General features: G+C 40.6%; 2 protein-coding genes across 3 annotated transcripts; one reads left to right on the forward strand and one right to left on the reverse strand.

The window, feature by feature from the left end:
- Positions 1 to 1,042: 1,042 nt before the first annotated feature.
- On the forward strand, positions 1,043 to 15,492 carry KIAA1191 (KIAA1191 ortholog). Of its 2 annotated transcripts, XM_021698554.1 has the most exons (9): positions 1,043 to 1,265; positions 2,522 to 2,634; positions 2,895 to 2,981; positions 5,831 to 6,009; positions 9,294 to 9,420; positions 11,488 to 11,612; positions 13,490 to 13,596; positions 13,790 to 13,932; positions 14,054 to 15,492. In XM_021698554.1, the coding sequence occupies exons 3-9, from the start codon at positions 2,954 to 2,956 to the stop codon at positions 14,260 to 14,262; spliced, it is 918 nt and encodes a 305-aa protein (XP_021554229.1). In that variant the 5' UTR covers positions 1,043 to 1,265; positions 2,522 to 2,634; positions 2,895 to 2,953; the 3' UTR covers positions 14,263 to 15,492. The 2 variants fall into 2 exon arrangements, with proteins under 2 accessions (XP_021554229.1, XP_021554235.1); XM_021698560.1 differs by lacking the exon at positions 2,895 to 2,981 and having other exon boundaries at positions 1,077 to 1,265.
- Positions 15,493 to 15,993: 501 nt separating this feature from the next.
- Positions 15,994 to 108,755, reverse strand: SIMC1 (SUMO interacting motifs containing 1). The gene is made up of 9 exons (XM_044916822.1): positions 108,627 to 108,755; positions 61,314 to 61,546; positions 60,510 to 60,579; positions 48,954 to 49,108; positions 41,689 to 41,841; positions 39,500 to 39,628; positions 26,014 to 26,170; positions 25,824 to 25,908; positions 15,994 to 16,431 (listed from the first exon to the last, which is right to left on the reverse strand). The coding sequence occupies exons 1-9, from the start codon at positions 108,753 to 108,755 to the stop codon at positions 16,169 to 16,171; spliced, it is 1,374 nt and encodes a 457-aa protein (XP_044772757.1). The 3' UTR covers positions 15,994 to 16,168.
- Positions 108,756 to 144,179: the final 35,424 nt, after the last annotated feature.

Here is a 144,179-nt window from a genome sequence, read left to right on the forward strand (position 1 = left end):
ATTAGCTTATGAAAAGCACAATTACACTGCAGTGTGATTTTTGTGTGTTAAAGTGTTACTTTGGGGGTGCTTGCGTGGCTCAGTGGGCTAAGCAGCCAAGTCTGGATTTGGATCAGGTCCTAATCTCAGGGTTGTGGGATGGAGCCTCATATCTGCTCTGCCCTGAGCACAGAGTCTGCTTGTCGGTCTGCCTCCGTTCCTCCCACCCCCTCGCTGACACCTTGCCCTCCTCCACAAAAGGATAGGCTACGCGGCACATTTCAGTCAAGGGGGAGAAACAGGACTTTGCACCCTTATGTAAATGATAAGCATGGATGAATTCATGGCGCGCTCAAGCACCGTGGCTTGGTAATGGCACACAAAGTTTAAAGTTGCAGGAGTGAAGCCTGTGGGGCCTGCCAGTAGGCCCAGCACATGTCACATGCAGAATCTAAATGTGAGATCAGTCCTCAGAGCCCCCCTGAGATGAGCCTTGATGGCAAGCTTTGGACGTGGGGTAGAAACGGGGATAGATTTCTTTTTTCATCTTCTTTTACTTCCTCAACTTTGCTGTTTTGTCATATTTGTAAACCCATTAGGGGGAAAAAAAAAAGAAGTGTTCCTTCAGAATGTGACATTTGAGCTGGCACCTTTCCAAGTGTCACTTTCCTTAGTGTGAAAGGGAAATGATATTAGGACCGAGGGGAGAGCAGGTACTCCTCGGTTGTGCTGTTAGTATGAACCCTGCCTAACCCAGCTGTTTCTGGAAGGGGGTGCCTGCTCACTTCACCTCTTATTAGTCAAGTGATTTCTCATTTCTCTGGGCCCCAACATCCCCTCCGTGAAACGAGTTTGAGGGTGTCACTTTGCAGTGCTGTCTCCATCTTCCTCAGCCTGTCACAGACCAAGGCACAGGATGGTGGTAAAGAGGGGCTTTTCCTCAGGGAGATGGCTGGTTCTACACTCGGGACTGTGGTCCCCCAACTCACCCTGCTGGTAAAGTCCTGGAGCCTTCCCGACCTTGGACTACAGCTCCCAGCATGCCCCGAGGGCCTCTCGGGCCAAGTCTCGCGTGCTGTGACGAGACCTCGGAAGGCTTTACGGGAAGGCTGCCGGCCGACCCGGCGGCCAGTGTTCCCTGGTTGGTACCTGGGGCCTTCGGTGTCGCCACGGGCATAACGCCGCTCACATCATGGCTTGGGTCCCTACTGCGCCACAGCGTCTCGTGAGACGTGGGTCCTCAGAGCCTCTTTAGTGCTGGAGCTCGGGCGGGGGCGGAAGAACAGGTAACCAGACGGACCGGGCCTGGACCTCCTTGGGGCTGCGTCCTTCGCGCATCCGAAGGGGCGCGCCTCTGGCCTCTCCACCAAGGCGCTGACCCGGGGCTTCTCGGTCCCTCTCCCTTCTCCCCTCCCCAGGCGCAGAGCTCGGCCCGACCGCGCCTTGCCTCTCTTGCCCCACCATCTGGAGTCTCCCAGTGGGACTTCTCTCTGATGGCCCCTCTGCATCCCCCGCACCGGGCCTCGCCTCGGCTTCCTCAGACTGGCCTAGGCCGTGACCCTCGTTCCTCGCCCTCACCCCCATGCCTCCGCCTTGCCCGGCCCTCGGAGGACCTTCGGCTTGTGCCCGGCCCCGGCCTTAATCCCCTTTTTCCTAGTCTCGTGGGGCGGGAGGGGTTGGGTCAGACCTGGCCTTTCAAATCCAGGTGGCTTTGTTCCGTATCCTGTGAAGGAGCTGCGTGAGCTCTGCGGGGGGAGTGGGAACAGGGAAGGGGAAGTGGAAAGGATGTATGTGGGTCTGAATGCTTCCTGGACCCGGAGGATGGCTGAACTTTGGTTTCTTCGATGCTCTTTAATGAAGAACTAACTAGTTTGTCCCCTGAACTTAATCAGGTAGAGGGGCAGTGTAGCAAGTTGAAAAGCAAATAACTTGGCCTTTTCAGGGTTTTGTTTTAATTCCCCTGAAAATGGGGGTGGAACTACCTGCCTTGCAGATCCGGCCACTTGTCTGTGATCTTGGACAACTCACATAAACACATCTCCTGATTTTTAGTTTCCTTCTTTTAAAATTTTAGGGGATAAATAATGTGTGCTTTGCAGAGTTGCTGCAGGGTTAAAATGCAAGGTAAGTGTTGTATAAAACCCTTAGGAGTATTAGTGTTAGCAACAAAGAATGAATTTACCCATTATGGTATATAGCCCGTTGCTGTTGGTTAAGTAAGTCCTAACTTACTTAAATATGATGTGTATAATCACTCTTTTTTTTTTTTTTTAAGATTTTTTTTATTTATTTGAGAGAGAGAATGAGAGAGAGCACATGAGAGGGGGGAGGTCAGAGGGAGAAGCAGGGAGCCCGATGCGGGACTCGATCCCGGGACTCCAGGATCATGACCTGAGCCGAAGGCAGTCGCTTAACCAACTGAGCCACCCAGGCGCACCTGTATAATCACTCTTGCAAGGTTGTGGAGAATACATGAAGGTACAGGAAGGTGTTTGGCAGACTCTGAAAGGCTATACCAATGCTGGTTGTTTGTTATTCTTAGAACCTCTGAAATGGATGGACTCTTCCCAAGCAGATTTGCTCATTTGCAGCAGCTGGACAATGTTCCTCATTAATACCTGTCTGTCAGCATAATCGTCACATCATCTCACTCGGGTAAGGTGACCTTTTCACAACATATAGTGTCTTTGTCACATCACAGGTGTTAAGATCAGCCACAGGTGAGACCTTTGACTTTCTCCTTTAAAAAAAATTTTTTTTAATTTCCTTTGGCATGTTTGTCACCCATTGGCTCTTTTATGTGTGCTTCAACCTTGTAAACAAGCCATAAAACTCTGTGTTCCTGTCAGAAGAACAGCACTGGAGCTATTCTTTGGTGTTCACTGTAAGAAAATGCCCTTTGTTATTTTTATTAGGTGGCAGGGACTCAGCTCCGAATTCTATATAGAAAAAGCATCTGGATCCCAGTCTTTCAATGGCTTCGAGACAACCAGAAGTGCCTGGTAAACTTAATTCTTTTTGATAAAGTCTTGCTTTGCCCTTAATGTTTTAAGCTAAATAGAAACCACTTTTCTTCTCAACCATATATTAATGGTTACTTTCTGCCACCAGGCAAGTATTTAAACTTAATAGATTGGCATCATTTAAATATTACTTTATTAACCACCCAGCCAGGGTATGAACCCAAACCCTAAATTGAAAGAGAACAGTCATTTCATACTTAAAGGTATGCCAAATTTGTCACTTTCCTACAGATATCAAATAAGAATTCAGAATAAATTGTTTGGTTATTGTAATATGTACCAAACGATTGTACTTATTCCCCTTTTTGGAGGGGATTGGGGGTGGGCAGAATGGAGGTCTGGGCAAAAAGGCACCGGCCTGATTTAAAGGTAGATTAAACTTGGGCGGTTAGGAAAATGCTCACAGCAACGTTTAATGAATCCTGGGCCTGTGTAGGGCAATACTTTCTGGGTTACTAAAGTCATTGATCCCTCCCAGGACTGTTTTAGTGGGAAGGGCCAGTGATTTTTAATCAAATCTGAATCACTCAGGTTTTGATTCTCAGTCAGATAGTGCCTCTCTCTCAAGGTTGCTGTGAAGATTAAGAATAACATATGTGAAACTGTGAGTTAAAAGTTAGTGATGAATATATATTTACTGCACAGACAATTTTTTGGTCTCTCTCTGTAGGAGTATATTTCCTACTGAATTTTAGCTGACTTTATTATTTTTAGGAGGGCTATTGGGATGGCTGCTGGGAGGAGTCTTTAAGATTTTTTTTTTTTTAAAGATTTTATTTATTCATTTGAGACACAGAGATACAGAGAGAGAGAGCATAAGCAGGGAGAGAGGCAGAGGGAGAAGGAGAAGCAGGCTCCCTGCTGAGCCAGGAACCCGATGTGGGGCTCGATCCCAGGACCCTAGAATCATGACCTGAGCCGAAGGCAGATGCTTAACCATCTGAGCCACCCAGGCGCCCCTAAGATGTTTTGAAATTGCTCCAAATTAAGTGGATTAATAGAGGAGTTTCCCCCATGTCTCCTGATGTGTATCCATCTCTGGTCTCTAACATCATCAGTTTGTGTTTTAGTTTGTCTTCCACTGTTGCTGTGATTACCATAAACTCCCTGTAATCATCTGGGCCATAGGATTGCGCCCATAAGGTTAAAGCTTTGTAGCGTGGGGAGCATGGAGTGTTGCATGTAAAGTGTGAACACTGGCTTAGATCTGTTATGCAGTCCCCACCTTGCTGGCTGGGTGTCACTTAAGACCTATGCCTCAGTTTCCTGAGCTAGAAAATGGGAAGAATATCTGCCTAATGAGGGTCAGGTAAGATGAGGGATGTAGCTGCCCAGCAAGGAAGGGTATTTGGTAATCATTATTTGCTTATATGTTTGTTTTAATTGAGAGAATACACATATCATAAAATTCCCATTTAAAGTGAACCATTTAGTGGTGTTTAGTATATTCACATGGTTGTACAGCCATCACCACCATCTAATTCCAGAACATTGCATCACCCCAAAAGGAAAACCTTGTACCCATTAGCAGTGACTCCTCCTCTGTCCCATCTCAGTCTCTGGCAACCACCAATTCTTTATTTCTGTGGATTTGTTAGTAATTATTAATAGTAATAAAAATGATAGCTGCTTGTTCTCCTTTCTGTTTAAATGAGTGTCTTTGCTGGTTTGGGGTTTATTGCCATTGAAGTTGATGTCTTAGAGAGTTATGATATAATTTTAAGCAGGAAAACATCCTGCTGAAGGCAGGATCTGGGCATCAGTTCTGCTGTGAAAGGATTAGCAGACAAACAAAATGAACTTTGCTCCCTGGTCTGGCAGAACTGAGAGTGCCCTTGAAATAGGGTGCCTGCGTCACAGTGGGCCATTCCACCAGTCCGTTCCAGTGAACAGGAATGGCAGGATCGACTGGCAGTGTTCTATGAGTGGTTGTCAGCAATTTCTGTGATGGAAATTGGCTCTGCTGTTTAAGTCATACAGAGTGCTCGAAACTAGAGGTGACACTGGATAGCAAATTGTTTTAAATATTTCTTGTAATAGCACTGTTGGTTTTCTTTTGGTAAAGTTAGGTAGGAAGGCAGAAGATTTGCAGTTGAGCCCCAGATGGCTACTTTCTTTCTTTCTTTTTTTTTTTTTTTTAAGATTTTTAAAAAATTTATTTATTTAACAGAGATAGAGAGAGAGCATAAGTAGGCAGAGCTGCAGACAGAGGGAGAGGGAGAAGCAGGCTCTCCGCTGAGCAGGGAGCCCGATGCGGGGCTCGATCCCAGGACCCTGGGACCATGACCCGAGCCGAAGGCAGTCGTTTAACCGACTGAGCCACCCAGGCGCCCCTCCAGCTGGCTACTTTCTGTATGAGCTTTGGCAAATCACTTTACCTCTAGGCCTTAGTTTCCTTATCTATAAAATGGGAGCAAGAACTTCATATCTTCAGTCCTGCATGAGTTGAGAGCCGTGGCATTGCTGTGGAGTAGCTTCTGTGGCATAAAGAACATAGCTTTGAAATCAGATAGGTTTGGATTTGGATTCTAAACTGTACTTTGAAGTTGTATGAGCTTGCGCAAGTAAATTTAAATTGAACTTTGTTTTTTCTACTCCATAAAAGTGGATTAGGGCTTCTGAATGGGTAAAATGGAGAATTCAAAGTGTCAGGTGTAAAGAAAGGACTTAGTACTATTACTTTTCCTTGAGTGGATTAGCTGTTCCAGAACAAGCTATTGCTCTGTCCCAGAATAAGAGTGTTTGAGAGCTTTCCTGTCTAGAGATGAATTTAAAGATACTAGCATGTTCCACTGCTGACCCATCCTGACAGGTATCTCTGTTCTTAGCTCTTGAGCCTAGTGGGCCTCTAGGCAAGATGTCCCTGCCCATCGGGATGTACCGCCGGGCATTCAGCTATGATGATGCCCTCGAGGACCCTACACCCATGACTCCTCCTCCATCGGACATGGGCAGCATCCCCTGGAAGCCAGTGATTCCAGAGCGCAAGTATCAGCACCTCGCCAAGGTATCTGACTCCACTGACTGCTTCTGGCAAGCCCAACCTCTTCGTTTTCCTTCCTCTGCTCCAGAAGCCTTTCAGTGGCTCCTGGCCCCGTAGAATTGGGCCGTCACCAATCCTTGTTATGTTTTCAGTGCCTCAGCTGGAGTTGGTGGACCTTTTTTTCCTTGTGAATTCAAACTAGAATGGCTATGTCTTTTTTTTTTTTTTTTTTTAAGATTTTACTTATTTATGTGAGAGAGAGAGAATGAGAGAGAGAGCATGAGAGCAGGGATGCTCAGAGGGAGAAGCAGACTCTCTGCTGAGCAGGGAGCCCGATGTGGGACTCGATCCTGGGACTCCAGGATCATGACCTGAGCTGAAGGCAGTCGCTTAACCAACTGAGCCACCCAGGCGCCCTCTTTTTTTTTTTTTTAAGATTTTATTTATTTGACAGAGAGATAGAGAGAGAGAGCACAAGTAGGCAGAGCAGAGGGAGAGGGAGAAGCAGGCTCTCCGCTTAGCAGGGAGCCTGATGCGAGGCTTGACCCCAGGACCCTGGGATCATGACCTGAGCTGAAGGCAGCTACTTAACCGACTGAGCCACCCAGGCGCCCCAGAGAATGGCTATGTCTTCTACCTGAGACTCTTCTGTGTCATCCCCCTACCCCGTGATCCAACCATGCGAATTATTTAAGATTTCATGCACTTACTGAGGATCTTATGCCTCTAAGTCTTTGTGTCACACTGCTCATTGCCTGGAATGTTTATAGTCCGCATCCTGTTCTCTCACCCCTCTTCCCACTCCAGCTGCCTGATAAATGGTATCCTTTTAAGTCTTAGCTCAGACATCTCTTCTGTGAGGATTTTCCTCCATCCTCTCGATAAGACTACTACCTTTCCCTTTGAGCTCTCCCCTGTATCACGGACCCCTGTCATAATCCCTATGTTATTTTATCACTTCCCATTAGCTTTTTGAGGTCAGGGGCCATGACCAATTTTGTACTCCCATCTGCAGTATCTAGCAGAGGACCTGGCATAAAGTAGATCCCCCCAAAAAATGTTCATTGGGTGATTGGGGGAAAAATTGGCTCTTTTTTGAACACATGCTGTGCTTTTCCTCATGCTGTTCTTCCTGCCTCAGATGCCTCTTCCCACTGCCATCCTCTGTAAAAGCTTCTCTTTCGGGCGCCTCTTTCCTAAGGCCCACCTGACAGACAGACACAGACAGGCACGCACACACACACACACACACACACAGACACCCTAGTTGCACCTTGATCTGCTCTCCAGCCCTTTTGTGCAGTTTGGCTTCATAGGTTCTCACATGCTTGGAGCAGGCATGCTTCCTGACTGCAGGGGCTGTGTCTCCCTCGCCTCTGACTCTCCAGCTGCCGAGCATGCCCAAATAAACTAGGCCTGCCAAATTCGGGTGAGGCCATTTAACCTGCAGCTAGTTTCACTGAACTTGAGCCCTGTGACATCCCAGGGTGGGGCAGGAAGTGCACTGCAAGCAGCTGCTGAAGCAGACCTGGGTGTGAATCCCCTAAGGGACTATGTACTAGCAATGACCTTGGGGACACAGCTTCACTCCTGAGTCCCAGTGTCTCCCATCAGAGATGAGAATATTTTATATCATGGAGGTGTTGTGGGGATTACATAGAAGAGCATTAAAAGGCTTGACACATTGGGTGTGTAGCTGATAGTGTGACTCCTGGCTCCTTGCTTAACTTTCACTTGGTAGAACTATATTTATTCCTTCCTTTCCAGTGAGGGCCCCCTGCCCCTGCCATGAAGCCCTCAAATAGGGAGCTGCTTTTATGAAAGCATCCCCTACAGCTCTGGGCGGGGGCAGTTCCCTGGGTCAGTTATCTACTGAAATCTGACCCAGTCATTTGTTGAAGAGAAAACATTTAGTGTAGAAAGTACAGGCAGTGCTAGGGAGAAAGGGCCCAGCAGCCTGGCTCTGAGGCCAGAGCAGCGGACTCCAGGGACAAAGGCAGAAAACAAGCATGGCTTCTTTTTTTTAAAGATTTTATTTATTTGGGGCGGGGGGGGGGGGGGACGGCACAGGGCGGGGGGGGGGCAGAGGGAGAGCGTCTTTCAAGCAGACTCAGTGCTGATGGAGCTCGACTTGGGGTTCGATCTCACGACCCTGAGATCATGACCTGAGCCAAAACCAGGAGTTGGATGACTCGGCCACCCCGGCGCCCCAAGCATGGCTTCTGATCGTGCTTTGAAGGGGCACACCCATTTCATTGGAAAGGCTGCTGCTTACTCCACTGGGCAGGGGATGGGCTTCCAGTTTTCTCGCGCGCCCCAGCTGGAGCAGTTGACAGTCTGGGACAGCTGCTCTCTCAAAGGAAAGCTTGGCTTGACTCACTGCACGCATTCTCTCGTTTGTCCTATCGGTGTCCAAACCGTCAGCCACGCTCCAAGTAAGAAAACAGAGATCCCTTTTACTGGAGCAGGGTTACAGCTAAAAGATGTAAATCCTGTTTTGTAACAGGGATGCAGCATTTCAGTACTTTCTTCTGCTGTCCTCCTTTTGGACCATCTTTCTCCTCAGTTCCTTTGGAGAAGCAGAGAACAGAATGAACACAGTTCTCTTCTCCCTGCTGCTCCTGAGCATGGTGTCCGGTGTTTAGATTACAGAAGGTGCTAGGTTTTAGCTCTCTCGTGTGAGAGATTGGAAGCTACTTAGATTTTTTTTTTTTTTTTTAAGACCATCATTTGAACCTGCAGAGTCATGGGCATCACAGTGTGGTCTTGGGCACTGGCAGCATTAGCATCACCTGGGAATTCGCTAGAAACATGACTTCTTGAGCCGCCAACCCCCTGGCCTGCCCAGATCAGCTCTGGGGTGCGTCCAGCCATCTGTTTAACAAGTCCTCCTGTGGGATTTTGATGCTCAGCAAAGTTCGAGAACCACTGAACAAATGCAGTGATGAAGCAAAAGCCAGCATAGTGCCTGGTACATGGTCGGGGCTGAGTAATAAGTGTTTCTTCTGCATTCTTAGGGACACAATAGTATGGGATATTGGACAGACAGGGGCTGGGAAGGTAGTAGACCTCAGTGTTTCAAATTCTGGTTTTCCCACTTTTACAAATTCACACTATGCATATAATGTCTTTGTGTGTTGTCACTATGGATAATACCTATGTAATTGGGTGGAGACAGCCATCCCGCCTTCACATATTTCCTTACGTATCAGAGGAAAGGTATTTCAGTAACTTCTCCCCCAAAGGAGTAAATCTGGTTATGTGACTCCCCTGCCCTGCTCAAGCGCCTCCTTACCTCTTTTGAACAGACGGAGGAAGGGGAGGCCAGTGTCTCCTCCCCTGCCATGACCCTGTCATCGGCCACTGACAGTGTGGACAAAGCCCCTGTGGTGAAGGCTAAAGCGACTCATGTCATCATGAATTCTCTGATCACAAGTAAGCACTTTGCATCCTTAGAATAGAATGCGGTAGGGGTGGGAAAGGTTTGGGCTTCCTGCAAGCTGGCTGTGCGGGATTCTGCAGCCTCCCGTGCCTTAGCATGGCATGGCCTGACTGCCTGGCACTTGTCCGCGTGGTTGCTGATGCCCCGGTGTCGAGGATCCGTTTAGGTGGGAAGATTTGCCAAATATGAAGCATCTCAGTTAATTTAGGTTCACTCCTGCTGCTTTGTTGACGACAGTCTTATTTTCCCACATGTGTCAGTGTGGCATCGGGCAGTTGACTTAACTCTTGAGACTGTTTCCCTGTCCATGAAATGAGGAATCTGGCTGGTAGGCTGAGGGGAGGTTTAGATGGCCCCAGTGCTCGGTGGCTGGGAGCCGCTGCTGTGACTGTCTCAGGCTCTCCTGGAGAAGGTGACACACCGAGGCATCTCCCACCTGCCCTGCACTTCTTCTTTTTCTTCTTCTTCTTTTTTTTTTTTAAATTGAAATGCTCAAAGTTGTTTCTCTTCCTGGACCTGAGGCTAGTTTGGTGTCTCAAGCATCTTTAGCTTTAAGAATGTGGTTTGCGGTTCTAATGAGACCAGAAAACGAGAGGTTGCTTTTCTTTTTCTTTTTTTCCCTCTCTTTTAAACGTTGTAACAAATTAAATGAGCTTGTCGGTGCTGGAGGGCCCTTCTGGATGCTGTGGGGAGTTCACCACCTATTAGATACAGAGCTCTGCAGAGCACAGAGAGGTTCTTTGGTTGGCTCAGTTTTGAAGTTGGAAGCTCTTGTTTATCTGCTCCGGGAGGGCATCAGCCTGTCTTGGGCAGTTCCTGGAAAATTCACCTAAGAACCAAAAGTCCAAACTCTTACTCGGACTCTGTTTTTATTCACACATAAAGGCACCGTTTGAATCAGCAAATACCGCTTGTAGTTTGCCAGCTTGAGAACGTACTGTGGCGGCGTTCGAGAGCTTAGCAGTGCTCTTTTAGCCCAGCATTAACTTCTCCATGGAGAAGACTGCTCATCAGCAGTACGGAATGTTGTAACAGCCCCCGTGTGCCGTGTCACTCACATCCTTAGCTGGTCTAGTCACTTCCACTTTTAAGCATATTTTTATATAATCACAGGTAGAATAGACGTACCGTTCTATTTTTCTTAACTGATACTGCCATGAACTTTGTTGCTCTAGTCTTAAATTAAAAAAACAAACAAACAATAACTGCATTTAAAATCCTGGTATTCAGTAAATCCTGCTTTTTACATTTTCAGGTAGGCTACCTGGTAAGACTGGAAAACATCTTTATGCATTTTTTTTCTGTGCTTCTATTTTTAATGATAATAAAATCGTTCCTTAGAAGGGGAATGACTAAGTCATAAAGGACATCTGGTGTCTAGGCTTTTGGTCCACAGCTGCCACATTCCTGGATGAAGGGGAGTAGTATGTAGTGGGGGTGCAGTTGAAGCTGTCAGTCATTCCACGGTATAACTGACTTACTGAGGAGATGTCAGGTCAGATTGACCTACCACTGAGTTCGGCCCGTCTGTTAGGCCAGGCACCGTGCCGGCAGATCTCACACATGGGAAACGTGGGGTCTGTAGGCCTTGGCTAGTTCAAGGCATGTTCTCTGTGGCTTGGGTCTAATTGGTACGTTGGTGCCGTCCAGCCTAAAAGTGGCCTGTTTCTCTTTGGTGGAAGTCTGTGCATGGATGACGAGGGTGGTGAGTCTGTCTGAGGAAGATTTACGCTTGGAGAACTTGCACTTTTCTGAATGTCAGCTGCCTCCTCCATGTTGCGTTTCGAAATACAAAAAAAATGTTCCCTGGAGGTTATCCGACACTCCCTTTGGGAGTAACCTATTCTTAGCTCGGTGTGAGGGAAGGCTTCCTTCTCGTTAGAGACCTTTCGTATGAGGTTCAGCATTACTGCTGTGGTGCTTGTCTGGGGGACCCCTCTTCCTCAGATGGTCAGTGTGGTCTCTCGCGTCTGGGGAGAAGAGCGGATGTCCGTGTTGAACCCCCCCAGTTTGCGGGGGGAGAGGGGGACGGGCATGACTGTCATCTCCTCTGTTCCCAGAACAGACCCAGGAGAGCATTCAGCGTTTTGAGCAGCAGGCAGGGCTGAGCGATGCTGGCTACACACCCCACAAGGGCCTTACCACCGAGGAGACCAAGTACCTTCGAGTGGCAGAAGCGCTCCACGTAAGCTTGTTTCTTAGGAACTTTAAAAAAGCCCTCTCCATTCATAGCTTGAGATGTGGCTGTGGCTTAGACGTTACCGGCTCATTTAGCTGGGCGTCGTGGAGAGCAGTGGAAAGAACCGGGCGAGCAGTTCAGTGCTGGATTAGTCCCACCCTGGTGGCGCTTTCTGGTTGAAAGCTCCAGAGCTGTTAGCCTGGCGGTTTCTGCTTATCCGTCTATAAAGTGGGGGTATCCGCCTTATTTCCTTATGGTTAGGAGGAGCAGCTGAGACTCTGAGCTTACACATGTGATGTGTGTGAGCACGTTATGAACAACGAAGCAGGTACTCTGTGTACCAGAGTGACCAACTTTGAGGGAGAGGAGAATTGGGCAGTCTTAACAGAGGTAACACTTCAGCAGGAAAGGAACATCGTGCTCTGTGTTTCCTTTTTACAACATTAAAATCAAATGTAGAATTGAAATGTTTCTGCCTTTTCATTTCTAAAATGGTAACCGAGTGAAGAATAATTTTTGATAAGGTTAATGACGACTAAACAGTCGTATGAATGAGAGTTTCAAGGGATTTTCTGTCGGGGAATACCAGTTGGTACTTAATAGTGCCTTACGACCTATGAGGCACTTGTGTTCACTTAATCTTTGTACTAATCCTTGGAGGGAGATACTATTTTTTTATGTCTTATAAATGCAGAGACAGGTCCAAGGTTGTATAGTTAACCAGTCACAGTACTAGAACTCAAGTCTCCTGATTCCTTATTTCCTGGTGGTTTTTTTCCTCCATATTCGAAAGTTGTCTGAGAATCTGGCTCCTGAAGGGGCTCACGAGGGGGATCATGATACACAATATATAGAAGGATATACAATAATATAGATCTGGTGGCCTGTGGGCAAGGATATGAGACATTGTGGATTGTTTGCATTTCACATGATTCTTTGCATCCTAAGTGTAAAAACCACTGCTGTAGGGGATCAAGGTTGGGTTGGTGACCAGCTTAATCTCTCAGATAAGACAGATACTTCCGGAGAGGGGCACTGTCAGTCTTTGAGAACTTCCCAGGATAGATGTGAGTCAGAATTCCTCAATTGAGCAGTTCACTCTGTATAATGGTAGAGTTGACTTTGGCCCATTTTCTGCATCTTGGCCACATGAGTAGAACTTGAGGATGGCTGAAATGCCAGCTTACATAAATTGATACGGTGAGTGAGAACATTTAGACATGCTCATTTGTTTGTAATGTAGCTTGGGCTCACTAGACATGGAGCACAGAGACAGTGGAGGGGCCCTGACCTAGAAGAACTGAGAAGTAGACTTGTCTCTCCCTTCCTAGACAGCTAGTCTATATGTTAGGGGTGTGTTTACAATGCCCAGGGCACCCAGAGTGACTGGCCATGGGAGGGAAAAGGGAGAGAAGGGGACAGGTGCCACAGAGAAAGCATTTAGCTGGAGAGGAATAGCATGCCTGAGTCTTGGCTTTGAGACACTGGGAAGGGCAGGGCTTGTAGCTGGTGGGAGAAGCAGCCTGAGAGTTCAAGGCCCTACTTAAAAGGCCTACAAGGCCTCCAGCTTGAGTTCTGGTTCTTCCACTTACTGGGCAAATAAGTGGGAAAATTACTTCTCCAAAAGTAAAAGCTCTAGTGTAGTATTTAGTGCAGAGCTGTTTGAGATATGTTGTAGAATGAATAGATTTTCTTAGAGGGGACTTTTGTCTAGTACGGCAAAATCAAAGGAGTATCTGTTCTATAATCCAAAATTATTTTACCTACTAATGTGTTTCCTTTTGCCTGGTGTTAAAGTGTGAATCAAGTTATTTATACCCAGACTAGCTATTTTATATTTGCTCTCATTTTAAAGAAGTTTCTTTTCTTACCCATCTGAACAGAAACTAAAGCTACAGAGTGGAGAGATAACTAGAGAAGAGAAGCAGCCGGCCTCAGCCCAATCCACCCCAAGCAGCAGCCCCCACTCCTCCCCTAAGCAAAAGTCCAGGTGAGCGCTTCTGGTGAGCCTGCCGAGCTGCAGTGTGCTTCTAGAAAAGCTAGTGCTGCATACAAAATTGGAGTTTAAGCCTGTGGTTTCAGAGGGAGAAGGGGGAGTTGACAGTTCCCAGTCTCTTGGCATGAGATACTTCTAGAGGCATAGGAAGGGGATATAAGGATATGCTTTATTCTTTCCCTTCCAGAGGCTGGTTCACTTCTGGTCCTTCCACAGCCTTGCCTGGCCCAAATCCTGGCACCATGGATTCTGCCAGTGGGGACAAGGACAGAAACTTGGCAGATAAATGGAGCCTCTTTGGACCAAGATCCCTCCAGAAGTCTGATTCAGGTAAGACTGCTCCTTCAAAAAAAAAAACAAAAAACAAACCCATGTGGGTGGCATTTTACCATGTATATTGGGGGCTGCCTACTAATTTTGAAATAATTTGCTTTTTGGTTTACTTCTGTAGGAGGTTTTGCCACCCAGGCTTACAGAGGAGCCGAGAAGCCTTCTCCGATGGAACTGATCCGTGTTCAGGCCACCCGAATGGCTGAAGATCCAGCAACCTTCAAGCCACCCAAGATGGACATCCCAGTGATGGAAGGGAAGAAACCACCACCAAGGACCCATAATCTCAAACCCCGTGACTTAAATGTGCTCACACCCACTGGCTTCTAGAGCTCTTTGTATTCCAGGGGCTCTGGATAGAGGGTGTCTTGTACCCAACTCCCCTTTTACCTTGGCTTTGACATAGGAAAGGTTTTTTTTTTTTTTTTTTTTTTTAAACTTCTTAAACTGAGGCTAGAGCTGGAGATGTAATTGGTTTTCGAGAAATGTTAGTGCAAAGCTTGTCCTTGTGTGGAAGAAGCCATTTTGTATGGTTTAGTTTAAATAATCCCAGCAGTGATGTATGGGGGACCTCGTTATTCATTTTGTATCATTTACGTTAGACAAGATCTTTGATCATTGCTTACCAAGTAAATAATGTTTGTGTTGTTCCGGAACTGAGGCTTCGTGATTTCTTTACCACTATAAACATGTGTATGGACAAATCATGGAGTAGAGGTGTGCCCAACTAGTTGAGACTTTGACCCTCTTGACCCTGCACTTCTGTGTGCTCCAGTCTTGTCAGCTGGGGGACCTGAGATCTGTTTGGCAGCCAGACTTGGCAGGGATCCCCCCTTCCTGTGCTGAGACTGGAGTGTCCTTGTGTTTGGTAGGCCTTACAGGTCACTTCGTCCTGCAGCCGTGTCTTACCAGAGCACCTCTGGCCAGTGCTGTTGGAGGGATGCTTCGCTTTTATGTGTCACAGAACAAACACTAGCCTTGCATATCCTATTTTGCACTTTTAAAATGAAATTAATTTACCTCCAATTTGGTTGAAAACTTCCTACGGGAGAAAATTCAGTCCACTGGTGTGGTATAGATAAATGGATGTTAAACTTTTTTCAAGTACAGAAGGTGGTACCTACATTTAGATGGTAGTCTTGAGGTTCATGTGAAACTAGCGTTACCCTATTTTGATTTTTTTTTCTCTTTTGATTTTCTTGTTCAGGCCAGGCATAAGACTTTTTTTTTCTGGGAAGTGGAAGAATTTAAAAATTTTCTACATGAAATCATTGCTCCCCAGGAAGAGCTGCATACTTTTATAAATATATGTTACTGAGGAAAGGAACTAAGGAAGCCACTTTATTTCTCCTCACCATGAATGTGTTCAGTCATTGTCTTAAACGCTGTCTCAAATTCCCACTGTTTTTTTGTTTTTTGTTTTGTTTTTTGTCTACGTAAGGAGCTGAGCTGACTTTTCCATCGAGAAGTCCTGGAGTCTAAAATGATCAGAATAATTAATTTATTTGTGTCTTCTGTTATGCTTGTATCTCTTATTTGTTTTGACAATAAACTTCTTAAACTGCTTTCTCAAATGTGGATAGCCTTTGTGTGTGTGTGTGTATGTAATTAAGAGTTGTTCTTACATTCTGCCTACTCACGGTCATAGAACCTAAGCATGGTAAACTTGGTATTTTGAAAAACCATTGCCTTTTTATTGTATCCTTTTAACATCAAATTATTTGTAACACGCTCAATCTTTTTGTTTCTACCCCCCACCCCCATTACATTAGATCTTAACGGACTGGCCACAAAGTCAAATTCATCGGCAATATAACAGCTGTAATATAGGATGTTTGTGATCCATCAGGGAGAAATGAGTATATCTTTCTCTTCTGAAACAGGTCGTCAGTACCTTGAATGACATACATCGATGTCCAGAATTTGTTCAGAGGGCTTAATGGAAATGTTAAACATATAGTGCATATAGTATTACCTGTTTCAAAAAAAGTATAGATAAATAATTTATTAAAAAATATATACACCTTGTATATTTAAGCCGTATTTGAGAACAGGCTAGGATAGAATATCAAAAAAAGATATTTACTAAAGAGTTAGAAAGTCATTATAACCTACAGATAAATAAGATAGGTTTGGTCCTGTAAGATTTTTAACTACTTCAGATACTTTCAGAACTTCCAAGTAGTTGGAGATAGAGTTCAGGAGGTATTCTTGGTGTTCAGTGCTTAGAAGGACCTCAGGGGCTGCTCCAGTTCTTCGGAGAAGGCTCTGCGTCAGGGTTCAAGTCCGCGGCATAGATGAGCAGGAGCTTCAACAAGTGCACTTTGTCTTGGAGCTGGGGCGCCAGCGGCTCCCCCAGGATCTGGGTCAGGCGGCTGCGGAAGGCCTCAATCTGCCTCTCCACATCCAGCGCTGTGATGTCATCCCCTTGCTGGGGCTTGGGCTTAATCCTCTTGATGATTAAGTCTTTCCGATCAATCACTGAACTCCGCAAGTGCTCTGCAAGAGGGAAAAAGTCAGCTGAACTCCTCTGAAAGGCTTTTTATTCCTTTATGACTTAAGAAGAAGTCCAATTTTAGTAGGTAGGGCCTGGGCAAAGACTTGACTGGTGGTTACAGGAGTACAAGTCAAAGGTAATTTGAGTATCTGTGGTCACTCAATTTCTAAAAGGTCCTTTGTTCTTGGTTCTCTCTGGTCCTCAAGTTTTGCATATTAAAATTGTACAAATTAAAATTGTCTTAGTTTTTTCCCCTTTGTTGATTTAAGCAATGAGCCTAGATTAAACAATGCAACTATACTTCAAGTTAATATAACACTTGCAAAAAACCCATGTGAATTTTTAATATCTTCTGGGAGATTGATTCTAGTATAAAAAGAATTGTAAAGCAATATTGAATTAATTTCTTAGTTTGTTGTAGCGTTGGTCTATTGTAGTAATTCTGTTGAAAAACAATTTCGTGTATGTTGTATGATAGACCAAATAAATATATCCATGTTCAGAATAAGGGTTCTTGCTGTGGGAGAAGAGTGATTCAGTTATGGAACAAGGGGAGAGGAAGAATTCTGAGGGACTGGAAATTGAGGTATTGCTATGAACTCGTATTTCTAAAAAAAATTATGTAATTTTCTAGCTCTGTTGTCAGAGGGCCTAGAAGCAGGTACCCCAGTAGTAATCAGCATATTAGCACCCAGATCTTGATTTCTTAATGCTTTTCCCCACTGCCTACCGAGAGAAACCAGAATTTTTTTGGAGGAAAGGCCGATTCTAGGACCATGGCAAGGAAATTACAAGGTGAACCTGGAACATCTTTTATAAGAAAGTAAGGGAATGCTTAAAAACAGAGTGGGGGAAAACGCGCGTGCGCACACACACGGGAACACGTCAAAAGGACACAGAAGCCAGTGTGAAGAGGCCTCTTATTGGCTACGTTTTGGACATGATCGTTAAAAAAAATGACAAAAATGGGTTATAGGCATGAAATTTTAAAAAGTGCGGAGTCCACAGTAAATAAAAGAGGAGGGGAGGAAGAAGGGAAAGGTCCTTTTTGCAGAAGAAGGCCAGTTAAGAAATGTAGAGGCAACGTATAACTAGAAAGCAACCACTTTTCAATCTACTATTGTAATGACTGATCCGGGTAAGAACCATCAGTGGGTGCTAAAACCCTTGAGTGAAAGGCTGAATAGGATATTCACAGTCTCAAAGTTTTACTCTCTGGATTACTTAACTTTTGTCTAGTACGGCAAAATCAAAGGAGTATCTGTTCTATAATCCAAAATTATTTTACCTACTAATGTGTTTCCTTTTGCCTGGTGTTAAAGTGTGAATCAAGTTATTTATACCCAGACTAGCTATTTTATATTTGCTCTCATTTTAAAGAAGTTTCTTTTCTTACCCATCTGAACAGAAACTAAAGCTACAGAGTGGAGAGATAACTAGAGAAGAGAAGCAGCCGGCCTCAGCCCAATCCACCCCAAGCAGCAGCCCCCACTCCTCCCCTAAGCAAAAGTCCAGGTGAGCCCTTCTGGTGAGCCTGCCGAGCTGCAGTGTGCTTCTAGAAAAGCTAGTGCTGCATACAAAATTGGAGTTTAAGCCTGTGGTTTCAGAGGGAGAAGGGGGAGTTGACAGTTCCCAGTCTCTTGGCATGAGATACTTCTAGAGGCATAGGAAGGGGATATAAGGATATGCTTTATTCTTTCCCTTCCAGAGGCTGGTTCACTTCTGGTCCTTCCACAGCCTTGCCTGGCCCAAATCCTGGCACCATGGATTCTGCCAGTGGGGACAAGGACAGAACTAATAACAGAGCAATGGGGAAATCTGATAGATACTACCTTAACCAAATGATCACACTTAACATCACCAATAATGGGACCAAACTGACATTATCGCCTCTTGCTGTCATGTGCTGGGAAGGAGTGTACATCTTCATCTAGTCAGTGGTCTTGCCAGTAGGATTTAACAGAACTCTGATCATGAGGAAATAATTAAGACAACCCCAATTATGGGATATTCTACAAAATAACTGGTCTGGGCTCTTCAAAAATGTCTGTATTATGAAAGACGAGGAAAGGGTGGGAACTGTGTAAAAGGAGACCAAAGAGTATACAACAACCAAACGCAAAGTGTGATATTTGGAGCCTGGCTCAAAACAGACCCAGCCGCCTATAAAGGATACTACTGGGACATGTTAGAGAATATTCTGTTAAGGATAAATTTGTTGAGTGTGATAATGAATTGTGGTATGTATGGGAATATCCTTATTCTTAGGCCAAAGTATTTTTAGGCATGAAGGATTCTGATGGTGCAACTTACTCTCAACTCTCAAAAAAAAAAGTATTCAGGTGGATCAATAGATAAACCAAAATGTGGCAAAATGTTAACAGCCAGTAAATCAACATAAAAGGTAAATGGATGTTCATTGTACCACTCTTTCAACCCTCCAAAAATAAAAATATTGAGGAAAAGTAAAAGAAGTTATAAAGGTCTCTCATCCAAATCCACAGATTAGCCCCAACAGGATTCGGGAAGTATATGGAGTTCAGGCAAAGGAGCACGGCTGTGGTGAGCTTTGAGGACTTGCAGACTCCCAGATGCACCAGCATTCACTAGAGCATCACTTCCTCCATCTCCTCATTTAGAAGATGGGGATAACGGCACCTCTTCTAGCAGGGTGTTTAGGACTGAACTACATCATATCCAGAAATTTGGGAAACAGAATAAACTTGTTTTTAAGCAATGTACTAAGTTACACTTTCAAATAATATGCTGAATATGTTTTTCTTCAACCTTCAGGTATCTTTTCAGGTAAAGTCTCTCTAAATTTATAGCACCGGGCCTAACTGTAAAGTGAAAAAGAGTACAACAAACACTACAGAGTGTCTAAAAAGGAAACAGGAAGCAAAGCTGCCTTGAGATGTCCTATCAGGGCCCTTTCAACATTCAATCAACACAAATTCCAGTGAGCACCTACTATGCATCTGGAAGTGGGCTACTCTCTGGGGATACAGTGCAATTAGAGACGTGGGCCCAGCCCCCATGAACTGACATTCTAGTTGCAGGAAGCCTAACAGTAAACCAGCCAACAAAAACAATTATAGTTTTGGTGAGTACAATCACAGAAATAAATCAGATGCTGTGAGAAACAGTGGCATTGGGGGGATGAGGGAAGCAGCCCACTCTACTCAGGGCCTCTTAGCTGAGTCCTGAAGGATGAGAAGGAGGCAATTGTGCAAAGGTCTAGGGGAAAAGCAGTTCAGGTAGTGAGAACAGTAAGTGTAAATGTCCTGAGGCAGGAAAAGCTTGTTTTGAGAACTAGAGGTAAAATGTGGGTGGTAAGGGAAAGCGGTAGTAGAGGAGACTGGAAGGTAGGCTGGGCCACAGAACAATGTGGAGTTTGGCCTTTGAGAGCAAATGGAAGCATCTGGAGGGTTTTAAGCCAGGGAATGTGCTCTATTTTACTCTGCTACTGGTGGAGAATGGTTGTAGGGGGACGAAAGTCTTTTAGTAAAATGTAGTTTTTGTAAGGCATATGCTACTCTGAAAAATATGAAAATGATTTTGAAGGAATGGAAAGAACTGGCTGAACAGAGGGGAATAGGGAAGACTTGGAGTGGGAGCAAGAAGAATTTGGAGTTTATTAAAGTAATACAAGACATTCAAAGAGGTAAATGTTGGCAGTTCCCAACCAAGCACTGTCCAAGGGAGAGGAACTCTTGGCCAGTGGACTTCAGCCATTCTGGTCCAGTTGGCAAGGCCTTGGATTTTATGCTTCGGTAGGCATGGGAGGTCTTATATCAGAGGCTGTTGGGAATACTGTGTGAGGCGATTTATGTAAAGGGCTTAGCACAATGCCTTATGCAAGATGTTCTGGCTCATAGTATTATTATTAGGTTCCTGGATCAGGTTACTAAGGGTAACTACTATTATTATTATATTAATATTTATTTATTTATTTATTTATATTTATTTATTTATTTATTTATTTAGAGCAGGCGGAGAGGGGCAGAGGGAGAAGGCGAGAGAGAAACTAAAGCAGACTCCATGCTGAGCACGGAGCCCAACCTGGGGCTTGATCTCACAACTCTGAGATCATGACCTGAGCAGAAACCAAGAGTCAGATGCTCAACTGACCGAGCCACCCAGGCTCCCCCTAGGGGTAACTATTATTATTTTATCATCATCTTCATCTTCATCATCATCACTATAGGAATCTCCAACTCAACAGTCAAACTGCGCTTTTTCCCTTCTCTACAGATCTTTCTCCATTTATGTCCGTGTCAGCAACGGCAGAACCCTGAAGCCTTACTTGCGACTCAGTTACCCAAGCCCTGACAAACTGATCTTCAAAGTGCTTCTGTTCTATCCACGGCCTTCCCCGCTGCACAACCCACACCCTCGCCACCATGACCCCTCCCGGGACCTCTCTGGTCCTCCGCCAAACTACTTGCCACACCTCAGGCAGAGCAACCTTATGCAAAACCACTTTGATGGCTTCTCTTCACTCTTGGAATCAAGCTGACATTTCTTAACAGGGCCCAGAAGGCCCTTCGTGCCCTATCCATCTAATATTCTAGTCTCATCTTGTGCTCGTCTCCCCTTGCTCTCTACATTCCAGTCTTACTAGCTTGTTCTAAGTTCCTTGGACTCGCTAAACAACTTCTTGCCTCAGGGCCCTTGGACATGCCATTTTTTTTTTTTGAAAGATTTTATTTATTTATTTATTTATTTGACAGAGAGAGAGAGACAGCGAGAGAGGGAACACAAGCAGGGGGAGGGAGAGAGGGAGAAGCAGGCTTCCCGCGGAGCAGGGAGCCCGATGCAGGGCTCGATCCCAGGACCCTGGGATCATGACCTGAGCCGAAGGCAGTCGCTTAACTGACTGAGCCACCCAGGCGCCCCGGACATGCCATTTTTAATTTTTCTGGAAAACTTTGCCCTATTTGCCTGGCTAACACCAGTCCTGTTTTTTTGTTTGTTTGTTTTAAGGATTTTATTTATTTATTTGAGAGAGAGAGCATGAGTGGGGGTGGGGGATAGGGACAGAGGGAGAGGGAGAAGCAGACTCTGCTGAACAGGGAGCCCGATGTGGAGCTTGATCCCAGGACCCCGAGATCATGACCTGAGCCGAAGGCAGATGCTTAACGGACTGAGCCACCCAGGCACCCCACCAGTACTTATCTCAGTTGAAGTATCACTTCTTCAGGGAGGCCTTTGTGGGTCCCTCCAAAAATAGATTAGGTGCTCCTATTTTGCGTACTTCTTTCCTTCAGAGCATTTATTTTAATTGTGGTTATATGTTATTTATGTGATTATTTGTTCAGGGTCAATCTCTTCACAGTAAGCTCTATGAGGGCAGGGGCCACGCTGGTCTTATTCACTGAAGTTTTCCCAATGTGCCAGGCACACAGAAGGCATTTCATAAATATTTGTTGCCTGGATGAATATATGACTTGAATTGATCTTGCCGTCATCTGCTTTTCTCCCGTCTCTGGACGGGGCTCCTCGTAGGAAGGCTGTGTGTGTCTCTCCTCAGAAGGAACTGAGGTCTGACTTCTGTGGGTCATCCTGCCTAAGTTGTCTAGCCAGGTGCAATTCAGGAAAACAGGTGTTTTCTTCCTTTAAATACTGTATGTTTAAATTCCTAGCATTCATAGTTTCAAAATAAGAGGTATTAACAATTCACAAGTATCAGGAAAACTCATGGCATAAAGCAAGTTGCCGTTTTGCTGAGGCTCAAACTTGAGCTGTGGCACTGGGGTGTGGTGGGATTGATTCTCTCAGCCAGAGAGTGTGAGCTTACCTGGCGGCCCGGCATCTATGCCCCCATGGGGCTGCTCTGCCTTCTTTGGAAATATTTACAAAGTATGGGGCTTCAGGATATACTTTTCCCCAAGGTCAAGGGTTTGAACAAAAGTAATTTAACCATGTACCGAGAGTTTAGAAAACAGGGAGTTGGAAATTCCTTAGAGTCTCACCTAATCTCACCCAGTGATTTCACAGAACAATAATTCCTTCCGGTGTGTTTTCACTGCACATAGACTTTGGCAACAGACCTAAGTTTGAATCCTGGCTCCTCACTTACTTTTCTCTCAGCCTTTGTTTCCCCGTCTATAAAAAGGGGATGATACTCACTTTCCCCAGGTTATTGGATTATATATGCCAGGGTGTGTGAATTTACCTAGTCTTTCTTCTTCTCTTCCCCCATGCTAAGATGTTCCCCTAAACAGAGGACAAGCTTGGGCTCCCCAACCTCTTCCCTTCTTCTCCTATCCGTGGAGCTGGACAACTCAGGCTGACCCCAAATGCCTTCCACAATGTCCTCAGACCACTTGCAGAGGGCAGAGATGACTAAGGAGCCCTCACAGTAAAAAGCCTACTGACAAGGATACTGACCATGTCAGGGTGCCATTTAGCTGCCTTCTTTGGAGGACATTGTTTCCGAACTATTGGTTCTAAATATTTTTTCTCCTTCTTAACTCTTGGTCTCCAAAGAAAGTAGAGAGAATGTTAAGGATAAAATAGCACTGGAACACATCCCATTTATTCTTGGTCAATATACACTGGTCTAAGTTTTTCCTCTTCCTTGTTAGAAGCATAAAAATATTCTGGAATGAAAGTGGATCCCATGTCCATCTTAAGTTACTATTGCCCCCAAGGCCCAGCTGTATTCCCTGGGAAGCAAAACAGAAGTAAACAAGGAGTGTTAAAGGTGAATTTTAGGGCGCCTGGGTGGCTCAGTTGGTTAAGCGACTGCCTTCGGCTCAGGTCATGATCCTGGAGTCCCTGGATCAAGTCCCGCATCGGGCTCCCTGCTCGACAGGGAGCCTGCTTCTCCCTCTGACCCTCCCCCCTCTCATGTGCTCTCTGTCTTTCTCATTCTCTCTGTCTCAAATAAATAAATAAAATCTTTAAAAAAAAAAAAAAAAAAAAAGGTGAATTTTAAATAAAACCAGGCTGCTTTAATATTAAACTTTCTGCGCGATCTCCAAAAGAACAATTATGTAAACCTTGATGAGGCTAAGTACAACATGGAATTTGCCTCTGAGGCTTTGTTCTGAGAAGGACATGTACCCTTCTTTGAGGGGGCTAAAAAATGCACAAACTACACAACCATAAATGTCATGGCCTTGACAATGCCCTTTTTAAGTTTTAGTTACAAGAGGCTGAAACATAAAGATCTCATAGCCTACTCCTGGCTGGGCAAATAGGCAGGCTGAGATTCAACTAACATTGAGTGCTCACTATTTTTTCTCACATCTTTTAACAATCAGTCTCGAAAAGGTCTATAATACCATCCCCATTCCATAGAAGAAAATGAGGTTTAGAGACATAAAGTTAGCAGAGTAAGTGGTGGAGTTGGGATTCAAACCCAGACCTTCTGTTTTGTTTTGGTTTTGTTTGTTTTAAAGATTTTATTTATTTATTTGACAGAGAGAGAGATAGCGAGAGCAGGAACACAAGCAGGGGGAGTGGGAGAGAGAGAAGCAGGCTTCCCGCTGAGCAGGGAGCCCAATGTGGGACTTGATCCCAGGACCCTGGGATCATGACCTGAGCCGAAGGCAGACGCTTAACGACTGAGCCACCCAGGTGCCCCTCCAGACCTTCTGTCTTAAATTCAGTGCTGTTTTTTTCTCTACAATAGCTTCCCCAGTTCCAGGCCTGAGAGGGTACAAGGGCCATCGTACCTTCCCCAGTGACACTACTGAGCTAAAATCAACCTCAACATGATCGTGGCAAGTAAATATAAAATGTATATTATATAGGGGCGCCTGGGTGGCTCAGTCGTTAAGCGTCTGCCTTCGGCTCAGGTCATGATCCCAGGGTCCTGGGATCGAACCCCGCATCGGGCTCCCTGCTCAGCGGGAAGCCTGCTTCTCCCTTTCCCACTCCCCCTGCTTGTGTTCCCTCTTTCACTGTGTCTCTCTCTGTCAAATAAATAAATAAAATCTTAAAAAAATGTGTATTATATATAAATGTATATATTTACATATAGTTATATATAAATATGTACTGTCCCTCCTCACTGTTTGAGGATAAGTTGAACATTGTGCCCTTCTACCCCTCAATACTTCAATCTGGACTTTGTAAGACTGAGGACAATTATTTTCATAAGCCAGGATCGTTATCAAAAATAGGAAATTTAATATTAGTATAATACTATTATTTAATCTATTTAAATCTCACCAATCATCCCAATAACATACTTCATAGCTTCTTTGCCCTGGTTCAGGAGCCCATCCAGGATCATGTTTTGCATTTAGTATTAATGTGCTTTAGTTTCTTTCTAATCTGGAACAGTCTCTTGGTCTGTCTTTGTTTTTAAGACACTGGCACTTTTGAAGAGTACAAGTCAATTATTTTGTGAAAGGTCTCTCCGTGGGAATTTGTCTGATGCTTCCTTGTGACTAGATTCAGGTCATGGATTTTTGGCAAGAACACTACCTAAGTGATGACGTGTCCTTCTCAGGGCATCACATTAAGAAGAATGTGTTTTCTCCCCTAAAAAGTTACTATCTTTTGGGGCACCTGGGTGGCTCAGTTGGTTAAGCACATGACTCTTGGTTTCAGCCCAGCTCATCATCTCAGGGTGTGGATGGAGCCCCACTTTGGCTCTGTGCTCAGCAGGGAGTCTGCTGAAGATTCTCTCTCTCTCCCTCTCTTTCCCTCTCCTGCTGCCGCTCCCCCTGCTCATGTGCACACTCTCTCCCTCTCAAATAAATGAATAAATACATCTGTAAAAAAAAGTTACTATCTTTCCTTTTGGAATTAATAATTACATCAGTAATTGGGAACAAGGGCCTTATTAATATTTGGCTAATAAAATCATTCTCACTTGAAGCAGCTCTTCCATTATTACCCTCGTCGATATTCACTTCCTGAGTGTTAATTAGTCTAACTCTCCTGGATCCTCCTTGATCACTGGGTTTGCCTGGGACTTGAGCAAAGCCACTTTCACAGACATCTTACAACTTCTGCAGGATGTATGCTTTTACCTTGCCACTGATTTGCTCTGGCTCTGTATCCTACTGACAGATGTTTACAATGTCTACAGTCAATGAGCAAGTGACCCAGCAAAGACTTGCAGTGACGGGCAGGGTAAGATGCCAGGGCTAATCAGGTCATTACGGAATACTCCTGGTATGATGACTGCTGCTTACCTGTCAACCTAATAACTGCAAGGACCACTGTATTATCTGCCATAACGGAAACATGTGAATTCTTCTGATTTATAGCAGTGATTCCAAAGGTGTCATTCCTTGTTCCTTGTAGTTATAACCAAGGAACGATGCTTTACTTAGACTAACAAATTAGAATCCTCCATGTAACTCCAATTCATAACAGTGGCGATTGTGAGACTCCCATACAATCATCTTTGTGAACAAATGCTGCTTACCTCTTAACACATGCTGATAACTGGATAACAGGAACTGCAGGTGCTCAACCAGTTCGTCCCACGTCTGCCACTGGGTTTTATCCGACTGCGGAGAAGTGAAAGCAGTTGGTAGGAGGTGCCTTCTTCAGTTACATGCTCAAGGGTGAGGGGAAAGGTGTTCTAGGCCTGACCGAGGCAGGGAAGCATGTACCTGACACTTGAGCAGTGATGTGGAATTGTTCAGAAAGTAGAGGGCCTGGGCCAGAGACAAGGGCAGGCGGGTGGGCGTCTCACAGCTGTGGAGGAATATGATTTCTAACACTTTGCAGCGCAGAAGGTGGCTTTCCATGGTAGTAAAGAACATCTCCCTGCGTGGAGAAGAGAGAGAGGGTTAACCATCCCCACTATCACTTCAAGGAACATATACCACAATTCCCTCTGAAAGCTCTAACCTTTGCCCTAAAACAGAGGTGGCTAAGAAGGAATATGACAGAGGCCTACAAATGCACAAAGCTTGTGAACGAGGCAGAGGTGGGGTTGTTCATGAATTAACAACTGCCAGAAGGAGGGAAAAGTCTTTGATATTTGGAAAAGAAAAGTTTAGGACACATTAAAAAGATTAACTTCATATTGTAAGAGAATTAATACTGGGAATAAATATTTGTAAATGCCCACAATTTGCCAGACACTGTTTGGCACAGCAAAGAATATTAAGATAAATAAAAGAAGGCATTTCTCTCAAAAAGCTGACTGTTGACCAGAGGCAAAAGGTATGCAATGGGAACCGAAATAAAGTGTGGGGCCAGTGCATGTGTACGTGGGCTGCCCGTGGTGCTCCAGGGATACGCACGGGAGAGAGGACACTTGGTCAGGGGACTAGAAGGGGCCTTCTAACGGAGGAAGAGGCGCGGGACAGTGGTCTAGGAAGAGCAAAAAAGGCTCAAGGCAGGAGGCATTCCACCAGAGGGGAAAAACCTGGACAAAAAGAAAGAAGTAAAAAATACACAGCTGTGGGCATTGCAGCTTCTTAAACTTCAAGTCTAGGACTTGAGTCCCTCTGGGGGGACATGCCCTGGACTTTGTCACTTTACCCAGTGCAGGACTTGACCAGCAAAGGTGGGCTGCAGCATATTCAGAATCTCAGAGAGGGAGAGCTACAAAACTGCAGCTGTGCTTCGGGAAAGTTAATCAAGCTCATTGTTCTAGGGTCTTTTAATTTTTTTTTTCTTAAAGTAGGCTCCATGCCCAGCTTGGAGATTGAGCCCCCGACCCCAAGATCAACACCTGAGCTGAGATCAAGAGTCAGATGCCTAACCGACTGAGCCACCCAGGTGGCCCTTGTTCTAAAAGCAATGTCAGCTTCCAAAAGAGTGTTATAAATCTCAGATGCACAGGGTGCATCTCTGGACTGCCCGAAGGTGTTAGCTTAAAGGTCTGTCTGTCAGTCCTTGTCAGGTCTGCTGGTCATAGTAGTTCCGGAAGCAGACACCTTGTGAGCACATAAAGAGGTACAGCAATGAGGAACACAGCTAGCCCTGATCCAAGAGGTTTTTCTCCTCCAACATCTTGCCCCTTTGTAGTTTTGCAACATCTGGAAAAACAGGGGGTTCTTTGTGCCACTGCCATTTATAAAAATGATAAATCATAAAGTATCTATTCATTTTTATTTTCTTTTCTCCTTTTCCCTTTGCTTTTGCACCAGGCACATATATTATTTGTAGAAAAGCAAAGTTTATAAAGCAAAATGAATATTTTTAAACTTTCCCTCTTACCATTCAAAAGTTTTAAAAAGTCTACAATATTTATGAAAATCCATTTTATTTCTTTAATGAGTCGAAAATCATTGTATACCTTCTCTGACAAAATTTTCTTTTTCTTTCTTTTTAAGTAGGCTCCATGCCCAGTTGGAGCCCAACACAGGGCTTGAACTCACAACCCCAAGATCAAGCCCTGGACTGAGATCAAGAGTGAGATGCTTAACTGACTGAGCCACGCAGGTACCCCACAAATTTTCTTCTTTGATGCAAGGAACTCCAAAGGACTACATTTGCAAGATATTCCCCAAATTCTTTTTAAAGTCCAATTTCTAGGGGCACATGGGTGGCTCAGTCAGTTAAGCATCCGACTCTTGGTTTCAGCTCAGGTCATGATCTTGTGGGTTGTGGGATCGAGCCCCGCATCCAGCTCTATGCTCAGTGAGGAGTCTGCTTGAGATTCTCTCCCTCTCTCCCTATTTGTGCGTTCTTGCTCTCTTTCTCTCTCCCAATCTCTTTCTTTAAGAAAAAGTCCAATTTTAGGGATGCCTGGGTGGCTCAGTCAGTTAAGTGTCTGCCTTTGGCTCAGGTCATGATCCCAGGGTCCTGGGATCTAGTCCCACATTGGGCTCCCTGCTCAGCAGGGAGTCTGCTTCTCCCTCTCCCCCCTCTTTGTGCTCTCTCTCTCTCAAATGAATAAATAAAATCTTTAAAAAAAAAGAGTCCAACTTCTACTCTGTATTTGGCCTATTTCTCTCACAAGACAGTTTTTCTATTCAATAACCTTTTATTTCAAACTGCATTTTCTCTTCTAATTTTGTTTCCAGGGCCTGTATTTGTCTTGGTTTTATAATCCACAGGTGGCATACTCAGAGATATAAAAAGGACAAAAAGGTAATTTTAATGCATTGGCCATAGCAGGAAATGGAGGTACAAAATCTATAGCAATTCAAATTTGAATTTCAAAAACAAGATATAGAGGAAGGCCAACATCCAGATTCATAGAATACCTGGTATTGGACTTACCCTCCTGTCATAAACAATTATAAAACTGGAGAAATATATGCAATAATCATTTTCAGGCATTGGACGAGCTGCTTCAAAGTACTGTTATTCTTAAAAGAAGGGAAACAAAAGTGACAAACCCCACATTTATCCCAAATTTCTTATGGGGGTACTTTCTAAGGCAGAGGAAAGTGTGGGTCCCAAACACAAAGCAGTGGGCTTGCTGGGCAGAGGAAAAGAGACTGATGGTTAAGACAGCTGAAGTGGCTGGAATTTGTATTGGAGGAGGAGGAGCTCAAGAAATGTGTGTAAAGGGGGCCCTGGCACATGTGCAGGAAGAAGCTCAAAAGCCTGAGAGAGAACAGCAACTGGAGCAGAGATTCTGGAGATCTCCCAGCGCTGAGATACTGGGGTTTCAATGAGCCACAGTGGAGAGACCTCACTGAACATCTTGGGCCTTCAGCTGAGACCCCAAAAGGACTAAGCCTCAAGACTCAAGCCCTTTAATAAGAGCTGCTTTAGAACCACCCTTACAAGTCCTAGAAACAAGCCTCAACAGGAGAAAGCTAATCTGCCAGTAAATCAGTCGCCTGCCAGAATAAAACTCACTACTCTTTAAAAAACAGGCAGCAAACCAGACCTTCAACAACACAGCATTTATAACGTCCAGCATACAACAAAAAATTATTAGTCAAGGGAAAAAGCAGGAAAATATGACCCATAGCCAGGAGCAAAATGTCCAGAGAAACAAACAATATCCAGAGATGTTGGAATTAGTAGACAAGGCCTTTAGAACAGCTATTATAAATATGTTCATGATTAACCAACCAACCAACAGACCAAGATGTATATAATGAGTGACTAGGTGGGGACTATTAGCAAAGAGAAACGGAAACTATAAAAATGAACCAAATGGAAACTCCAGATTTGAAAAATACAATATCTGAAATGGAAAAAAAAAAAAAAGATCACTGGATAGGCTTAACAGCACCCTGGGCATTCTGAAAGAGAAGATCAGGAATCCTGAAGACTATCCACACTGAAGCAGAGAAAAAAAAAATCAAAACAAAGCAAAACAACAATAGAAAACATCAGAACCTTAGTGATCTGTGGAACAGTGTCAAGCAATCCAACATACATGTAACTTGAATCCCCAAAATAAGTTAAGAGTTTGCGGCAAGAGCGCCTAGATGGCTCGGTCGTTAAGTGTCTGCCTTCGGCTCAGGTCATGGTCCTAGGGTCCTGGGATCGAGCCCCGCATCGGGCTCCCTGCTCTGCGGGAAGCCTGCTTCTCCCTCTCCCACTCCCCCTGCTTGTGTTCCCTCTCTCGCTGTGTCTCTCTCTGTCAAATAAATAAATAAAATCTTAAAATAAAAAAAGAGTTTGCGGCAAAAAAAATTCTGGCCAAAATTTGATGAAAAATATCAACTCACAGATTTAAGAAACTCAATAAACCCCAAGCAAGATAAATGTACAGAAAATTACATGTAGGTATCATAATCAAATTGCTAAAGATCAAAAATAAAGCAGCCAGAGAAAAAAGACATATGACATATAGGGGAACAACAGTAAGATATTCTAATAACTTCTCATTAGCAAGTCAGGAGAAAATGGAACATATTTAAAATAAATAAAGAAAAAAATACCTATCAACCTAGAATTTACATCAAGTAAAAACACCATTCCTAAATGAAGATGACATAAAAACATTTCCAGATAAAAGCTGAGAGAATTTATTACAAGTAGGCCTGCACTACAAAAAATACTTTAAAAAGTAAGTTCTTTGGGTGGACAAGAAATGACACCAAATGGAACTTGAATCTTCAAGAGAGAAGGAACACCAGAAATGGTAACTCTGTGGGTCCCACGTATTTTTTTTTTTTTAAGATTTTATTTATTTGACAGAGAGAGACAGCGAGAGAGGGAACACAGCGAGAGAGAGAACACAAGCAGGAGGAGTGGGAGAGGGAGAAGCAGGCTTCCCACACAGCAGGGAGCCTGACGTAGGGCTCGATCCCAGGACCCTAGGATCATCACCCGAGCTGAAGGCAGACACTTAACAACGGAGCCACCCGGGCGCCCCACCCCACGTATGTTTTTTTGTGACACCACCAGGCAATTAACTCAATTCCGGCACTCTCTACCTGAAGATAGCATCAGATCCCAGAGGTTATGGGCTTGGTCCTATGAGACTCCCTCCACCCTCACTTAAGATGCCACTCTCACGTCCAGATTGTCACCTGTGTTTCTGGATGACTGGCTGTAGATCAGAGGTTCCCAGGTCTCCCTCCTCAGGTTCAATTAATTTGCTAGAGCAGCTCACAAAACTTAAAAAAAATTTTTACTTACTAGTTTACCAGTTTCTTATAAAGGGATATAACCCAGGGACAGCCAGATGGAAGAGATGCATAGGGCAAGGTATGTGGGAAAGGGTGAAAAACTTCCAAGGTCTCTGGGGCTGTCATTCTCCTGGTATCTTCCTGTGTTCACCATTCTGTAAGCTTTCTGAGCCCTGTCCTCTTGGGTTTTTACGGAGGCTTCGTTAGATAGGCGTGATGGATTAAATCACTGACCATTTGTAATTAAACTCAATCCCCTGCACCTCTCCGCATCCTGTAGCTGAAGATGGGGTGGGGGAATGGTTGGGGGGTTGGGACACAGTTCCCATTCTTACCCTAGGGGCATTCCAAAAGTCACTTCATTAACGTGATAAAAGACACCTTTATCTCTCCTCACTTAGGAAATTCCAAGGGTTTGGGATGAAGACCAAATATATATTTCTCATTATAAATCACAGTATCACGGTGTGTAAATATAAAAGACCCTCCCCACATCATCTCTTAAATTTATTTTTAAAAACAACTAAGTGTTTAAAACAAAAATATGACTTTATTCTGGAGTTTATACCTATGTAAAAGTAAAATGTATGACAATAAAGCACAAAGGATGAAAGCAGGGTAAATGGAAATACAGTTTTAAGATTCTTACATTATATGTTAAGTGATATAATATTAATTCAAGGCAGACTATGGTAAGTTAAGGATGCATATTGTAATTCTAAGAACAACCATTAAAAATAAAACATTTGCTGAAAAGTATTTGTTAAATTCAATACCCACTCATAATGAAAACCAGGAGTAAAAGGGAACTTCTTCAACTTGTGAATGAACATCCACAAAAAGCCTACCAGCCAGCGTCATGATTAATGATGAACTTATATTTTAATCAATAATTAATTAATGAACTGAACGCTTTCCCATAGATCATTAACAAATGCAAAGATGTCTGCTTTTACCACTACTATTCAACATAGTTGTGGAAGTTCTAGCCAGTGCAGTAAGGCAAGAAAAGGAAATAAAAGGCATAAAGATTGGGGGAAATAAAACTGTCCCTATTTGCAGATGACATGGTGACACACATCTGTGTAAACAATCCCAAGGAATCTTGGCACAAAAGTATTATCCATAAAAGGAAAAGTTGATAAGTTGTATTTTATCAACATTTAAAACTTTTGCTCTGTGAAAGACCTTGTTTAGAGGATGAAAAGACAAACTACAAAATGGGAGAAAATACTTGCAAAGCACAGAAAAGTAGTATCTAGAATACAGAAAGATTCTCAAAACTCAACAGTAAAAAAGCAAACAATCCATTTAGAAAATGAAAAAAAGAGACATTTCAGTAAAGAGATATACAGATGGCAATGAACACATGATAAGATGTTCAAATTCAATAGCCATTAGAGAAATGAAAATGAAAATCATGAGATATCACAACACACCTATTAGAATGGCTAGAATAAAAAACAGTGGCAACACCAAATGCTGGCCAGGATGCGGAGAAACCGGATCACACATATGTTGTTGGTAGGAACATAAAATAGTACAGCCAGTTTGGTAGTTTCTTAAAAACTAAACATGCAACTAACATATGATGCAAAAATTGTACTCCTTGGTATTATTCCAGCGACATGAAGACTTATGTTCACATGAAAATTTGTATATGAATATTCATAGCAGCTTTATTCATAATAGTCCCGAAATGTAAACAACAGATATCCTCTGGGTAAATGGTTAAAAAAAATCCATGGTACACTCACACCATGGAATACTATTCACTAATAAAAAGGGATTAACTATTGATACACATAACAACCTGAATGAATCTCTAAAGAATTATACTGAATGAAAAATGTTAGCCCCAAAAGGTTATGTACTGTATGATTCCATTCATAAAATATTCTTTTTTTTTAAAAGACTTTATTTTTTATTTTTTTTTAAAAGATTTTATTTATTTATTTGAGAGAGAGAGAATGAGAGAGAGCACATGAGAGGGGGGAGGGTCAGAGGGAGAAGCAGACTCCCTGCCGAGCAGGGAGCCCGATGCGGGACTCGATCCCGGGACTCCAGGATCATGACCTGAGCCGAAGGCAGTCGCTTAACCAACTGAGCCACCCAGGTGCCCTAAAAGACTTTATTTATTTATTTGACAGAGAGAGACACAGCGAGAGAGGGAACACAAGCAGGGGGAGTGGGAGAGGGAGAAGCAGGCTTCCTGCAGGGCAGGGAGCCCGATGCGGGGCTCGATCCCAGGACCCTGGGATCATGACCTGAGCCGAAGGCAGATGCTTAACGACTGAGCCACCCAGGTGCCCCCCCATTCATAAAATATTCCTGAAATGAGGGGCACCTGGGTGGTTCAGTCGGTTAAGCATCTGTCTTCGGCTCAGGTCATGATCACGGAGTCCCGGGATTGAGCCCCGCATTGGGCTCCTGCTCAGCAGGGAGTCAGCTTTTTCCTCTGCTCTTCACCCTGCCTGTGCTCTCTTTCTCGCTCTCTCAAATAAATAAATAAAAACTTAAAAACATTTCTTGAAATGATAAAAGTATAAAAATGGAGAACAGTTTAGTTTTCAGGGGTTAAGAAGGGGTGGGGTGGGGGGAAGTGTGTATGGCTATAAAATGGCAACATGAATAATCCTTGTGGTGATGAAAATGCTCTGTATCTTAGCTTGTATCAATCTCCATATCCTGGTTGTGATATTGCACTATAGTTTTGCAATATGTTATCATATTGCTGCATAAAGACTACATGGGATCTCTCTGCATTATTCCTTATAACTAATGCAAATATATAATTATGTCAAAATTAAATTTTAATTAAAAAAAGCTAAGAGCCAATAGAGATAAAACGGAATAACAGAAAATACATAATCCAAAAGAAGGCAGAAAAGGAGGTAAAAATGAACAAAGGACAAAAGAGACAAGTAGGAAACAAATAGCAAGATGATAGACATAAAACCAACAATTAAATGTAAATGGAATAAATAACTCCCATTAAAAGGCAGGGACTGTCAGCTGACTAAAAAAACCCAGAGTATATGATATTTACAATTAACATACCTTTTTCTAAAAACCTTTAACTTTTTGTTAGACTCATAGAAGAGTTGCAAGAATAGTACAAAGAATTCCCAAATACCCTTAATACTTTTCACCAAATGCTTATCACATCTTCTTTATCCTTCTCTGTCTTTCAATTTTTTTCTCTGAACTACTTGAAAGTTGTAGACATGATGCCCATTTACCCCTAAATACTTCAGTGTATAATTCCTAAAAACAAGGACATTCTCTTAGATGACCACATACAATGATTAAAATCAGGAAATTAACTTTACTACAATACTATTTTATTATCCACAAACTTTAATCAGAGTTTTTCATTGTCCTCATAATGCTATTTATAGCAAAAGAAAATCACAGATTACACATTGCATTCAGTTGTTGGTTTTTGTAAGTCGTTTGATCTGGGACAGTTCCTCAACTTTACTTTGTCTTTCATGACATTGGCATTTTTAAAAAGTGCAGCTCAGTTTTTTTTCATAGAATATTTCTCATTTGGGATTTGTCTGATACTTCTTTTTTTTTCTTTTTCTTTTTTTAAAAGATTTTATTTATTTATTTGACAGAGAGAGAGAGAGCGAGAGCAGGAACACACGCAGGGGGAGTGGGAGAGGGAGAGGCAGGCTTCCCACAGATCAGGGAGCCTGATGCGGGGCTCAATCCCAGGACCCTGGGACCATGACCTGAGCTGAAGGCAGACGCTTAATGACTGAGCCACCCAGGTGCCCCTTGTCTGATATTTCTGCACAATTAGATTAAGGTTATACATTTTGGGGCAAGAGTACTGCAAGAATTGTATTGTTTTTCTCAGTGCATCATATCAAAAGGCATATGGTGCCAACTTGGCTCATTGTTGGTGTTAACTTTGAACACTTAGCGACTAAGGTAGTGCCTTCACTATAAAGTTATTATTTTTCCCACTATAATTATGAGTATCCGGTGGCAATATACTTTGAAATTATGAAAATACCTTGGTACTCCACAAACTTTCACCATTTTAATACCCATTCATATCTGAATTAACTATTATGATGGTTATCAAATGGCATTTTTTCCCAACTCATCGTTTCTTCTTACATTTATTAATTGGCTTTCAACAGTAAGGAAGAACGTCCCTTCTCTTCCTTCCTTCTTGTCAGTATTAGAATCGTAGATTCTTATTTTATTTAATAGTTTATAGCCTTTTATTGTCAATATTTATTTTGATGCTCAAATTATCCCAGATTTGGTCAGTAGAAGCCCTTTGACTTGACATGTTCTGAACATTCTTTGAACATTTCCTTCCTTCCTTTCTTTCTTTTTTTTTTTTTTAAGATTTTATTTATTTATTTGACAGAGAGAGACACAGTGAGAGAGGGAACACAAGCAGGGGGAGTGGGAGAGGGAGAAGCAGGCTTCCCGCAGAGCAGGGAGCCTGCTGCGGGGCTCGATCCCAGGACACTGGGATCATGACCTGAGCTGAAGGCAGACGCTTAACGACTGAGCCACCCAGGCGCCCCATTTCCTTACTTTCTGGCACAAGATGTTCCAGGTTCATCTTGTACCTTTCCCTACCTCAGCTGTGTAATTATCCTTTTCTTCAAGGAACCCTGGTTCCTTTTAGTGTAAACTGGTATTCTAAGATCTGGGTCAAAGGAGAGCTTAGTGCTACTAAGGGGTAATTATTTCTACACTCAGTGGGTAGTGGTAGGAAAGATGTATGAATACACACATACCTGCCACCTTCACACATCTATATCTATTCCTTTATCTATCTATATTTATTAGAAACCACAAGTCTATATTGATACCTCCAATTCCAATTCAGCACCACAGGGTTCCTTCTATCCTTTCTCCTTTTCATATGTGTAACTCTCTTCTCTGACAGTGAGAAACTTGGCTCTCATTATCCATAATACATTTATTTGTTTAATCCTAGAATACATATAAGATAGTTTTTGCATTGTTAACTCATACCTCTGTGAAAAAGAAATTTACTAGAGTTTAATATTTATTTACAGTTCATTTTCTCTTTAGCCTGAGAATACTTAGTCCAAATAACATGTTTTAAGTTACTTGGACAGATTAGTGGTTGCCAGGGACTGGGGAAGATGGATGGTGTGGCCATAAAAGGAGAGGGATCCTTGTGGTGATGGAACAGTTCTGTATATCTGGATTGTGCTGGTAGTTATATGAATCTACACATGTGATCACACTGCACACAAATGAATGCATATAAAATGGGTGAAATCTGTATATGTTCTATGGATTGTACCAATGTTAATTTCCTGTTAGTGATATTGTACTATAGTTATATAAGATGTAATCACTGGGGGAAAACAGAGTGAAGGGTACATAGGACCTCCCCGTATTAGTTTTGGCAGCCTCCTGTGAATCCATAATTATTTAAAATAAAAACTGAAGAAAAAGCTACTTGGGCTTGTTCCCCCTCAAGCCCCTTCTCTCACCCCAGTTATGTTATTTATTAAAACACAGTTAGGTTAATTTGTGTCTGTATTCCATGTTAGGCCCTCTCTTGTTGATATATCTTTCAACTCACTTCTTGATTTATTTTCCTTTTAGAATATAAACACTAATATGGTTCCCAAAGCCTAAAAGTTATAACTATACAAAGAAGTAAACTTAGAAGTATTATGCTACCACCACCACCACCATTACCACGTTGGCTTAATACCTTTTCTCCTTTCCAGCCCATTCCTATCCACCCCTTCTACATAAGCAGTTTGATTAGTCTGCCATTTATCTTTGTTTCTTTTTTGACAAATGATCATTATTATGTACATTTTTAAATTTCTCCTTTCTTACAAGAAGATACATATATTTACTATGCATACTCTTTTGTATTTTGCTTTTTTAACTTAACAATATATTTTGGAAATCAGCTCAGAAATTTTGCTCCTATTTTTAATTTTAATTTTTTTACAGCTGCATAATACTCCATTGTGTACTATAGATATTCAACCACTGCCCTATGTATGGGCATCTGGGTTGTTTCTAATATTTTACAATTACAAACAACGCTGTAGTGAATATCCTACATATTGTATATTCATACTGTTAGAAGGGTGTCTTCAGGGCAAATTCCTAGAAGTGAGATTGTTGGGTCAAGAGGTAAATGTACATTTAGTTTTGTTACATATTGCAAGATTCCTGATAGGATACCATTTTGCATTCCCACCAGCAATGTGTATCTGCTTTCTTAAAACCTCTCTAATGGAATGTATTTATTGTACTTCAAAATTCTTACTATTTGGATAGGTGAGAAATGGCATCTTACTGCAGTTTTAATCCACATTTCTTTAAATATGGGTGAAGTTGAACATTATAAGAAAATGAAATTACAGATCAATATTTCTGTAAACACAGATGTGAAAGCCCTTAACAGAATATTAGTACACGGAATCTGTCAGCCAAGTATAATTTTTTTATTCCAGGAATGGAAGGTTGGTTTAACATTAGGAAATTAATCAATGTAATTCATCACATCAATGGAATAAAGGAGAAAAATTATGATTATCTCAATAGGCGCAGAAAATATATTTCACAAATTTCAATACCTATTTTTCATAAAAACACTCCACTCAATAATTCTAGAAATAGAAGGAAGTCCTCAATCCGACAGAGGACCCCTATGAAACGTCTATAGACTGAATGTTTCCCCCCTAAGATCGGGAATGTTTGCTCTTATCACTTCTCCAAATTCTCTTGGATTAATAGTCCATATAATAAGGCAGGAAAAAGAAGCAAAAGGCATATAGATTGGAAAGGAAGATGTTAAACTGTTTTTATTTGCAGACAATATGATTGTGTATGTAGAAAATCCTACGAAAACCACAAAAGAATTCCTAGTAGATATAATAAGTGAATTTAGCAAAGTTGCAGGATTTCTATGTACTATCAATGAGCCACTGGAAAATGATAGGTCACATGGGTTATGCATTTGTCAAAATCCATGGAATACTTACATAAATTAGTTATACAATTTAACTGCATGTAAATTATACCTAAACTTTTTAAAAAAATTAAATAAACCAAGGTAAAGGCTATATAAAGTATATTCTAGTACAATTTGGGTGCTTGCTGATTTGCTCCTTCTGAGTTGTAAAATAGGGTCAGGCTTTATTTAAATTATTTTTGTCAATGTTAAGTCTAAATGTGTTTATAGTTACCCATTCCTTAGATTTCCCATCTTTCATAAGAATCTGGGCTTGAATGAATGGTATGGGATTTGGACCCAAATGAAATACCCCTGACAAAGTGACAGAGCAAGCATGACATTTATGTATACTTCTTTTGGTCTGACTGCTATAACATATTGCCTCCTTTGAATACTGAATTTGGGATTAAAAGTCCTGGCTTTAAATTTGGGTTCTGAATCGAATTAGCTGTGCAAACTTGGGTTATTTCACTATTCTGAGTATTTTTCTCATTTGTTAAACAGGAATAACATCATAGTTTCATGAAAATATGAGAGAGTTAATGCGACAATGACAGGCACATTGCAGGGACCCAATGAATGTTTTCCTTAATCTTAGTGGGGTATTTTCATTAAATCTGTATTACAGTACTATTTGATTTGACATTTTCTTCTAATAGAGGAACCTAAACTGTGTAATAGTCTTGGCTGCCAACTGGGAGTTTAGGGGATGGTTATGAGAAGTTAGACACAGAGCTGATGGAGATAATTTCCCCAAGGATCACTATTGTACAATGGCTCTCTCATAGTTATTTCTTGTGCTAGCAACTATTCATGAATTCATATTCATTCATTTATTTTTTTCCTCTAGATTCTAAAATTACTGGTTAAAAGGAGGAATCATTGGTCCCAGCCAAGAACTCTATTTCTTTATCTCCTAAGGGAATACTTTACTAATTCATGCTTAGAGAAACTGAGTTCCTTATTTTTACTGTAGGGGCTTATTCTACAGCTCCAACTGTTTTCATTCTTGGCTCCCCTCTTCTTCCCCTAATATCGGACATGCCTATTTCATTCACCCATCAGGCCTTTAGTGAACATTTATATCAGGCTCTATGGTTGAGAATAAGGGAATAGCTGCAACTTGAGGGATGATAAAGTTTTCAGCCAAATGAATAAAGTAAGAAACTGTAGGCTCCAGTTATGGTATCCTGCCTGTTTCAAGAAATTATGCCTTAGTTGCAAATAATTTGTTGAGAACCTCTTTTTTTCAAAAGGTTAAAGAGACAGGAACTCTCTCTCTACCTCTTTTTTTCCCAATTTAACTACTGTTTGGAATTTTCTTTTGAAATTCTGTTCCCAGGGGCACCTGCGTGGTGTAGTCGGTTGGGTATCTGACTCTTGGTTTTGGCTTAGGTTGTGATCCCGGAGTCGTGGGATCAAGCCAAGCCCCAGGTTGGGCTCTGCGCTTAGCATGGAGTCTGCTTGAGACTCCCTCTCACTCTGCCCCTACCCACCCACTCTGCTCGCTCTCTAAAATAAATAAATAAATCTTAAAAAACAAAACAAAACAAAACCAGAAATCCTGTTCCCAGAACATAAAACAGAAACAAAACTGAGACTCACCTCTGACTCCTCTCAGGAATGTCCAGCACAAACCCAAACATCATCTCGGCAATTTTATTGGAGCTGCACGTGGGGGTCCTGTCTACCTCTACGGCTATGGACAGCATCCTTTGCAGCTGACACACAATCCTGTGTCCAGAACATAGAACACAAGTGAGTGGGAGAATCTAGCCAGGAGCCACCCGGCTAGCTGGGAGGTCCCCACCCATGTACTAAAGGACATTGTAAAGCACATACTAGGTCAGAGAGAACTACTCAAGCTATCAGCATGCTTTTATTTAGCAATTTCACCTACCTGAATCCCTCTTGCCAGATCATACTATCTGTGGTTGAGCTGTAAAAGCAAGCTACTTTTTTTTTTTTTTAAAGATTTATTTATTTATTTATTTGACACAGAGAGAGACAGCGAGAGAGGGAACACAAGCAAGGGGAGTGGGAGAGGGAGAAGCAGGCTTCCCGCAGAGCAGGGAGTCCGATGCGGGGCTCGATCCCAGGACCCCAGGATCATGACCTGAGCCGAAGGCAGACGCTTAACGACTGAGCCACTCAGGCGCCCCAAGCAAGCTACTTTTAAATTCAAAATAGAAACATCTGATCTTAAGTATCTAGAGAACTTTAAGGATCATCTAACCTATAACTTTTCTATTTTCCAGATGAAGAAACAGGTCCAGAATGACTATCAGTTATTCAAATTTCTTTGATACAGGAGAAAATACATATTTACCATATGGTTTTCCTGTCACTGGTTTCTTTACAATTATCTTTTAGTAAGTTCAGTCTCAGAACTTCAACTGGTGGACTGTGACCCTCTGTCCTATCAGACCTGAATGTGGGAGAAAGCCAGGCTGATGTGGCAGAAAGAATCTAGGCTACCCCTCAGAAAGGTGGGCCTGGCCTGAAGTCAGACTTCTTTAACATGCATTATTATTTGTGAAGGAAGAAAGGGCTCTGTTTTCAGAAAATCTGCAGTCAGTAACACAATAGGTGGCCTAGGGGCTTTGGCATCAGATTCTGGCTCTGCAATGACAAGCTGGTCAACTTTTGACAAATTACTAAATTCCTCTGAGCCCAAGTCTTCTCATCTCTAAAAAAGGGGGAATAATACCACCTATTTCATAAAGTTGTGAGTGCTGTGTAAGATATTTGGTAGATACGCACTCATTAATGGTAAATGGTAGTGCCTATTGTTGTTAACATCATGATAAATTGACTTTTAGAGGGCCTTATTTTTATTTATAGTAATATTTAATTATAATAAATAATAATAATAATTTAGATTATAGTATTTTCTTCCACTGAAGGAATAGTGTCTGCCCCTCTCTTAGGTCTATATACTGAGGTTCTAGGATAACCTTACTTTACAGCCTCCCCCACTCTGTCAAGCAAATACTTTTTTGTTCTCAACATTCTCCCTTTAGATACAAGACTGTCTCTTAAATTAGTTAAAACCCTTAGGCCTTATATGAAAATCAGATTGGTGCAACTAGATTATAAAATAGTGTTGTAAATTTAGGCACAAATGCTGTATTTGAAGTGTCAAGTGTGATGGGCTTTTAACAATATGACTGCCATGGAATAGTAGGTTACTTGTGCAAGGACAGTTCTGGATCCTAAAACCCTGGCATCCCTAAAAAAATGCCCAAACCACTCTCAACCCCATAAAAGAAATGCTAGGAATCTCTTTTCAGTGTGGTTTGAGGTAATGGGACCCTCCCTGGTCTGAGCCATTGCTCTTATAACCTGTTAGAATCTGCAGGTTAAACTGCTATTCTTCTCCCAGGACTGGAGGAGAGACATGAAGGTCCTTGAGGACTAGAGGCTGCTGGAACACCCACTATCCATGACTCCTTCCCTTCCATCAGTGGTCAGCTGAAGTGATGAGTAGCTGTGACCCTGTACTGTCCCTTGGAATCCAGAAAATGGATCCCTTAGCTTTTGTTTCACTTCAATTTTGTGAACTTATGTTCATTTAGTGAAGTCCTATTCATCTGAGAGAGAAAGCATCTGCTTTTGTTTAACTTTGGCATTAGAATTTAGCCTGTAGCCAAACTAAGATAGTCTTTAGTAAGAATCAGCCTATGTTACAAGAGGTTGTTAATTCTGTGGAAACTTCTTTTAGGAATGCTGCTGTTCTCTAAAGCAATAAATCCCGACAGCCCCGGGAAAGACAGCTTGTGCCTGCCCCTTACAGCTGATTGGTGTTCTTTGTCAGGTTGGGCTGGGCAGAAGGATGGCTACTGCTGGCCTTCAAGATTCCTGTTCCGGGAGAGGTTTGATTCCCATTTGGCGGCTGAGTTAATCCTTCTTCAGTTACTACTTTGACCAACCACTTGATGACATCCCTGCAATGGAAAAAAGATAAGAAAAAAAAGTTTAAACTTCTGTCTTATTGAATGGTGCTCAAAACCACAGCCTTAACCTGGGCTCTGAGGCCCCTAGATTTCCCCAAAGGTTACAAAGAGGGTTCTTAGGTGATTTTCAATATTTATTTATTTATTTATTTGAGAGAGAGAGAATGAGAGACAGAGAGCATGAGAGGGAGGAGGGTCAGAGGGAGAAGCAGACTCCCTGCTGAGCAGGGAGCCCGATGCAGGACTCGATCCTGGGACTTCAGGATCATGACCTGAGCCGAAGGCAGTCGCTTAACCAACTGAGCCACCCAGGCGCCCCGGTGATTTTCAATATTTAAACAAGTCTAATGGAAACCCCACATTTAATTGCAGTAAGCTAATGAAGTATCGACATTTTTCTGAGTTGTTATTGAAAGGCACCTCTGGGGTCAAAGAATACTATCTGTGGCTTCCTGATTAGAAACATGCATTGAGCAGATGGAAAGTCTGACTGGATGACCACAGAGATCCTTGCTGGCTTTCTATGATTAGGTGTCATCTACTAATGCTAATAATTGAGGTTTAGAGTATGTGCAATGGAGTCATACTTTATGCAGGGTGAAGGCTTTAAAAGTTAGTAAGGTAAAAACATCTCATATAGTCAAAATTACTTTTGATGATCACTTAGGTAACCCAGGTAAAAATGGTGGATTTAATACACACTTCTAATTTTGTTACCTCCTAAATCCCACTGATGCTAGAGTAAATAATTCTTTTAAAAATCCACAAGGAAGAGGAGAAAAGGAAGGGAGACAATAACAGTGAAATTTTAGAAGATGGAAGGGAAATGAAGTATAATCACAAAATAGAATATTACATAGTAGTGAAAATGAGTAAGCTACAGTGATAAGCGACAGTAGGGACAAACCTTAGTACTCTATAATATAAAGTGAAAAATAAAAGTTCCAACAGATTATGTATAGCATGATATCCTTTAATATACAGTAGGAAGGAACTAAAATATAAACATACACTTTATAGGAACACATTTAGATATAATAAAATGACATAAAGACGGAAAGAAAATGATGAACATACAGAATGCTGATCACTTTGGGTGCAGGAAGGTGCAAAGTAGGTGATAGGCGGATGGATGTATGGTTAGATCCAGGTAATTGTCAAGGTACCAGCCTTTGATTTGGGGGGTGGATTAAGAGATGCTAATTACAAAATCAAAAGTAACCAATTAACTAGATAAGGCAAGTATGTCATGCTTTAAGGATTTTTTTTTTTTAAGAGAGGGAGAGAGGTGGGGCAGGGGCAGAAGGAGAGGGAGAGAAATAATCTTAAGTGGGCTCCACACCCAGCATGGAGCCCAATGTGGGGCTCAATCTCACAACCCTGAGATCATGACCTGAGCTGAAAATCAAGAGTCGGATGCTTAACCGACCTTGCCACCCAGGTGCCCCTTTAAGGATGATTCTTTTTTTTTTTAAATTAACATATAATGTATTATTTGTTTCAGGGGTACAGGTCTGTGATTCATCAGTCTTACACAACACCCAGTGCTCACCACAACACATATCCTCCCCAATGTTTAAGGATGATTCTTAATCTAAGTCTATGACTTTAGCAAAGGGATGGATTTTAACTGACTTAGCAGAATTGAGAAAGCTGAATCCTAAACCAGCAATAGAGAAGAGTAATCCCATTTAATCCTATTTACCAAAAAAGAAAGAAAAATCTTCAATAAGCTGTGCAAATGGCAGTGCAAAGCTTCTCTGAAGGAGAATGAAAGGATATAAGGGAAAATAAGCATAATGGTTTGTAAGCTCTTTTAAGATTTTTTTTTTTTTTTGGACAGAGAGAGGGAACACAAGCAGCGGAGTGGGAGAGGGAGAAGCAGACTCCCACCTGAGCAGGGAGCCCGACGTGGGGCTCGATCCCAGGACCCCGGGATCATGACCCGAGCCGAAGGCAGACGCTTAACGACTGAGCCACCAGGCGCCCCTGATTTGTAAGCTCTTTAAGAAAAAGTTTTAGACTCTAAACTACAAGTTAACATTGTGGAGAGATAAAACTGAGGGTCTTTGGACTAGGATACCAGGCACAGCTGGGAGGCAAGGGTATCAAAGCACAACAGCGGCACGAAGTGAACATATGCATGCTGAACGCAGAGGCCCTTGCTATTTTCCCACACTTGTCTTCCAAAAACTTGGCATCCCAGTCTTTACCCTTTATGTAGGAAATTGGAAGTCTTCTTTGAAAAACCCATCCAGCTCAACCAAGAGGAAAGACCTGAAGACACTGACAGGGTATTTTCTAAAAAATGGGCAGTCAGTTCTACCTACAGAGAAGTACAGAAATGACAAGTCCTCCCATGTACTTTGAGCTTTCATCAACAGTCAAGTCTGTCACCCTTAAACTTGGATAGACTACCAAGGTTTACTAGACATTTATGAAAATGTTCCACTATGAGAGATAAAGACCAAAATAACCAAAACCAATGCTCCCTCCCCGCCCCCTCCCCCCCGCTAAAAAAGTAACTTGGGAGAAAATAAGACTATGCAGAGAATAAACAAAAACAAAAGCCATCATCGGTATCACCAAAGATATGAGAATGTATGGATCCATGAAAGAAGAAAACAAGAACAGAATACTATTTATTAATTTTAAAAAGGAACATTTAGAGACCAAGTAAAAAAAGCCCTTGGAAATTAAAAACATAATAACAGAAATAAAAACTCTATTTTCAGGAATGAAGGAGGTTTCTAGACTGAATGCCCAGAACAATGGATGAATGCAGACCTACAATAAGCATACTGGGCAAAAAGAGGATTCTAAAAATTTTTGGAGGAAAAACTTAGGGCATATACAAAGAATCAGTAATCAAAGTAACTTACGACTTCTTAACAGCAATTGTGGAAGCTAGAAGAAAATGGAAAATTTCCTTCAGGGGGGGCACCTGGGTGGGTCAGTCGTTAAGTGTCTGCCTTCAGCTCAGGTCACGATCCCAGGTTCCTGGGATCGAGCCCCATATCCGGCTCCTTGCTCAGCAGGAAGCCTGCTTCTCCCTCTCCCACTCCCACTGCTTGTGTTCCTGCTCTTGCTATCTCTCTCTGTCAAATAAATAAAATCTTTAAAAAAAAAAAAGAAAATTTCCTTCAATGTTCTGTAGAAAAGCTATTTGTAACCTAAATATCTATACTGCTATCAATCAACATATGGGAAGATAAATATTTTCAGATATTGAAGATCTCAAAAATTTTACTTCCCACATCCATTTCTAAGAAGCCACTGGAGACTAATCTATTAAAATGAGGGAGTAAACCAAGAAAGAGAAGATATAGGGCAAACATACAAAAGATCTAACTTTGGAAACAGATAAAGGAAATTCTCACATTTATGATAAAAACTGGCAAGAAGACAACCAATCCAGACTGAAGGAGGTCTTTAAGAAGAAGAAGACTACCCAGTGCAAATGAACATCTTGAGGGGAGATTTAGAGCAAATAGAGAATTTGGGGTTAACTTCCAATATGCACAAATAATACAGGGGAACTAAAAATAAGGCAATTATTAACTCTAAGGAAACACAAAGGTATGAAAGAAAGGAAAAGTAATCATAGTTTAGTACTTGGCTCAACTCTGACTAGCACACATAGTCCTTGTAATAGAAACATTGAATATTGATCTGAAGAAAATTACGATATAAGTAAATTAATAGTATGGGGGCTGGGAAATGTGTGTGTCAGGGAAGAGGGAGGGAGGAAAAAAGAGCTAACTTCTTGTCCTTCATGTAGAAAGTCAACAAATAATAGTTAATAAAGAAAAATCAAGAATTAGCAATACAAGGTATTGCTATTTAGTCATACAGAGGTAAATATCCAAAAATCACATAAAATAGTAAAGTGATTACCCTTGTGGGAAAGGAAAATGCAGGTGAAGGGACTTGGGAACTAGTGTATTTCTTAAATCTTATAGAACTAGTTTATTCTTTGTATGAACAGTTAAAAAAGAAAAGAAAGCCCCATAAGAAAGGGTAATATAGAGAATGACTTGCTGCCTCTCCCTCTTTTTAAAAATTCCCATCTTTGAGATAAGAAATAACAAATGCTGGTGAGGATTTGGAGAAAAAGGAATCCTCATGCACTGTTGGGAATGTAAATTGGTACAACCACTAGGGTAACAGAATGGAGGTTCCTCAAAATTTAAAAATAGAAATACCATTATGATCCAGTAATCCCACTACTGGGTATTTAAAGAAAATGAAAATGCTAATTCAAAAAGATATATGCACCTGTTCTGTATGGATAGATGTTTTTGTGATTTGTCCCGCATAACCGACCATCTGGACCTGCATGTACACAGGCAGGCTAAGGAATGTTGTTTGTGAGACTCATGCTGTGTGAATAATCTTGGGAGCCTGGTTGTTTGAAATACATTATCTGGTCTCCAGGTCAGAACTGGCCCTTCCGTTCTGGATGCCAAGGGCGACAAATCTTATCTCTCATCCCCTCCTGCTCCATGCTGGGCTGGCTCCCTGAAATGGAATCCTGGAGGGGAGGCAGACACACATAGCCCAGGCTCCTTAAAAATATAGAAACATGATAACATGGAAATACAGCTTGTTCCAAACTGCATGTAGGCAAACAAATGTTTAATTTCAAACCCTGTTATATGCCCTATAAATATGGCCCTTATGGGAATGATCAGTTGGAAGTCTCACCTGAGGGGAGGATGCTCTGCCCAGGTTTCTCAGTTGGGACTCCTGCCTTGCTGGAGTTTCCATGGGGCTTCCCCAGCTGATGAGGTTGGATGTTGTAAGTACCTGGTTTGATGTGACTTTGCCTTATTCTCATTTATTGCCTATTATTACCTTCATCTATATGTAGATCCTTTTCCTCTTCTGTTTCTATTAGGTTTCTATAATAATAATAAACTTTTCTTTCGTTTCTGAAACGGAAACATGGCTGCTGAGAATCTTTTGTTCAGAACAGCACCCCTATGTTTATTGCAGCATTATTTACAACAGCTAAGAAAGACATGGAAGCAACCTAAGTGTCCATCAATAGATGAATGGATAAAGAAGATGTGATATATTTACACGCACACACACACACACACACACACAATGGAATAATAGCCACAAGAAAGAATGAAATCTTGCCATTTGTGAGAACATGCATGGACCAAGACGGTATTATGATAGATGAAGTAAGTCAGAGAAAGACAAATACCACATAATTTCACTTATTTGTGGAATCTAAAAAACAAACAAACAAACAAAACAGAAACAGACTCATAAATACAGAAAACAAATTGGTGGTTGCCAGAGCACAAGGGGTAGAAGGATGAGTAAAACAGGTGGAGGGGATTGGGGGGTATAGGCTACTAGTTATGGAATGAATAAGTCACATGGATGAAAGGTACAGCACAGAGAATGTAATCAATGATATTATAGAAGTGCAGTGTGGTGTCAGATGGTAGCCACACTTGTGGTGAGCATAGCATGATATATAGAGTTGTCAAATCACTATGCTGCACACCTGAAACTAATATAACATTGTGTGTCAGCTATACTTCAATTAACAAAAACTCATCTTTGAGGTTTATATACAATAAATTGCCCACAGGTTTTTACTTGATAAGTTTTGATAAATCTATGTATACATCTGTATAACCACAACCTCAATCCAATATCCATCTCTTAGTGAATCAAAGATCAACAGGTTTTTCCTCCATCTGAACAGATGATTTTTCTCATTGATAAAAAACAAAATAGAGGATTTGGCTTGATTTAGAAGCAACAAATGCCTATCTTTATTTTTTATTTTTTAAAGATTTTATTTATTTATTTGACACAGAGAGAGAAAGCACAAGTAGGCAGTGTGGCAGGCAGAGAGAGAGGGAGAAGCAGGGAGCCTGACGTGGGGCTTGATCCCAGGACCCGGGGATCACGACCTGAGCCGAAGGCAGACGCTTAACCGACTGAACCACCCAGGCGCCCCACAAATGCCTGTCTTTAAACCTTAAACCCAAGATCACACTCTGCATGGTACAAAATAGAAATGAAAGCAACTGACATGACTGGATCAAGTAAGTCTGTTTCTCTCTTCTCCCACTCAATCCAATCCTATGCTCACAAAGCAGAATGGTTGCTAGAGCTGCTCTCATTAATTAAATTGTTATTTTTCTATTTAAAACCCAACTATGCTATCCTGTGCTCTTTGTAGATTCTCTACTTACTGATTTTCTAATCATTAACATTTAAACTACATAAAATGCCACATCTAGGAAAATGAATATGGCCATGCAAACTAAGCAGGGAAGCTGGCTAATGCTCAAAACAATATGAGGCTTCCTCCTTTTTTTATTAAAGTAGTTATAATAGTATCCCATATTGGCCCGTACAAAACTATTTTTAACAAACATGCAAGAACATATGGGAACATAAATATGAATGGAAGAGTTTCAATGATGCTGGTAAAAAAAAGGACGCTGGTACTTTAGTCTGGTGAGAACCATTTCCAAAAAAAGCAAGGGTTGTAGTTTCAGGAGGAAAATTCCAGCCTGAAATCACCACCCTAGAAATCACATTTTCTCCCACTGATATAAGGATATGGTATCTCCCTGCTCTGAAGCTTCCAGAAGCTCTCTCTTGCCCTGATTCTACAAAAAAGAACACATGCTTGCTAGCTACCATTTTGACTGTATTGTTAGCCACATGACCTATTATCATATATTAGTTTTCAGAAACTAGTAGTGACAAATTAGAGTTCTTGAGTTATTCAGGGAGAAGGAAATAAACTGAGGTTCATAAAAGCTGTGAAAAGTTTTACGTAAGTTAAGGTCTCCCCGCCCAGGTCTCCTGAGGCTGTCTGGACAATTCTGAAATACACCAAAGGACATCTGATGGTCTTGAGAAAAACCACGAAGGCTGTGGTGCCTGGCACATAGCTGGTACAGAGAGATTTTCTTTTAGGATCATCCATAGTTTTAATAGCTATCCCTGTTATACTATTGAGTGACTATAGTCTCATCCACCCAATGTTCTTGAGCTTTGAGTAGCTGCCCACTTACGGCCCCGACCTCTCGTCACCCCCAGGCTCAGGTGCTGGTTACCTGACATTGTGGGGCTGCTTGTCGCAGGACAGCACAGTGCTTGCAATGGACTGCTGCAGGTGCTGTCGCTGCCTCCTCAGGATCTGCTGGAAGTCATCTTCTAGAGTCTGTACCACATAACGCAGAAAAAGGACTCGCCCAGGCAGATTCTGTCCCTGTGGGAGAAAAAAATGAGAAGTATTTCCTCTCAATTTCCTGATGACAGTGAGTATTGGGCTCTCATAAATATGAAGTCCAAGAGAAGGCCATGTGTCAACAAGTGTGTCTGTACCTAAAAGAAGCTCCTGAGAGAGCAGGCAGTCCAGGTCATTACAAAAGAGGGGAAAGAGGGCAGTCTCGGAGCCTGGAGGCTCAGGACTATAGACTTCCTAATTTTAAGAGATAGATACCCAAGAAGTCAGTCTCAGGACAAACCCCAAACTGTGGATATCAAAACAGAGAGACAAAAACTGTCTCCTAGATGACCCTGTTGAGCTGCTGGATCAAGCAACCATGATGTCCATACCACTGCTAAACTTCCAGTAACATGAGCTGATGCATAGCCTTATTGTTTTTGCAAGTCTGAGTTGGGTTGTTACAGGTGAAATGATCCTAACTGAGAAAGCCCAACCGAAAGCATGTGGGCTTTGATGGCACACAGACCTTATGTATTTATTTTCGTTTGATGTTTTAAACTCAGATTCACACCTTCTTCAACTTGCCCTTCTGAGTCTCAGTGTCTTTGTGATTTACGTGGTGGGGACGGTAACGGTACCAAAACCAGTGTAAGCCCCTGTGACACAAGAGGCAGACATGTACCATTTGTTGGTTTCCCTTTACTGGGAGACGAGGGCTGGGACCCAGGCCCAGGAGCTCAGGCTTTGAAGAGTCGAAAAATAAGGCCCCAAACCATTTCTGGACTCTTTAGGAACTTTTCAAACACTAGGGGTAGGCATATACTCTGAGAATATACACTCATGGACTAGGGTATGGTTTAGTCAGCAGGAAAAAGAATGACCATTGTAAGCACAAACAATTTCTTTCTTTTTAAAGAGGAGGTGGGGATGGATAACTTTGTTTTCCAAATGTGTACATTTTTTTCTCTAATCCTTGTTAATTGGTGCAAATGATTTTTTAAAAACCAAGTACTTGTGCTAGATTTATGACGGAAGTCTTCCACTAACACCACTCTCCACTACTGCTTGCCCCGAGTACCCTAGAGGGAAATTTTAAACTCTTTCTTCTGAAAGTTACCCTAAACATCTCTAAAAAGATGCTTTTATCACTATTTCTTAATTTATTAACTTTAGACATTACCTATTGGCTTTGCTGTGCTAGATAAGGATTTAACTCACTTGTGCCATTTCCCTGCTTCTCTTCCTAAAATAACTATCTCAATTTATGTTCCATCATCTATAGATAGTATCTCTTGACTCCCCACTTGATATAAAGATAAAGATGTTATAGCAACCCTACTATTCTCAGAGATCCTATCCCTTTTCATCTCCTAATCTTTATCTTCTACGCTTTTCTGTTTTCCACTGTCAAGGCTAATAGACTTGTCTTATGTGCTTTGTATATAAATTGATTCTAAATCTTATAACTAAACAGTGTTTACAGTATGAGGACTATGTTAAAATTATTTACTATGGCACAGGAGAGAGACTCTACTGGCTATGTTTTTGAGAGAGAGAAACAGCTGGGTTACAAGGCCTTTTCTGTGGGGACTAACAGCCTTCCATGGACTGATGGTGGAAATCCATATAGTAGTATACTAAGAAAATCATTCCTTTCTTGTGAAGCTTTTTGATTTTCCTAAAGTTTCTTTTTTTATCCTCCCTACATTGCCTACAGTGAACATTTTACTTCTTTCAACTCCTCAAGAATGGTGTTGAATCTTGAGAATACCCTTCTTTTCCAATTTTTTTTTCATTTTTAAAAACAACTTTATTGAAAAACCTTAAAAATTCACCCATTTTAAATGTACAGTTCAATGATTTGTTGTAAATTTATTGAGTTTGGCAACTATGACCAATTTTTAGAACATCTTCATAGGGGTGCCTGGGTGACTCAGTTGGTTAAGTGTCCAACTCTTGGTTTCAGCTTAGGTCATGATCTCATGGGTCATGAGATTGAGCCCCATGCTGGGCTTCACGCTCAGCATGGAGTGTGCTTGAAAAGTCTCTTCCTCTTCCTCTCCCCCTACTCATGAGCACTCTCTCATTCTAAAATAGATAAATCTTAAAAAAAAAAAAAAGAACATCTTCATAACTGAAATAAGATCGCTCATGCCTGTTTACAGTTAATTCCCGTCCCCACCTCTAGCTCCAGGCAAACACTCCTCTACTTTCTGGCTCTACTGATTTGCCCTTCTGGACATTTCATATATGCAGAATTATACAATATGTGATCTTGTGTATGTGGCTTCCTTTTACTTAGCTTAATATTTTTTTGAGGTTTGTCCATGTCTTAGCATGTATCAAGAGCTCATTTTTTTTAAATTACTGAATAGTATTCCCATGTATAAATATAGCACATTTTGCTTATCCATTCAACTGTTGATGGACATTTGGTCTGTTTCCACTTTTTGGCTATTATGAATAATGGTGCTATGAACATTCACATGTAAGCCTTTATTAGACATATATTTTCATTTTTTGGGGAGTCAGTACCTGGAAGTGGAATAGCTGGGTCATATAAGTTTATGTTTAATTTTTTAAAGAAACTGTCAAACTGTTTTCCAAAGGGCGCCTGGGTGGCTCAGTTGGTTAAGCGACTGCCTTCGGCTCAGGTCATGATCCCAGGGTCCTGGGATCGAGTCCCACATCGGGCTCCCAGCTCGGCGGGAGGCCTGCTTCTCCCTCTCCCATTCCCCCTGCTTGTGTTCCTGCTCTCGCTGTCTCTGTCTCTGTCAAATAAATAAATAAAATCTTTAAAAAAAAACTGTTTTCCAAAGTGGTTGTACCATTTACATTCCCACCAGCAATGTATGAAACTTACTGTATCTCTACTTTCTTGGCAACATTTGTTATAGCCTGTTTTCTTTTTAAAATTTTTAAAAATTGTGGTAAAAAACATGTAACAGGTTATTATTTTAACCATTTTTAAGTGTACAGTTTAGTATTGTTAAGTATATTTCCGTAGTTGTGCAACAGATCTTCAGAACTTTTCCATCTTGCAATATGAAACTCTATACACATTGAACAATAACACCCAATTTCCCCCTCCCCCTAACCCCTGGTAACCAACATTCTATTTGCTTTTTAAAAAAAAATTTTTTTTTTTAAATTTAAGTAGGCACCATGCCCAGCGCAGAGCCCAATGTGGGGCCCAACAGGGGGCCTGAACCCACGACCCAGAGATCAAGACTTGAACTGAAATCAAGAGTTGGAGGCCCAACTGACTGAGCCACCCAGGTGTTCCCATTTGTTTTTTATATTAATATGACTACTATAGACACTTGGCATACATCAAATTATATACTGTCTTTTTTTGTGACTGGCTTATTTCACTTAGTATCTTGTCTTCATTATGCTACCATCCATGTTGTAGCATATGGGAGGATTTCCTTCCTGTTTAAAGCAGAATTAATATTTCATCTTATCTGTATATACCACATTTTGTTTACCTAGTTATCTGTTGATGGACAGTTCGGTTAGTTCCACTTCTTGGCTATTGTGAATAATGCTGCTATGAATATGGGTGTGCAAATATCTTTTTGAGACCCTTCTTTCAATTCTTTTACATATATACCCCTGTGGGAGTATATGAAGTGGGATTGATGGATCATATGGTAATTCTATTTTTAATTTTTTGAAGAACCACCATATAATCTTCATAGCGGCTATACTATTTTATAATCCTACCCACAGTGGGCAAGTGATCTAATTTCTCTATATCCTTGCCACTACTTATTTTCCGTTAAAAAATTTTCTTTTAATAGTACCCATCCTGGGGCACCTGGGTGGCTCAGTCGTTAAGCGAATGCCTTCGGCTCAGGTCATGGTCCCAGGGTCCTGGGATCGAGCCCCGCATCAGGCTCCCTGCGCGGGAAGCCTGCTTCTCCCTCTCCTGCTCCCCCTGTGTTCCCTCTCTCGCTGTGTCTCTCTGTCAAATAAATAAAATCTTTAAAAAAAAATAGTACCCATCCTGTTGGGTGTGAAATGATATCTCACTGTAATTTTGATTTGCATTTCTCTGTGATTAGTGATGTTGAGCATCCTTTCATATGCTTATTGGCCATTTGTATATCATCTTTGGAAAAATCTCTATTCAAGTCCTTTGCCCTTTTAAAAATCAGGTTATCTTGTTCAATTTTTCCTTTAATTCTGCCAGTTTTGTAGTAAAATGTTTAAATGTTGTTGAGTTATAGGAGTTCTTTATATATTCTGGATATTAACCCCTTATCAGATATGTGATTATTTTTTATTTTTATTTTTTAAAGATTTTATTTATTTATTTGAGAGAGAGAGAGAGAATGAGAGAGAGAGAGCGAGCATGAGAGGGGGGAGGGTCAGAGGGAGCAGACTCCTTGCCGAGCAGGGAGCCTGATGTGGGACTTGATCCCGGGACTCCAGGATCATGACCTGAGCCGAAGGCAGTCGCTTAACCAACTGAACCACCCAGGCGCCCTGTGATTTTTTTTTTTTAAAGATTTTATTTATTTGACACAGAGAGAGAGCACAATCGGGGGAACAGCAGGCAGAGGGAGAGGGAGAAGCAGGCTCCCCACTGTCCAAGGAGCCCAATGCAGGGCTGGATCCCAGGACCCTGGGATCATGACCTGAGCTGAAGGCAGATGCTTAACCAACTGAGCCACCCAGGTGCCCCCAGATAGGTGATTTTAAAAATATCTTCTCCCATTCTATAGACTGCCTTTTCACTCCTGACTGTGTTCTCTGATGCACAGAAGTTTTAAACAACTTTGCTATAGTTCCATTTGTCTATTTTTGCTTTATTTGCTCATGTCTTTGGTGTCATATCAGAGAAAACAATGCCAAATTCAATGTCATGAAGTTTTCCCCTATATTTTCTCCTAAGAGTTTTATAGCTTTTGGTCTGATATCAGAGATCTTTGTTCCATTTAGAGTTAATTTTTGTATATGGTATTAGATAAGGGTCCAACTTCATTCTTTTGCATATGGCTATCCAGTTTTCCCAAAACTATTTGTTGAAGAGACTATCTTTTCCCCATTGAATGGACTTGGCACCCTTGATGAACATCACTTGACCATACAAAATTTTGGGGGGCGGGTTCTCCATTTTATTGCACATGTCTATATGTCTGTCTTTATGAGATTACCACACTGTTTTGATGACTGTAGCTTTTTAATATATTTAAAATCAACAAGTATGAATAGTCCAACTTTGTTCTTTTTCAAGATTGTTTTGGCTATTCAGGGTCCTCTGAAATTCCATCTGAATTTTAGGACAGAGTTTTCTATTTCTTTTTTTTTTTTTTAAAGATTTTTAAAAATTTATTTATCTCAGAGAGAATGGGAGACAGAGAGCATGAGAGGGGGAGGATCAGAGGGAGAAGCAGACTCCCCGCTGAGCAGGGAGCCCGATGTGGGACTCGATCCCGGGACTCCAGGATCATGACCTGAGCCGAAGGCAGTTGCTTAACCAACTGAGCCACCCAGGCGCCCCAGAGTTTTCTATTTCTGCAAAAAGTGCTGCTGGGATTTTGATAGGGACTGTGCTGACTCTGTGCTGACTGTGCTGATTGGGTACTACTGACATCGTAACAATATTAATTCTTTCAATCTATGAGCATGAGATATCTTTTTTTTTTTTTTAAAGATTTTATTTATTTGACAGAGACAGAGAGAGCAGGAACACAAGCAGGGCTTGGAGTGGGAGAGGGAGAAGCAGGCTTCCTGCCGAGCAAGGAGCACAGTGTGGGACTCGATCCCAGGACCCTGGGATCGTGACCTGAGCCAAAGGCAGACGCTTAACCATCTGAGCCACCCAGGCGCCCTGAGCATGAGATATCTTATCATTTATTTATGTCTTCTTTATTTTCTTTCAGTAATGTTTTGTAGTTTTCAGTGTACAAATTGTTCATCTCCTTGGTTAGGTTTACCCCTAAGTATTTTATTGTTTTTGATACTTTTGTTAATAGAATTGTTTTCCTAATTTCCTTTTCAGATTGTTAGTATGCAGAAATGCAACTGATTTTTGTGTCTTGATTTTGTATCCTGCAACTTTGCTGAACTTGTTTATTAGCTCTAACAATTTTTCTGTGTAGAATCTTTAGGGCTTTCTTCATATAAGATCATGTTATCTATGAACAGAGATAATTCTGCTTCTTGCTTTTCAATGTGGATGTCTTTTATTTCCCTTCCTTGCCTAACTGCTTTGGTTAGAAACTTCTAATACTATGTTGACTAGAAGAGACAAAAGTAGGTATCCTTACCTTATTCCTGATCTTAGAGGAAAAGCTTCAGTATTTGACCACTGAATATGATGTTTGCTGTGGGTTTTTCCATATAGTGTTTTTACAAGATAGTTTCTTTCTATTCCTAGTTTGTTGAGAGTTTTTATGATGAAATGTGTTGAATTTTGTCAAATGCATTTTTTTTGCATCAATTGAGATGATCATGTGGTTTTTGTCCTTCCTTCTGTTAATGTAGTGTATTTCATTGATTGATTTTTGTATATTGAAACATCCTTGTATTCCCAGATAAATCCCACTTGATTATGATGTATAATCCACATGATATGGTGTTGAATTTTGTTTGCTAGTATTTTGCTGGGGATTTTGCATCAGTGTTCATAAGGGATATTGGTCTGCAGTTTTCTTCTAGTGTCTGTATCTGGCTTTAATATCAGGGTGACATTGGTTTCATAGAATAAAGATACTTTATATGATATCTATCTTTTAAAATCTACTGGGGCTTAATTAGTGGCCTAACATATGGTTTTATCCTGGAACATGTACCATGTGCACTAAGAAGAAGGTACATGCTGTTGGGGGTAGAATATTCTGCATATAACTGTTAGATCTGGTTGGTTTATTACATTGTTTAATTTTTTCTCTTTCCTTACCTATCTTCTATTCTGGCTATTCTATTCATTATTGAGAGTGGGGTATTGAAGTCTCCAATTATTAATATAGAACTGTGTATTTTTCCCTTTAATTTTGTCAGTTTTTCCTTCGTATCTTGATGGTCTATCATTAGGTACATAAATATTTATGATTGTTATATCTTACAGCTGTATTGAAAATTTTAATTAATATATAATGTCCTCCTTTGTCTCTTGTAACATTTTCTGATTTAAAGTTTATTTTGTCTCATATTAGTACAGCCACCTGAGCTGTTTTGGTTACTATTTTCATGAGGATCTTTTCCCATTTTTTCACTTTCAATCTACTTGTGTCTTTGGATGTAAAGTGAGTTTCTTGTAGATAGCATGTAGTTGGATCATGTGTTTTTATCTATTCTGCCAATCTGTGTCTTTTGATTGGAGAGTTTAATCCATTTACATTTACAGCAATTACTGATAAGGAAGGATGCACTTCTGTCATTGTGCTGTTTTCTAAATGCCTTACAGCTTTTTTGTTCTTTATTTCCTGCATCATTGTCTTGTCTTTAGTTGACAACTTTTACTCTAAAAAAGAGTAAAAGTTTGAATTCTTTTGTCATTTCCTTTTGTGTATTTCTATATATTTGTGTATTTCTGTTGTCTTTGTGGTTACCACTGTGATTGCCTTTAATATTCTAAAGTTATAATACTCTAATTTGAACTCATACAAGCTTAACTTCAATAACATATAAAAACTGTTCCTTTACAGCTCTGTCACCCTTTTGGTTGTTGATGTCACATAACCACATCTTCATACAAAACAAATTAATAGTTCTTTTAAATGCATTAGTATCTTAAATTATGTAGAAAGCAAAATGTGGAGTTTCAAAGTTATAATAATCCTAGCTTTTAGACTAGTATTAGAATTAGTCACTTAACCATGTACAAAATCAAATGTTATAAAATGTTGTTACAATAATAGCAGTTTTTATAATTGCCCATGTATTTACCTTTACTGACATCTTTATTTCTTCATATGGCTTCAAGTTACTATTCAGTGTTTCATTTTACTCTGCAGGACTCCCTTTAGGTTTTCTTGCTGGGCAGGGCTGGTGGAAATGAGCTCCTTCAGCTTTTGTTTATCTGGGGATGTCTTTATTTCTGTCTCATTTTTGAAAAATAATTTTGTTGAATAAAGGAATCTTGGTTGAGTTTTATTCTTTAGCACTTTGAATATATCAGCTCACTACCTTCTGGCCTCCAAAATTCCTGATGAGAAATCTGCTGATTATCTTACCGAGATCCTGTATGTGATGTGTTGTTTCTCTCCTGCTGCTCTCCCTCATTTCTGAAGGATGGTTTTGCCGGATATAGTATTTTTGGTTAATAGCTTTTTTTCCTTCAGCACTTTGAATATATCAACCTATTGCCTTCTGACTTGCAAAGTTCTGCTGAGAATCTGCTAAAAATCTTATGCTAAAAATCTTATGCTATCTTATACACACCATATATATGGTGAGTCAATTTTTTCTTGCTGTTTTCAAGATTCTGTCTTTAACTTTTAACACTTTGATTATAATATGTCTTGGTGTGGGTCTCTGGTTTAACCTCACTGGAGTTGAGCTTCATAAAATTTATGTCCATTTCTTTCCACAGATTTGGGAAGTTCAGGGTCATTATTTTTTCAAATAAGCTCTCTGCCCCTTTCTCTCTTCTCTTTAGACTCCTATACTGCATGTATGGTCCACTTAATGATGTCCCATAGTCCTTTAGGCTCTCTTCAACTTTCTTCATTATGTTTTCTTTTTGTTCCTGTGTCTCAATGACTTCAAATGACCTTTCTTCAAGTTCATTGACTGTTTTCTTCTGCCTGTCAAGTCTGCTGTTGAATCCCTCTAGTGAATTTTTCAATTCAGTTATTATACTTTTCAGCTCCAGAATATGTTTGATTCTTCCTAATAGTTTTTTAATATTCTCATTTTGTTGGGCGCCTGGGTGGCTCAGTTGGTTAAGCAACTGCCTTCGGCTCAGGTCATGATCCTGGAGTCCCGGGATCGAGTCCCGCATCGGGCTCCCTGCTCAGCAGGGAGTCTGCTTCTCCCTCTAACCCTCCTCCCTCTCATGCTCTCTGTCTCTCATTCTCTCTCTCGCAAATAAATAAAATCTTTAAAAAAAAAAAAAAAAAAAATATTCTCATTTTGTTCATGCATCATTTTCATGCTTCAGTTAGTCATTTCTCTCTCTGTTCTCTTTTAGCTCCTTGTGCATTTTTTAAAAAAGATTTATTTATTTATGTTAGAGAGAGAGTGTGTGTGTGCACACGTGTGCACACATGAACAGGAGGGAGTTGCAAGAGCAGAGGGAGAGAGAGAATCCCAAGCCGACTTTGTGCTGAGCACAGAACCCGTTGCAGGGCTCGATCCCATGACAACCTGAGCAAAAATCAAGAGTTGGATGCTTAACTGACTGAGCCACCTGGTGCCTCTCCTTGTGCATTTTTAAGATAGTTTAAAAACATTCTTTGTTAGGAAATTAAGAGATCTGTGTTTCTTTATGGTTGGTTTCTGGAGCTTTATTCTATTCCTTTGACTGGGACATATTTCCCAGTTTCTTTGTACACCTTGTAATCTTTTGTTGAGGCTTAAGCATTTGAAAAAACAAACACCCTTCCCAGTCTATCCACTGAGTTCATGCAGGGTAAGATCTTCACCAATTAGCCTGGTTAAGGGTTCTGGACTCTCTCAGAACTTTTCAGGGGTTGTGTTTTTTCTGGGCTTGTATCTGTGCTTTTATCTATCTTAATTTTCCAAATGGCTTGCCTTTGTTTCTTCTCAGGAGTGCAGTTTCTTGCTCCCCTGGTGCCTGCCCGTGGAACTACAAAATCGCTGAAGCTCTAACATGTGGCAGTGATCATCTCTCTTTTCAGCAGCTTCCAAATTATATCACTATTCCCATCAGTGCTCTGAGTCAGGTAAGACCAAAACTATCCTTTGGGCAGCTCCCTAACAAGCCGGGGCACTGGACTCAAAGTCCACTCTTTTGTTTCCACCCTGAGGGAGGAGCTGAGGCATGTGAGGTTTCCTCCCAGTTGCACCATGCTATGCTGGGTAGGGGAGGGGCATGGACACACAAAATAACCCAAAATTTCCTATTCCTTTCATTGAGATCTTTCTTGATTATGCATTCTCTTGGGTACTGAAACTTCATAATTGATCTCCAGAGTTTTCACAAAAGTATTCTGGTCCATATGTTTTTCTTAACTTGGCATCTCCATGGGAGAACAATAGCCTGGAGCTTCCTTGTCTATCATCTTGGTAATGTTTCCCAGATCATTCTTTTTTTTTTTTTTAAGATTTTATTTATTTGACAGAGAGAGACACAGTGAGAGAGGGAACACAAGCGGGGTTGTGGGAGAGGGAGAAGCAGGCTTCCCATGGAGCAGGGAGCCCAATGTGGTGTTCAATCCCAGGACCCTGGGATCATGACCTGAGCCAAAGGCAGACACTTAATGACTTAGCCACCCAGGCAACCCTCCCAGATCATTCTTAAAGCCCTAAATTATTTTGCTCCAATTTGGACTGAATGCTCTCTAGGTCTACTATTCACCATGATTTTAGGAATTCTCTTTATTATTCTCTTGGATTAGATCTAGTGTTCCCTGGATCCTGTGCCTCCCTCTTTATTATCCTCCATTCTTCTGACACATACCTTTAGGTAACCAAAGAAATGGGGTGTAGGGATATTTTTTCAAGTTCCTGTATGTCTTTATGTTACACTCACACTTGAATAATAGTTTGGTTGAGTTTAGAATTCTAAGTTGAAAATAATTTGTTCCATCCAAGTGCTTTCGGTGAGCAGACAGAAAGTTGGCAATTTAATTTAGGGATCCCTAAAAGTCAGAATGCAAAAGACTTTTTCTGGAACACTAACTCTATACTAGGTGCCTTTGTTTATGACAGATGGTTCATTCAATGTTTTTAGACAATAAATCCTCTGACTTTTTGCCTGAAATTAGGTAGTCTGATGACCGAACTTTCTGTACTCAAGAATGGAGAGGTTGTCAGTTCTATCTACAAACTTTCAACAAATTTACAGCCTATGTCTGGCTCCAACCCTCTTATATATATTGTGTTTCTGAGTTGAAAACTCTCTGCTCTAAAGCGTAGATTTCCTTGCTCCTTGGCTGCATGTATTATAGCCTGTGGCTTTCTGTGCCTAGCCTCACCAGTAACAATCTTACATTTCCTTTAGTTCTTCTAGTTTTCATTCAGATCTATTGCCCTTCCCCTTATTTTCACTGCCATGGATTTATATCTTTCTCTGTTCATTTACTATTCTTTTTAATGGGATCTCAAGAAGGACAGGGATAAGTGAATACACTTAATTTTGAATTGGAAGACAGCACACACCATTTCAATAGGAATTTTTTGATGGGGGTGGGAGTATAAGGAGGGAATAAGGGCAAAGACTTTACTATCAGATTTGCTTTCACTTTTGTTTCTAATTAAAACTTGTGCAAAAGATACACCCTCATAATTGTTATGTTACCTCTTCCTCCATGACATATGTGAGCAGCTTCCAGTCCCACTCCACTGTCTTGGCATTAGCTGGATGTAGCCTGAAAGTCAAGTGACATCAATTAGAATTCTGGAGAGTTCAATGGAAGAGGGGATGTGATATGGAAGATGACAGAAACAAGAAACCTCCTCTTATCCTCACTGCTCTTGCCCATCCTTTGATATGATACCACGTCATCTGAGGGTAGTGGAACTTTCACTATTCACTTCTCTTTTGGAAGGCATTAGTACCCCAATTTTGCCTTGAAGAAATCAATTCTTTATTACTCTAGCCCATTAGCTTTATCTACCACATTCCTAGGATGAAGTCTGTGAAGCAGTTAGCCAATCATGATATTCTATCCTTCAGTTCACAGTGATTGGTTCAAAAATGAGCTCATGTCCTATGTTATACCAATTAAAGCCTACAAGACTCAATTTCAGAACTCTTGTGTAATTATAAAGGAAGTGGACTCTCTCATAAAAGTTGGAGGCTGAGAAGACTACTATGTAGATCCTGAAAAGAGGAGCAGAGCAGGGCTGAAAAATGGATCCTGGTAACCATTTTGAACTGAATTAAGTCTTATTCCTAGGTTTCTAGTAACATGAATAATTAAATTCTCTTTTATCAGCTGTTAAAGCTAGTTTGGATTGGGTTTCCTGTCACTTGCAACCCAAATAACACTGACATACTAATCACCCTCTCTAATAGTTAGCTGAAGCAAGCTTAGGCAAGAGAAAGCTGTGCCCTGAGTCCACGTTCCCTAGGAGATTCACCAACATCTAAGGTTCATACTGTTGAATTTTCATGAGAAGCATATAGGCCTCCTTTAGGACATCCACGGTCTCAGAGCCACTGAGCAGGATTTTCTGGATGATGTGAGCCACAATTTCTCTGGGTGGGTAATGCTGGGGTGACACAAAGTCCATCAAAAACTGCACAGTCCCCAGGGGAAAATTTTCTTCAATGGTGTTTGTTACCATTCTTAGTCTTCGATGAGGAATGGGTTCTAATTTTTGACCCTTACTCTGTAGAGATAAAAAGAAAGCAATTAGGATAGGTTTCCACAGACATAAAAACAAGAGGTTCTGAAACAGGTTGAAGACAGCAAAATTTTCCATGCATTTGAAATATTCATAATTAAACAATAAAAGGACTGAAAAGCCTTATCTAAAAAACTTTTAAGGACATGCGAAAATATTTATATTATGTTAAAAAATAAGAATTCAAGGTTGTACATATAATATGATTGCATCTGTGCTAAAATATAGCATAGAAAAGAAAGTACAAAAGAGTCAAGAGCTAGCCTAAGTTGATTTGAGTGAAGGTGAGAAGATAGTTTAGGGGTAGTTATGATACTATATCAGATTCTGAAATAAAGAGATGAAGAAAGATGTTTTAAATATGTTTTATTGTTGGGACGCCTGGGTGGCGCAGTCGTTAAGCGTCTGCCTTCGGATCGGGTCATGATCCCAGGGTCCTGGGATCGAGCCCCGCATCGGGCTCCCTGCTCAGCGGGAAGTCTGCTTCTCCCTCTCCCACTCCCCCTGCTTGTGTTCCCTCTCTCCCTGTGTCTCTCTCTGTCAAATAAATAAATAAAATCTTAAAAAAAAAAAGAATCCCATGTAGTTGATTTACTGTCAACCGTAAATGTTAAGTTGCTTCCCCTACACCCCCTAAAAGTATGTATGTAAAAAGACTGGGAGAGAATATGTGAAAAGTGGTTTTCTATTATCTGGATGGTGGATGGAATTATGTATGATTTTCTTCTATATGCTCTTTTGTATTTTTCCACAATAGATATATATTACTTTCATAATCAGAAGAAAAAACATTGAAGTTTTTGATATTGTAATATAACAAGAATAATTTTTGAACATTTACCTTATCCTCACTTTAATTCTCACAACAACCTATAAATACATACATATTATTCCTATTTTATAGATAAGGAAACAGATTTAGAGAGTAACCATTTGGCATGTAACAAATGGCAGAAGGTGATTTCACACATGGGGTGGTATAGCCCCAGAGCTACCCTCTAAATTCACACTACTTCTAAACACTAAAACCAACAATAAATATATTTTTGTTAAAAATCCCCATTATTAAAAAATTTAAAATGTCTATGTATAAAAAGGCAACCGAGCAGGAAATACACCAAAATTATTAACAATAATAAATGCTGACTGATAGCACCATAAGTAATTTTTTTTTAAAGATTTTATTTATTTATTTAACAGAGAGAGACAACAGTGAGAGAGGGAACACAAGCAGGGGGAGTGGGAGAGAGAGAAGCACTGAGCAGGGAGCCTGATGCGGGGCTTGATCCCAGGACCCTGGGATCATGACCTGAGCCGAAGGCAGATGCTTAACGACTGAGCCACCCAGGTGCCCGATATACTGTTTTAGAAGTTAGGGCAAAAACATCATAAATATGAGGTGCTCAGGACAAAGACTGTTGTGCTCTTGTCTGCTCTCAAATTGTCACTCAACCAATTCATGGAAACTTTAGGGCAGCACTTTTTTTTTTTTTAAGATTTTATTCATTCGTTTAAGACCGAGCAATAATAGAGAGAGAGCGCACAAGTAGGGAGAGAGGGAGAGGGAGAAACAGACTCCCTGCTGAGCCGGGAGCCCAATGCTGCGGGGCTCGATCTCAGGACCCTGGGATCATGAGCTGAGCCAAAGGCAGACGCTTAACCATCTGAGCCACCCAGAAGCCCCGAGGGGCAGCACTTTTACTCTGCCAGTACCAGGTGCTGGATTGCAGAGGCAAACAAGAGATCGTTCCTAATGGAACCTACAGGGTATGTGTGTATACAAGAGGGGAACCATCAGATATTAAATTATAAATTTAAAAATTCAGTGTTGTGAAGAAGTACAAAGTGCTGTTCAGTATCCCTAGTGCAATATCACTTAACAGTACCCTCTATGGTCATGGTCTCCCTACTGCCTTTCTCTGAGTCTCCCTCTTTTACTGTGTCTCTCTGCCAGTCTTTCTATTTTTCTCTCTTTCCTCCTCTCACTCTCTCTGGATGAGACTGAGCCTGGGTGGTTCAGTCGTTAAGCGTCTGCCTTCGGCTCAGGTCATGGTCCCAGGGTCCTGGGATCAAGCCCCACATCGGGCTCCCTTCTCCGTGGGAAGCCTGCTTCTCCCTTTCCTACTCCCCCTGCTTGTGTTCCCTCTCTTACTGTCTCTCTCTCTCTGTCTCTATTTAAAAAAAAAAAAAAATCTGAGAATAAGTATTAAATTTAAAACATCAACCAAAGATTTGACCGCTTATGTATAACAGTAAAACAGTGATGGCTGGAATTGTCCTTTCAGAAAATCTTCTGCAGAAGTCCAGTGAGCTTTCCTTATGTCTCAAATCACCTGAGGGTAACCCCTGATCTTACTGATCAAAGACCAATACTATACCTGGCATGTAATGAAAATTAAGAGCCAGCAATGAGGACAAAATATCTTGCTTTGGTGACTATTTTACTTGTGAGACACTTTACCTATATTTGAACCTATATTATTCATTTCTTGCCTACAAATGGGGACATCTACAAATAGATAAAGTTTACAAATTCTTCTGATGCCCATCTATTTAAGAGGAACTAATACTTTTTTTTTTTAAAGATTTTATTTATTTATTTGAGAGAGAGAATGAGAGAGAGAGCATGAGAGGGGGGAGGGTCAGAGGGAGAAGCAGACTCCCTGCTGAGCAGGGAGTCCGATGCGGGACTCGATCCCGGGACTCCAGGATCATGACCTGAGCCGAAGGCAGTCGCCCAACCAACTGAGCCACCCAGGCGCCCCAAGGAGAACTAATACTTAATAAAACATTTCTTTAGGCCTTGAAAGGTGGCTCTGTGCTTTATGTGTTTACTTTTAAGTCAAACAACTTTATGATATGGTCATTATGACTTATTTTAGAGCTAAACCAAGAGAGACTCAGAAGACTTAAGGCCTATGGCTGGTAAGTGGCAGCATGGGGACTGGCTAAGAAGTTCTGGGAGGAAAATGACCTAGTGAAGAAGTACTTATTAAAAGCCCAAAAGAAATCATAGAAGAGACAGAAAAGATTTACAGATGAACTCTGGATGGCCAAGGTTCTTTAAAGTAAGAAATTAAGAAGAAAAATCCCTTTTGTTTGGCCTAACTGCCGTCTTTGAACCTAAGCTGCGTTTACACAGGAAGGGAATGTGGTACCCGCATTTGCAGCTACTGGCGCTTCTCTAGTTGTGCGGCACCTACAAAGCACTACAGTCTTGACCAGGGAAACACAGACTCTCTCAAGTCCCCCAAATGCTCTTCATAATGGCTGTATCACCAGGCAAACCCATAGGAAAAAAGAGAACGGGCTAGTGGTTGGAGAGAGTCATTCAGAAGGAGAAGAGATAAAACATACCAGAAGCTATAACAACAATAAAAATGAGAGAAAAAAATTCACTCTTCAAGGCCAAATCAATGTGAATGCCTGATACATACTATGCTGGATTGCTGATTGCTCCAAAAATGCACCTTTTGAATTCCTGGCCTACCTCAAGCCAGTCTTCTTAATGTTGAGAATATGGTTATGGATAATGAAAAAATAGCTTCATATTGTAGGACTCAGCCACAATTTTTTTTCCTTACATCTGCTAAGAAAAGCATCTGGTTTAGTTCCCATAACTAAAAAAGACCAATGGGAAGTAGCAGTCCCATTAAAATCTTAAAATTGAATTTCCTCCCCAAAAGCCAGAAAGTAATAATTTTGGAGGCACAGAAGTGTCCAGAGTATCACTATCTCTATGATATGGAAGGGGTAATAAGGGCATCAGGAAGGGAAAGGCATAGGAATTAAAGGCCTTGATGAAGGCCTATAATGAGCCAGACACTCTAATAGGCACTTTACATATGTTATGTCATTTAATGATCCTGTGTGGTGTGTTCTTATCTCCATTTTACATCTAGGAAAGCTAGGGCTCAGAAAGGTATAGTGACTTCTACAGTGCCAGTTGCTAACTGTGGGGGTGAAATTTGAACCCAGGTCTGACTCTACACTAGATGATTCCACAAGAGGAGGAAAGATAAAAATATCGAATTCATCCTGGACCTGTTCTCTCATGCATGGACTCCTTACAGCATAGTGACTTCATGCGAGGCCTATACAGAGGACACCTAATCTCTAGGGGAAGATATGTTAGCTCACCTCTCTTGTGTCTTTATCTGGTATTAGTGTCTGGAAGAAGAGGTGATGCACCGGAGGTCGTAAGAAGTACTTCAGTCTATGCAGGCATGGTCTGTTGTATAACCCACCTTGTGGTGTTCGTGCTTGTACCTGGGCAGACCCGGGGTTAGCAGGCTCTGACAGTGATCTCTCTTTTCTGGCTGGAGTTTCTGTGACGGAGAACCAAGGAACTTTCTCTAAGGAAGTTTCAGACTGTGGAGACTGTGGGCTGGGAGAGAACTTTGGAGAGGATGGAGCTGAGATTTCCATAGGCGTGTCACGGTTATGTACATCATTTTGGAGAGAGTAAGGCCTGTCTCGTGGTAAGTGAGGCAAGTCTCCAAGTGAGTGTGGCATGTCTCCTGGCAAGCATGGCCTGTTTCCAGGTGAACGGAACATATCTCCTGGGAAGTCTGGGACTTCTCCAGGGGAATGTGGCACACTTTCTGGTGACTGTGGTGCATCTCTTGGTGACTGTGGCACGTCTGCTGGTGACTGTGGCACGTTTGCTGGTGACTGTGGCATGTCTGCTGTTGACTGTGGCACGTGTCGTGGTGACTGTGGCACATCTCCTGATGATTGAGGCATATCTTGTAAGTGTGTCACATCTTGTGGATATGATATGTTTTGAGGTGGGCCTGGTACATCTTGAGGTAGGCCCAGAGAGTCTTGAGGTGGGCACAGTGAGTCTTGAGGTGGGTTGGGTGAGTGCTGAGGTTGCCACGATGAGTCTGGAGGTGGGCTTGGCACATTCCGCTGAGGGCATGGCATTTCTCGAGGAGGGCATGGAACTTCTTGCGGCAGGGGAGGCAAAGCTTGTACTTGGCACTGCACGGTTTGTGATGGGCATGACAAGGCTCGTGGTGGGCACGAGGAGGCTCGTGGCGGACATGGTGAGGCTCGCAGTGGACACGGCATGGTTCGCAGTGGGCGTGGCAAAGCTTGTGATGGGCAAGGCACATCTTGCTGTGGGCATGGCAAGGGTGCCCTCTGATTGCTGCTGCTACCATTATTGCTTGTTGGGGAGAGGGAGCGAATATCTGAAGATAGCTGTAGGCTTGCCAAGAAGCCAAGGTCACCTTTGAATGCAGTTGAGCTACAATTTGGCTCTGCTGGATAAACAGAGTCCCCGCTGATGGATGTAGGGGGTTGCGGACCTTCAAATGTGGTTTCTTCCAAAAGGTCCAAATCCACAGGATCGCTGTTAATGATTCTCCGTGCTGCAGGCCAAGAGCTTCCCCGCCCTTCTGTCACCTCTTTGCTGCAGAGGCTGGCACAAGTCTGAAGACTGGTTGGCTCTTTCTGGGAAGGAGCGACAGGTTCTAGAGTCAAGTCCAGAGTGGCAATAGGTCTATTTTCTTCCTCAGTTCTTGTCAGGTCAATCACACAGAGTCCATTGCGGTCCTTTGCCCTTGGTCTGGTTTCTCTAGTTAAGTCAATGAAGTCCTGTTAAAGGATTGCAAGAATATAAGAGGTCAAGTAGGGAGCCTGCTTTACCTAAGAAGATAGAAGATATCTAAGAAGTTTTAAGGATAATCATATTTTACCTTTTCGCTTCACTGATAATTCATACATTTTATATAACATAAGCATTAATTGATTTCCTTTGGTCAAAATTTTGCTACTGTCAATACTGTCAATTTCTATACCTTCTTAAATTATCCAAATGCCACATGCATATAACTGAGGGCATAGTGGGAAATTTTTTCTGATCCAAAGTAAACAGGGGAGTAGTAGGGAAGATTTCAACTTTAAGTCACAAGGGAAAAAGCAACCTTTGTTTCGAAAAGCAAATACACAGGATAATTTACAACAGAAACTAAAGAAGGGGATAAGCTAACATAAGAGAATCTACTATGTACTAAGAACATATTGAGTGCTTTCACTTATCCTTAATTTTCACAATATCCCTACCAGGTAGGCATTATAATCTCTATTATACAGATGGGGAAAATGGAGTTCAGAGGAGTTAGGTCATTACCTAAGGATTATACAATTAAGTCACAGAGACAGACATTCAAATCCAGGTCTGTTTCCTTCTTTCTCTGTACAACTTCATTCAATATATAATCAGCTTATAGTCAGATATATAGAGTAATACAATAACAGTTATAAAACCAACAGGGTACGTCTGAGCCCTAACTAGATTAATTACTGGAAAACCTATCTTTACCTCCATTCCTTGCCAAAATGATTAGGCAGTTCATAAATCCTGATGATGCCAGCCAATGGTACTATAATCAATCTCTATGCCATAAGCCTGGAAAAATATTGTACTCCCTTTCACTCTCAAAACTTCCTCAGTGTGGATGACAAATAATATCATCCTAATTATTGACCAGTCTCACTGATGAACATGAATGTAAATATCCTCTATAAAGTATTAGCAAATTGATTCCAGTATTCAAGAAAAAAAAAAGTTCCATTTCTGATCAGAAGGGCTAGCTAGATACTCTGATTAACCAACCTAATAAAAACTAGAATTGATATATAAATGTAAAAACATGGGAGGAGATGTAACAAGAAAAAACAACCAAAAGAAAGCCAGTATAGCTATATTAATATCAGACAAAATAGATTTCAATGAAAATAGCATTACTAGAGATAAAGAGGCCACTGTACAATAAGACTTATTTCATCGAGATATAATAATTTCAAAACTGTATGCCTAGGGGCACCTGAGTGGCCCAGTCAGTTAAGCATCTGCCTTTGGCTCAGGTCATGATCCCAGGGTCCTGGGAACGAGCATTGTGTAGGGCTCTCTGTTCAGCAGAAAACCTGCTTCTCCCTCTCCCTCTGCCTGTCGCTCCCCCTGCTCGTGCTTGCTCTCTCTGTCAAATAAATAAATAAAAAATCTTTAAAACTGAATGACTAATAACATAATCTTCATAAAGCAAAAATAGATACATGTACAAGGAGAAAAAGGAATATTCACAGTCATTATGAGAGATTTTTATATGTCTTTCTTGACTGATAGATCATGCAAACAAAAAAATTATTATGGATACAGAAGATTTGGACACATTTAACAAGCTTCATCTAAAGGACTTAGATAGAATAGCTATTCACAATTACACGAAATATTCACAAAATTTACCACAGACCAGGAGTCAAAGTACATCTTAGTCAATGTCAAAAGATTATCACTCAGACCAAAATACTATTTTTTTTTTAAATTTTTTATTTATTTGCGAGAGAGAGAATGAGAGACAGAGAGCATGAGAGGGAGGAGGGTCAGAGGGAGAAGCAGACTCCCTGCTGAGCAGGGAGCCCGATGCGGGACTCGATCCCGGGACTCCAGGATCATGACCTGAGCCGAAGGCAGTTGCTTAACCAACTGAGCCACCCAGGCGTCCCAGACCAAAATACTATTAAGTTAGGAAGCAATACAAAAAAGTAACTAGGACAAACTCCATATTGCAAATTAAGAAGTATGACCAAATAAGATATAGGTCAAAGAAGAAATCATAGAAATTAGAAATATTTTAGAACTGAACAATAACAAAAATACTAGGTATTAAAATGTGACATGCAGCAAAATAACTGTGTAGAAAAAAATTACACTTAGACATTTAATTAGAAAAGGAAAATGGAAGAAAATTAATGTGCTAAGCACACACCTTTAGATAGCAGAAAAAGGACAGAATATGCCCAAAGAAAGCAGAACAGAGGAAATAATAACAAGAGCAGAAATGAATGAAACAGAACAAACACAGAAGTGCAACAATGTCACAGGTTTGTTCTTTTATTTTTATTTATTTATTTTAAAGATTTTATTTATTTATTTGACAGAGAGAGACACAGTGAGAGAGGGAAAACAAGCAGGGGAGTGGGAGAGGGAGAAGCAGGCTTCCCGCTGAGCAGGGAGCCCAATGCAGGGCTCAATCCCAGGACCCCGGGATCATGACCTGAGCCGAAGGCAGATGCTTAACGACTGAACCACCCAAGCGCCCCCAGGTTTGTTCTTTTAAAAGATTATTAAAATTAGGAGCGCCTGGATGGCTCAGTCGTCTGCTTTTGGCTCAGGGCATGATCCCAGGGTCCTAGAATAGAGCTCCCTGCTCAGCGGGAAGCCTGCTTCTCCCCCTCCCACTCCCCCTGCTTGTGTTCCTTCTCTCGCTGTGTCTCTTTCTGTCAAAAAATAAATAAAATCTAAAAAAATTAAAAAAATAAAAGATTATTAAAACTAGCAAACATGATAAGAAAATTAAGACAACAAAGGCACTGGGTGGCTGGGTGGCTCAGTCATTAAGTGTCTGCCTTCGGCTTAGGTCATGATCCCAGGGTCCTGGGATGGAGCCCCACATTGGGCTCCCTGCTCAGCGGGAGGCCTGCTTCTCCCTCTCCCACTCCCCCTGCTTGTGTTCCCTCTCTCGCTGTGTCTCTCTCTGTTAAACAAATAAATAAAATCTTAAAAAAAAAACCCAAAAAGACAACAAAGGCACAAATAACCAATATTAAGAATGAAAAAGGGACAAAATTACAGATGTTTTTAAGATAAAAAAGATGAGAAGATGTTATGAACAATTCTATGTCAAAAAAAACTTGGGGTCTTGGATGAAATAGATAAATCCCTGGAAAAATAAAGCTTAGCCAAACTGACTCAAGAAACTGGGTGATGGGTATGTGGGGGATCATTATACAGTTTGCTCTATTTTTCATGTTTGAAATTTTCCATAATGAAAAGATATTTTTTAAGTTGACTTAAGAAGAAAGAAAAAATCAAAATAGTCCTTTAACCAATAAAGAAATGAAATCAGTAGTTGAAATTTTTTCCTTCAAAAAATTCCAGACCAAGGTGATTTTAAAAGGAGAGTTCTGCTAAAAATTCAAAGAAAAAAATGATTCTACTTTATATAAGCTATTTAAAAGAATTAAAAAATGAAGGGATACCTCCAACTCATATTATGACTTAGCATAAACTTGATCCAAAATCTGAAAGTACAAGAAGGAAATATTATGTCAATATCACTTCTGTACACAGACATAAAAGTCTTAAACAAAACACTATAAACTAAGTCCAGCACAACCAAGGTGAGTCTACCTAGGAACCACACCTAGTTTTGCATTAAAAAAAATTAATATAACTTGCCACATAAAGGAGAAAATCATATGATCATGTGAAGAGGCCAAAAAGCATTTGATAACAAATTCAACATCCAGCCTTAAAAAGAAAAAATAAATTCTTGGGGTGCCTGGGTGGCTTAGTGGGTTAAGTATCCAACTCTTGATTTTGGCTCAGGTTATGATCTCGGTCCTGAGACAGAGCTCCCCATTGGACTCTGCAGTGGGCGTGAAGCCTGCTTAAGATTCTCTCTCTCCCTCTCCCTCTCCTCCCTCCCTCTCTAAAAAAAAATTCTCAAAATAGAAATAGAAGAAAACATCCTTAACTATTAAAAGCTATTTAAAAATCGCATACAGTAAACATTATACTGAAACATTGAAAACATTCTCTTTAAAATCAGGAGCACAACAGAGGTGCCTACTGTCACTAATTCCATTCAACACTGTACCAACGTTGTACATACAACGCAGGAAAATAAGAAAAAGATATAAGAAGTATAAAGATTAGAAAGGATAATACTTTCCTTCATGAATAATGATTATTTACATGGAAAACTCAAAAGAATCTATAGATAAATATCAGACTAAGGCATTTATCTTGATTGTTGGATATAAAAATTACATTTTTTTATACTTCAGCAACAGTACCACCATATTGCATAATTCTCACATCACACAACTTCAGGGGAAATCATTCATATATTCTATATGAATTGTATCCTCTAGGGCAAAATTCTAGGCAATCCACATAGCAACAACAGAAAAAACCTTACATACACATATACGTATGTTTTTAAAAATTTTTTAATCTATTTTTTATTATTATTTTTTAAGATTTTACTTATTCAGGGGCACCTGGGTGGCTCAGTTGTTAAGTGTCTGCCTTTGGCTCAGGTCATGATCCCAGGGTCCTGGGATCGAGTCCCATATCGGGCTCCTTGCTCAGCGGAAGCCTGCTTCTCCCTCTCACACTCCCCCTGCTTGTGTTCCCTCTCTCGCTGTGTTTTTCTCTGTCAAATAAATAAATAAAATCTTTAAAAAAAAAAAAGATTTTACTTATTCATTTGCCAGAGAGTGAGAGAGCAAAAGCAGGGCGAGCAGTAGAAAGAGAGGGAGAAGCAGGCTCCCCACTGAGCACGAAGCCCAATGCAGGACCCTGGGATCATGACCTGAGCTGAAGGTAGACGCTTAACCATCTGAGCCACCCAGGCGCCCCTCTTTTTAAAGATTTTACTTATTTATTCATGAGAGACAGAGAGAGAGAGGGAGAGAGGCAGAGGCAGAGGGAGAAGCAGGCTCCCCGCAGAGCAGGGAGCCCGATGCGGGGCTCGATTCCAGGACCCTGGGATCATGACGTGAGCCGAAGGCAGACACTTAACCATCTGAGCCACCCAGCCATCCCATATATTTGTTTCTTTTTTAAAGATTTATTTATTTGTTTTAGGAGAGAGAGAGCGGGAGGGAGGGGCAGAGGGAGAGAGAGTCTTAAGCAGAATCCATGCTGAGCATGGAGCCTGACATGGGACTTGATCTCATAAGAGCCGAAAATTGTCTGGGGTCCTGAGCCGAAATCAAGAGTCAGTTGTGTAACCTACTAAGCCACCCAGGTGCCCCAACATGTATACTATATATATATTTATAAATGTGTATGTATATATATGTCTGTATACACACACACACTACATATGATAATTATTTTTGTGGGTTGCCAAACATTTCCAGTTATTTCCTTAATAGTACCTGGTAGACTGTACTTCCTGAATCCTATGATTAGGTCAGGTAATGTGATTAATTCTGCCCAATAAATTATGAGTGGAAGTAACGTGTATTACTTCTGGGCTGGGCCCTTTAATTTCTGGATGCAGACACTGCAAAAGCTTTCTTTTCCCTCTGATATGTCTCCTGGCCATGTTTAAGGTAGTGGCAGCTCTGTCAGTCTGTGTCCCCACATGACTATGATATGCGGACATCCCTCTTCCTCTACCCAACCTGCAACGGACATGTGGTAGTGTAAATGAAAATAAACCTTGTTTGAAGCCACAGTATAACCTAGCTTATCCTGACGAACACAGTACCTGGGAATAAATTTAACAAGATATGTGCAGGACCTGTGTGAAAAAGTATTGTAGAGTGTACTGAAAAACACTAAAGTAGGCCTAAATAAATGAAAGTATATACTACTGTTTATCAATTAGAAGACTCAGTGTCATAAATATTCCAATTCTCTCCAAATTGATATATGAATTCAATACAATTTCAAAGTCTAAACAGGTTTTATTGAGGAACTTGAGAAGTTAACTCTAAAATTTGAATGGAAAAACAGAAGACCAAGAATAGCCAAGACACTTCTGAAAAAGACAGTGTGGTACTGGCACTAGACAGTCAAACAGATAATTGGCACAGAAGAGCAAGTTCACAAATAGACCCATACATATAGGAAAATTTGATTTACGTCAGAGGTGGTATTAAAGATTAGGAGGAAAAGGTGGAACTTTCAATTAATGGTACTGGTTATCCATTTGGGGGGAAAAATGAAATCGGACCTTAACTTCATGCCAAAATCATAAATCAATTTCAGATTTATTAAAGACTTAAAATGAAAAACCCAACTAAAATTTTTTTAGAAAAAAACCCGAGAGAATATAATCTTTGTGTAAGGAAGAATTTCTTTTTCTTTTTTTTTTAATATATATTTTTAAAGATTTTATTTTTATTTTTCAACAGAGAGAGAGAGACAGCAAGAGAGGGAACGCAAGCAGGGGGAGTGGGAGAGGGAGAAGCAGGCTTCCCGCCGAGCAGGGAGCCCGATGAGGGGCTCGATCCCAGGACCCTGGGATTATGACCTGAGCCGAAGGCAGACGCTTAACGACTGAGCCACGCAGGCACCCAGAATTTCTTTCTTTTTTTTAAAGATTTTATTTATTTGAGAGAGAGAGCACACAAGCAGGGGGAAGGGACAAAGGGAGAAGGAGAAGCAGATTCCCCGGAGCCCGACGCGGGGCTGGATCCCAGGAGCCTGAGATCATGACCTGAGCGGAAGGCAGACGCTTAACCGACTAAGCCACCCAGGTGCCCCTAAAGAAGAATTTCTTAAGATACAAAGTGTAAACCATAAAAGGATATGTGACTACATTAAAATTAGGAATTTCTGTTTATGAAAAACACCATAAAGTTGTAAAACAAGCCACAAACTAGAAGGTTCTTGGTAGTCTGATTTGGGAATACTACGTAGAGATGAAAATAATTAAAGCCACATGCAATAACATTGATTAATTTTATAAACACAATATTGAGGCCAAAAGAAAAACAAAAGAGAAAAACACACAATATGATTCTGTGATATTGTGATGCACAGTAGTCCCCCCACCTTGTCTGCAGGGGATACATTACAAGACCCCCAGTAAATGTCTAAAACCACAGATGGTACTGAACCCTATAAATACTGTTTTTTCTATACATACATACCTATGATAAAATTTAATTTATAAAGCGGGGGAAATCGGAGGGGTAGACGAACCACGAGAGACGATGGACTCTGAAAAACAAACAGGGTTCTAGAGGGGAGGGGGGTGGGAGGATGGGTTAGCCTGGTGGTGGGTATTGAGGAGGGCGCGTTCTGCATGGAGCACTGGGTGTTATGCACAAACAATGAATCATGGAACACTTCATCTAAAACTAATGATGCAATGTATGGGGATTCACATAAGAATAAAAAAAAAAATTAAAAAAAAAATTTAATTTATAAATTAGGCAAAGTAAGCGATCAACAACCATAACTAATAATAAAATGAAACAATTATAACAATATGTTAAAAGTTATGTGAATGTGGTTTCTCTCTCAAAATATCTTCTTGTACTGTACTCATCCTTCTTGTGATGGTGTGAGAGGATAAAATGCCTGTGATGAAGATGAAGTGAGGTGAACGACAGACATAGGCATTGTGATGGGAGTGTCAGGCTACTATCAACCTTCTAATGATATGTCAGAAGGGGGTCATCTGCTTAGAAACTGCAGTTGACTCTAGGTCACTGAAACCTCGGAAACTGAAACCGCAGATTAAGAGTGGACTACTGTCTTGCTCTTCATCCTTGGCTCCAGGCAGAACTCCAATAAACCCCTATAATGTGCTGATTGATAGGGTAAGAGGAGCGTCTTTTGTTATTCATAAACCCCTTTCAACCATACCTCAGTTTGCTAATGACTTGATTGGTGACTGAAAGCCCCTATGCAGCTTCAGGATTGGGGCTAGTTGCTACAGTAACTAACCACGTGTTTAGAGGGTTAGAATTTTCAGGTCCACTCCTTCAGTCTCTGGGGAAGGGAGAGGAGCTGGGGATTAAGGTAATCACCAACAGCTAATGATTTTAATCAATCTGATGCACGTCATGGAGCATTCATAAATATCCTAAACAACAGTTTGGAAAGCTTCCAGGTTGGTGAATACATCTATGTATCAGTAGGGAGGTGTACCCCAAACTCCAGGGGGACAGAAGCTCCTGCACTCAGCACCCTTCTGGACCTTGCCCTATGTATCTCTTCATCTGGCTGTTCATTTGCATCCTTTATAATAAAGTGGTAATAGTAAGTAAAGTGTTTTCCTGAGTTCTGTGAGCCGTTATTATCAAAACTTAGGAAGGGAGTTATGGGAACCCCCAATTTATAGCCAAGTTGGACAGAATGGTGGGTAACCAGGGCCCACCTACTTGCAATTGCCATCTAAAGTGGTGGGGGCAGTCATGTGGGACTGAGCCCTTAACCGGTGGTTCTGCATTAACTCCAGGTAGTATTAGAATTGAGTTAAATTGTAGGACACCCAGTTGATGTCAAGAGAGCTGGAGAATTAGGTGGTGTAAGGAAAAACTCCCCACACATTTGGTGTCAGAAGTGATGTGTACAGAGAAAGTGTTTTCATTTAGATTCCATTCATATAAAGTTCAAAAATAGGCAAAAGTAAACTGCATTGTTTAGATACACACATACAGATAGTAAAACTGTAGAGAAAAGCAAGTGATCACCATGAAAATCAGAAGTAGTTGGGAGGAGGAGGGTAGCAAGGCATGGAGGTAGAATATACATTGAACCAAGAAACATATCTAGGACTTCTATAATACTGGCAATATGACTGCATGGTATTTAACTTAGTTTGTTCTACTATATGTTTGCTTTATACATCCCCCCGCCCCCTGTGTGTGTATATGTATGTGTGTGTGAGTGATATGTATCTCTATACACATATTTTAATAAAATAAAGTTAAGAGGTCTGTGTAATAAACTTACTGAGAAATTTGAAGACCTACATGAGGAAAACTTTAAAAGCCCATTTAAGTAAGGATCCCAAAAGTCTAAATACATGAAAGTACTATTCTACCATTATTGACTAGAAAGACGCAGCACTGTAGGATAGTGAACATTCTACATTAAACTCTTCATTTAAAATGCTGAGGATTGGGGCACCTGGGTGGCTCAGTCATTGGGCATCTGCCTTCGGCTCGGGTCATGATCCCAGTGGGATCGAGCCCTGCATCGGGCTCCCTGCTCAGCCGGAGGCCTGCTTCTCCCTCTCCCACTCCCCCTGCTTGTGTTCCCTCTCTCGCTGTGTCTCTCTGTCAAATAAATAAAATCTTTAAAAATAAAATAAAATAAAATAAAATAAAATGCTGAGGATTTTTAGAAAATGTGACAAAATGACAGTAAAGTTCATTTATAATGTGTGAAATTTTGATTAATAGAATAAAAGTTTTGCTAATTAACTAGATGGAGGGAGGCCTTTCACAATATACCTGTATATCAAATCACCACAATGTATACTTTAAGTATCTTACAATTTTGTCAATTATACCTCAATAAAGCTAAAATTAAAAATAAATAACTTAAAAAAAGAAACATAGGACAAAAGCCAGAAAAACTGGAAAATAATGAGTTGGAGGGGTGCCTGGGTGGCTCAGTCAGTTGGGCGCCCAACTCTTGGTTTTGGCTCAGGTCGTGATCTCTGGGTCATGGGATTGAGCCCCGTATCAGGCTGCGTGCTCAGCAGGGAATCTGCTTGAGATTCTCTCTCTCCCTCTGTCCCTCCCCACTCCGTGCTCTCTCTCAAATAAATAAATAAATAAATAAATCTTTAAAAAAACAATGAGTTGGGGACTAACACTACCTTAAAAGCATTTGAATTTCTTGGACTGGCACATATAACTTTCATATAAATTAATAAAATTTACTTTTTAGGGCAGTTTTAAGTTCACAGCAAAATTGAGATACTTCAGAACATTCCCATATACTCCTCTCCCCACGTACAATCTCCCTCATTATAAGCATCCAGCACCACCACGGCACATTTGTTACAACTGATGAATCTACACTGACACACTATTATCACCCAAAGTCCATAGTTTACATTACGGTTCACTCTTTGTGTTATACATTCCCTGGGGTTTGACAAATGTGTAATGACATGGATCTACCGAATACAGAATAGTTTCACTGCCTGAAAAATCCGCTATGCTCCGCCTATTCAGCTATCCCTTCCCACTAACCTCCAACAATCACTGATCATATATTATCCCCAAAATATGATCCATATTGTTGGAATCATAGAGTATGTAATCTTTTCAGATTGGCTTCTTTCACTTAGAATAAGCATTTAAGTTTCCTCCATGTCTTTTCAAGACTTGATAGCTCATTTCTTTTTAGCAATGAATAATATTCCAATGTCTGGATGTACCACAGTTTACTTATCCATTCACTTACTGATAAACATTTTTTAGTTGCTTTCAAGTTTTGGCAATTATAAATAAAGCTGCTATAAACATCTGGGTACAGGTTTTTTGTTTCAAATGTTTTCAATTCATTTGGGTAAGTACTAAGGAGCATGATCACTGGACTGAATGGTAAGAATGTCTTTAGTTTTTTAAGAAACTGCTGAACTGTCTTCCAAAGTGACTGTACCATTTTGCATTCCCACCAGTAATTAATGAGAGTTCCTATTAGTCTACATCTTCGCCAGCATTTGGTGTAATCAGTATTTTGGATTTTGGCTATTCTAAAATCCAAACGTAGTAATATCTCATTGTTGTTTTAACTTACAATCCCTAATGACATATGATGTTGAACATCTTTTCATATGCTTACTTGCCATCTGTATACCTTCTTGGGTGAGGTGTTGTTTAGGCATTTTGTCCATTTTAAAATTGGGTTGTTCATTTTCTTATTGTTGAGTTTTAAGAGTTCTTTGTATATTTTTGGTAACAGTCTTTTATCATATGTGTCTCTTGCAAATATTTTCTCCCAGTCTGTGGCTTGTCTTCTCATTCTCTTGATACTGTCTTTTGCAGAGCAGAAGTTTTTAATTTTGATGAAGTCCAGTTTAGCAATTATCTATTTCATGGATCATGTCTTTGGTGTTGTATCTAAAAAGTCATTGCCCAAAGTCATGTAGTTTTCTCTACTTTATCTTCCAGGAGTTTTATAGTTTCACATTTTACATTCAGGTTTATGATCCATTTTGAGTTAATTTTTGTTAAGGGTGTAAGATCTGTGTCTAGATTAATTTCTTTGCATGTGAATGTCCAGTTGTTCCAGCACCATTTGTTGAAAAGACTATCTTTGCTCCATTGTCAAAGATCACTTGACTATATTAATGTGAGTCTATTTCTGGGCTTTCAGTTTTGTTCCATCAACTTATTTGTCTATTCTTTCTACACTGTCTTGACTACTGTAGTTTGTATCAATTCTTGAAGTTAGGTAGTAGCAGTTCCTCTGTTCTTTTCCTTCGATACTGACTTGGCTATTTGCAGTCTTTTGCCTCTTCATATAAGTTTCAATTATGTTATTAATATCTACAAAATAACTTGCTAGGATTTTGACTGAGATTATTTTGAATCTACAGATCAAGTTCATAAGAACTAACATCTTAACAATATTGAGTCTTCCTATCCACAAACATGGAATATCCCTCCATTTATTTAGTTCTTCTTTGATGCCTTTCATCAGTTTCGTAGTTTTCCACATATAGATCTTATACAAATTTTGTTAGATTTATTGTTTTAAAAGATTATTTATTTATTTATTTGAGACCAAGAGGGAGAGAGAGCACGAGTGGTGGCGAGGGACAGTAGAAGCAGACTCCCTGCTGAGCAAGGAGCCTGACGTGGGGCTCGATCCCAGGACCCTGAGATCATGACCTGAGCTGAAGGCAGATGCTTAACTGAATGAGCCACCCAGTCACCACCCCTTTTGTTAGATTTACACTAAGTATTTCATTTTTTAATGTTCTCATGTAAATGGTAATATGTTTTAAATTTCAAATTCCACTTGTTCACTGTTCATAGGAAGGTGACTGGCTTTTGTAAATTGATCTTGCATTGACAATCTTGCTATTATCACTTATTAGTTGCAGGAATTTTGTTGATTCTTTGGAGTTTTTTTCTACATAGATGATTATGACATCTGTGAACAAAGACAATTTTATTTATTCTTTCCTAATCTATATACCTTTTATTTCTTTCCTTCTCCTCCCCCTTCTCCTCCTCCTTCTTTCTTCTTTTCCTTCTTCTTCTTCTCTTACTGCATTAGCTAGGACTTCCACTATGATATTGAAAAGCAGTGGTGAGAGGGGACCCACCTTGTTCCTAATCTTGGTGGGATGTTTCAAGTTTCTTACCATTGAGTATGACATCACCTGTAGGATTTTTATAGATTTTTTTAATCAAATTGAGGCAGTTCACCCTCTATTTGTAGTATGATGAGAGTTTTTACCATGAATGGATGCTAATGTATGTTTGTTTATTTATTTAAAAAAATTTTAGATATGTTTTTATTTTTTTGGCTTTTTCAGTTTTTATTTTAATACCAGTTAGTTAACATACAGTTATATTAGTTTCAGGTGTACAATATAGTAATTCAACAATTCCATATACACCCAGTGCTCATCACGACAAGTGCACTCCTTAATCCCCATCACCTATTTAACCCAACCCCCCACCCCCACCCCTTTGGTAACCATCAGTTTGTTCTCTATAACTAAGAGTTTAAGAGTCTGTTTCTTGATTCGTCTCTCTCTTTTTTCCCCCTTTGCTCATTTGTTTCTTAAATTCCACATATGAGTGAAATCATATGGTTTTTGTCTTTCTCTGAATTATTTCGCTTAACATTATACTCTCTAGCTCCATCCATATCAGTGCAAAGTGAAAGATTCCATTCTTTTTTATCGATGAATAATATTCCAGTGTGTGTGTGTGTGTGTGTGTGTGTGTGTGTGTGTATGCCACATCTTCTTTATCCATTCATCTATCGATGGACACTTGGGCTCCTTCAATAATTTGGCTATTGTAAACAATGCTGCTATAAACATCAGGGTGCATGCATGCCTTTGAATTAATGTTTCTGTATTCTTTGGGAAAATACCCAGTAGTACAATTGCTGGAGCATAGGCTAGTTCTATTTTTAACTTTCTGAGAAACCTCCATACTCTTTTCCACAATGGCTGTACCTCTTTGTATTCCCACCATCAGTGCATGAATATTCCCCTTTCTCCACAACCTTGCCAACACCTGTTTGTTGATTTTAGCTATTCTCACAGGTATAAGGTCATATCTCATTGAAGTTTTGATTTGTATTTCCCTGATAGTAAGTGATGATGAGCATCTTTTCATGTGTCTGTTGGCCATCTGGATTGTCAGCTTTGGAGAAATGTCTGTTAATGTTTTCTGTGAAGTTTTAAATTATATTATTTGGCTTTTAGGTGTTGAGTTTTAGAAGTTCTTTATATATTTTGGATACAAACTCTTTTTCAGATATATCATTTGCAAATATATTCTCCCATTCAGTAGGTTACCTTTTAGTTTTGGTGATTGTTTTCTTTGCTGTGCAAAAGTTTTTATTTTGATGTAGTCCCAGTGTTTTTGCTTTTGTTTCCCTTGCCTCAGGAGACATATCTAGAAAAAGTTGCTATAGCCAATGTCAAAGTTGCTACTGCCTGTGTTCTCTCCTAGGATTTTTATGATTTCAGGTCTCACATTTAGGTCCTCAATCCATTTTGAGTTTATTTTTGTGTATGGTATAAGAAAGTGGTCCAATTTCTTTCTTTTGCATGTTGCTGTTCAGTTTTCCCAACACCACTTGTTGAAGAGACTTTTTCCCATTGCATATTCTTTTCTGCTTTGTCAAAGATTAATTGACCATATCATGATCTCAGGCTCCTGGGACTGAGCCCCACATTGGGCTCCTGACTCAGCAGGGAGTCTGCTGGACATTCTCTCTCCCTCTGCCCCTTCCCATGCTTGCATGCATGTGCACTCTCTCTAAAATAAATAAATAAATCTTTAAAAAAAAGATTGACCATATAGTTGTGGATTTATTTCCGGGTTTTCTATTTTGTTCCATTGATCAATGTGTCTATTTTCCTGCCAGTACCACACTGTTTAGATTACTAGAGCTTTTTAATATAACTTGGAGTCTGGAATTGTTATGCCTCCAACTTTGCTTTTCTTTCTTAAGATTTCTCTGGCTATACAGGGTTTTTGGTGGTTCCATACAATTTTTAGAATTGTTCCCGTTCTGTGTAAAAAGCTGTTAGTATTTTGATAGGGACTGCATTAAATGTGTAGACTGCTTTGGGTAGTATAGACATTTTAACAATATTTGTTCTTCTAATCCATGAGCATGGACTGTCTTTCCATTTCTCTGTTTCACCTTCAATTTTTTTTCATTAGTATTTTATAGTTTCTAGAGTAGAGAGGTCTTTCACCTCTTTGGTTAGGTTTATTCCTAGGTATCTTATTATTTTTGGTGCAATTGTAAATGGGATTTTTTTTTTTTTCTTTTACGTGGGGCTTGAACTCATGACTGCAATATCAAGACTGGCATGGTTTCCCAAATGAGCCAGCCAGGCACCCCATAAATGGGACTATTTTCTTAATTTTTCCTCCTGCTGCTCCATTTTTGGTATATAGACACACAACAGATTTCTGTACATGAATTTTGTATCCTGCAACTTTACTGAATTTATCAGTTCTAGCAGTTTTTTTGGTGGAGTTTTTTGGGTTTTCTATATATAGTATAATGTCATCTGCAAATAGTGAAAATTTTACTTCTTCCTTACTGATTTGGATGCATTTCCTTCCTCCCTCCCACCTCTCTTTCTCCCCTCTCCTTCCTTTCTTTCTTTCTTTTTTCCTTTCCCCTTCCTCTCCCCTCCCTTCCCTTTCCTCCTTCCCCCCTCCCTCCCTCCCTTTCCCTTTCCTTTTGTCTGTCTGTCTGATTGTGGTTAGGACTTTCAGTACTATGATGAATAAAGGTGGTGAGAGTAGACATCCTTTTCTTGTTCCTCACCTTAGGGGAAAGGCTCTCAGTTTTCTCCCATTAAGGATGATGTTAGCTGTGGGTTTTTCATACACGGCCTTATTATGTTGAGGGTTTTTATCACGAATGGATGCTGTACTTTGTCAAATGCTTTTTGTGTTTATTGAAATGATCATATGGTTCTTATCCTTCTCCTCCTGATGTGATGTATCATGTTGATTTGCAAATTTTGAACCACCTTGCAACCCAGGAATTAATCCCACTTGACTGTGGTGAAATGATTTTTTTACTGTATTGTTGAATTCAGTTTGCTAGTATTTTGTGGAGGATTTTTGCATCTATGTTCATCAGGGGTACTGGACTGTAGTTCTCTTTTTTAGTGGTGTCTTCATCTGGTTTTGATATCAGGGTAATGCTAACCTCATAGGATGAATTTGGGTTTTCCATCCTTTTCTGTTCATTGGAATAATTTGAGAAGAATAGGTATTAACTTGTCTTTAAATGTTTGGTAGATTTGGCCTGTGAAGCCATCTGGTCCTGAACTTTTGTTTGTTGGGAGTTTTTTGATTACTGATTCAATTTCTTTGCTGGTTATCAAGTCTGTTCAAATTTTCTATTTCTTTCTACTTCAGTTTTTGTAGGTTATATGTTTCTAGGAATTTATCCATTTCTTCTAGGTTGTCTAATTTGTTGGCATATAGTTTTTCATAATATTCTCTTGTAATTCTGTGGTATTGGTTGTTACTTCTCTCTGATTTGTGATTTTGTTTGAGTCATTTCTCTTCTTTTCTTGATAAGCTGGCACTAGAGGTTTATCAATTTTATTGATTTTTTTTTCAAAGAACCAGCTACTGGTTTCATTGATCTATTCTATTGGTTGTGTTTTATTTTGCTTATTTTAGTTTCTGTATCACTAATTTCTGCTCTAATCTTTATTATTTCTTTCCTTCTGCTGGTTTTGGATTTTGTTTGTTCTTTTTCTAGCTCCTATAGATATAAAGTTGGTTATTTTTTTCTTGCTTCTTGATGTAGTCCTGTATTGCTATAAACTTCCCTCTTAGAACCACTTTTGCTGCATCCCAAAGGTTTTGGACCACTGTGTTTTCACTTTCATTTGTTTCCATATATTTTTTATTTCTCCTTTGATTTCCTGGTTGACCCATTCATTGTTTAGTAGCATGTTATCTAACCTCCATGTATTCGTGGCCTTTCCAGATTTTTTTCTTGTGGTTGACTCCTAGTTTCATACTGTTGTGGTGAGAAAAGATGCATAGTATAACTTCAATCTTCTTGAATTTGTTGAGGTTTGTTTTGTGGGCTAATATGTGATCTATTCTGGAGAATGTTCTGTGTGCACTTGAAAAGAATGTGTATTCTGCTGTTTTAGGATGGAATGTTCTGAATATACCTGTTAAATCCATCTGTTCCGGTATGTCATTCAAAGCCATTGTTTCCTTGTTGATTTTCTGTCTAGATGATCTGCCCAATGATCTAACTGGGGTGTTAAGGTCCCCTACTATTATTGTATTATTATCGACTAGTTCCTTTATGTTTGTTGTTAACTGTTTTATGTATTTGGATGCTCCTATGTTGGGTGAGTTATGTCATTTTTTACAGAAATGTTCATTTTTACTGCTTTTGTGTTTTTACACTGTCACTTTTGGTTCCTCCTTTCTACTCAAAGAGTCTCCTTTAATATTTCTTGCAGGGCTGGCTTAGTGGTAATGAACTCCTTTAGTTTTTATTTGTCTGGGAAATGATTTATCTCTCCTATTCTGATTGATAGCCTTTCTGGATAGAGTATTCTTGACTGCACATTTTTCCCATTCAGCCTTTGAATATTATCATGCCACACCTTTCTCGCTTGGAAAGTTTCTGCTGAAAAATCCCCTACTAGCCTTATGGGTTTTCCCCCTGTAAGTTATGGTCTTCTTTTGTCTTGCTGCTTTTAAAATTTTTTATCACTATATTTTGCCAATTTAATTACCATTTGTCTTGCTGTGATTCTGCTTTTGTTGATTCTGATGGGAGTTCTCTATACTTCCTGGATCTGGTATCTGTTTCCTTTCTCAGATTAGGGAAGTTTTCAGCTAATATTTCTTCAAAAATTTTTCTGTCCCCTCTCCTCTCTCTTCTTCTAGGACTGCTATAATATGAATGTTATTATGTTTGATGAAGTCACTGAGTTTCCTAAGTCTATTCTCGTTTTGCATAATTCTTTTTTCTCTTTTTTGTTCAGCTTGATTATTTTCCATTACTCTATCTTCTAGGTCATCAGTTCGTTCTGCTTCTTCCAGCCTGCTTCTCATTCCATCATGCATGTTTCTCATTTCAATTATTGAGCCCTTTATCTCTGCTGTGTTATTCCTTATCTCTGTGTTAAGCGTCTCAGTCATATCTTCCACTCTTCTCAAGTCCAGTGAGTATCCTTATGATCATTACTTTAAATTCTCTATTAGGCATGTTACTTATATCTGTTTCACTTAGATCTCTGGCCATGGCCTTGTCCTGTTCTTTCATTTGGGATGAATGTCCTCTCATTTTGTCTAAGTCTCTGTGCCTGTGTCTCTGTGTTAGGTAAGGCAGCTATCTCTCCTGTTTTTGAGGATAATGGGCTTATGAAGAAGAAGTGCTAATGCCTTGCCATGTAGTGTCCCCTGTTCCCCAGGGCCTGGTGCTTCTGGGAGTGTCTCCAATGTGTGCTGTATATGCTCTTCTGTTTTATCCTGGTACTTTATCCTTCAGGCCAGTCATCTGCAGAGGCTCTCTTTGCCTACTGTGGGCAGTGTTTGGTCTGTGGCCTGAATATGGCTCTTTTTAGCTAGGTTTGCTCTGTTGTTTCCCGTTTGTGAAATAAGACCATCACCACTGGCACCAGGACTGATCCTCTTCAAAACTCCTGAGTTGGGAGACACAGTGTGAGCAGGGGTTTGGGCCAGTCTTCTCGGGAAGGTAGGCCACTGTGCTGGGAGTGAGGCAAGCGTGACTGGGAGGGGTGGTTCCACTGGTGTGTGTGTAGGGGGTGGGGCTTGGTGTAAGCAAGTTAGGTAGTGAGTGTTGACACTGCTCTGGTTCTTGCATGGGGCTCTTTGTTTATGGTGAGGGGCAGGGCAGGGAAATGGTACCAGCCAGTTCCTTTGTTTCTGAAGGGGTCTCTCCACTGACACTGTCTCTCTGGGATGCGCTCTAAGATGAGCTAATAACTCCCCACTGCATGCCCCAGGCACTCTTCTGATTGCTGTTTCCATGCTGTATGTCCGTGGGTTGTTTGCCTGCCTTCTCTCCAACAGCAGAGCAATGCCCTCTGGGTTCTATCCCAGCCAAGGCTGCTGACCTTTAAAACTCCAGGCTTTAAGCCCAGATGGTTGCAAGAACTCATAAAATTTGGACACTCTCACTTTCTAAGTCAATTGCTAGCTATGGGATTCGTTTTCCCTCTGTGCTCCCCTGTGTCCTACTCAGTTGCTCACCCTTCTCTGTGACCATGGCTCCTTCCCCACTATAGCAGCCACTATCTGTTTCTGTCCCAAACCATGTCTCTGCACTTCCTACCTTCTTCGATGTGGCCTCTTCTCTACTTTCAATTGTGGAGTTTGTTCTGTCAGTCTTCAGGTCAATTTCTGAGGTATTTAGGATCATTTGATAGTTATCTAATTGTATTCATGGGATGAAGTGAGCCTAGGATCCTCCTATTCTGCTGCCATCTTCCCCACCCCACATTTTTTTTTCTTCCAAGATTTTATTTAAGTTCAAGTTAGTTACAATATAGTGTAGTATTAGTTTCAGGAGTAGAATTTAGTGATTTGTCACTTACATATAATACCCAGTGCTCATCACAAGTGCCCTCCTTAATGACTATCACCCATTTAGCTCATGCCCCCCCACCTCCCCTCCAGCACCCCTCAGTTTGTTCTCTAGAGTTAAGAGTCTCTTATGGTTTGCCTCCCTCTCTGTTTTTATCTTATTTTATTTTTCTTTCCCTTCCCCTATGTTCATTTCTTTTGTTTCATAAATTCCACATATGATGAAATCATATGGTATTTGTCTTTCTCCAACTGACTTTTCTCACTCAACATAATACATTCTAGTTCCACCCATGTTGTTACATATGACAAATTTCATTCTTTTTGATGGCTGAGTAATATTCCATTAAATATATACCACATCTTCTTTGTCCATTCATCAGTTGATGGACATTTGGGCTCTTTCCAAAATTTGGCTATTGTTGATAATGCTGCTATAAACACTGGTGTGCATGTGCCCCTTCAAATCTATATTTTTGTATCCCTTGGACAGATACCTAGTAGTGCAATTGCTAGGTCATGAGATAATTCTATTTTTAACTTTTTTTAAAAAAAGATTTTACTTATTTGACACAGAGAGACACAGCAAGAGAGGGAACACAAGCAGAGGGAGTGGGAGAGGGAGAAGCAGGCTTCCCGCAGAGCAGGGAGCCTGATGCGGGGCTCGATCCCAGGACCCTGGGATCATGACCTGAGCCGAAGGCAGACATTTAATGACTGAGCCACACAGGCGCCCCTATTTTTAACTCTTTTTGAGGAACCTCCATACTGTTTTCCACAGTGGCTGCACCAGTTTGCATTCCCACCAACAGTGTAGGAGGGTTCCCCTTTCTCCACATCCTTGCCAACATCTGTTGTTTCCTGTGTTAATTTTAGCCATTCTGACAGGTGTGAGGTGATGAGTGATATTAAGCATCTTTTTATATATGTTAGCTATTTGTATGTTTTCTTTGGAAAAATGTCTATTCATGTCTTCTGCCCATTTCTTAAACTGGATTATTTGGTTTTTGGGTGTTGAGTGTGATAAGGTCCTTATAGATTTTGGATTCTAGCCCTTTATCTGATATGTCGATTGCGAATCTCTTCTCCCATTCCAAAGGTTGCCTTTTAGTTTTGTTGACTGTTTCCTTCTCTGTGCAGAAGCTTTTTATATTGATGAAGTCCCAATAGTTCATTTTTGCTTATATTTCCCTTGCCTCCAGAGACGTGTCTTGTAAGAAGCTGCTACAGCCAACGTCAAGGAGGTTGCTGCCTGTGTTCTCTTCTAGGATTTTGATGGATTCCTGTCTCACATTTAGGTCTTTCATCCACTTTGAATTTATTTTTGTGTATGGCGTAAGAAAGTAGTCCAGTTTCATTCTTCTGCATGTTGCTGTCCAACTTTCCCAACACCATTTGTTGAAGAGACTGTCTTTTTTCCAATTGGATATTCTTTCCTGCTTTGTTGAAGATTAGTTAACCATATAGTTATGGGTCCATTTCTGGGTTCTCTATTCTGTTCCATTGATTAAAGTGTCTATTTTTGTGTCAGTACCATACTGTCTTGATGACTACAGCTTTGTAATATAGCTTGAAGTTCAGAATTGTGATGCATCCAGCTTTGGTTTTATTTTAACATTACTTTAGCTATTTGGGGTCTTTTGTGGTTCCATACAAATTTCCAACTTGTTTGTTCTAGCTGTGTGAAAAATGCTCACATTATTTTGATGGGGATTGCACTGAATTTGTATATTGCTTTGGGTAGTGTAGACATCTTAACAGTATTTGTTCTTCTAATCCATGAGTATGGAATGTTTTTCTATTTCTTTGCATCTTCTTCAATTTCTTTCATAAGTGTTCTATAGTTTTCAGAGTACAGATCTTTTGCTTCTTTTATTAGGTTTATTCCTAGGTATTCTATAGTTTTGGTGCAATTGTAAGTGGGATGGATTCCTTGATTTCTCCCTTTCTGTTGCTTCGTTATTGGTGTATACAAATGCAACAGAGTTCTATACATTGATTTTATATTTTGCTGATTTCACATATCAGTTCTAGCAATCTTTTGGTGGTGTTTTCCAGGTTTTCCACATAGATTATCATGTCTGTGAAGAGTGAAAGTTTGACTTCTTCCTTGCCACTTTGGATGCCTTTTATTTCTTTTTGTTGTCTGATTGCTGAGGCTAAGACTTCCAGTAGGATGTTGAACAACAGTGGTGAGAGTGGACATCTCTGTCATGTTCCTGACCTTAGGGGAAAAGCTCAGTTTTTCCCCACTGTGAGTCTTTCGTATATTGGCCTTATGACATTGAGGTATGTTCCTTCTATCCCTACTTTCTTGAGGGTTTTTATCAAGAAAGGATGCTATATTTTGTCAAATGCTTTTTCTGCATCTGAGAGGATCATATAGTTCTTATCCTTTCTTTTATTAATGTGGTGTAACACCTTGATTGATTTGCAGATATTGAACCACTCCTGTAGTCCAGGAATAAATCACACTTGATTGTGGTGAATAGTCCTTTTAATGTACTGTTGGGATTTGATTAGCTAGTACCTTCTTGGGAATTTCTGTGCTGAAGTTCATCAGGGATATTGGTCTGTAATTCTCATTTTTAGTGGGGTCTTTGTCTGGTTTTGGAATCAAGGTAATTCTGGTCTCATGGAATGAGTATGGAAGTTTTCCTTCCACTTCTATTTTTTGGGAACAGTTTCAGAAGAATAGGTATTAATTCTTCTTTAAATGTTTGGTAGAATTCCCCTGGGAAGCTGTCTGGCCCTAGACTCCTGTTTGTTGGGTGATTTTTGGATACTGATTCAATTTCTTTGCTGGTTATGGGTCTGTTCAAATTTTCTATTTCTTCCTGTTTCAGTTTTGATGGTGTATATATTTTTAGGAATTTATCCATTTCTTCCAGATTGTCCGATTTATTGGCATATAATTGTTCATAATATTCTCTTATAATTGTTTGTATTTCTGTGGTGTTGGTTGTGATCTCTCTTCTTTCATTCATGATTTTATTTATTTGGGTCCTTTCTGTTTTCTTTTTGATAAGTCTGGCTAGGGGTTTATCAATTTTGTTAATTCTTTCAAAGAACCAACTCCTAGTTTTGTTGATCTGTTCTCCTGTGGTTCTTGTTTGTTTGTTTTTGGTTTCTATATCATTTATTTTTACTCTAGTCTTTATTACTTCCCTTCCTCTGCTGGTTTTAGGCTTTATTTGCTGTTTCTTTCCCAGCTCCTTTAGGTGTAAGGTTAGGTTGTGTGCTTGAGACTTTTCTTGCTTCTTGATGAAGGCCTGTATTGCTATACACTTCCCTCTTATGACTGCCTTTGCTGCATTCCCAAAGGTTTTGGACTGTTGTGTTTTCACTTTCATTTGTTTCATGTATTTTTTAAAATTTATTTTTTTTAGAGATATTTATTTATTTATTTATTTATTTATTTATTTATTTGACAGACAGAGAGAGAGAGAGAACAAGCAGAGGGAGCAGCCCGAGGGAGAGGGAGAAGCAGGCTCCCCTCTGAGCAGGGAGCCCGATGTGGGACTTGATCCCAGGACCCCAGGATCATAACCTGAGTTGAAGGCAGACACTTAACCAACTGAGCCATTCGGGTGCCCCTCAAGTATTTTTTAATTTCTTCTTTAATTTCTTGGCTAACCCATTCTTTCTGTAGTAGAATGTTCTTTAACCTCCATGTATTTGTGGTCTTTCCAAATTTTTTCTTATGGTTGACTTCAAGTTTCATAGCATTGTGGTTCTGAAAATATGCATGCTTTGATCTCAATATTTTTGTACCAGTTGAAGCCTGATTTGTGACCCAGTATGTGATCTATTTGGAGAATGTTCCATGTGCACTCAAAAAGAATGTGTAGTCTGCTGTTTTAAAATGAAATGCTCTGAATATATCTGTTAAGTCCATCTGGTCCAGTGTGTCATTCAAAGACACTATTTCCTTGTTGATCTTCTGCTTTGATAATCTGTCCATTGCCGTGAATGGGGTATTAAAGTCCCCTACTATTACTGTATTATGATCAATGAGTTTCTTTAAGTTTGTTTTTAATTGATTTATATATTTGGCTGCTCCCAAGTTGGGGGCATAAATATTTCCAATTGTTCGATCTTTTTGTTGGATAGACCCTTTTATATAATATAGTACCCTTCTTATCTCTTATTACAGTCTTTGGTTTAAAATCTAGCTTGTCTGATACAAGTATGGCTTATCCAGGTTTCTTTTGATGTCCATTAGCATGATAAATGGTTTTGCACCCCCTCACTTTAAATCTGGAGGTGTCTTTAGGTCTAAAATGAGTCTCAGGTGCCTGGGTGGCTCAGTCATTGGGCGTCTGCCTTCGGCTTGGGTCATGATCCCAGGGTCCTGGGATCGAGCCCCGCGTCAGTCTCCCTGCTCTGCGGGAAGCCTGCTTCTCCCACTGCCCCTGCTTGTGTTCCCTCTCTTGCTGTGTCTCTCTCTGTCAAATAAATAAATAAAATCTTTAAAAAAATAAATAAAATGAGTCTCTTGTAATCAGCATATTGATGGGTCTTTTTTTTTTTTAATCCATTCTGATACCCTATGTCTTTTGAATCGAGCATTTAGTCCATTTACATTCAGAGTAATTGTTGATAGATATGAATTTAGTGCCATTGTATTACCTGTAAAGTTGCTGTTCCTGTAGTTTGTCTTTGTTCTTTTCCAGTCTTTGTTGCTTTTGGTCACTCTCTCCTGCTCAAAGTGTCCCCTTTAATGTTTCTTGCAGAGCTGGTTTAGTGTTCACGAACTCCTTTAGTTTTTGTTTGTCTTGGAAACTCTTTATCTCTCCTATTCTGGATGACAGCCTTGCTGGATAAAGTATTCTTGGCTGCATATTTTTCCAATTTAGCCACTCCTTTCTGGCCTGGCAAGTTTCTGTGGACAAATCTGCTAACCTTATGTGTCTACACTTGTAGGTTAAGGACCTTATGTCCCCAGCTGCTTTCAGAATTCTCTCTTTATCTTTGTACTTTGCAAGTTTCACTATGATATGTCTTGGTTTTGACCTGTTTTTGTTGATTTTGAGGGGAGTTCTCTGTGCCTCTCTTGAATGCTTGTTTCCTTCCCCAGATTAGGGAAGTTCTCAGCTATAATTTGTTTAAATAAACCTTCTGCCCCTTTTCCCCCCCACTCTTCTTCTGGGACTTTTTTCATATGGATATTGTTGCACTTTTTGGACTGAGTTTCCTAAGTCTATATTCTATATTCATATTCATGATCTAATAGTTTTCTTTCCTTCTTTTGAGCTTATTTTCCATAATTTTATCTTCTATATCACTTATTTGTTCTTCTGATTCTTCCATCTTCTTTGTGATTAGATCAGTCAGTTTTGCATTTCAGTTATATATATATATATATATATATATTTTTTTTTTTTTTAAATTTTGGCCTGACTAGTTTTTAGGTCTTTTATCTCTGCAGCAAGGGTTTCTCTGGTGTCTATGCTTTTCTCAAGCCCAGCTAGTATTCTTATGACTCTTGTTCTAAATTCTTGTTCAGATATATTGCTTATATCTGTTTTGAGCAAGTCCCTGGCTGTGATTTCTTTTTGATCTTTCTTTTGGGAAGAATTCCTCCATATTGTCATTTTGGTTAAGTTTCTGTCTTTTGCATGTTATGAAAGCTTGCTATGTATCAATACTCCTCCTGTGAGTAATGCTATATTTAAAAGGGGTCATACACTGTCCAGGGCCTGGCTCTTCAGGAAGTGTTTCTGGTGTCTGTTGTGTGAACTCTGCTGTTGTGTTTGGCTGCTCTTTCCCACAGGTCAGTCATCTGCAGAGTTCTTCCTTGCTTGCAGTGGGGAGTGTTTGGGCCTTTAACTAGGTGTGCTTTGATTTGTTTGTTAAGATAAGGCTGATTAAAAAAAAAAAAGAAAACAAACCTGGTCCAAAAAAGAAAGAAAAGTAAAAGGAACAAAATAAGCAAATAGACAAACAAAAAACCATGAGCCTGATCCCAAAGGAAAAGAAAGGAGGAAGGGGGAAGGGGAGAGAGGGAGAGAGAGAGAACGACGACTGATCCAAAAAATGAGAAATGGGAATAAACAAACAAAATATTCTAAGTCTGATTCCAAAGAAAAAAGAAAAAAAGGGGGGGGCACCTGGGTGGCTCAGTTGGTTAAGCGTCTGCCTTTGGCTCAGGTCGTGATCCCAGGGTCCTGGGATTGAGCCCTGTGTTGGGCTCCCTGCTTGGTGGGGAGCCTGCTTCTCCCTCTCCCTCTGCAGCTCCCCCTGGTTGTGCTTGCTCTCTCTCTCTTTCTCTCAACTGAATAAATAAAATCTCAAAAAAAAAAAAAAAAAGAAAGAAAAAGAAAAAGAAAAAAGGAAAAGCCTGGTCCTGTTTCCACCAGAACTGACGTCTACTCTTCGGAGCACTCTGTGATCAGTAGACTTGGTACATGCGGGGCACCTTCTGGTATTCTGGGGGACAGGTCTGCTGTGCTGGCTCAGTCAGACCTGCCCTAGTAAAGATGTCCCTGCAGGGCACAGAGGGGCAGGGTTTGGTGGGTTTGGTGTAAGCAGCTCCAGCTTCCAGTAGGGGCACTGTGTTGCTCACTGAAGACCAACTGTGCTGGTGGAGGGGAGGATGGAAGATAGTCTCACCCCGCCCTCTCAGCTGGGGAGGGGAACTCGAGGCTGCTGCTGCTCAGGAAGCCCTCACAGAAAAGTGAACAATCTCTCCTCCTGTGGCCCAAGCCTCTGATCCCTGCCCTCCACCTGTCTGTGACGGGGCACTGGCATGCCTGGTGCCACAATTCTCCTGTATTTTATCTCTGGCACATGGCTGGGATTCAAAATTCCAAATCTTAAAGGACCTGGCAAAGGTGCAAACTCACTCCCTCCCTGGGAGGAGAGCCTCTCAGCAATGCACCCAGCACCCTGTCCCAGAAAAGCAGTTGCAAAGCCATGCAGGTGCCTGGAGTCTATGGCGAACCACAGCAAAAAGCTGCGACCAGGTTATCTGCCCTCAGCATGTGCCTCTGTCCCTTGCTGTTGAATGGCTGCTCAATGGCACCCGCTGGATCCCTTGTACTTGGAGAGGCAATATACCCTCTTCCAAATGTACTCCAGGAAGGGGAACATTCTCTCCCTGTGTGACCCAGGAGATCCCCAAACAAAACTATCTGCTGTCTGCTCTTGGGCCTCTGTTCTTCCTCTCCCCAGGAGCACCATTGCCTGCCCAACTTGACTCCAGTGAATGGCACGGATTTCTTAAACCTCTGAATTTGAGCTCTACTGTTTGCAAAAAACTTGTCATAGTCAGTTTCTCTCGATTCCCCAGTTAATGGTCCTAGAGGAGTGTTTTTCTTCTGCGAACCTGATGGACTGCTCTCTCTCTCCCCCTCTCTGTCTTCTGTGAAAAGGGCTCCCATCCCCTCGGTGGCACCTTGGCTTTTCTCTTCCCCAATTCACATCTCTGAACCTCGCAGACACCACATTCTCTTTCTCTAATTGTGCAGATTGTTCTCTTAACCCTCAGATCGACTTCCTAGTTGTTCAAGATATTTTGAAGCTAATCTGTGTTCAAGGGATGAGGCAAGCCCAGGGTCCCCTCCACTACTCTGCCATCTTAATTCCTCCCACTCTTAATTGATTTTTGGATACTGAACCAGTCTTGTGTACTTAGGATATATTCCTCTTGATCATGATGTAAATTCTTTTTAGGCATTATTGGCTTCAGTTTGTTAATACTTTGTTGAGTTTTATTTTTAATTTTTTAAGATTTTTATTTATTTATGTCAGAGAGAGAGAGCACAAGCAGGGGGAGCGGCAGGGCAGAAGAAGAATCAGGCTCCCTGCTGGGCAAGGAGCCTGATGTGGGACTCAATCCCAGGATCCTGGGATCATGACCTGAGCCAAAGGCAGACGCCCAACTGACTGAGCCACCCAGGCATCCTCTTTGTTGAGGTTTTTTGCATATGTTCAGTGAGAGATATTAGTCTATAGTTTTCTTTTCTTGTAATGTCTATCTGGTTTTAGGGTAATGCTGGCCTCATAGAATGAGTTAGGAAGTATATTTTCTGCTTCTATCTTCTATGAGAATTGGTATAATTTCTTCCTTAAATGTTTAGTATAATATACCAATGAACCCATCTGGGCCTGGTGCTTTCTGACTTGGAAGGTTATTAATCACTGATTCAGTTTAATAGATATAGGTCTACTCAGATTGTCTGCTCATGTAACTTTTGTAACAAAAATTTTAAAGTTTATATTTTTTTAAAGATTTTATTTATTTATTTGACAGAGAGAGAGACAATGAGAGAGGGAACACAAGCAGGGGGAGTGGGAGAGGGAGAAGCAGGCTTCCCGTTGAGCAGGAGCCTGATGCGGGGTTTGATCCCAGGATCCTGGGATCATGACCTGAGCTGAAGGCAGACGCTTAACGACTGAGCCACCCAGGTGCCCCTAAAAATTTTAGAGTTTAAAAAAAGTGTTTGTTCTCCCCAAATTAATCTATAAATTCAATAAATACCAAGCAAAATTCCAATGGTATTTTTAAAAGGAATGGATGAGATGACTCAAAAGTTCATCTGAGAGAGAAGAGGGTCAAGAATAACACAAAAAACTATAAGGGGAAACAAAAGATAAGTGGGGAGGTGAAAAGCGTTCCTGGATCCAATTCTACCGCATTCTGTAAAGGCTTCCCCACACCAACAAGCAATTATCAGACAATTAAACTCAACTCTGACACTATTTACCCGGAGACAGAATCAGATTCCACAGGTAAAGGGCTCAGTTCCACAAACTTCCAAACCCTCTCCAGGTGTGCCATTCTCCCAGCACTTCTATGAGTTCACCAACCCAGAAGCTTTCAAAACTTATCTTTTGGGTCTTTATGAAGGCTTCATTATATAGTCACAAGTGATTAAATCATTGGTCATTGGTGATTGATGTCAATCTCTAGGCCCTCTCTACTCTCTGGAGGTCTGGGGGTGGGACTGAAAGTTCCAATCCTCTAATCACATGGTTGGCTTCACTGGTAACCAGCCCCATCCTTAGGTGTTTTCCAAATGTCATCTCATTAACATAACAAAGAACACCTTTAAGCTCTCATCACTTAAGGAGTTCCAAGGGTTTTGAGAGCCTTGAGCCAAGAACCATGGATGAAGACCAAATATATATGAGAAATACATATTTTGTCACCTGAATAATCAAATATATATATATATCTTACAAATCACAATATCACAGGAGGCTTTGCCCTACCAAATATCAAGATAAAATACAGAGCTAGAGTAAATAAAATATACAGAGAACAGGTCCAAATTATCTCAAAACTTAGTTTATGACACAAGTAGTTTTTCATATAATTGGGTAGATAATTCGACAGTATTAAATGAACTAACCATTTGAGAAGACTTTTTCCTTTCTGCAAAATTCTAGACAATTGAAATGTTAGACTATGAGATTTGTGCCAAATCTAAAAAGTTTGATAATATCCAGGTTGGCCAGAGTATAAGAAAACAGGTATTCTCATATATAGTTTGTTTAGAATATACGTTATAACCTTTTGGAAGTGTAATCTGGTGGCTATATATCAATCAGTGGTTTTAGCTGCAAGCATAAAGCAAAACAAATCCCCCCCAAACCCCTTCTAATTTAACCACAAAAGGAACTTATTAAAGGATAATGGGTAGTTCCTAGAATCCAGACAAGAGCCTAAAAACCAAGCTTGGAATCTATACAGCCAAAATCTGGTGCTCCGAACCATGTTGCACAACTGAATACCCCAGTATCATGGTCACTGGGCATAATCACCCCAGCTTGTATGGCCAGCAGCACCAGTGTTGTACCCTGCCACCAGAACCTTTTAATAGCCACATGTCATTCATTGCTGATGCCATCTCACCAAAATGGAGTGCACCGACTCTGCTTCTTCCCATCACCAGTTTCCAATTTAAAATTTGGAGTAAGTATATCTGATTGGTGTCTGAGACTGAAGACTGAGAATGCATCTGGCATTTCAGCTTCTTCAGGAAGAAACAGATTGTATCTCCAAAGATGGGAGTTCTGCAAACATAGTTGTGGGGTTCCGATACTCGACATAAACAATGACACTATGCCCACAAAAATGGTATATATTAAAATTATAAATACATATTACTCTTTAACTCCAAAATTCCACTGTAAGGAACTTGTCCTACAAACATGTAGAGAGTGCATCATGTCATAGTCTGTAATAACAAAAAAATTAAAATCAGTAAGGGGCTGGTCCAATAAATTGTCTGTTTTTAGAATATTAGAATAACATGCAGCTGATAAAATATTTATTGAATGAATACTATGTGTCAGGAATCATGCTATGCACTAGGAATACCACTGTAGGCAAAATGGGCAATAGTCTGAGTGAGGTACTAATATATTTTTTTAAGTTTTATTTATTTATTTTTTAAAGATTTTATTTATTTATTTGTCAGAGAAAGAGAGAGAGCACAAGCAGGGGGACCTACAGGCAGAGGGAGAAACAGTCTCCTGCTGAGCAAGGAGCCCAATGCAGGACTCGATCCCATGACTCTGGGATCACGACCTGAGCCAAATGCAGACGCTTAATGACTGAGCCACCCAGGCGTCCCTTTATTTTATTTTTTTTAAAGATTTTATTTATTTATTTACTTATTTGAGAGAGAGCGTGAGCACAAGCAGGGCGGGGGGCAGAGAGAAAGGGATAAGCAGACTCCCTGCTCAGCAGGGAGCCCGATATGGGGCTGGATCCCAGGACTCTGGGATCATGATCTGTGCCTAACGCAGCACTTAACCAACTGAGCCACCTAGGTGCACCCCCGCCTTAAAGTTTTTTTTTTATTATGTTATGTTAATCACCATACATTACATCATTAGTTGTTTTTTCTTTTTTAAAGATTTTATTTATTTATTTGACAGACAGATACAGCAAGAGAGGGAGCACAAGCAGGGGGAGTGGGAGAGGGAGAAGCAGGCTTCCCGCGGAGCTGGGAGCCCCATGTGGGGCTCGATCCCAGGACCCTGGGATCATGACCTGAGCCAAAGACAGACGCTTAACGACTGAGCCACCCAGACGCCCCACATCATTAGTTTTTGATGTAGTGTTCCATGATTCATTGTTTGTGTATGACACCAGTGCTCCATGCAGAACGTCCCTCTTTAATACCCATCACCAGGCTAACCCATTCCCCACCCCCCTCCCCTCTAGAACCCTCAGTTTGTTTTTCAGAGTCCATAGTCTCTCATGGTTCGTCTCCCCCTCCGATTTCCCCCTCTTCATTCTTCCCCTCCTGCTGCTGCTTTTTTTTTTTAAAGATTTTATTTATTTGAGAGAGAAAGAGTACGAACAGGGGGAAGGGCAGAGGGATAGGGACAAGCAGACTCCCTGCTCAGCAGGGAGCCCAATGCGGGGCTCTATCCCAGGACCCTGAGATCATGACTTGAGCCGGTCAGATGCTTAACTGACTGAGCCACCCAGGTGCCCCAAGGTACTAATATATATATATATTTAATGCCTAAAATATATTTAGTGGTTAAAAAAATTAGTATAGGGGCGCCTGGGTGGCTCAGTTGGTTAAGCAACTGCCTTCGGCTCAGGTCATGATCCTGGAGTCCCGGGATCGAGTCCCGCATCGGGCTCCCTGCTCGGCGGGGAGTCTGCTTCTCCCTCTGATCCTCCCCCTCTCATGCTCTCTGTCTCCCATTCTCTCTCTCAGATAAATAAATAAAAAATCTTTAAAAAAATTAGTTAACTCCATTAGACATTTATGTATTTTTGTGTATACACAGAGAAAACTTCTGGAAAAATACACAAAAACTGTTATCTCTAGAGGAGCATGGACAGGGGTGGGTTTCTTTTCTGATGCCCCGAATTTCTGTTACCTCCATTTAAAATTTTAAAATACTTTTTATAATTTAAAATGAGGAAATTTTATTTTTCAAATGATATGATTGAGTACCTTAAAACAAACAAAAAACAAAGAGAACCCATTCGAGAGTATAGGGTTTCTTTCTGGAGTAAGGAAAATGTTCTAAAATTAGATGGTGGTAAGGCTTAAACAACTCAGGGAATTTTATGGGTGAATTTTATGTAAGGTATGGAATTATATCTTAATAAAGCTGTTAATGGAGGCTTACGTGGGAGCTGACCTTGATTTAAGATTTGAATTAGTTTGGCATTTGATGTTTTAAATTCAAAATGTAGGTGAATTTTGCCTTTTACTCTAGACATAGACATATATTTTTCATTCCAAAAATCTTTATTAGTCTGGAAAAAAAAAATTAGCCTGGGATAGGTGCCATATTTATGCCTTGGCTCTCCCATTACACAAGGTTATTTTGACATAACCGTAACAAAACTTACCAGGAAAAAAAGATTCCTTAGAAAACCAGTAATAAGAATTCTGTTTCTCCTTGAATAAATAGTTACTGAGCACCTAATTCTGTTCAAGGCATTAAGCTACTTGCTGGGGATATGGCTGTGTCCAACAGTGAACTTATATTTGGGGGAAGGGACTGAGAAAGAGAAGATGATTTTTAAAAATATTTTATTTTATTTTTTTTATTTTTTAAGATTTTATTTATTTATTTGAGAGAGAGAGAATGAGAGAGAGCACATGAGAAGGGGGAGGGTCAGACGGAGAAGCAGACTCCCTGCCGAGCAGGGAGCCCGATGCGGGACTCGATCCAGGGACTCCAGGATCATGACCTGAGCCGAAGGCAGTCACTTAACCAACTGAGCCACCCAGGCGCCCCTAAAAATATTTTAAAGTACATGATAGAGTTTTAAAAAATAATTTTTGGATTAAAAAACCCCAATGGGTCTATTCTTACAAAATGACACATTTAAAGAATAGAATTATATTTTGTAACTTGCTTTTTTCAACTTATCCATTTATTTCTAGCATCTCCAGAGGATGTGCCCTTGGAAACCTGGTAAGAGGTTTTCAGGATTTTCAAGACTGAGACTAGTGGTGGTAAACTTGCTCTACCAGTTAGCACTTGGTTGACCCTACCTCAGATTCTTCATCTATCAAATAGGGATAATAATAGTATCAACCTTATGGGGCTGCAGTGAAGATTACATGAGTTAATCCATGCAAAGTACTTAATTAACATGCTATCTGGCATAAATGCCAGCTATTCTTACTCTGTGAGGCTCACCATGATTAATATGCTCAACCCTATGTGGCAACCAGTCATTCAGAATCAAAACACTAGCTCCAGGATAAGAAAGGCACAGGATTCAAAGAAAGTTTTACTGATTGCCAAAAAGTAAACCCCATAAAATGAAAGTTAAACCATGCTTCTAATTAGGAAGACAGTATTATAAAGATATTAATTCTTTTTTAATTACCTTATAAATCTAATGTAGTGGCTCTGAACCAGTGGCAATTTTGCCCTCCAGGAGACATTTGGCATCGTGTGGAGACATTTTTGGTTGTCACAAGTCACGGGAGAGAAGTGCTGCTACTGGCTGGCATCTAGTGGGCAGAGACCAAAGTGCACAGGACAACCTCCCACAGAAAATAATTATCTGACCCAAAGAAACCCTGATCTAATGTAATCCTTGACAAAATGATTCTGAAATTCTTTTGGAGGACTAAATGGACACAATCACCAAGAAAATAAGGAGAGGTAATTGTTCTATTAGATACCAAAAATTATTATCAAACCGCAAAAATAAAACAGTAAAATTCTGTCACTGAGAATAGAGAAATCAATGAAACACAAAAGAAATCCCAGAAACAGACGTAAGTGTGTAAAATAATTTGGTGTTAAAAATGTGTTTCAAGGGGTGCCTCGGTGGTGCAGTTGGTTGAGCAGCTGACTCTTGCTTTCAGCTCAGATTACGATCTCAGGGTCCTGGGATGAGCCCCGAGTTAGGCTCCACGCTCAGCACGGAGTCTGCTTCAGGATTCTCTCTCTCCCTCTATCCCTCCCCCACCCACTCCATCCCCTGCTTGCTTGCATGCTCTCTCTCTCTCTAAAATAAATAAATCTTGGGCGCCTGGGTGGCTCAGTTGGTTGGGCGACTGCCTTCGGCTCAGGTCATGATCCTGGAGTCCCGGGATCGGGTCCCACATCGGGCTCCCTGCTCGGCGAGGAGCCTGCTTCTCTCTCTGGCCCTCCCCCCTCTCATGTACTCTCTCTCATTCTCGCTCTCTCAAATAAATAAATAAAATCTTTAAAATAAATAAATCTTTTTAAAAAAAATCTGTTTCAAATAAGTGGAGAAAAGATAATTATTTGAGAAATGACTCCCAGACAATTAACATCATATATTATAAACCCGAGCATCTAGAATGTTTCCCTCATACATCTAGAATCAGGGTGCATCTAATAGTTGGTCTCACATTTCATGTGTTAGTTTCTTTTTTCCTGAAAAGCTGTTTATCTTAAGTTGACAGCAAATCTAGGGCGCCTGGGTGGCTCAGTCAGTTAAGCATCTGCCTTCGGCTCAGGTCATGATCCCAGGGTCCTGGGATCGAGCCCCACATGGGGCTCCCAGCTCCGCGGGAAGCCTGCTTCTCTCTCTCCCACTCCCCCTGCTTGTGTTCCCTCTCTTGCTGTGTCTCTCTCTGTCAAATAAATAAATAAAATTTTATTAAAAAAAAAAGTTGACAGCAAATCTTAGATTTGGTGCTGTCTTAGAAATATGCCAATACAGGGCGCCTGGGTGGCTCAGTTGGTTAAGCGACTGCCTTCGGCTCAGGTCATGATCCTGGAGTCCCAGGATCGAGTCCCGCATCGGGCTCCCTGCTCGGCAGGGAGTCTGCTTCTCCCTCTGACCCTCCCCCCTCTCATGCTCTCTCTATCTCATTCTCTCTCAAATGAATAAATAAAATCTTTAAAAAAAAAAAAAAGAAATATGCCAATACAGTATATGGAAAATGGTGAGTTTACTTCACACCATATAAAACATTTCAGATGAATTAAAGACCTAAATGTTAAGAATGAGATGGTAAAGGAACAATGATAAGGAAATAAAAGGAGAATAATCTCAGGACAGCAAAGATCTCTCTAAACATAAAACAAAGAAAAAACCCATAAAGATAAAAGATGCACAAATACATATATAAAAGTGTAAAACTTCATTAAGTAAAACACCACAAACTATAGATTTCTATAGTTTGTAATCCCAATTTTAGAAGTAGAAATTGTTTGGAAGTTGACAAAATGATTTTAAAATTATCTGACAGAATAAAGATACAAAAACTAGTCAAAAAATTCTAAAAAGAGGGGCGCCTGGGTGGCTCAGTCGGTTAAGCGGCTGCTTTCGGCTCAGGTCATGATCCCGGGGTCCTGGGATCAAGTCCCGTATTGGGCTCCTTGCTGAGGAAGGAGACTGCTTCTCCCCTGCCTGCCATTCCCCCTGCTTGTGCTTGCCCTCTGTCTCTCTCTTGCTCTGTGTCATATAAATAATAAAATCTTTTTTTCTTTAAAGATTTTATTTATTTATTCATGAGAGACAGAGAGAGAGAGAGAGAGAAGCAGAGGGAGAAGCAGGCTCCCAAGGAGCAGGGAGCCCAATGCGGGACTCGATCCCAGGACTCTGGGATCATGACCTGAGCCGAAGGCAGACGCTTAACCATCTGAGCCACCCAGGTGCCCCTAAATAATAAAATCTTTAAAAAAAAAATTCTAAAAAGAGCAATGAAGAGTTTCTTCTTATTATCATTATTTATTTTTATTTTTAAAGTAGGCTCCATGCCCAACATGGGGCTTGAACTCATGACCCTGAGATCAAGGGTCATGTGCTCTACCGACTGAGCTAGCTAGGCTCTTCTAAGCCCCTCTTCTGCTTATTATTAAAGTAGCATGTACCAAGGCCCGAAGAGAAGGTCCACAAATAGACATAAAAATATATAAAATTTACCATTTGATAAAGGTAATATTTCAAACCACTGGGTAGAAAGAGTAAAAAATTCAATAAACAATGTTGGACAAATAGCTAACCATCTGGAAAGAAAAATATTAGATTACTGTTTTATCCCTTTTTTGAAACTAATTCCAGGTGGATTAATAAATTAAATGTAAAAATATTTTTGTAATCTTAAGAGGAAAGCCTTTCTAAGGAAAAAAGTGATAGGACTGACTACATAAGAATTTAAAACTTCCGTAAAGGGATGCCTGGGTGGCTCAGTCTGTTAAGTGTCTGCCTTCAGCTCAGGTCATGATCCCAGGGTCCTGGGATGCTGGGATGGAGTCCCATATTGGGCTCCTTGCTCAACGAGAAACCTGCTTCTCCCTCCGCCTGCCACTCTCCCTGCTTGTGCTCACTCTCTCTCTCTGACAAATAAATAAATAAAATCTTAAAAAGAAAATAAAACTTCTGTAAGGAACCAAAAGAAGTCAAAAATGGGGGAAAAAAGGTAATGTGTATGGCACAGGGGGCTGTATTAGTTTCCTAGCACAAATTACTACAAACTAGCTTAAAACAACAGAAATTCTTCCTCTCACAGTTCTGGACGCTTAAAAGTCAAAATCAAGCTGTCTGCAGTGCCATGCTCCCTCGAAGTCTCTAGGGGAGAATCTGTTCCAAGTCTTTCTCTTAACTTCTGGTGTCACCAGCAATCCTTGGAATCCCTTGATTTGCAGCTGCAACTCCCATCTTTGTTTCCACTGTCACATGGTGTTCTTCCTCTGTCTTCATGTCTTCTTGTAAGGACAGCAGTCATATTGGATTAAGGGCCCACCCTACTCTGTATGACCTCATCTTGAATTATAACATCTGCAACGACCCCATTTCCAAATAAGGTTACATTTCTGTAGTGCTGGTTAGAACTTCAACATATCTTTTTGGAGGACCCAATTCAACCCATAAAAAGTCTTTAATATGTAAGGAAAATTTACAAATAACACCCCAATAGGAGAATAGGTAATTTTCACATGCACACACACAGTATCTCTCTCTCTATATATATATATATAAATATATATATCTCCAACATATCTATTGGTGATAGAGATGTCCAGCTCACACTCTGATCTCCAACCTCACTAGTTGCTCCTCCTTCCCTTGCCTGAGGTAGACACTGTGGTGTGCCCTATCCCTGAGTTCAGGATGGTCTTCCTCTTGTAGATTCTTAGCCTAGATGATCTCATCCAGATCAATGATTTTACTACAATCTATGTGCCAATGATACCAAATCTGTGTCCCTAGTCAGAACTTCTCCCCTGGCCCCCAAACTCAATACAAACAATATACCTTGCATCTCCAGTTGGCTATTCCATAAGCATCTTAACTTAAAACACCTTCAAAACAGAACTCTTGAATCTTTCTTCCAATCCTGTTCCTCCTCAAGTCTTCATTTCAATGAATGACAACAACATGCATCCAGTGGCTCAGGCCAAAACCAGGGCATCATTCTTGATTCCTCCCTTTCCCTCACTATCCCCATCCAAGTTCTCAGGACTTGATTTTACTTCCTAAATATCTACCAAATCCTTCCAGTATCCCAGCCCACTCAATTCCAAGCTACAATTATTTTTGGTCTGGACTACTGTAGCAACCTCAAAAAATGATCTCCCTGATTCTACTTTGGTCCTCTTACAGGAAGGTGGCTATAATTCTGGTTTGTTTGGGACAGTTCCAGTTTTTACCTGTTGCTTGACATCCCCTCCAGTCAGTGCCCCGTTTCATTTGCAAAAGGATTCCCATTTGGATACTAAATTATATGGTCACCTTCCTTACAGTACTATCTTCTCACAGTAGCTAAAGTCACCTTTTAAAATATAAATCAGGTTATGTCATTCCTCTGCCTGAAACCCTTCAAAGATTTATTACATAAGGATGAAATCTGAACTCCTTATTGTGGTCTACAAGACCCTATATGACCTAGCCCACCTATTTCTAATCTTTTAGGACTCTGTTGTCCACTCATTACATTCCAGCCCCACTGGCCTTTCGATTCCTCCAATTAGTCATGCCATTTCTACTTCCAAGTCTTTGCTTTTGCTGCACCCTTTGCTGTTACCTAATTCCCTTAGATCTTCTCATAACAAATCTGTTCTGTCATTTTGTTCTCAGATCAAATATTAACTCTTCAGAGAGAGGCCTTCTTTGAAAACACATCTAATGTTCCCAACTCCACTCAAATTACTATTACATTGGTCACTTATTTAATAGTTGTTTATTACTTATATTTCTCCCCTAGAATGTAGGCCCATTGTTACCTTGTTTACCTCTGGTCCCCAGGGTCAGAGCATGTGCTCAATAAGTATTTACTGAAAGAATGACTCACAACCAAAGAAAAAAATTAAAACCAGGACAGCTCACAGAATTTGACTATCATATCAGCAAAGATTAAAAGAACAAAAATGCCTATTTTTCTTTCTAACACTCTGACATTGTATATTGTATACAATATACATGTATATTGTCTGACATTACATTTATGTGATTGTTTATTGTTTGTCTCCCCCTGACTAAAACAGAACCTCCACAAGGGCAGGGACTTGGTTTTATTCACAGCTGTATTCTTAGCACCTACAAGTGCCTGGCATATAGTAAGTGTTCAGTAAATATTTACCAAAAAAAATTGACAATATCTGGGAGTGACTAGGTAGTGGAGAAAAGAGTATGGTAAGAATATAATTGGCGCACAATTTCTCTAGGAAATTTGGCAATATATATCAAAAGCTCTCAAAGGGGGCATACCTATTGACTTCACACTCACTTCTAAGAGGAACTTATCTTTAACAAGCAAATGAACAAGGGTACAAAGATTATTTATGAGGGACTTTATACTGTGTTGTTTATGACAAAGAAAGTTTAGAAATGTCAGCATGGGGCGCCTGGGTGGCTCAGATGGTTAAGTGTCTGCCTTTGGCTCAGGTCATGATCCCAGGGTCCTGGGATCGAGTCCCGCATCGGGCTCCCTGCTCCTTGGGAGTCTGCTTCTCTCTCTCTCTCTGTCTCTCATGAATAAATAAATAAAATCTTAAAAAAAAAAAAAAAGAAATGTCAGCATGATATCCTTTAATAGGAAGTTATAAATATAATTATAAATCTGTACAATGAAATATATTAAAAATATTTTGGAGGAGGGGCACCTGGGTGGCTCAGGTTATGATCTCAGGGTCCTGGGATCAAGCCCCCTGTTGGGCTCCCTGCTCAGCAGGGAGCCTACTTGTCACTCTGCCCCTCCTCCCCGCTCATATTCTCTTTCTCTCTCTCTCAAATAATTAAGTAAAATCTTTAAAAAAAAAGTTCCTCCTTGTTAAAAAAAATATTGGGGGGGGCGCCTGGGTGACTCAGTCGTTAAGCGTCTGTCTTCGGCTCAGGTCATGATCCCAGGGTCCTGGGATCGAGTCCCACATTGGGCTCCTTGCTTGGCGGGAAGCCTGCTTCTCCCTCTCCCACTCCCCCTGCTTGTGTTCCTGCTCTCGCTATCTCTCTCTCTGTCAAATAAATAAATAAAATCTTTTAAAAAAAAAATATTGGGGAGGCATGTATTTATTGGTGCAGCAAGAGATAAAAAGTGTATTAAAAGGCAAGCTAAAAAACTCCACATGTACGGGTGCCTGGGTGGCTCAGTTGGTTAAGCATCCGTCTCTTGGTTTCGGCTCAGGTCATGGTCTCAGGGTCCTGAGATCGAGCCCTGTGTTGGGCTCCTAGTTCAACGTGGAGTCTGCTTGGGATTCTCTCCCTCTCCCTCTGCTCCTTCCCCAGCTCTCTCTCTCTCTAAAAATAAATAAAATCTTAAAAGAAAAGCCCACATGGGGCACCTGGGTGGCTCAGTCGGTTAAGGGTCTACCTCCCGCGCAGGTCATGATCCCAGGGTCCTGGGATAGAGTCCCGCATCGGGCTCCCTACTCAGCAGGGAACCTGCTTCTCCCTCTCCCTCTGCCTGCCGCTCCGCCTGCTTGTGCTCTCTCTCTCGCTCTGTCAAATAAATAAATAAAATCTTTTTAAAAAAATTAGAAAACCCCACATGTATAGCAAAATTTCATTTTTGCAAAAACATACGGGGAAGACACATACATGGGTATGTATGAATGCACACGGGCATTTACAGATAAAAGTTTGGACGGACATACTTCAAAATGTCAACACTGGTTGGTGTTTTTTGGATGGTGAGATTAACAGGAATTTTAATTTTCTTCTACATATATTTCTAAACTTTTTGTAATTAGGTCAACAAAAACTATCTGAACAGGTTCGGCGTCTATAAATGGGAAACAAAAAGCAATTAAGTATTATGAAAAACACAGACACACTTCATAAACTTAATGAAGACTAGAGTCCAGGTTTAGAACCAGGAGTTCAGAAATGTTAACTACAGTATTGTAGATAGTTTTCTGATTTCCTGAATTCAAGCAAGTTGTTTTCTCAGTCAATATTTGTAAAAAAGAAAAAAATAAATAAATAGAACTTGTTTCTTTTATTTCATTGTCTGCCAAGCTTGAGAAGGTTAGGCTTGATTGAAAAATAACACAAAGTGTAGCAAAAGCTATCATTGATACTAGGCATTCTCCTTGCATTGCCTCATTAAAAACCTTCTAATGGTCCTGCCAGGTATCAATATTCTCAAGTGCAAAAGCTGAGAGAGGTGACAGAACTTGTCAAAGCTCTTGCAGCTGCTGTGGGGGAGATCCTGATTTGAAGAGGTCTCCCTGACCGCAGGGTCTTCAGGGAAAGCTAGACAAAGGAGCTTTAGGCTCTAACCTTGCAAGTCTCTTACTGCCTCTGATCTTTTACATGGTTATCCTACTGCCCTATTTAATTTGCACGAATGATAAAAGGAGAACGAGCCTGGAATTTTTAAGAAAATTGGAGTAAGTATATGGAGAAGCAAGATTTACACTGGCTACTATTCAAAAGGCTCAAGATGAAAATGCTTGGTTGGGTAGTCAGAGGGGAGGGGAGCAGTTTGAGCACACATCCGTATGTGTGTGAAGGGCCACAAGAGACACCACAGACTGGGATAAGGATGACATCTATGCACTTGAAGAAGGGAGCTGGGCCAGGATGAGGGAAGTTGGACAGTACCTGGGAGGAAAAGGAGCTGGTAGACGGACAAAGTTTAAGGAGGACTGAGAGAAGAAACAATAGGAAAGAGGAAGAACTAGGAGGAAAGGCAGTTGTGAGTTATTCTGCAGTATTTTTTCCTCCCACCTTTTTTTCTCCCTTTAGTCTTTTCCTTGCTGATCTCAGTCACAATTCGACCCTCAGGACTCTTTTCTACTTGGATGATTACCAAATCTCTCCAGTCCTGACTTTTCTCCAGAGTCCCAGAGTCCTCTCCTCTGAGGTCCAAACTGAATGCAGCATCTCTTCTGCCTCAAGCTTGCTCCTACTCTTGTACTTGCTCTCACTTAATCAAACATCCATTTGAACTGTTCTCTCTCCTCTCTTCCTTCAACCATTCTTTCATCCAACAAATATTTACTGTGGGTCTATTACGTCCTACACACTGCTATTCACTTACCAAGTTGGCTCACTTCTACTTTGAAAATCTCTTCTGTCCATCTCATCTAAATTCTTAACTGAGATTTACTGAGAATCCTTCATGCTTGAACCATGGCTACACAGGACTATAAGTTAATTGGTTTTGCATGCCATTCATTTTGTAATGACCACCTAGCATTTAGCATTATACCTGGGAAACAGAAGGGGCTCGCAGTGGAGACTTAGGGACTGCAAACTAGCTGGGATTGGAGGAGCAGAAGCTAGGAGATTTGTCTTGAAGGAGTATTTGCATATGAAGAAAGGTGTCTTCCTTAAATTCTTGGTTACAGATCTATACAAATAACACCAGCATGAGAATGCTTTTATTTCGGGGGTGTGGCCATAGGAGTCTGGGAAGACTGCTGAAGTCTGATGTTGAGAGTCTTCTGATAGAGAGAAAGCCTGTCCACCTCCCACCCCTTGAATACTCAATAGTCACTTGTTGAATATATCACCTTCCATGAGAGGGACCACGGATGTTGTGTTCTCCTTAGTATCCCCAGGGCCTAGCACATTTAGCCCACATTAGGGGTTCAGTAAATATCTGTGGAGGATTCTAGAAAGGCAGGGACCGTAGATATTTCATTCACCATCTCAGGAAGAAGGACAAAGACTAAGGGGCTCGAGGGAAAAAGAAACAGAGCAAGATATTTCCCTCCCTATTCCTTTAGAGCTTGGTAAATGTTTGCTAAGTGAAATAAATCGCCCTCCTGCACAACTCCAAAATCGGGCCCCTCGCTCGGCTGCCAGGCCCTGGAGCGCGGCCACCATCTGGCTCAGGCTCAGGCCCGCGCTTCCCTCTTTCCCAGCCCAGGCTCCTGTTACCTCCCTGCACACATCTGTACCCACCACAGGCCAAACAATTACACGCTCCCGCGGCCCTGCCTCGAGATCCGGGACAGCCCCCAGGACCGCGTCCCTTCAGTCCCCCGCCCCCCACCCCGGGTCCAAGGGAGCCCGCGGCCCGGCCTGAGGCCGCCGCCTGCAGCGGGCTCACGCACCCCCAGCCGCAGGCGCGCCAGACGCCGTCCATGTGCTCGGCGGCAGTCGCCAGCCCCGGCCCGCTGAGGCTGGAGCGGGGAGCCCGGGAGGCCCGGCGGCGGTGGCCCAGGCCAGCGGCGCTCCTCAGGGCGGGAGAGGCCGGCGGGCGGCGAGGCGGGAAGCGGCTGCAGCTGTGAGGCGCCAAGGGGCGGGAGGCGGGGGCGCAGGGGACAGCGGGCCAAGCCGGGGAGGGGGGCGCGAAGATGCGCGGCCCGAGCCGGGGCGGCACTCCCGCCGCGGCGGGGCTTGGCGAGCGGCGGCTCGTTCACTCACCACAGTCCGGCGGGGCAGTGCTCCGGGGGTCCGGGACAGGGCCCGGCGGAGCCTTCGCGTCCTGCCCGAGCGGGCCCCCCCGGAACTCTCGGAGCCGCTGTCGTCCGAGATCACGATGAAGTCCTCCATGGCTGCGGGCCCCGGCCGAGGCAGCGCGCGGGCGGCCGGCGATCCGGGCGGCGGCGGCGGTAGCGGCGGCGACTTCGGTTCCTGCTGCTGAGGCGGCAGCGGCGACGGTAGCGGCGGCAGCGGCGACAACCGGAGCCATCACCCCGCCGGCCCCGCCCCTTCCCGCCCCGAGCCCCGCCCCCGGCAGCCGGCCCCGCCCCGCCCCGCCCCTCCTAAGCCTGCCCCCCCCCCCGCCCCGCCCCCGGCGGCGGGCAGCGGGCAGCGGGAGATCGGGTCAGGGCCGCGGGCGCTGTGCTAGGCGGGGGCAGGGGGCACTCGTCCTCCCTTCCTAGGGAGGAAAAAAGGAGAGAGAAAAATCAAGTCGCAGCCGGCTTGAGCCGGTGTTGCGGGCGTGCTTGCGTGATGCTGAGACTGAGAGGGCTTCCCCACCTGTTTCCAACCGACGCCAAGTGTGAAGTGAGGTGTGAACAGGCCTCTGACTGAGCCCGCGTCCACTAACTGCCCTTGAGGGGAGGGACCTGGCCTCCGACTGACTGAGGGTAGGTGGCCTGGCCTGTGGCCAAGTGGGGCACAGAGGCCCCACTTCCTTGTGCACATGTGCAGTATGTCTGTAGGATAAATTCCTAGAAGTGGAATTACTGGGTCAAAGGTGATGTTTCTGCTGTTTCGATAAATGATGCCAAATTACTCCTAAGATGTACCAGTTGGCAGTTTCACCAACAATCTGTGTCACTCAGGAATTTACACTGTGAGATTTAGACACTTGTACAGTTGGTAGCAGGATCAGAAACTTGAAAAAATGCACAAAGAGAAGCCATGAGGTAGCACACGCCAGGAATAATTAGATGTTATGAATGAGCAAAGCTATAAAGGTAAAAAGAAAGACATACCCCATAGAGGGAGAAGTGGTAGGTAGTTGGCTGGTTGTAGTGTAGGAACATTAAAATCAAGATAGGATCTGTGTTACAATAAATGTGGGTTATTGACAAAAATCCTGTTGCTCATGCTCCAGCAACTTGGTATATGTGTTGACGGGTCCAACGGGAAATTGTATTTATCCAAAGAGGGATTGTTTCCCAAAGGAATGGTTGTCAGGTGCTACCTAAGCACTGTCTAGTGCAGTGATTCTCTAACTTTAGAGAGTATCACAATCACCAAGAAGACTTGTTCAAACACCGATTGCTGGGCCCTACCCCAGAGTTTCTAAATCTGGGGTAGGTCTGTATGAGGCTCTGAATTTGTATTTCTGAAATTTCCCAGGCAATGTTGATGCTGCTATTCTGGGGACCATGCATTGAAAACCACTGGTCTGGTGGACGAGGAGCCTACGGCCAATGGATTTCAGAAGTTCTGGTCAAGCAACTAAAATCATCCCTGTTGTGAAGGGATTCATTAAGTTGTCTTCACCAAATGCCATTAGACGTTTGGTTTATTTCACTCCCTGTTTCTTTTTTTTTTTTTTTTTCTCAAGGTTTTATGTATATGAGAGAGAGAGAGTGAGAGAGAGCATGAGAGGGGAGAGGGTCAGAGGGAGAAGCAGACTCCCCGCCAAGCGGGGAGCCTGACTTGGGACTTGATTCTGGGACTCCAGGATCATGACCTGAGCTGAAGGCAGCTGCTCAACCAACTGAGCCACCCAGGCGCCCCTAACTCCCTGTTTCTGGAAACACCATCTTCTCAAGGCTTCTGTGACTCTGCACCTCTCTTACTTCTTTTCAGTCTTCTTAGATGACTCCTGATCCTCTATGCACTCCTTAAATCTTGATGTTCCTCAGAGGTCTGACATAGGCCACCTTCACACACCTCTTCCTACACAATGTCAACTATTCCTGTGGCTTTAAATGATAATTTTCATGCTGATGACTCCCTAGGTTTATCTCTAGCCCTGTCCTCAAAGCTCCAGATATATGTATCCAAATGTGTATCAAACCTCATAGGCATCTCAAGTTGAATATGTCTAAAACCGAATCCCTGTCCCCTCAAATAAAAGCCTGCTTCTTCTTCTCTGTTCCTTATCTCAATGAATGGTGGTACTACCAGCCAGCAAATGCTCAAGTGAGAAATCTGAGCATGATGCTTGATTTCTACTTCTTTCTCACCAACAAATCCTGTCTCTTTTTATCTCCTAAATATTTTTTGCACCCCTTCACTTATTTTGGCCTCTACTGTTATGACTTTAGGTCAGCTAAGACCACCTCTGGCCCAGTCTACTATAGCAGCCTCCTATCTCGTCTTCCTGCATCTATTCTTGCCCTCTCTCATTCCTTTTCCCACATTCAGCCAAAGTGATCTTTAAGAGTCTATGTAATCAAACTGCCTTAGTGGCTTCCTAATAACACTATGTCTTAGTTGGCTTAGGCTGCCATAACAAAATGACAGGGTCAGGTTACTTAAACAATAGAAATTTATTTTCTCACAGTTCTGGAGGCTGGAAAGTCCAAGATCAAGGTGCTGGCCAATTTGGTTCCTCTCTCTTTGGGTTGCAGATTTCTTGTTATATCCTCACATGGTCTTTCCCTAGTGGATGCATGCAGGGAGAAAGAGAGGGAGAAAGAGGGGAGGGAGGGAGGGAGAGAGGGGAAGGGAGAAAGAGAAAGGGAAGGAGAGAGGAAGAGAAAGAGGGAGAAAAGAAGGGAGGGAGGGAGAGAGGGGGAGGGAGAGAGAGAAAGAGAGAGAGCTCTCTTCTTTATAAGGCCACTAATACCAGCATGAGGGCCCCATCTGCATGTCTAATCTAACCTTAATTACCTCTCAAAGACCCCATCTCCAAATACTATCACATTGGGGGTTAGAGTTTTAACATATGAATTTTAGGAGAACACAAACATAACACTATAAACTTTTAAATATAAAGATTATATATATATGTGTGTGTGTGTGTGTTAAGTGTTATATTTATATATAGTAAATATATGATTTCACCGTAAGTAAATTTTACCCTAAAAAAAAAGACAGGGAAAAAATTTTGAACTCTATGATATGTATGCTATAGTGAAGGGATGAAGTATACTGATGTTTGTAAGTTACTTTGAAATGCATCAAAAATAAGATAGGTGAATGTGTGGATGGATAGATATAGATAAAGCAAATATAGTAAAATGTTAACATTGTCAGATCTACATGGTAGTTATACAGCTGTTTACTTTAACTTTTATGTAAATTTGAATGTTTTCATATTGAGAAAAAATTTAAAATTAATAAAGTGAATTATGATTTTCCCACAATTTTTAAAAGTTTTTTTAAAAAAAGGAGAGAGAAGGGGCATCTGGGTGGCTCAGTCGATTAAGCATCTGCCTTCAGCTCAGGTCATGATCCCAGGGTCCTGGGATCGAGCCCCGCATCAGGCTCCCTGCACAGTGGAGAGCCTGCTTCTCCCCTCTCCCTCTGCTGCTCACCCTGCTTCTTCTCCCCTCCCCCAGTCAAATAAATAAATAAAATATTTTAAAAAAAGGAGAGAGAAGATTATAATGAAACCCGTGTGCCCATCATCCAGCTTCAAGAATGATCAATCTTATTCCACTTATATTCTCACCCACTCTCTCACCCCCACCTTCCTGAATTATTTTAAAGTAAATCCAAGACATTACACTGTTTATTCTAGAGATATTTCAGTTTGTATCTTTAAGATAAGGAATCTTGGGGTGCCTGGGTGGCTCAGTCGTTAAGTGTCTGCCTTCGGCTTAGGTCATGATCCCAGGGTCCTGGGATGGAGCCCTGCATCGGGCTCCCTGCTCCGCGGGAGGCCTGCTTCTTCCTCTCCCACTCTCCCTGCTTGTGTTCCCTCTCTCGCTGTGTCTCTGTCAAATGAATAAGTGAAATCTTAAAAAAAAAAAGATAAGGAATCTTCATTTAACAATTTGTCAAGCACATATGCTGTACTCAAGGGGTACAGTAGTGAACAAGGTAGACATAGTCTCTGGTTTATGATGATTATAGTTTATAAGGAAGACAAACAATAAACTAATAAATCATTATAAATTATGATAATAACCAGTTTGAGAAATCTTAACTTGTGAGATATAAATATGAAACAATTTTATTGTTTCTCCAATAACAATTACCACTGTCTCTAGAAATCCTCTTGGTCTCTGACAGTGAATTCCCTTAAGAATATCCTACTCTAGGGGCACCTGGGTGGCTCAGTTGGTTAAGCATCCAACTCTTGATTTTGGCTTAGGTCATGATCTCAGGGTCATGGGATCTAACCCCACGTGGGGCTCTGTACTCAGCTCAGGGTCTGCTTGTCCCTCTCCCTCCCCCTCTGCCCCACCCCTGCGGTCTCTCTCTCAAATAAATAAATAAAATCTTAAAAAAAAAAAAAAAAGAATATCCTACTTTGGTCCCATAACTATGAAGTCACTTTCAGTAACTAATACAGTCTCTTTCCAAGTATTATGTTTTAGGCTTGCTCATTTAAAATCTTTAATCTCATATTTAATTCATAGCTCTTCCCATTCTTCTGTGCAGGTAGACTTGTGGTTATAATAGCCATTAGTGGAGGGGGTGGTAATGTCCTCTTCTTTCCCCTTGGCTCTTGTTTCCTCCCAAGTAGGGATGAGGAGGAGGAGAGAATGTTCTCTGCAAGACTGTCCAGGAAGAGTTGTTTGTTATCTTTCTGCTGGTTGTTGCTACTTCAGTAACAGTTCTCTCAGTGTGTCAGGAGCCCAGATGCCAGCAGTCTTACTTGGACTGGGCACAGTTGCTCTCTGGGGCCTCCCCTATGCACCTCCCAACCTAGGAGAAGTCAGTATCAACCTCTTTCTCCCAGGCATCCCCACCAGTCCCTGCCAGGGGCAATCTAATATATAGCCTTTTGTTTTGGGGGGATCCTTGCCTGGACTGGCTTCTTGGGGAGTGCCAGCAAGAGCCTTAAGCCTCAGGGATCTTCTGCGCTGTCTAGTTGACTCACACATGGAGAATTTACATGCTTAATGCAAGAAGGAAGGAAATGCAGGTAGTTCTCGTCCTTATGGCCCCTATCTCAGCACCAACTAGCTCTTTTCTCCCTTCCTTCACACCCAAGGACAACAGGGGCTCATTCAAGTCAGTGGTTCAGCGACTTTCAGACAAGTTCTCAGCTTGGGGAATGGGACTTTCCCCTGCACTTTTACCCTGCACTTTCAAATTGTGAGAAGGGAATGGGGGAACGAATTGAACGCCCTATCTTCTTCAGCTAGGGAGAAGTAATGGGTGGTTGCCATCTATAAAAAGTAATATTCATCCATGGATATATGAATTGGAAAAAATTTTTAATTCTACTTTTGTTGCAGAATTTATGGTAAGTGCTTAATATTAGTAACTAACTTTCGATCATAAAAATAGTGATAGGACTGGGGCACTTGGGTGTCTCAGTTAGCTATGCCTCCAGTTCTTGATGTTGGCTCAGGTCATGATCTTAGGGGCATGAGATCAAGCCCTGCATCGGGCTCTGCGCTGAACATGGAGCCTGTTTAAGATTCTCTCCCTCCCTCTGCCCTTCCCTCCCAGCTTGAGTGCGCATGCTCTCTCTCTCTCTCTAAAAAAAAAAAAGTGTTAGGACTTTAGGGGTACAACAGTGTTCTGATTGTATATATCTTTCTCATCAGCCATCCTGTCTGAAACTCAGGAAACACAGAGTCCCTGGTTGTGTAATAAGAGTATACTTGAAAAGTACCCTGTCCTTATCTGACAACCCAGATGAAGAATACTGGCCCTCAAGCTGCTTTTCTTAAAACTGTAAGTAGTGTTGCTTGGTCATCCTGGATCTGTCTTGAAATATTTTGTTTACCCAAGGCTTCCAAAATGATGGTGTCTTTTTCAAAAACTAGTATGTGTGTGTATTTTTCTTTTTTTTTTTCTGAGTGATTTGTCTTATTTTATTTTTTCCAGATTTATTGAGATATAGGTGACATATAACATTGTGTAAGTTTAAGATGTATAATGTGATATTTTGGGGCACCTGGGTGGCTCCGCCCATTAAGCTTCTGACTTCAGCTCAGGTCAAGATCCCAGGGTGCTGGGATGGAGCCCTGCATCAGGCTCCCTGCTCAGCAGGGAGTCAGCTTCTCCCTCTCCCTCTGCCCTTCCCCCCCTGCTTGGGCTCTCTCTCTCAAATGAATAAATAAAATCTTTTTTTTTTTAAAGGTTTTTTTTATTTATTCATTCGAGACACAGAGATACAGAGAGAGAGAGAGAGAATATGAGCAGGGGGAGAAGCAGAGGGAGGGGGAGAAGCAGGCCCCCTGCTGAGCAGGGAGCCCGATGCAGGGCTGATCCCAGGACCCTGGGATCATGACCTGAGCCGAAGGCAGACGCTTAACCATCTGAGCCACCCAGGCGCCCCACTAATAAAATCTTTTTTAAAAAGATGTATAATGTGATATTTTGATACATGCATATATTGTGAAATGTTTGCCATAATAAAGTTAGTTAACACGTCCTTTACCTCACATAATTATCATTTTGTTGTTGTTGTTATAGTGAGAACATTAGAGCTCTCCTGTCATAGCAGCTTTCAAGCACAATAAAATATTATTAACTGTTGTCATCATGCTGTACATTAGACGCCCAGAACTTACTTATCTTAAAACTGAAATTTTGTTCCATTTGATTAATAGCTTCCCATTTCCACACCCCCCCAAACCTGGCAACCACTACTCTACTTTTTGTTTCTATAAGTTTAATGTTTTAGATTCCACACATAAGTGAGATCATAGAGTATTTGTCTTTCCCTGAATTATTTTACGTAGTATAGTGCTCTCAAGGTCCATCCATGTTGTTGCAAATGGTAGGATTTCCTTCTTTTTTTATGGCTGAATAGTATTTGTGTGTTTTTCAAGGTGATACTTCTTCATAGACTTATTCCCCTTAATTCATACATCAATCCCATATACATTGAGAGGCTAATGCAGTCATTTATTCATTCAATGAATATTCCCACTTTTTGGAAGTTTCATATTATACCACTTTGCTTTTATGGAAGACCTACATTAGTATCTGTTTTCGCTAACCAAAAGAAATCTGAAGAGGATTTTCATTCTTATGAAAAAAAGCAAAAAGCAAACATAGTGTTCAGTATTTGTTTTGCAGCCAGCCATGATAGAGGCAGCATGCTCCCCCAGCAGTGAGAGTTGCCCTGCCAAGCTCCATCCCCAGCAACTAGGCTCAGCATCTCAGCATCAAGCCACTGTAGCTTTGAACTGTATCTGTGAGCATCTGTGCTTTCTCTCAATTTGTTTTGTTAACTCTTAGTGAGATGTGTCCTATGGTAATGGAAAAGCCTAAGAGAGGTTATTTTTTGGGTCTGGGAATACTCAAAAAATTCCATATAAGTTAATGGTAATTGCTTCTTTGCTTTACGCCACTTCAGCTTATGAAAGGTTTCACAAGAGCACTCCAGTTTTGGATGGCAGGAGAAACTCGTAGTCCTGAGTGCCTACTGAGTGCCAGGCACCTTGTTAGGGGCTGGGGATGAAACTGAGCAAGCTAGGCATTGCTTCTTAGAGAGCTTAGCAGCCCTAGTTTGTGAATGCAGAAGACAAATCTCGATCCCTTACTTTCTTTTTAAAAATAATTTTTAATTAAAAACTTACATATGAAAAAATATGTGAAAATGTAAATCAAAACCATTTCACACCCATTATGATGGCGATTATTTAAAAAAAATGGAAAACAAGTTTTGGCAAGGATGTGGAGAAATTGGAACCCTTGCTCATTGGTGGTGGGAATGTAAAATGGTGCAGCTGCTGTGGAAAACAGTTTGGCAGTTCCCCAAAAAGTTAGACATAGAATTACCATATGATCCAGCAATTCTACTCCTGGGTATTTACCCCAAAGCTTTAAAAGCAGAGATGCAAACAGATACTTACCCACCTATCTTCGTAGCAATGTTATTTATAATAGCCAAGAGGTGGAAATAACCTGTGAAGGGATAAACAATTTAGAATTCGATTCAGCCTTAATGGAAATTATGACACATGTTACAACATGGAGGAAACTTGAGGACATCATGCTAAATGAAAAAAGCCAGTCACAAAAGGATAAGAATTGTATGATTCTACTTACATGAGCTAACGGGAAAAGGCAAATTCATAGAAATAGAAAATAGAATAAAGTTATTAGGGGCTAGGGGAAGGGAGAATGGGGCATTATTTAATAGGTGCAGAGTTTCTGTTGGGAAGATGAGAAAGTTCTGGAAATGGATAGTGGTGATGGTTGCACAATATTGTTACTATATCCTAATGCCATTGTATTTTACACTTAAAAATGGTTTAAGGGGTGCCTGGGTGCCTCAGTCAGTTAAGTGTCTGACTCTGAATCTCAGCTCAGGTCTTGATCGCAGGGTTTTGAGTTTAAGTCCTGCATTGGGCTCCATGCTGGGTGTGAAGCCTACCTAAAAAAAAGAAAGAAAATGCTTAGGATAGTACATTTTAGGTATATGTTATTACAATAAAAATATGTGAATATTTTCCTTTTATCAAAAAATTGAAACATTGTGGACAATGTTAAAAGCTCCTTTGACCACCTCCTCCATGCTGATCCCAGTTCCTCCTCTTCGTTGGTTCTGTGTTTCCTCCTCTAGAGCTTTTCTGTGTATTTGCTTGTATTCATATGTACTTAGCAAAATGACATATATTTTTAGCTTTATCCAAAGAGCATGTCTACTTTAGCATGGAGATTTGAAACCATCATTTGCAGTAAAAATGTTCTAAGCAGTAGGGCTTCCTGCCTTATTAATGGGGACTTTTTTTTTTTTTGGTGGATGTACATTTTTCAAAGGTTGTCATTTTCTGTCATTTTTCTTTTTTTTATTATATAGCAGGGTCAATGCCTACAGACCACTTTTGTTTATGCTACAGCTAGCCAGCTCAGGTTTCTCCCATGCCTTAGAGAACACTCTGTCCTTTCTGCTGGATTCCAGGTATAATCTCCCAGTTTCGGGTCACTCTTAACTTTTCCACTGGACTGCTTTAGTAGGAAGCCTCTCATTGTACATAACTTAAATAATTTTCTTATCCTTTCCCCGTTTCCATCCTTGTTTCTAATTTGCCAAGATGTCAAGTAGATGTCAAAATCTTCATAAAAATTTTGTTTTATCCTCTCTGTTCAAAGATGATACATCCTCATTTTGAGAAAATTAAAGCAATTTAGAATGGTTATAAAACAGAATGTGTAACCACATCACCACTTGGATTACATCTTTCTAGACATCTCTGAATGGTGAATACTCACAGGTGCACACAATTTTACACAAACAGGATCATACTATGCACATTGTATGGCAATTGGCTTTCTTAGTTCAAAAAATATATCCTTACAGTTTGCTGTTTCAGTGAATATAGATCTACAGTATCCATTTTATTGGCTCATAATATTTTAAAAATAGTATGACATATTTCTTCTTATTTGATAGAAAACACAAAGAAGCAAACAAAAAAGTGTATCACATTCTCTCAACCTTGATATCCTACATTGAACAGTTTGTAAAATTAAAAGAAACACATCTATGAGATTCGCAAATTCATGCTACAAAAAGTTACAAAATAAAAAGTGCAAGTTGAGAACCACCCTCCCTTTTCTAGTTCAGTCTTCCCAAGGCCAAATGCCTTTATTAGTTTCTTGTGAATCCTTCCAAACATACAAAATTACTTACGTATCTGTATTTCTTTCTCTTTTTTTGTTTTTTAACACAAAAAAGGTCACATTATTATATAGAGTTATTTACTTTGCTTTTTCATTTGATATATTTTGGGGATCATTTCTTAACTGTAAGGTAAATATATCTTTTTAACACCTGCATAAAAAAGGTCATTTGTTAGGATATGCCACAATTTATTTAACCAGTTCCCCGTGGTGGATATTTTGGTTGTTTTCAGGGTTTTGTTTGTTTATTATGCAGTTTTGATTTTACTATTACCAATAATGTTGCAAGAACATCTTTGTACTTATCTTAACAAGGCTTGCCAGCATATCCATAGAGAAAATCTTAAGCACTGGGGACTGGGTTAAAGGGTGTATGTGTTTTACGTGTAGGTAGAAACTGCCAAATCATCATCCAGAAAGGTTGCACCAAATAACATTATGACAAAAGTGTTTGAGAGTGCTTGTTTCCTAAAATTCCACAAGCATTAGTTATCAAACTTTTTAGTTGTTGCCAATCAAATGAGTTAAAATTGTTATTTTGTTCTGATTTGCATTTATTATGCATGAAATTGAGATACTTTTCAAATGTTCATTGACTGTAGTTTATTCCTTGAAAATGTTCATCCATCTTCACTACTTTTTCCCGCTAGACTTGTTCATCTTTTTAATAGCTATCAGTAGAATTTGTGTGAATAGATAAGGTATTATTGAGCAAGGTAATATTACATTGCTTGGATAATGTATTCAACTAGTTACCTAATAATGAACAGTTAGGATGTTTACAACATCATGCTACAGTTTCTAACTTCTGTACTTGCATCTTTGTGCTCTGAATCAAATATCTCTTTGAGTTAGATTCTAGAAGTAGAATTGCTGATTGAAAGCCAAATTCTTTGTTAAAAATTTTGAAATAGCATTGTTTGATGGGGAAATGGTCCAATTTGGGGAGTGGGAGAAAAGAAAGAGAAACTAGGAGCTCCTGATTGCAAGGCTAATCTGCTCTAAATTAGAATTGAACTAAAAGGCTAATTGGTGATGTTATCGTCCTAGCAGCTTTCATCAATAAGCTTCTTAAAATCCTAAATCTCCTCCATTTGGTGCATGGACCTCCTGGGAGTCTGCAAATTCTCTGAACGGAAAAAAGAAAAAAATTGTAATTTTCAAGTGAATAATAGTATTAAAACATAATTATAAGCACATTTTGAATCCTTGTATGACCATGCAATTTTGATGTTGGCTTTACATTTCTGTTTACAATTATGTGAGTGGTGCATACTGTTTGAAGGAACATTTGGCATTATGTTAATTCATTAATTTAAATTGAATGGGGGGAAGTAGTGGGAGACTTGAGTCAGCTTACCTATAGGACTGGTGGCCTCCTGCGGAAGCTGAGTTCAAAAGAACCTGTGTAACAAAGCAATCCATTAAATTAGAATAATGTAGGAAATGATTTGGGGCAGGATGATTGCATAAATCTTGTCTTTGTACCTAACAACTTGTTCATTAGCAGTTAGTGTAGTAGAAAATACAGAGTGAAGAAATTTACATTTCTGATTGGAGTAATAATTGGATTAGTACACCAAGTCAGGCCAAATTGCATTAATGACCACAATGGCAACCTTAGTTTTATGGGGTTTATTAGGTGACACTGCATTAAACTAGGCATTCCAGGATTGCTTGGGCAATTTTGACCAAATATGAGGCCTGCCTTGGTATCTGCAAAGTTAAGAAGGAAATGAAGTGAGTCACACTGATGAGGGAGCAGAAGGCAAGCTGAGGACAAAGCACAAGCTGACACCCTGCAACCTCCTCCCCCCCAGAGTAGGATATGTTTAACATTCCTCAGGCACTCCTGGCTGCCCTAAAGCTAAGGGAAGGAAAAACGAATGGTTAACTAAATAGAGATCACAGTCCTGCAAGACAAGAGTCTCCATCAGTTTACCAAAGTCTTAGCGATTTACAAGGAAAAAGCATTCTTATCATTAGCCTAACTTCCAGAGACCCATAACTCAATTTTCTGGAGCCCTAACATCACCCTCCCTTCCATGGGTGTTGTGGGAAACAGAGGCAGAAGGGAAAGTAAACAAAATTAAGTTTCTTTTGACTTGCATCCTATTTACAAGGACTTGTAATAGAAAGAGTGTAACATTCCTCCAGAAAGCTCCCAACTATCTTAATGTTAGTGTCTTACTAGAAGGAAAAACAACCTTAGCTTGACAATAGCAAGGCCTCCAGTATCCTATAAATCTTCTTTAGCATATGAAAGTCCTTTTGAACACCTCCCTTTTTTCCTTACCTCCCCCAACTCCCAAGTATATAATCAGCCACCCCTCACAGTCTCTTTCTGCCCACGGTCCTGTCCCCATGCTTTAATGAAAATCACCTTTTTTTGCACCAAAGACGTCCCAAGAATTCTTTCTTGGCCATTGGCTCCGGACCTCACCAACGTTTCAAAACTACATCAACACCACTTTGTACAACATAATTATCTGAACAGACCTTTTCTGCATTAGTATTTTTTTTTAAGATTTTATTTATTTATTTGCTAGAGAGAGTGAGAGTACAAGCAGGGGGAGCAGCAGGCAGAGGGGAAGCAGGCTCCCTGCTGAGCAAGGAGCCCGATGCGGGACTCAATCCCAGGACTCTGGGATCATGACCTGAGCCGAAGGCAGCTGCTTAACCGACTGAGCCACCCAGGCGTCCCTGCATTAGTATTTTTGACAGACAAATTAAATAGACAAAAATTGGTTTGCTCTCATTTTTTTGTTCTAACATGTATTTATTTGATTATTATGAATATGTATGCACACTTATATAATGTTAATAATGTTAATGGTTTTTTCCCAATGTTATTTTCTTTTGAAAAAAAAAAATCCTAGATAAAAATCTACCATTTAAATTTTCTTTTGTCTTTGTTAACATATACCATACCATAAATATTTTCCCATTTTGCTAATCTGTTTTTATTCTTTTCTTTTTTAAAGATTTTATTTTTATTTATTTATCAGAGAGAGACAGAGCACGCACAAGCAGGGGGAGCAGCAGAGGAAGCAGCAGAGGGAGAGGGAGAAGCAGGCTCCCCGCTGAGCAGGGAGCCCAATGTGGAGCTCGATCCCAGGATCCTGGGATCATGACCTGAGCCGATGGCAGATGCTTAACTGACTGAGCCACCCAGGCGCCCCTAATCTGTTTTTATTCTTGTTTTCCCTTGCTTCAAGCACTTTCCCTTGCCCACCATCATGTACCCAATGTTTGTGCAAGTATGTGAGCCCACGCATTTTTCTCCATAACCATGTAAGCCTAGTGGAAAAGATCTACAGATACATGTATACACATATAAATAACTGTATAAAATACATGTCAAAGGTTGTGAGTTGTCATTTGTTTTTACAAAAGCGAGATCATAAACTATACATATTTCTCAGTTACATCCTTTCTTCTTTAATTCATCAGGGCAGCCTGCTGGATCAGTAGCTACAGATCCAAGTTGATTTTTTAACAGCAACATAGTTACCCATACTACAGACATCCACATTATTCATCAGTAGAGTTCCTCCACTGGTGGACTTTTAAGTTGTTCTCAAGGTTTTTGTTATTACAAATAAGGCCACAATAAATATTCTCATAGATTTGTTCTTAGATTGTTAGGACTAGGATCACTAGATCAGAGGGTATGTATATATATATATATATTTTTTTTTAATTTTTATTTATTTATTTTTTATTTTTTTGAGAGAGAGAGAGGGAACTGGGTGGGAGGAAGGGCAGAGGGAAAGGGAAAGAGAGAATCTTAAGCAGGCTCCACACCCAGCAGAGAGCCCGACACGGGGCTTGATCTCACCATCCTGAGATCATGACCTGAGCTGAAATCAAGAGTTGGACACTTGACTGAGCCACCCAGGCACCCCTATATTTTTTGTTTTAAATGTATTATGCCATATTACTTTAAAAAGCTGCATGTGGACCTTATTTGGATCTTGATTCAAGTAAACTATAAAATTAAGAAGTATATTTATAAAACAATTGGATATTTGAACACTGACTAGATATTTCATTAAATTAAGGAATGGGGTTTTTTTTTAGATGTGATAATGGTAGAGATCATACTGAAATATTTATGGATGAAGTAATTGGGTTCAGAAAAGTACTGGAGGGAGAGAAGTGGATTGAAGCTGATATAATGGGAATTCATTATACCATTGTCTTCTTTTATATGTGTTTGAGATACTCTGTAATAATAATAAAAGTTATAACAATTCACAGTATATATAATGTATGAGAAAACCTATTTCCTTACATTTCCCTTAGCACTGGGTATTATTACTTTTTTATTTTTGTCAATCTGATGTATGAAAAAAGATATTTGTTGATAGTTTGTATTTACTTTACTACTAGGGAGGTTGATTTTCTTGAGAAAGTGTAAAGCTCCCTTGCTGACAGCTAGCAGCCAGGACATGATGTTCCCAAATGAACATAAATAATACTAAGGGGCCCTGGGTGGCTCAGTCGGTTAAGTGTTTGCTTTCGGCTCAGGTCATGATCCCTGGGAGTTGGGCTGCCTGCTCACTGGGGAGCCTGCTTCTCCCTCTGCCCCTCTGCCCTTCCCCGCCCCCGCTTTCATGCTCTGTCTCTCACATGCTCTCTCTCTCTCTTTCTCTCAAATAAAAAAATAAAATCTTTTTTAAAAAACCCAATACTTCTTAGAATATAAATAAAATGTACACACGGCCACTCTGTGACCATTTCTGGAACAAGACAGAGAAAGACCACTTTGCAACCATAAAAACAATACAACATCCCCCACTTCTGACTAAACTGAGTCACAGCTGCTCCTTTACCAATGACAGCTTTAGCCTTGCTTTAATACTCATACTTCCTAGATAAAAATTATTCAGATATCCAGCCACTAAATTGCCCCAACTTTTTGACAACCTTCAATCCATAACTGGTCCCTAATTCTTTAACTTTTCTGGGACTAATCCAGCACAAGTCCCAATACTGTGAGAAGCCCCTTCCAAGGTCCTCTTGCTGAGGCCTCTACAGTTCCTCTGGAGTACTTTGTCCCTTGCTGTAGGAGGGTAAATCTAACTTTTTTATATGGTTATTTTCCTAGAGGCCTTTGGTCAGTGGTCTTTAAAACAATCTTTTCAATGTTTATTGTCTATTTCTTCTTTGGGACATTCTTCCAGTTCAGTGGGTAGTTCTGAAATTTTCCCTTTTGTTTGAGAGTCAGTCCCATTGTTTACCTTCCCCATTCTTCTCCAGGAGCCATATGTACTACTTTCTTAGTCAGAAGAGGTAAAAGAGGGGTGCCTAGGTGGCTCAGTTGGTTAAGCATCTGCTCAGGTCATGATCCCAGGCTCCTGGGTTAGAGCCCCACTTTGGGCTCCCTGCTCAGCAGACAGCCTGCTTCTCCCTCTCCCTCTGCCTCCACCCCTGCTCATGTACATGTGCTCTCTCTCTCAAGTGAATAAATAATTTTTTTTTTTAAAGAAGAGGTAAAAGATAAAGATTCTTATTTGAGTTGGATCATTCCAGGTTTGATGCCATTAGCAAGAATCTTCAGGATCTTATTAATTCACCAGTAATGCTACTGGGAGCCAAGTGAAGTTGGACCTCTCCATTTGCTCCAGATCCTTCTGGTTATTTTCTTGGCCACCAGTCCAGTTTGGCTAATGTTGACAACATGTGTGTACTATTTATTGCTCATTTCATTAGGTATTAAGAGAGAAAATTCATCCTCTTAACTGACATTTATATTAGATTTTGGTCTATTTACTTAAAAGCTCTGATGTGAGATACATAAAAATTCAGTACTTCTTTGTTAATTGTTCTTTTACTGATATGAAATAGCACTGTTCCTTTTAGTGCTTTCCATCTTGAATTCTACTGTTTGTTACATTAACATTGTAACATATATAACATAATCTTTTGTTTGGTGTGTTGGGAAAATATTTTGATATTTAAACCCATGTGTTTTTATCCAGTATGTAACTCTCTATTCAGATGACTAGACTCTGAGTCATCCTTTGCCTTAAGGAAGATTGTCACAATAGAACCAGAATACAAAAGAGGCAAATTCTTGACTTGTGAATTTCGAAGCTGGGGTTCAGGTGTAAGACACCCTGAGCCAGTTTCTTCCCCCTGGCTCATAGGAGAGAAGAACTAAGTCATGTTCTGTTTGGTCTACTCTATTTCCTTAGGTGTTACTTCTCTCTTCTGTGGGGTGTGGTGTTTCTCATTTTTGATGTTAAAACATTCCTCAAATGTTTTGTCATTCTTGGTTCGGTGCTCATCTTAATTTTTGAAGTTCCCTATTAGCCCGCATGTGAGTGCTGCATCTATTTATCACATCTTGTTGCCCGTAATTTCAGGAAAGAATTTAGACTTGCTGCTGGGTGGGGAATATTCTTTAATATCTAGAACTGGAACTGGGGACCACCACATTATTATCATGGGCACAGCAATGCCTTGCCTCTTTGGCTTAGGTTCTTATATGGACACTCACTTCTCTCACTGCCAGTTGCTTGACAAAAGCTGGGAAGAATTACCTTATTAGTTGACCATGTCTCATTCGTATTTCTGCACATCCCCTGCCTCTGAGGCTGAAGAAACTCTAAGTTGCTCTCACCTTTTGTTTCAGTTTTTTTCCTCTGGAAATTTGAGGTTATGATTTTCTTTTTTTTAACAAATTTATTTATTTATTTTTATTCATTACTTTTTTTAGTTGGCTCCGTGCCCAACATGGGGCTTGAACTCATGACCCTGAGATCAAGAGTGGTATATTCTACAGACTGAGCCAGCCAGGTGCCCCATGATTTTCTCTTTTAATCTGATACCATTTGCTCTCCCTTTTAAGAGATTTTCTTGTAATTCCAGCAGACTAATATGATTAGCAACATCATATCAGCCCTCAACACTTTTGCGTGATTCTCCACTTTTCTAATCAATTTGATTTCCCACTTTTTACAGTTATTTATGTCACATTTACTACTCTCCTTAAACTTCTGACTATTCTAGCCCCCTTCATACTGTCAGAAGACCTTGCTATTTTTCACACAAAGAAAATTGAAACCATCAGATGGGAACTCCCTCATCCTCCCCAAGCCAAACTCCAATGCGCCCACAACTAATCCATCCTCTCCTTCTGCCCTCCTGAGGCATTAGATGTGCTGTTTCTTTTCCTTTCTTTTTTAAAAAGATTTTATTTATTTGACAGAGAGAGAGAGATAGCAAGAGCAGGAACACAAGCAGGGGGAGTGGGAGAGGGAGAAGCAGGCCCCCTGCCAAGCAGGGAGCCCGATGAGGGGCTCGATCCCAGGACCCCAAGATCATGACCTGAACCGAAGGCAGACGCTTAACCAACTGAGCTACCCAGGAGCCCCAGATGTGCTGTTTCTCATCACATCTAAGGCTGAGCTCTACAGCTATGCTCTGCACACAGTTCCCTCCCATCGTCCTCAAACCTTACACTCTCACATGTTCTTTCCCTTATCTGTGTATCCCACTCCTCCTTTCCATCTCTGTCCTTCCCATGCTCTTAAACATGATTAAGTCTGTCCCATCTTAAAAACAGCCACAACCTGAACTTTCTTTTCACTCTATTCACTTTCTCCTCTAGTTTCCATCCCATTTCTTTTGTCTCCTTCATAAACTTCCAGAGAGAGTCATCTACATTAGCAGCTTCCATTTCCTGGCTTCACATTGACTTCTCAACCCACTCCAATCTGTCCCTCAATACTCCACAGATAAAGTGCTCACTCAGATCACCTGACATCTGTGGTAGTTTTAAAATATGGCCACAAATTCTTTAATATTCCTCATTTACAAGGTAGAGTCTAATCCTCCTCTCCTTAAGTGTGGGTTGTACTTACTTCCGGTGCATCAAATATGCTGGAAGTGATGATGTGTGACTGCTGGGGCTGAGTCACATTGTAGCTTCAACCTCTCTCTCTTGGATTGTTTGCTCTGAGGAAGCCAGCTCTGAGTGGGCCGTCCTAGAAGAGGATCCTCCAGCCCCATTAGCCCCTCAGATGATTGCAGTCCTGCCTGACATCTTGACTGCAGCCTTGTGAGAAACTCTGAGCCAAAACCATCCAGCTAAGCAGCTCCTGGTTTCCTGGCTTTCAGAAATAGTATGAGTTAATAAACATTTGTTGTTGTAAGCTGCTGAAGTTTAGGATATTGTTACACAGCAATAAATAACTCATATAACCTCCATTTGTTAAGTCTAAAGAATGCTTTGACTTCTCAGCAGCATTTGACACTGTTGACCTCTCCCTCTCTGGAACACTCTTCCCTTTGATTTCCAAGTCTCCTATCTACCTTCCCAGAATCCTTTGCAGGCTCTTTCTCCTCTGCAAGCAATTAAACATTGTGCTCCTTAAAATCCAGTCCTAGGCTCTCTTCTCTTTTTAATCTTCTCTTTCTGCAAGGGTTTTCACCCAGCCTCTCAGTAAATATGCCGTTGACACCCAAATTTCTTCATCCAGCCCAGACATTTCCATAGAACTGTTCACCTATATGTCCAACTATTTGCTCGTCATTGTTCTTGATTATCCCCAAAGCACCTCGGTCTCTGTACTCCAGGAACAAACTATTTTTCCTCTCAAAACTGGGTTTTCTTTTTGGGTTTCCTATTTCAGTGAAGAGCACTATAACCATCATGCCCACTTGCTTTTGGCCATCTAGGTACCTCCCTCTCCCTACTCATACTTATCTAATCAATTACCAAGACTGTTTATTTTTAACTTCTGAATATCTTGTAAATCTCTGCCATCCAAGTCATTCTTTCTTGCTAGGATTATTGCAGTAGCTTCCAAACCCATTTCCTTACTTGTACCGTAGGCCTGTCTCTGGTCTGTTCTCCACATTATTGCCTGAGAGGTATTTTCAGTATTTCTAAAAACATGACACAAATCCGGTCATGTTTCCTTTCTGCTTAAAAGTCTTTAATGGTCTCCTATCAGTCTTTGAATGAAGCCCTCAAATTCTTTTTTTTTTAAGTTTTTATTTAAATTCCAGTTATTTAACATACAGTGTTATATTAGTTTCAGGTGTATAATATAAGGACCTAAATTCATCTTTTTGCATGTGGATATTCAAGTGCCCCAGCATTATTGTTGAAAATAAAATTCTTCCCCTATTGAATTGTTCTGGCACCTTTGTTGAAAATCAACTGAGCATAAATGTTAGAGTTTATTTTTGGACTCTCAACTCTGTTCCCCTTACCTATATGTTTATCTTTTTGACAGTATACCATCTCAATTTCCATAGATTTAGAATTCATTTTGAAATTGGGAACTGTAAACCCTTCAACTTTGTTCTTTTTTAAAATTATTTTGACTATGCTAGGTCTTTTGAATTTTTATATCAATTTTAGGATCATCTTGTCAGCTTCTACAAAAACAGCAGCTGAGATTTTGATAGGATTGTATCAAATCTATATATCAATCTGAGGGAGAATTGCCATTTTAAGAAGATTGGGTCTTCCAATCCATGAACATGGAATGTCTCTCCGTTTATTTAAATCTTCTTTAATTTCTCTTAGCAATATTTTGTAGTTTTCAGTGTACAAGTCTTACATTTCTTTTGCTAAATTTATTCCCTAAGCATTTTATCTTTTTTTTTTTTAAAGATTTTATTTATTTATTTGAGAGAGAGAGAATGAGAGAGAGCACATGAGAGGGGGGAGGGTCAGAGGGAGAAGCAGACTCCCTGCCAAGCAGGGAGCCCGATGCGGGACTCGATCCAGAGACTCCAGGATCATGACCTGAGCTGAAGGCAGTCGCTTAACCAACTGAGCCACCCAGGCGCCCCCTAAGCATTTTATCTTATTGATACTATTGTGAATGGAATTCTTTTCTTTTTATAAAAATTTTTTTAAGATTTTATTATTTTTATATATTTGTCAGAGACAGAGAGAGCACAAGCAGGGGGAGTGGCAGAGGGAGAATCAGGCTCCCCGCTGAGCAAGGGGCCTGATGTGGGACCCTGGGATTATGACCTGAGCTGAAAGCAGATGCTTAACCGACTGAGCCACCCAGGTGTCCCTGGAATTATTTTCTTTATTTCATTTTCAGATTGTTCATTGTTACTAAGTAGAAAAACCATTGATTCTTACATATTGATCTTATAACCTGTGACCTTGCTGAAATTATTTGTATCACACTATTTGTTTATTTAACTGAGTCTTATTGTTAGTGCTGGTATTACTAGTTCACGAAAAGCCCATCTGCTCTTGTCCTGACAAATTCCAGTGCCATTTCTATTGTCAGAAATGAACCTCCAGTTGTTTGCAGACCACTCAGCCTAATCAGGAGCCAGTGCAGAGTTCATTGGGGGGTATAGCTCCCCATCTCCCCGCTTTTAATCCTGCTTTTCATTAGAGTAGGAAATGCAGTCTGAGATGCCTCCTACCAGGAAAAGGACTAAGATGCTGAAAGAGTCAGTGGTTAAAACTGAACAGGAACCCCTCTGGCCCAGTTCCATACTTGAGCAGTCCCAGGATCTGGATCCCCTGGGCATCTGAGGGTTCTTGGATTTTGTTCCAAATCCCTACTCCAGCTCCCTGGGGACTGGGGGACTCTACCTAGTACTCCAAATGTGCAGAATGTGGCTTGTTTTGGTAAGATATGTTTTCCTCGGGGAAGATGAGGGCTGGGCACTTTTCCTGCCTTGTCCCTGGCTATTTCTTCAGATGGATCTCTGCAACTGGTGGGCAGACATGACTCCCATGTAAGTTGATGCCAGCCCGCAGTGGTTGCTCTTCTCTTTGGGAGACCCTTGCTTTTTGGTTACTGAGAACTGCTGCTGACACTTGGGCAGTTTTTTTGTTTGGGAAGTTAGAAATTGTAAATAGGTCAGATGGGTAACTGTGGGCCTTCCCCAGGGCCAGGTATTAGCATTGCAAATATGATTCTTCAGTTCTACTTAGTAAGGTAATGCCCAGGGAGAGAAGGAATTGTGCCAACTAAGGAAAGGTTCTTTCTTATTTGTAATTTTCCCCAGCAGCGGGAGGTTTTCAAAACACAGCATCTGTTGTAGAAGACTCCATGCTCTCTAATTATCATAATAATTATTATAATTATAATGTGAATTTAAATTTCAGTCACAATCTCAGGTGTGCATAAAGTGTAATTTTATTTATTTTTAATACCTCTTTAATTTCTGACTCTGCACCCTCATTCTGTATAACGGTAGACAACTCCTTGCTAGTCCCAGTTGGACCCCAGACCTCTCAGTCAGTCTCTGCTGACAAACTTGGGCAGTGTCACTCCCCCAGATTCAGTGAAGCCTGCTTCAAGCTTTGCTCATTGCCTTATAAAAGAATTTTGAACATCTAAGTAACTCCTTGCCCAATTTTTAGTTGACATTTAAACTTTTTCATCATAAGTTTAAATGGTTATAAAAGATTTATTAACATACTGCATATATTGATATTTAAAAATAAAACTATTATCCCATACTTCTAAATATATCCAAAGAAGTCTAAATACTATAGCAGTTTAATTTCGTTAAAAATACCTTAATATTTCAAGATGAGGAACAAGCTAGGGATGTCTGCTTTCACCACTTATATTAAGCATTATACTTGAGGTCCTATCCAGGGTAATAAGGCGAGGCAAAGAATAAAAGGGTCACAGATTGGAAAGAAAGAAGTAAAACTGTCTTTATTCACAAATGAAGAGCACCCAAGTGAAAATAGGCGATTTATTCAGAGTTTGTTATAGCAGATAGCCACTAACACTTGCCTTTGGCAGAGACTCAGTCAGGTGGGGGGGGCAGGAAAGCCTATAGTTAAAAGGGAAAGCTTCAAGTCTGTACTGATTGGAGGTTATTATCATTGGGAAGCTAGAGGTGGGTTAACTAGAAGTGGCATCTTATGTGATGGTTTGGGGAGCATGTTTGTGTTTTTCTGATTGGCCTTGAGTTGGAAACAGTGTCAAAAAATAGGCACGCTGGCAGTCACTGATCAAGTTCTGACTATTCTGGGTTGATTGCTTCAGAGGTTGTAATTTGGCTTCCTAGAGTGGTTGCTGCAGGGGCTGTGGGTCAGAGTTCTGTTGTTATATATGGTCTGGCTGTTGTCTGTATATTCAGTCACTCAGACAACATGAACATATATGTAGAAAATCCAGAGAAATCTACAAAAACTCTAGAAATAATAAATGGGTTTAGCAAGGTCTCGTGATATAAAGTCAATACATAAAAGTTAATTCTACAGATAAATCCATAGAAATAGAAACAGACTAGTGGTTGCCAGGGGCTGGGAGAGGGGGAAATGGGGAACAACTGCTAATGGGTGGAGTTTCTCTTTGGGGTGACGAAGATGTTATGGAATTAGATAGTGGTGATGATTGCACAACCTTGTGAATATACTAAAAGCACTGAGCTATATTCTATTAAAAGGGCAAATTTTATGGTATGTGAAATATATCTCAATAAAGAGCATTTAATTGTATTTTTATATAGTAGCAATAAATGATTGAAATTGAAAAAGTAAAAAAATCATGTATAGTAACATCAATTGATATGAAATACTAAGGGATAAATTTAACAAAATATGTGCAAGACCTGTATACTGAAAACACTGTTTACAGTGTAAAATTTCGGAGAAATTAAAGAAGACATAAATAAATGGAGAAATACACTATATTCATGAATTCAAAGATTCAATACTATTACGATGTCAATTCTCTTCAAATTGTTTTATAGAATCAATGCAACCCTAATCCTGGCAGGCTTTTTTTTTTTTTTTTTTTGCAGAATGACAAGCTGATTCTAATATGACTTAGAATAGCAAAAACAATTTTGAAAAGAAAAGTTGGAGGATAGAGGGATCTGCATACACGCAGCCAAATTTTACCAGTTATTAGCTATACATCCTTGATCAAACTTCTTTGCCATCCTGGCCTTGCTTTCTTGATCAGTAAAAAGGGAATAATAATAGTATCTACTTACATAGGATTTCTGAGAGGATTAACTGAAATACATACATATAAAGCACTTAGAAAACTACTTGGAACATAGAAAGCCTTCAAATGTTTTCTTACTGTTGTTGTTGTCATCTCTGCCTTGACCAGTCTGGGAGCCCCTAGAGACCTGAGCAGTCTCCCTGACTCTTTGCCCAGATGTAGCATCCTGTCCTTTTTACTGCATGCCCCTGTCCACTGGTACAGGGGACATCTGTGGGGTACTACTTTCAAATGCCAGACAGGAGGTGGTACACATGTCTTATTCTTGGGTCCCCCAGATATCAATTGGCACTTCATTGCCTTCTCTCTCTGCCATAAACCTAGATATAGGGAAGCTGGTGTGGAGCTTGAAGCTACTACATTGCTTCTAATTTTATTTGTTTTCTACTGCTCTCCCATCTGTGGGACTTTGTAGTCTTAGGCCAGGAAGAAAAACCAGTTTTCCCTGTTTGCATGGCCTCAAAAATAATTTCTGTCTCTTACCTGCTAAACACTAAGAAGTGGTGCCTTTGTTCCCACAATAGGGCAGTCATTGACTTAAAATGCTAATTTTTAAAAATTGAATTGAAAGTTTCCATGCAGTGAAATGTGTTATTCTTAAGGGTATAATTCAATGAAATTTGACAACCAACACCCCAGTAAAGATATAGATTTCCATTGCCCCAGAAAGTTCCTTTATGCCTCATTATAGTCAGTCCTCAACCCTCTTCTCTCAATAGAAAACCCCTATTCTGATTTTTATTGAAACTGGTGGTTTTAGCTCCTAGATAAGGCAGCGATATCAGGTCTGAGGAAGCAGTAATCCAACCAGTGTTTTGAAATAAACCACAACAAAACTACCACTACTGTTACTGTGAGCCTTTCTTGATTATTTATTCTTTTTTTTTAATTATTCTGTAACAATCACTTCAAAAAGCACTTTATGTGAATTATCTCAAGTTATTCTCAGGAGAGCTCCATGAACCAAATCCTATTATATCATTCCCATTTCCCAATGAGAAAACTAAGGCTCTGGGAGGTTAAGTTCCTTGCCAGGTGTCTCACAGCTATTAAGACCCGTACCAGAGATGAAAATTTCGAAGGAATTTCAAGGCCAGTTCTTTTTATGAGAGGGACATAGATCTAAAACTTTTACATAATTCAGATTTGTCCATTTCTAAATTAATAACTGATGTCACTTGTTTTTGTTTTAATGCTGATTTCTAAAAATTTCTTAGCATGATTTATATTCTTTAGCAGAGTGTACTCTTCTAAATTGTCAGTATGGTATATTATGATGATTGGTCTTCCTCTTAAGGTTTTTTTTTTTATCATCTTTCACATTTGGGGGCCACCTTTCATGCTCTGTAATCAGAATTATTACCTAACAAAGTATTTAAAGGACACTGTTATGGAACATAGAGATGATATTACACTACAGTAACAAGTGAATGTAAAGTGGACAAGTGAAAATTTAACTTGGGGAAATTTTCCAAAGCACATAAAAGTTATAGTTTTTCTTTTTGCCAGCTGAAGGATGCCCAATTTGGCAACTACATAAGCACAGTATGCAATTGACCTGGCCTGCTAGTTTTGAAATTATGTAATTCTTGGCAGATGTTTTAAATTGGAGGTGAGGTGGGGATTGCATTGCTTATATTTTCTGCATATAGTGAGATTTTATTAATATTTTAACTATGGTACCATTTCAATGTGTATCATTTTAATTCAAACATAAAGTAATTGCCTTCTTTATGAAATGAGAATAGGAACAAATTGCTTAGAGAACAGTATGGAGAAATTGACCAACTTTCCATCTTCAGCCAAGTCTGTGAATATTGAACACCTTTAGAAATGATTCCTACAAGTGAATGGGTTGTGGAATATATACATTTGCAGGACCAAGAGATTTTTCTGGATGGGACAGTCTCAAATCATATAAGGATAACCTGCAGGAATAGCTTAAAAGAGTATCAGAGAGCAGAAAAATAGGGCAAGGTCACCTGGGTGGCTCAGTTGGTAAGTGTCAGCTCAGGTCATGATCCCAGGGTCCTGGGATCGAGCCCCCCCATCGGGCTCCCTGCTCAGCGGGGAGACTGCTTCTCCCTCTCTGTCTGCCTGCCGCTCCCCCTGCTTGTGTTCTCTGTCTCTCTGTCAAATAAATATATACAATCTTAAAAAAATAAAAAGAAAAATAGGGCAATTTCATGATATCAGAGAAAAATAATCCAAACTCTACTTACAAGATGTTGAATATCTGATATCTGTTATGAGAGTTTGTTGAATGAAATGAAAAAGATTTTTATAGTGTATTCATGTTTTGTGATACTATGCATCCATTAAAAACAGGAAGCAGATCTATATGTGGTGAAAGGAAACAACTTCCAGGATTTATTATGTTGTGAAAAAAGTGAGATAGAGCACAGTGTGTACAGTATCCCACCATCTGTATGTGTGTGCATGTGTGCGTGAATGTGTGCATGCATGCACCACACATATGTGACCGTGTAGTAAAAGAATTTCTTGGGAAGGTTGCCAGAAGCTTGGTAGCAATGTTGTCTCTGGGAAAAACTGATGAACTGGGTAACAGGAGAGGAAGGGAGACTACTTTTATGCAACATGCTTCTGTTTTACTTTAATCTATTTTGCCTATTTAAAAAAGCAGACAATTTTGCATCTCTTTTGCTTCAGTGACTTTTATAGATAATCTAAGGGGGGCCAATCAGAGTCAGTGAAACATTGGCTGGATCTGTTAAACAAGCATGCTTTTTATTTATTTTTTTTACTGGAGGTGCTGAGAGGATAGAATATAAACCTAAACTTGGTGACAACCATCTTTTCACCAGGAATGGCAAAACTGCTTGATAATGAGGCAAATATGGAGGAAAGCAGAGAACAGAGATAGAGAGCGAGACTAATTCCTGAGGATGTCATTTGAACGTGTGTGGATCCAGTCATGCCTGACAGGTCCCATTCTTGAACTTTACAATTCCACGAGCTAAAAATACCCTTTTGTGATGAATCAGTTGGAAATGGGTTTCTGTCACTTACAAATGAAAAAGTATTGACAAATACAGATGGAATGTTGCCTGGACATTTCCATGTGACTTTTACATAAGTTCAGAATATTGATTAAGCCCTTCTGAATTTCCTAGACCTTTTTTTTTTTTTTAGATTTTATTTATTTATTTGACAGAGAGACACACAGCGAGAGAGGGAACACAAGGAGGGGGAGTGGGAAAGGGAGAAGCAGGCCCCCCATGGAGCAGGGAGCCCGATGCGGGGCTTAATCCCAAGACCCTGGGATCAGGACACGAGCCAAAGGCAGACGCTTAACGACTGAGCCACCCAGGTGCCCCTTGCTAGACCTTTTTCATTAAATAATACTTTTGTATTTTGAAAAACTTTCAAAGTTGTAAGAATGGTGCCATAATTTGCAAGAATGGAGCAATGAGCTCTCACCTAGAGTCACCAATCAATATTTTGTAAACTATTAATTGCCTCATTGACTCATTCCATTTTATTATTATTATTTTTGTTGAAGCATTTGAGAATTAGTTATAGATATTATGACCCTTTACCTCTAAATATTTCAGTGTGTTTCTCCTAAAAAGAAGAACATTTTCTTCTATAACCACATTGTAATGATCAAACTCAGGAAAATTAACATTGACACAATATTACCATCTGGTATATAATTCATATTCATATTTTGCCCGTTGGTTTTAACATCCTTCTTGAAAGTTGGAATATAATTCAAAGACTACAAAATCCTCCCTTTTAAAGTGTACAATTCAGCATTCTTTACTATATTTACAGATTAGTGCACCATCACTACTATCTCCCAGAATATTTTCATCACCCCTAAAAGAAACTCTGTACCTATTAGTAGTCACGCCCCATTCCCTCCCTCCTCCCACCAGCCACTAATCTATTTTCTGTCTCTATGGATTGGTCTATTGTGGACATTTCATATAAGTGGAATTACATAATATGTGACCTTTTGTTTCTGGCTTTTTTCAGTTAATATTATGTTTTCAGGGGTCATCCATGTTGTAGCATGTATCAGTACTTTACTCCTTTTTATGACTAAATAATATTCCCCATTATATTGATATACCACATTTTGTTTATCCATTCCTCAATGATAGACATTTGGGTTGTTCCTATTCTATTTCTTCTTGAGTCAGTTTTGGTAGTTTTTGTCTTTCTAGGAATTTGTCCATCTGGTTTCATTTAGGTTGTCTAATTTGTTGACATACGTAGTATTTCCTATAATTCACTTCATTTCTGTAAGGTCAGTAGTAATGTCCCCTCTTGCATACCCGATTTTAGTAGTTTGGATTGCCTTTCTCTTTTTTCTTGGTCAAGCTAGCTTTACTTGTCAATTCTGTTGGTCTTTGCAAAGAAAGAACTTTTGGTTTCATTGATTTGCTCTATTGTTTCTTATTCTCTATTTCATTTATTTTTTGCTGTAATTATTATTTATTTCCTTCTGCTTTCCTTAGGTTTAGTTTGCTCTACTTTTTGTAGTATTTTAAGGTAGGAAGTTAGGTTATTGATTTGAGATTTTTCTTATTTTTAGATATATATATTTATAGCCATATAAATCCTGTAAGCAGTGCCTTAACCACATCTCATAGATTTTGGTATGTTGTGTTTTGTTTTCATTTATAGCTAAGTATTTTCTAATTTCCCTGTGATTTCTTCTTTCACCCATTGATTTTTTTAAGGAGTGTGTTAATTTTCACATGTTTGTTCCCAATTTTTTTCCTGTTACTTTTAATTTTATTCCATTGAATTCAAAGAACATACTTTGTATGATTTCAGTCCTTTTAAATTTGTTGAGACTTGTTTTATGGCCTAACATATGTTTTATCCTGGATAATGTACCATGTGCATTTGAGAAGATTATGTATTCTGCTTTGGATGAAGTGTTCTCTATGGATATCTGTTAGATATATTATCATATAGTGTTGTTCAAGTCTTCTATTTCTCTGTTGATCTTCCATCTATTTGTTCTGTCTGTTATTCAAAGTGGAGTATCAAAGTCTCCAACTATACTGGTTCACTTGTCTATTCTACCTACCTTAAATTCTTTCAGTTTTTATATTATGTATTTGGCCAGTAATGCTCTCTTGTTTGTAATGAATTGATCTTTTTTTTTTTTTAAAAGATTTTATTTATTTATTTGACAGAGAGAGACATAGAGCAGGAACACAAGCAGGGGGAGTGGGAGAGGGAGAAGCAGGCTTCCCGCGGAGCAGGGAGCCCGATGTGGGACTCGATCCCAGGACCCTGGGATCATGACCTGAGCCGAAGGCAGACGCTTAACGATTGAGCCACCCAGGCGCCCTGTAATGAATTGATCTTTACTCTAAATTTATTGTAATGAACAAACTGCTGCTATTTTGAGGTTATGTTGTTCTTACTTTTTGGTATTCATCAATCCTTTCCTCAACAAAATGATGAGAATAGTAAATGGTGGCAGTATATATATTTTAAATGTCCTTTACTTGGCAAAATGAAAGTTGACATCCCTGTACCTATGCTTTTCCTCTTTTTGCTTTGTGTTTGAATTTACAGTAGCTTTTTAAAATGTATAATTCTATCAGTTTTAATACACAAACAGATTACTGAAACCAACATTGTAATCAGAATCAGAATAGTTCTATCACTTTTTTATGGGTTAAATTATATCCTTCCCACCATCCCATCCCCCCCCCCCCCCCCCCCCCAGCAAAGATATGTAAGTCCTAACCTCTAGTACTTGTGAATGTAACCTTATTTGGATAGTCTTTGGAGATGTAATCAAGTGAAGATAAAGCCATTAGGGTGGGCTCTAATCCAATATAACTTGTGTCTTTTAAAGATTTTATTTATTTATTTGAGAGACCGGGGTTGCAAGGAGGGAGGGAGCAAAGGGAGAGGGGACAAGCAGACTCCATGCTGAGTGCAGAGCCTGGCATCGGACTTGATCCCATGACCCTGAGATCATGACCTGAGCCAAAATCAAAATTCGGGTGCTCAACTGACTGTGCCACCCAGGTGCCCCAGTGCCTTTTTTATCTTTTTAAAGATTTATTTATTTTAAAGAGAGGGAGTTTGTGCGTGCATGAGCGCACGCGCACATGGGGCGGAGGGAGGGGCAGAGGGAAAGAGAATCTCAAGCAGACTCCCCGCTGAGCACAGAGCCTGACACAGGGCTTGATCCTAGGACCCCGAGATCATGACCTGAGCTGAAACCAAGAGTCAGTCCCCAGCTGACTGAGCCACCCGGGCATCGCCAGTGTCTTTTATTTTATTTATTTATTTATTTATTCATTCATTCATTCATTCATTCATTCATTCATTTTTATTTAAATTCAATTAGCCAACATATAGGACATCATTAGTTTTTGATGTAGTTTTCAGTGATTCATTAGTTGCATATAACACCCAGTGCTCATCAGATCATGTGCCCTCCTTAATGCCCATCACCCAGTTACCCCATCCCCCAACCACCTCCCCTTCCATAACCCTCAGTTTGTTTCCCAGAGTCAAGAGTCTCTCATGGTTTGTCTCCCTCTCTGACTTCTTCCCATTCAGTTTTCCCTCCTTTCCCCTATGGTCCTCTGTGCTATTCCTTATATACCACATATGACTGAAACCATATAATAATCGTCTTTCTCTGCTTGACTTATTTCACTTAGCATAATACCCTCCAGTTCCATCCATGTTGATAAAAATGGAGGTATTCATCCTTTCCGATGGCTGAGTAATATTCCATTGTATATATGAATTACATCTTCTTTATCCATTCATCTGTTGAAGGACATCTCATCTCCTTCCACAGTTTGGCTATTGTGAACATTGTTGCTATGAACATTGGGATGCATGTGCCCTTCTTTTCAGTACGTCTGTATCTTTGGGGTGAATACCCAGTAATACAATTGCTGGGTTGTAGGGTAGCTCTATTTTAACTTCTTGAGGAACCTCTGTACTATTTTCCAAAGCAGCTATATCAGCTTGCATTCCCACCAAAAGTGTAAGAGGGTTCCCCTTTCTCCACATCCTCGCCAACATTTGTTGTTCTCTGTCTTGTTAATTTTAGCCATTCTAGCCCTCAGTGTCTTTTAAAAAGGAGGAAAATACCATGCGGATTTAGAGGCACACACAGGGTAAAAGCCATGTGAAGATAGAAGCAGAGATTGGAGTTATGCTGTCACAAGCCAAGGAATGTAAAGATGAGGCTGCTAGAAGCTGGAAGAGATAAGTAAGGTCCTTTTCTAGAGGTTTCAGAAGGAGCATCGTCCTGCCAATACCTTGATTTCAGACTTCTAACCTCTAGAACTGTGAGAGATTAAATTCTGGTTGTTTTAAGACAACCAATTTTGTGGTACTTTGTTATTTATATCAGCCCTAGGAAACTAACACATACCTCAAAACACTCCATTATGGACCTCTTTATGGAGATAACCTCCCTGGGGCCAACCTAGCAACCACTGAACTGATATCCATCAGTAGTTTGTCTTATCACATATGTCATATGAATAGAATCATATTGTTTATAACCTTTTGAGATGGGCTTTCGAATAGCATATCTTTTGAGATTCATCCAGGCACTATTGATACATGTTGAGTAATATTCCATTGGATGGATGTACCAGTTTATTCATTCACCCAATTGAAGGACATTTGGGTTGTTTTTAGTTTGGGCAATTATGAATAGAGCTGCCATAAGCTCTTTTTGTAAACATTAGTTTTCATTTCTCTAGGGTAAATACCCAAGAGTGGGATTCATATGGTTAGAGTATTTTTAGATTTATAAGAAACTGCCAAACTCTTTTCTAGAGTGACTATTATTTTGTATTCCCACCAGCAGTGTATGAGGGTTTGACTTGCTCTGCTCTGCATCCTTGTCAGCACTTGGAATTATTATAAGTATTTTTTATTTTAGTCATTCAAATAGATGTGAATGAAACATCATGGTTTTAAATCATGTTTCCCTTAATGGCATATAATGTTGAGTATTTTTTCATGTGCTTATTTTCTATTAGTATATCCTATTTAGTGAAGTGTGTGTTCAAGTCTTTTGCCCATGTTTAAATAGAGTTGTTTTCTTTTTGCTTTGTCTTGGGAGTTCTTTATATATTCTGTGCATAAGCCCATCCTTTTTGAGTATGTTATTTGCAAATACTTTCTCTGAGTCTGTAGCTTGTCTTTTAATTTTTAAACAGTATTTTTACAAAACAAATGCTTTTAATTTAATTTAATTTAATTTTTTAAAAAGATTTTATTTATTTATTTGACAGAGAGAGACACAGTGAGAGAGGGAACACAGCAGGGGGAGTGGGAGAGGGAGAAGCGGGCTTCCCACAGAGCAGGGAGCCCGACGCGGGGCTCGATCCCAGGACCGAAGGCAGACACTTAACGACTGAGCCACCCAGGCGCCCCAATGCTTTTAATTTTAGTAAGTCCAATTTGTCAACTTTTTCTTTTGTGAATTGTGTTTTTGGAGTCATCACCAAGAATTATATGTTTAATTCCACATCATGAAGACTTTCTCCTATGTTTTATTCTGAAAGTTGTATGGTTTTAGGTCTATGATCCATTTTGAGTTAGTTTAGTATAAGGTGTAAGGTGTAAGTTGATACTCTTTTTTTTTTTATATATATGGATGTCCAATTGTTCTAATGCCATTTGTTGAAAAAAACTATCATTTCATCGTTAATAGCTTTTGTGTCTTTGTCAAAAATCAGCTGGCCATATTTGTGTGGGTCTACTTCTGAAAATATGCTACATGAAAGGCCATATATTGGATGATTCTATATGTGTGTACTCCTTTGCCAGTACAATTCTGTCTTGATTACAGTAGCTATATCATCAGTCTTAAAATTGGATAATGTGATTCTTCCAACTTTTACTTGTTTTTTAAAATTATTTTGTTCTTTTTCTGGTTCCTTTGCCTTTCCATTTAAATTTTAGAATCACTTGTCTATATCTACAGAAAAAATTCCTGCTGGGATTTTAATTGGAAATCTATTAAATTTATAGGTCAATTTGGGAGAATTGATATCTTTATTATGTTCAGTTTTGCAATTCATGAACATGGTATGCCTCTCCATTTATGTAAGTTTTTAAATTTTTTTATCAGCATTTTGTAGTTTTATCTTGAACATGTTTTGTTAGTTCATACTTAATTATTTCATTTCAGTGAGCTTTTGTAATGATATTTAAAAATTTTTATTTTCCAGTTTTTTATTGTCAATATATAAGATATAACTGATTTTATTTTTTTTTAATTTTTATTTATTTATTTATTTTTAAAGATTTTATTTATTTGACAGAGAGAGACACAGCGAGAGAGGGAATACAGCAAGGGGAGTGGGAGAGGGAGAAGCAGGCTCCCCGTGGAGCAGGGAGCCGGATGTGGGGCTCAATCCCAGGACTCTGGGATCATGACCTGAGCCAAAGGCCGACGCTTAATGACTGAGCCACCCAGGCGCCCCTATTTATTTTTTAAAGTAACCTCTACACCCAACATGGGGCTCGAACTCACAACCCTGAGATGAAGAGTTGCATGCTCTACTGACTGAGCCAGCCAGGTGCCCCAAGATGTAACTGATTTTAATGTGTTTACCGGATATTCACATGCACAAGAATGGATTTGGACCCCTATCTCACACCATACACAAAAATTAACTCAAAATGAATCAAAGACCTAGATGTAATAGCTAAAACTATATAACTCTTAGAAGAAAATATCTTCATGACCTTGGATTAGGCTTATTAGGTATGACACTAAAAGCACAAACAACTAAAGAAAACTAGATATGTTGGACTTCATTTATATCTGATAAGGGTATAATATCCTGAAAAACCAATTGGAGCAACATTTGTGTTTCAGAAGACACAAGTAAGAAAATGAAAAGAGGGGCACCTGGGTGGCTCAGTCAGTCGTTAAGCGTCTGCCTTCGGCTCAGGTCATGATCCCAGGGTCCTGGGATCGAGTCCCGCATTGGGCTCCCTCCTCAGTGGGAGGCCTGCTTCTCCCTCTCCCACTCCCTCTGCTTGTTGTGTTCCCTCTCTCATTGTGTCTCTCTCTGTCAAATAAATAAATAAAATCTTTAATAATAATAATGATAATAATAATTACTTAAAAAGAAAATGAAAAGAAAACCTGTAGAATGGAAGAAAATATTTACAAATATGCAACTGAACATATGTTCCCAGAAAAATGAATGCTCATAGTAGCATTATTTATGATAGTCAAAAAGTGAAAACAACTCAAATGTCCATCAACTGATGATTAGATAAACAAAATGTGGAATATCCATGGAATACAATGGGATATAACTTAGCCATAAAAGGGAATAAGTACTGATACCTGCTATAACATTGATGAATCTTGAAAACATTATGTTAGGTGAAGGAAGGCTACATGTTATGTGATTCCATTTATATGAAATGTCCAGATAAGGCAAATCCACAGAGATAGAAAGTAGATTAGTAGTTGCTGGGAGGAGGGAATGAGGAGTGACTGTATAGGTAAAAGGTTACTTGGGGTGATTTCTGAAAGTGTTCTGAAATTAGGTAGTCATAATGGCTGTACAACTTTTTGAACATATTAAAAGCCCTGAATTACATACTTTAGAGGGTGAATTTTATGTCATATGAATTATATCTAAATAAAAGAAATTATGCCACTTTTTTCTTGAATAGATGAGTGATTTATTTGTTTCCAAATTTTTATTTAAATTCTAGTTACTTAACACGTAGTGTAATATTGGTTTCAGGAGCAGAGTTCAGTGATTCATCACTTACTATAACATCCAGTGCTCATCATAACAAGTGCCATTACCCATATAGGCCATCCCCGACCCACCCCCCTCCATCAACCCTCAGTTTGTTCTCTACTGTTAAGAGTCTCTTATGGTTTGCTTCCCTCTTTCAAAAAAAATTTTTTAAGGCAAAATCATTGTTTGAAAAGACAAAGATGAGCATGTGCTGCATGCTGGGATTTTCAGTGTGTTGGGGACACAGGGTGGCTTTGTAGTCCTCTGCCTCACTTCTGGGCACATGCATTCACATGGAAGCAGCCAGAGAACAGGCCATGGTCCACAGTGATTTTGTTGACGAGGTGCTCCTTGTGGTGGTCCTGGCAGCAATGGGGTCCTATCTCTGGGCCAGAGCAGTCCAGATTCAGTGGCCCCCTGGAACTCAGTGATCTCAAGCCTGTCCTGCTAAGTGCTCAAGATTCTGAACTATTCTGCATCCACAGCAAGACATAAGAGTTCCTGGCATAGGGTGTATGCTGCCACTGACCCTGCCTTGCCTTGGAGTCCTTGAACAAAATGGTCTGTGTCTTCTTGAGGGACGAGGACCTTTTGGGGGAGCTGTCAGGGCTCAGCCTAGGCCAGGGAGAAGGGTGATGGAGAAGTGTAGTGCGGTGATGAGGAGAGAATGATGGTGCAGAAGAGGGTGGGGTGAGGAGGGGGTGGGAATGAGAAGGAGGGAGTAGGAGGAGTAAGGAGAGAGAGGGTGTAGGGATGGGGAGAGAGGAGGGGTAGAGACTGTGGTGAGAAGGGTTGGGGTGAATAAGAAGGTAGGACTGAGAAGAGATAGAGGAGTGTGTGACAAATACTGTTAGATTGGGAGTGTATTTCAAAGTGACCTGAGCTGAAGGCAGACGCTTAACAGCTGAGCCACCCAGGCACCCTGACTTCTTCCTTATTGCTAATAAAGTTCATTTGTGCCCTTTACACTTGAAAGTAAGTTTTGCAGGATATAGAAGTCCTTGACTCACATTTTTCACCTTGTGTGTCTTAAACATGTTTCTCAGTTTTTTTTTCCTGCATAGATATGGGGCATAAAGTGTTGCTGTCAAAAATTCTGGTGGTGGCTTAATACTGTCCCTCAAAAACATCTGCTCTTTTTGCCTAGATGCCCAAAGGCCTTTCCTTTAAAGTTTAGTAATTTTTTTTTTTTTGAGAGAGAGAGAGAACACGAACAGGGGGAGGGGCAGAAGGAGAGGGAGAGAATCTTGGGCAGGTTCCATGCCCAGTGTGAAGCCCCACGCAGGGCTCAACATGGGAATTGATCTCACAACACTGAGATCATGACCTGAGCTGAAGTCAAGTCAGTCGCTTAACTGACTGAGCCACCCAGGAACCCCTAAACTTTAGTATTTTTATTAGTTTATGTCTTGATGTTGGTTGTTTTGGGTTCACATTCTCAGGTAAGTGGTATGCTCTTTCAATATGTAGCTTGAAATCTTTTTTTTTTTTTTTTTTTTGGTAAAGCTTTCTTGAATTATGGGTTTTGGTATTTGTTCTATTGTTTTACTTTGGTTTTCTTCAGGGGTTCTTATTATCTTCTTAGTGTCACAGTCCTTTTACTGCTGTCTGTCTTGTTTTTCAGCTATCTAGCACCAAAGCCTATGCAGTCCATTAATGCCCTTCCTATGTGGTTTGACCCAGGGAGAAGTATTTTGCTACAGGAAGTGCAGATACTTTGGTCAGCCTCTGGGATGTGGATGAGTCAGTGTGGTACAATGCATTTCTAGGTAAGCAAATCTGCTAGTACTTTGCTTATTGGGTAATTAGTTTTATTTCATCCTGGATGCCTTCTTCTAATTCTTTATGCCTTAGGAATTCTAATGTGTCCTTTTTGCACCCTGTATTATGGGCCAGATTGGCCTGTAAGGACCATCAATTTTAGCTATGATGGGAAAATTCAGGCATCAACATCAGAAGATCATTTTATTAATGTTGCTGGAATAGAGACAGGTGACTGAAACCCCCACTACCTTAAAGAGAACTTTGTATCTTTCATCCTTAGTCATAAGGACTTACCAAGTGTCATA

The sequence above is a fragment of the Neomonachus schauinslandi genome, chromosome 7 (genome assembly GCF_002201575.2).
Source record: "Neomonachus schauinslandi chromosome 7, ASM220157v2, whole genome shotgun sequence".
NCBI classification, from domain to species: domain Eukaryota; kingdom Metazoa; phylum Chordata; class Mammalia; order Carnivora; family Phocidae; genus Neomonachus; species Neomonachus schauinslandi.

What these genes read in the sequence shown, in the direction of transcription:
- KIAA1191 (XM_021698554.1), top strand. Translation starts at nt 2,954, where the DNA reads ATGGCTTCGAGACAACCAGAAGTGCCTG. An exon ending in GAGACAACCAGAAGTGCCTG is followed by an intron (nt 2,982 to 5,830) that starts GTAAACTTAATT and finishes CTCTGTTCTTAG; the next exon opens with CTCTTGAGCCTAGTGGGCCT. An exon ending in AGTATCAGCACCTCGCCAAG is followed by an intron (nt 6,010 to 9,293) that starts GTATCTGACTCC and finishes TCTTTTGAACAG; the next exon opens with ACGGAGGAAGGGGAGGCCAG.
- SIMC1 (XM_044916822.1), bottom strand. Translation starts at nt 108,755, where the DNA reads ATGGAGGACTTCATCGTGATCTCGGACGACAGCGGCTCCGAGAGTTCC. An exon ending in CATATGTCATGGAGGAAGAG is followed by an intron (nt 49,109 to 60,509) that starts GTAACATAACAA and finishes TTTCTCCCACAG; the next exon opens with GGACAGAATCTGCCTGGGCG. An exon ending in CATCACTGCTCAAGTGTCAG is followed by an intron (nt 25,909 to 26,013) that starts GTACATGCTTCC and finishes ACTTCTCCGCAG; the next exon opens with TCGGATAAAACCCAGTGGCA.